The 116500-nt window shown below is 41.0% G+C and overlaps 1 pseudogene across 3 annotated transcripts; it reads right to left on the bottom strand.

Annotated features, from left to right (window-relative positions):
- Positions 1–28037: 28037 nt before the first annotated feature.
- LOC310845680 (heparan sulfate glucosamine 3-O-sulfotransferase 1 pseudogene) lies at positions 28038–108060 on the bottom strand (annotated as a pseudogene). Of its 3 annotated transcripts, none has more exons than XR_014568700.1 (4): positions 107506–108060; positions 89044–89124; positions 60790–60915; positions 28038–29924 (listed from the first exon to the last, which is right to left on the bottom strand). The product of XR_014568700.1 is annotated as a heparan sulfate glucosamine 3-O-sulfotransferase 1 pseudogene (transcript). The 3 variants fall into 3 exon arrangements; XR_014568701.1 differs by lacking the exon at positions 89044–89124 and adding an exon at positions 49531–49706; XR_014568703.1 differs by lacking the exon at positions 89044–89124.
- Positions 108061–116500: the final 8440 nt, after the last annotated feature.

The raw sequence follows: 116500 nt of genomic DNA, 5'->3' as shown, positions 1-116500 counted from the left end.
AGGCTGCACTGTATGCGAATTATACTTTTAACAGAGTGTACAATAGCACAGTAGGCAACACTCCTTACTTCATGCTATTTGGAAAAAAACCAAAAATTGATCATCTAAGAGTTTTTGGATGTCGTGCTTATGTGCTGGTGCCTAGGGCACAACGTAGGAAAGGCGATCCTAGATCTAAAGAAATGTTTTTCTGTGGTTATCAAGCAAACACAAAAGGTTGCAGATTTGTGAATGTAGAAGGCAATCAAACGAAAATCACAATCAGCAGAAGTGCAGAATTTTGTGAACAGGATGGTTGGAATAAAATTCATGGAAATCCTGACATACTATTTGACGTGGTGAACAGTAACAACGAAACTCAGGCCCCAGGGCAGGTATTAGTTCCAGAACAGGCTGAGGAATTTGAGTCTGAGGACAAGGGTGAGAAATCGTTTAGTTCACCCAAGTCTGTAAAGTCAGAATCTTCTAGCTCTTCTCGTTCACCTGTACAGCAAGAGAGACGTGTAAAGTCAGAATGTTCTAGCTCTAAAAGTTCACCTGTACAGCAAGAGAGACCTGTAAAGTCAGAATCTTCTAGCTCTAAAAGTTCACCTGTACAGCAAGAGAGTGTAAAGTCAGAATCAGAAAGTTCTTCAACTACTAGTGACAAACAGGTGACGACTAGTGATTCTGGGTCAGAGCGGGAAACTGAAGGAACATCACAGGAACTGTTAAGGCGTTCCAAGCGTGCCAACAAAGGTATACCTCCTGAAAGGTACCAAGCTATTAGTGTTTGGGCTGGTTTGGCAAATTGCGAACCTGAAAGTTTTGAGGAGGTTGAGCAATTACCCCAGGAGGAGGCCAGTAGGTGGCGTGAGGCCATGCAAAAAGAATTGAATTCTATGAAAGAACTGGGTGTGTTTTCCATCACCAAACTGCCAGAAGGTACCAAGGCAGTAAGTTGTAGGTGGGTGTACAGGATAAAGACAACAGCGATGGGGAAACCAGAGTACAAAGCAAGGCTTGTAGCTCGAGGTTTTACGCAAAGAGAGGGGTTACATTATTCTGAAGTCTATGCACCCACTTCAAGGAGTGAAACCCTACGGGCACTATTAGCAGTTGCTGCTCAGAAAGGGTTCAAAGTGAATCAATTTGATGTCTCTACAGCTTATCTTCATTCAGACTTGGCTGAAGAGCTCTATATGGAGCTACCGCCAGGGTTGAAAGTTGGTAAATCAAATCAGGTATGGAAACTACATAAATCTATTTATGGACTCAAGCAATCTGCTCATAATTGGAATGAGTGTTTGAATGACGTTTTGGTAGGCATTGGTTTTAGCAGGAGCAAGGCTGACAATTGCTTATATTTCAGAGGTTCAGGAGATGCTCAAGAATCTTTGCTTGTTTATGTAGATGACCTGATTTATACTTCAAAGACACAAGAACAAGTAAAAAAACTAGCCAAAGAGTTAAATAAACACTTCAAAGTTAAGAATCTTGGTGATGTAAAGGTCTATCTTGGTGTTCAGATAGATAGGACCAAAAATGGCAGTTTTCTACTGAATCAAAAAGGCAAGATATTGCAAATGTTGAAAAAGTTTGGCATGACAGAGTGTGCAGGTGTTAGAACACCAATGGAAATGGGTTTTGTAAAAGACAATGAGTTCAAGGATAGTGCTGAATTCAAGCGTGCTGAAATCTTTCAGTCAGCACTGGGAAGCTTACTTCATCTTTCGCAATGGAGTAGACCAGATATTGCTTACGCTGTTAACTTACTCAGCAGAGAAGCTTCAAAACCTAGTGTAAATGCATGGAAAGGAATTCAAAGAGTGTTAAGATATTTACAATACACCAAAGATTTTTGCCTTGAATTATCTGCTGAAGGACAAGCACAGATTACTTGTTGGGCAGATAGTGATTGGGGAAATTTAAAGGATAGAAAATCAGTGTCTGGCTGTGTAATAAAATTTGGTAACTCTCTGATTGGGTGGAGATCCAAGAAACAGAACCTGATTGCTTTGTCGTCAACAGAAGCTGAGTTCTGTGCCTTATCTGAGTTATGTAGAGATCTAGAATTTTACAAATGCTTGGCACAAGAGATGTATGAAAATACCATCACTCCAATCACTGTATGGGGTGATAATCAACCGTGTCTTAAGTTAGCACAAAATGGGCAGTTTAAAGGTCGTACAAAACATTTGGATATCCGCTTTCAAAATGTTTGTCAAACGGTAAAAGCAGGAATTGTTAAATTAAATTACTGTCCCAGTCATGAAAATCAAGCTGATGGTTTTACAAAACCGCTTGGGTTTCAGCGGCATGAAAACTTTTGTGAAGAAATGGGTCTGAAGTAATTTTGTTTTTTGTATTGCCAGCGAGAGGGGGTGTTAGGGTGTGAAACCTAAGACGCTGGCAAGTTAGCAATGTCATGTGACTTTAAGTAGTCAAGCTCGTTAAGTTGTTAAGTTGCTCAGTATATAAAGAGTGTTTGTTTTCTCTGCCTGCGGGGCGTGAAGCAAAAATGTCTGAAAGCTCCGGAGGTGTTTCTGTTATCTGTCTGCAATAAACCTGTCTTTGGAAAGACAGGCTTCCCTGTGTTGTTATTTCTTTGCTGCTGAGACTCTGAAGCTTGTACTGCAACAAGAATCTCTGCACTGGACTTAATTAATACTCTGCAAAGAGAACTGTTGCTGGTTGCGCAGCGGAAGCATTTACTGGACCAGTACACAGACTCTCTTAGGTTTAACAGTTACAAAGTCCCTTGCAAGTCAACAATAATCTGGTTTTTAAGCTGATAAGGAAAAATCCTGGGGTGTGGATTTACTTCACTGCCCAGCTCGTCGGGGTGCCACTCCCTGTGGTTCTCTCCGGTCAGCAAAAGGAGGAGTCTCCAGCCAAGTTAAAGAATCAAACAGCGGTCAGTAGACCTGATCTTTGTTTGTTGCAATAAGGTTCAAACGCACAAAGAGTAGGAACCCCGAGCATGGGGTTGCGTGAACCTTTAAGACCTCTCCCCATTTCCCATAATACATTTTTCAACAGCATCATCAATACATCACAGATATGTCACAAAGTAGGAGTGTTTGGCATGTAGAAACATGAGCCCATCACTCACCCCTGTCAAGAACCCTGGTTCCCGATACCTTTTAACTACCCTCTTCCCCCCAAAACAGTAAGAGTATTTACACATCCCCCTAGCTGCAAGGCTTTCCTGTGCTTCTCCTTTGAAAGTATCAGGATTCAATCCACCAACCTGATGGGTTTCTGTCTGGGATATGTGCTGCCCTTGATTGCCTCCTGGCAGAGGAAGGGGGCATGTGGCTCACCTTGGGTGTCATCCCTGAGGGGGGTGACATCGCCATGAGCGGTGCCCCCCTAGGACGCTCACTGCTTGCTGCGCTGCGCCCCCTGGGATGCTCAACGCTCACCCCACCACCCTGTGGGATGCTCTCTGGCCCGCCCCCGTGGGCAGCTCACCCTGCCCCACCCCCAGGTGCCGGAGCGGCTAGCTCCACCTCTATTTGTGTGGCTAAGTTCACACCTTGTGGAGGGGGAAGGAGTGACCTTATGCTTAAGGGATTATGGAGACAGGGGGAGACCTGGATTCCCCTCTTCCAGAGGAGTCATTAGCCGTTGGAACCAAGGAAATCCGTCAAACCGTTGAATGTTGGTGGTTATTTGATTCCACAGTGATTCTGGTTGCGAACGGGATCCGTTCTGGAGGCCTGTTTGCAACCTGAAAAGCCCACAACCTGAAGCGCCGTAACTGTGCAGATGTGCAATGTGATTTGGCACTTGTGCACACGAATGAAGTGCGATTTAGTGCTTCTGCACATGCGCAAGTGGCGAAACCCAGAAGTAACCCTTTCTGGTACTTCTGGGTCACGCAACCTGAAAAAACGTAACATGAAGCAAACGTAACACGAGGCATTACTGTATACAGTGGTACCTCGGGTTACATATGCTTCAGGTTACATACGCTTCAGGTTACAGACTCCGCTAACCCAGAAATAGTACCTCGGCTTAAGAACTTTGCTTCAGGATGAGAACAGAAATCGCACGGCGGTAGCGCAGCGGCAGCAGGAGGCCCCATTAGCTACAGTGGTGCTTCAGGTTAAGAACAGTTTCAGGTTAAGAATGGACCTCCGGGACGAATTAAGTTCTTAACCTGAGGTACCACTGTATTGGGTATTCAAAGGAAACAGTAGGATACATGATATCCGCTTATTGCTACAATTTTATAGACTGTTTTTCTGAGCCTCTTTGCTGTTGTGTATGCGTGGTGCCTGTGTCGATGGTCGTTGTCCTAGCCTTAGTTAGAGGCTGTGGTTGGGACTTGGGATTTTGGAAGTCGCTTACCTGCCTCCGTATTCCTGGTTTTAACAAAGCAGAAGCTGAATGGCCACCTGTCATGTGTGATCTAGTGAAGCCTTCTTCATTGCAGGGAGTTGCAGAAGATCAGCGTTTCCCAAAGTGGGTGATACTGCCCCCTGGACGGTGCTGGAATGATCTGGGGGGGGGAAGGGGAGGTAGTAGCCTTGAGTGCAATTGGTGGGCGTTGAATAAAAAATAAGAGGGTGGTGGAAGCATTAAGAAAGAAGAGAATGGGGGGGGGGGACACACGTTTGTACATGTCTCATCTGTTGTGTAATGATGCTTACCGCCATGTAAGGCACCATGGTGAGATGGTGACAATGCCTTCCCTGGATCTGGCAGTTGTGCTGAAGATGAGGGGTTTTCTCCAAGCTTGGGTCGACCCTTTTTGCCTTCACCTGGGATTAGGAAGTGGATCGCAACTTGCCTGCCTATATGGCCAATGGCAGGTGGGCTGCAGCACTGGGCCCGCCCCTGGGGAAGATCTGACTGAGCCAGCAGACTTGTTCTCTTAAAGAAGGTGGATTTCCAGGGGAGCGCTGAGTTTTCTTTTTTTCTGAAAAGGGGGGAGCAGGCCAAATAGGTTTGGGAACCTCTTCCCAGGATCCCTTCCAACTCTACAATTCTGTGAATTTTATGATTCAAATGAATTAAAGAAAAAAACCCCATAAATTACTATAGGAATCAATACAACAAAGAATCTATTTTTAATAATGAAAAACTTAAATATCCTTGGAAGACAAACCAACAAGACATTTAGGGATAAATCCAACAAGGAAGCTGAATGATCTATACAGAAATATATAGGAATAATTATGATTCATTAGTTAAATAATGCGTGTTGTTAATTAAGTAGTAGGAAAATTACAGGTATATCCATCACTCTTTGACAGAGAATTACTCTAGTTTAAATGACACTGATGCCTAAGACAAACTTCCATTTCAGTTTCTCACTATTAAATTTTTGGTCCAGTAGCTTAACAGATGGCAGCAACTCTTTCTGAAATTGATCAGGAATTGGGGGCAGGAGACAGAACTAGAATGAAAATATTGGTACTCAGTTTGAAGCTCAACATCAAAAAAACGAAGATCATGGCCACTGGTCCAATCACTTCCTGGCAAATAGAAGGGGAAGAAATGGAGGCAGTGAGAGATTTTACTTTCTTGGGCTCCATGATCACTGCAGATGGTGACAGTAGTCACGAAATTAAAAGACGCCTGCTCCTTGGGAGAAAGGCGATGGCAAACCTAGACAGCATCTTAAAAAGTAGAGACATCACCTTACCAACAAAAGCCATGGTTTTCCCAGTAGTGATGTATGGAAGTGAGAGCTGGATCATAAAGAAGGCTGATCACCGAAGAATTGATGCTTTTGAACTATGGTTCTGGAGGAGACTCTTGAGAGTCCCATGGACTGCAAGAAGATCAAATGCATCCATTCTTAAGGAAATCAGCCCTGAGTGTTCACTGGAAGGACAAATTGTGAAGCTGAGGCTCCAATACTTTGGCCACCTCATAAGAAGAGAAGACTCCCTGGAAAAGACCCTGTTGTTGGGAAAGATGGAGGGCACAAGGAGAAGGGGACGACAGAGGACGAGATGGTTGGATAGTGTTCTCGAAGCCACCAGCATGAGTTTGACCAAACTGCGGGAGGCAGTGGAGGACAGGAGTGCCTGGCGTGCTCTGGTTCACGGAGTCACGAAGAATCGGACACGACTAAACGACTAAACAACAACAAAAAAGAAAAAGGAACACAAATAAGTGTACATAGGATTGCAGCCAGTTTAGTTGTCATAGGAGGCTTTCTGAATGAATACAGTGCCACACCTAACTATTTTAAATCTTGCGGCATGACAGTTTCCTGTTAAGGAATGGAAACTTGGTGTTTTTTTCAAGAGAGTATTTCAGGTTATTTTATATTTTAGAATGCATATATTTATTATATATTTTTTCTATTATTCTTTTCAAACAAGCTTGCAGTAATCAGATGAAAAAGTAGTAAAAGAATCAAAACTGCTTTTAAAAATCTATTACTGTAAAGACAATCAAGTACAATGGAAAGGCTGTACTGTACACTGATTTCCCCATTCATTTCTTTGGAGCCCTGCCTGCAAATATGAGAGTCCCAACTAGTCAGAAATTCAGCCCTGTCTCCTCTCACTCCTCTCATTCATCATTAAGTGTATTGCCAAAGGCAGAGGAAGAAATTCAGCTATCCCTGTTTTTTCCACATTTGGTCTTGCTTCAGTTCCCTGAGAGAAGGTCTGACAGGGCAAGGGATCATTTCCTCTAAAGCAGCTGCAGCCATCCAGATGGTCAGGGTGAAATAATAAGACAATTATAATTAATTATTATTATTACACAAGAATTGGATATCAGCAGGCTTGCCGTAGGGGAATCTGAAAAATGAATAGGTGGACACTGACTGTTGTTTGAGAGGGATAGATACAAAAGCAGGTGAATGGAGGAATGGAATAGCTTGGAGGATGGCATTGAACAGAAACGCTCTGTACTGCAACATTTTGTTGCGGATCCCACTTGCGGTTTTCAGCTGCCTGTTCAGGATAACAGTAGGTAAAGCTGCAACCCTGTATATTGCCTCTTTTCTCTTGAATCCAGGGAGTAAGGAGCAGGGCCTGTCAGAGAGGGCTCAGAAGGGCCTCAAGCTCAAAAGGAGGCTCGGATGCATGTGACGATCAGTTCAAATGCTTGGGTTAACCCAGCTGAGCTCTGCTATTGAAGGACTACAGGGACTGGGCATCTTACTTCGCTCTTAGGCCCAGACCCACCTGCTGCAGAACGAATCCAAAGGCCTGCTCTGCAGCCTGAGGAGGAAGAGAACCGGTTCCTATCCCATGCTGCTCTGCTTTGCTTAAGATCGCAAACTGCAGTGCATGCAGGTATACTCAGCACCCTGAACACTCACTCTCACACACATGCAAAACTCAAGAAGCCAGTACATACAATGTATAAAACTTATGAGTGTGCTAAAAATGCACAAAACCCGCTTTTGTTTCTCATACTTCAGAAACGCTCAGCACCATCCAACTCAGAACACGTACCTGTGGCCACAGAGGTCTAGCTACACCCGGACTCGCAGCTGAGAGGCAGAAGGAGCTGCAAGTCCTCTCAATAAAGGAGGACTCCCTCTTGTCCTGCACTACATCCTGGGTGTGTGTGTGTGCAAGAAATCCCCAGTTGATAAAGTCTTGCAGCTTTAGGCACCGCACCAAAATGTTTCACAGGCTCTCAGGAAAGTCCAGAAAAGCATTTGTTAAAGAAACACAAAATTCAAATTATGCCTCACTCTATTTTTGGTGCTTTCATTTGTTTCAGAGGTGTGGTCATTTTAACTTTTACTTGGTCTTAGGAGCCTCGAAAGCTAGAAGTGGACTGGGCCTCACTGGACGTCTGAGGTGGTCTGACAAGGGACATAGAAATGATCATAGAATCATAGAATCATAGAGTTGGAAGAGACCACAAGGGCCATCGGGTCCAACCCCCTGCCAAGCAGGAAACACCATCAGAGCACTCCTGACATATAGTTGTCAAGCCTCTGCTTAAAGACCTCCAAAGAAGGAGACTCCACCACACTCCTTGGCAGCAAATTCCACTGTCGAACAGCTCTTACTGTCAGGAAGTTCTTCCTAATGTTTAGGTGGAATCTTCTTTCTTGTAGTTTGGATCCATTGCTCCGTGTCCACTTCTTTGGAGCAGCAGAAAACAACCTTTCTCCCTCCTCTATGTTTCATCCTTTTATGTATTTGAACATGGCTATCATATCACCCCTTAACCTCCTCTTCTCCAGGCTAAACATGCCCAGCTCCCTTAGCTGTTCCTCGTAAGATAGCTGGCAGCTTGTTGTTGTTTTCATCCTCTCAGCTTTGGGATAAACATTTTAAGGTCATTTCTCTCCATTTCATGAATTAGTAAAGTCAGAATTAATTCAAAATTTCAAAAAGGCCCTGTAAAGGGAGAGAAATCAAAGCCAAGCATTGAGTGACAGTGAAGATTCCTGGAGCTGTCACAAAATGTGTGTGTGTGTGTGTGTGTGTGTGTGTGTAGGAGATGCATGGCAGTCCATGTGGTCCCTTTTGGCATTGGAGTGGTAGACATATTTTGTTCCCAGTGCAGTATTGTTCCCCAGCTACCGGTTCCCCAACAGCCATTCATTCATATGAGGGAAATAAAAGGGGAATCCTGTATCCCTTCGCAACCTAGAATGAAACAGACAGTTAGTGAGGTTGGGGTGGCAAGCTGAAAATCAGCTTTCGTGTGACATCCTTTCCTGAACTTATGCTAATTTTAATCCTTTTATTAATTATACAAGCCTTCACTGGCAGTCGCTAGCTGGGACAGATTGGAATAACTTCAATGGAAGCTTTCACTGCCTACCCTCCAAACGATGCCTTTTGTGCAATTTCCCCGTTTGTTTCCATGAGTCTTTGATACCAGCAGTGACCGGTGGATGATGCCCGCACTCAGCAACATAAAGCTTTTTACATTTCACACAGCTAATGTGCTCCGGCCTAATTAGGTTTAATTGTTATACATGGCTGCCTTCATCCCAATTCAGCAGAGGTCAAAGGATGCTCTGGAGTGCAAATTTGCCACAAGCGCTCTGTTTTGGAAATCCTTTCAGCTTCCCGAAGAATAGCATCTGGTCGCGGGGACTTGTCCCTATTTTGGGTGCCCGAGTGTTGCATCATCTGCATTTGAGACATTGTGTCCGACACGGAGAGCAGGCCCTGAAGGCTTTCTGAGGACAAACACTGGCTTCAAGAACTCTCTGTCCTCTTCCAAAATGAGAAGTGTCATATATTTGAGAAGACGGACTTGTGACACTTTCAGCTAGAGATATCTGCAGCCTATTTGGAAAGAATGTGGCTCGGTTATTGTTTGACTGTTTTTTTTGTAGCCCAGTCCAAAATAGTGATGGACAAATCTATCAATTTCAGTGTCTCATTTTTCTGGGTTTAAGGTCCCTTAGTCACATTTCTGAATCAGTTTAGGTCCACTCAGAGCTGGAGGGCAGTTTCTTGGATCCCAGTTTCGGGTGGTTTTGAGGGTTGATAAATATTTGCTTAGATGCTAGTAGATATGGGTGATGTTCTGTTCTCGACATCAATTTGGGATTTTTTAAAGTCCACCTGAATATCCATCAGCATTTTAGTATGAATTTATCCTGATGTACAATATTTTTGGTATGCAACTTTGTGAATATACATCACATGCAAAGGAATGTTCCCTAATATAATGTATTATTATCTGTTATTTTCACTAATACATACATTTACAAGCACACTTTACCCTGGTGTATGCATTTTTGTACACATTATTTGGCTGCATAACTGCACTACAGATTTTTAAGAAGTGTACATTTCAAAGGTTAGCTGGGTTTCAGTTTGCCTGTTGTTCCTGAAAGTGCAAATTAGGCAAATTTGCCTTTAAATGTGAATCAAATCAAATTTATCTAGTTAGTCTCTGTGCTTGTCACCGGCTCTCTTCCAACTTTTCTGGGCATGTGCAGAGGGCTCAGGGGAAAATGCAGGGATTTCTGGAGAGATTCCTGCTGTTATTTTATTTTATCCAGACCTCTGTGAAAGTGAGATGAGATCTGGCTTCTGTTTCAAGCCCTCTAGCATGGATAGCAGGATTGAGGGAAAGCCAAAGATTTCTCTCATTTCCTTTGAGATTTGTACAAGGTAGGGAACAGCACGAGTCTCTCGCCTATGCTCAAGCTGCCTCTTATCTTCTGCAAAGTGTGTGGAAAGGAGAGCTTGGGAGAGGGAATGGCCACCACTGGCCAGCCTTCTCACCTTTTGGTCTGAGGCACTTGGCCCTGACAAATAGATTTTTGTGGATGCCTGGGCAAGACAAGGTTTAAGCCGCTTTGCTTAGGAGGAGAACCGAAGCATTAATGTGAAGAGTGAATTTGGACTAGGAAACATCTCAGACATGGGAAAATGAAAGGAGAATTGTGTACATCCGTGATGGCGAACCTTTGCCCTGCTGGTAGCGGTTGTGGCTGTTGTACTCCAAGTCCCATCAGTCTTAGATGGCATCTCCAAAACTTAGGGAGTTGTAGTCCAGCAACACCTGAAGACAGATAAGAATCCTCACTCCTGACATATGCAATATACAGTGGTACCTTGGGTTACATACGCTTCAGGTTACAGACTCCGCTAACCCAGAAATAATGCTTCAGGTTAAGAACTTTTCTTCAGGATGAAAACAGAAATCGTGCTCTGATGGCGCAGCGGCAGCGGGAGGCCCCATTAGCTAAAGTGGTGCTTCAGGTTAAGAACAGTTTCAGGTTAAAAAGGGCCCTGTGGAACGAATTAAGTACTTAACCCGAGGTACCACTGTAAAGCAATCAAAACATTCCAAAGATCACATTGAGGTGGTAAAGAATAGATAAGTGAAGCATGAGTCCTCATTACTTTTGGAAAGAATACATCTATAAATGCCAAACATACAGGATCAATTACAGCAACAGACTTGGAAAGTTAACAATGAGAGTCTTTATGCTTTGGAGAGAGTCTGTGTGACATGATATCTAAATAAAGAAATTCTGAAATATCAAGATAAAGTTCAGGATTGTGTTGCATCTAAGGGATAAACTGAAGAGATCCTACCATTTTCTCAGTTATTCCAGCAGAAATTGCTGGTGGAAAATGTTCCATTTATCTTGCACGGTTGTCTCCAGAGTGCTCTATAAATAGCAGTTGTACCTGGCACCTGCTTCCCTCTTAACTGAGAAATGGAGCAGCTCCGACATAAGATTTACATACAGGTGCACATTACTTTTGGCACTTAATCACTGTGTTCAAAGGCCTCTCGACTGAACACCTGAGATCAAGGTTCAAACTAAGAAGTGAGGGCAGGAAACCCTGTGAAAGGTGGGGCTGCCTCAATCAGATATAAAAAAGGGGTGAGGGGGGGGGGCTAATCTAAAAGATCAAAAAGCAGGAAGGTAGTGGGGCTGCCAAGCTCTCCTCAACCCATAGTTTACCTCTGTGCTGGGGCTGGAAGTGAGACAGCTGCTGCAGGCAGAGAGCCCTAGACGTTCCTTCTCATGCTGTTGCAGGCAGCCATCCCACACTGTATGCCATCTAGCCTGGTGAGAGGACCCCCTGAACTGCATTTAAACCAGGTTGCTGAGGTGTTTTTGAAATGCAATAAGACCTATACCAGCAGACAATACTTCCAGGAAGATAGGGGAAGAGACTGGCCATCATTGCCATCCCTGACATTTGTCTTTTGTTGCTGTCAGCTTCCTTTGGAGGTGAGATGTGGAAACCAGCTGTATGCCATCTGCCCCTCCCTGGCACCCGAAACTTAGTTGTGTGTGTACCTGATTTCTAGTTTGGGGTCCACTACACCAAAGGCATGGCTCCTTGCTGATCTGAGTTGTGCTTCTGGTCCATGGGGAACAACTAATAGTACTTCCCCAGATGATCTTAGTGATCACCCTGGGACATAAGGGATAAAGCAGGCCTTATTGTGCCCTGCTAGATGCTCAACACAGGTGGTGCTGTGGGTTAAACCACAGAGCCCAGGGCTTGCCAATCAGAAGGTCAGCAGTTTGAATCCCCATGAGGGGGTGAGCTCCCGTTGCTCAGTTCCTGCTCCTGCCAACCTAGCAGTTCGAAAGCACGTCAAAGCGCAAGTACAGTGGTACCTCAGGTTACAGATGCTTCAGGTTACAGATGCTTCAGGATACAGACTCCGCTAACCCAGAAATAATACCTTGGGTTAAGAACTTTGCTTCAGGATGAGTACAGAAATCGTGCAGCAGCGGCGCGGCGACAGTGGGAGGACCCATTAGCTAAAGTTGTACCTTGTACCTCAGGTTAAGAACACTTTCACATTAAGAACAGACCTCCAGCATGAATTAAGTTCTTAACCCGAGGTACCACTGTAGATAAATAGATACCGCTTCAGCAGGAAGATAAATGGCGTTTCTGTGCGCTGCTATGGTTCGCCAGAAGCGGCTTAGTCATGCTGGCCACATGACCCGGAAGCTGTACGCCGGCTGCCTCAGCCAGTAAAGCGAGATGAGCTCCACAACCCCAGAGTCGTCTGTGACTGAACCTAATGGTCAGGGGTCCCTTTATCTTAGATGCTTGACAGACACATGTGTTTATAGTTCCAGACAGTGAGTGAAAACAAGAAAGTTTATTGAGCCCCTCACTGACAGCCTTTTTCAACTTTGGGTCACCAGACGTTGTTGGACTACAACTCCCATCATCCCTAGCCAGCAGGACCAGTGGTCAGGGATGATGGGAGTTGTAGTCCAACAACATCTGGGGATCCAAGGTTGAGACAGGCTAGTCTAAAGGTTTCAGCTGGCTGGAAGTAGTCAAGCATTCAGTCTCCAAAAGTGACTAGCCAGATTCCTTTCAGAGCTCACAAGCATATTGCAGTGGTGATAGCCACCCCTTATTTCACATGCCACCCCCCTACCCTTGCCAGGGTAACTCTCTGCTAATGAGAGCTAAACTGTCTCTGTTCAATTTAACTGTCATGTTTAAGACTGCTTCCCAAATCATCCTGCGTGACTTTGTCAAATCTTTTGGAAAGCCATATAAAATAGCGGCCCTCACCACATGACGTTTTTGTGTTTTCTGCAAGTTAATTATACATTGTGTTAAGAAGTACATTTTCATTTGTCATGTTCGGAAGTGGACTATAAATTGAAGAGAAAAGAAGAAAAGCAAAGAGCTCACGTTCTGGGAATAATGTTGTTTAGCAAACCGTCTTTATCATAAGACCAACTGCTGTCACTTTTGCAGATATGACAACTTTGAAATTGACATTCCCTTTTTTAAAAAAACAACAGTTTAAACATGATCTACATTAAATAGCCCAAAATGAATTCCTAGTAGCAAGATTTGAAACACAAAGGTGCAATAAATTATTTTGTCAAACAGATCAAGATATTTTTTCTTCTTTGCTTCCTTTTCTATTTCTTTATTCTCATCTCTTGCTTCTCTTCTATTAATTTCTTTAGATCAGTTGGTTTTTATTACATTTTATGTTGAAAAGTGCCAGTAAAAATGGATCTTTTTTAAATAAAAAAGATCATTTTATATGTATCAATAAAACAAATTAGCTTGACAGCTGTGAATCTTGCAGTATTGTCAAAATGGGTGAAGAAGCATTTTACCAGTGGTGGGGAGGACAGAGCACACAAGAATCATTTGTAATATTTAGTTTGGCTTTAGGCAATTATATTTAAGCATAATGGCTTTTTTAAAAGTAAATTTTCAAGATAGCATTAATGGTGTGTGTGTCTTAAAAAAATTGACTCAAATTAATTCAATATTAATTTATTTTAGATATGCCAGAAGCATCAGCCTATGATTATTAAGTTAAAACAGACAGCAGGAAATGGAAAGCCCTTCCTTACCCTGCCAGAATGCATCACTGTGTGTATCCAGAAATCTGTGTGAGATGTTGACAGAACAAGGACAGAGAAGCAAATAACAGCAACTCTTTCCTCCTCGCAGTAAATGTTGTCATTTATATTCCAAGTTTAAAAAACAACAACAACCGCAACTTCCTCGCTTGTCATTTGCTAACTCACTGAACTCTGATTTCTGCTGAAGACCTAATTGAGAGAAAAACGGATTACCCATTATTAGGAACATTACTATCAGATGTTTAATTCATATGCGAATACTAAAAACCATGCTTGTTATGGAAAGCCAAGACGTTCCTGCTGGCGACTGATTGTGAATAATCATGGATTGCAATGTGCAATTCTCTCTCTGTGATGAAAGAAAGAAAAGTAGCTTTCAGAGTGGGGGCTACTTGGGGTGAAGGGTAGAGAAGCTTGGAGAGGGCCAGATAGAGAAGCTTGGAGGGCCAAATTTGCCCTCCTGGGCCGGAGGTTCCCCATCCCTGGAGTAGGGTGTAGCTAGCTGGATTTCTGAAAGGGAATGCTCCTGATGGAAGGTGAGGATAACACTGCCACATTTCATTACAGGTCCCACTTTGAGCGGGGGAACCTGTGGCTCTCTGGGCATTGTTGTACTCCAAATCCCATTGGCTCCAGCCAAACGTTAGGGATGATGGGAATTGTAGTCCAGCAGCATCTGTAGGGCCGAGCATTTAGAGGGACACTGCTGCTGTGATATTAGGAGACTTTTAATTCTGGGGAGCAAACTGTGAATTCTGACTGCCAGCAACGTTAATACAACAAGGCAGCTTGGGGGGGGGCGGAACTTTCAGTTACAAGTGAGAGCAGAAGTGGTGTGGTAATGGGGGCTTGTTGTTGTTTTCATCTCAGCTTTGGGAGAAGCATTTTAAGGTCAATTCTCTCCATTTCATGAATTAGTAAAGTCAGAATTAATTCAAAATTTCAAAAAGACCCTGTAAAGGGAGACAAATCAAAGCCAAGCATTGAGTGACAGTGAAGATGTGTTTATGTAAAATAAACACCTTGGGCTCCAGTATTAAAGCTGAGGAGAGGAATCCTGCTTCCTTTGATCAGAATGCGCAGAAGGGTTACCAGATCAAAATTTCAAAAATAAGGAGCCGTCTCGGAGCAGAGGTGTCTGTGCTGCACAGCTGGGTTCTGAATAAAGGAATCCATTACGGGCCAGCAGGGCCTGGTGCTCTAAAACAGACCTGATTAAGAGAGTTTCCCAAAGAGCATCTCAGGCAAGCTGATAGCCAGATATCCTTTGGCAGGAGGGCCTCCGGGAAGTGGGTGGGATGCAGAAACACTGCCAGAGTCCTAACATAAATATATGCAAATTAATACATCTTCAGTTATTTTAAACACAGTAGCCTAATAGGTTTTAAGTGTGTTTCTTCAGAAGGAACAGCTGAGTAGAATACTGCCTGCACGATTTCCCTTTTATCTCCCCAGGTAGTGCTAGAAACTTATTTTTCCCTTTAAAAAAAGAGAAAAGGAAGAAACTGCAAAATTATATATATATATATATAGAGAGAGAGAGAGAGAGAGAGAGAGAGAGAGAGGAATAAAATAATAACAGCAAACCAGTGTACCAAATTGCAATCTTACTTCTATGAATTGCAGAACTGTATAGTTGGAAGGGTCTGGGATGCGGGTGGCGCTGTGGGTAAAACCTCAGCGCCTAGGATATGCCGATCGCATGGTCGGCGGTTTGAATCCCCGCGGCGGGGTGAGCTCCCGTCGTTCGGTCCCAGCTCCTGCCCACCTAGCAGTTCAAAAGCACCCTTAAGTGCAAGTAGATAAATAGGTACCGCTTTATAGGTAAAGGTAAAGGTACCCCTGCCCGTACAGGCCAGTCTTGCCAGACTCTGGGGTTGTGCGCCCATCTCACTCAAGAGGCCAGGGGCCAGCGCCAGGGGCCAGCCACATGACACTTCCGGGTCATGTGGCCAGCGTGACATCGCTGCTCTGGCGAGCCAGAGCTGCACACGGAAACGCCGTTTACCTTCCCGCTAGAAAGCGGTCCCTATTTATCTACTTGCACCCGAGGGTGCTTTCGAACTGCTAGGTGGGCAGGAGGGAAGGTAAACGGGGTTCCATGTGCTGCTCTGGTGCCGGTTCGCCAGAGCAGCTTCGTCACGCTGGCCACGTGACCCGGAAGTGTCTGCGGACAGCGCTGGCTCCCGGCCTCTAGAGTGAGATGAGCGCACAACCCTAGAGTCTGGCAAGACTGGCCCGTACGGGCAGGGGTACCTTTACCTTTACCTTTTATAGCTGGAAGGGACCCGAGGGTCATCTAGTCCAACCACCTGCAAAGCAGGAATCTCAAATAAAGCATCCATGACAGATGGCCATACAACTTCTGCTTAAAAACCTCCAAGGAAGAGAGTCTCCTACCTTCTGAGGGAGATCGTTTCAATGTTGAACAGCTCTTACTGTCAGAAAGCTTTCCTGATGTTCAGTCAGAATCTCCTTTCTTGTAACGTGTTATATAAATGTCAGGTGCTATTTAAATACCCCATACATAATGGGCCTGGGATATTTTTCTGAAGACAGGCCCTCACAGGCAGGGCTGCTGTAGCATCTGGCATCATTGGGCAACCACCAAGAACCCCCTACCCCCTTTACACCTGCCTGGCACCCTTTGGTTCTGATGCTTCAATGACTGTGGCCAGTGGGAGCCTGCTTTTCACTTTGCATCAAATGTTGGAGATGCTCCAGCACGCATCAAATGGTTTTTCCAATCTACCAAAGTGCACAGCGAAACATAGCCTGTGTATTGGTACCCTTGTTGCTGGCACTGCCTACCACAGGCTAAGCCTGCCAAGATCGCTAGGGGGCAGCAACGCAGGGCAGCCCCATCAGAGGGCATTATGGGAAAGCCCCTCACACACCACTCAGCCCTTTATTCAAAGGGAAACTGCACATGGAAGTTAACTGGTTGATGTTCATATATATACACACACACACACACTTTGTCTACAAAGTACATTTCTCATCACATCTTTCCTTGCATGTGGAGTAAAGAAAAGAAAAGAATTGCTTAAAGCTGTTAGTCTATGTTTCTGCTGCTCAGAACAACACCATTACCCCCAAAAATACCTACAAAGAAGAAATGTCAGAGTGGAGAATACAGAGCTACATTGACCAATGGCCTTGAATTGGTAGAAGGCCATTTTATTTGTTTGGTTTCTGCTCTCCCAAACAGTTTTCTTCTGTTCAGCCCACTGCTTGAGGATGCACTTCCTGTGTTCTTCATATGAAAGGAATTTCGTATACCAGCTGGATCTTGCCAATGTCCTAGCATCCTGTTCTCACAGTGGCCAACCCAACCAAGCAGGATTCAAACACAAAAACACTTTCCCCTCCTGTGGTTTCCAGCAACTGGTGCCCAGAAGCGCTGCTGCCTCAAGTTGTGGGGGCAGAGCATGTTGTTGTTGTTTAGTCGTTTAGTCGTGTCCGACTCTTCGTGACCCCATGGACCAGAGCATGCCAGGCCCTCCTGTCTTCTACTGCCTCCCACAGTTTGGTCAAACTCATGCTGGTAGCTTCGAGAACATTGTCCAACTATCTCGTCCTCTGCCGTTCCTTTCCCCTTGTGCCCTCCATCTTTCCCAGCATCAGGATCTTTTCCAGGGAGTCTTCTCTTCTCATGAGGTGGCCAAAGTATTGGAGCCTCAGCTTCACGATCTGTCCTTCCAGTGAGCACTCAGGGCTGATTTCCTTAAGAATGGATAGGTTTGATCTTCTTGCAGTCCATGGGACTCTCAAGAGTCTCCTCCAGCACCATAATTCAAAAGCGTCAATTCTTCAGCGATCAGCCTTCTTTATGGTCCAGCTCTCACCTCCATACATCACTACTGGGAAAACGGACCTTTGTTGGCAAGGTGATGTCTATGCTTATTAAGATTCTGTCTAGATCATGTATTGGTATTGGCTGGTATTGGCATTGAGGGTCTTCCCCGCCATGAATTTGTCTACTCCTCTTCTAATGTGATCCAAGTTGGTGGCCATTGCTGTCTCCTGTGGGAGAAAGTGCCATAGTTTAACTATGTGCTGTGTGATGATAAACTTTCTTTTAGCTGTCTTGAATCTTCCGATGTTCAGCTTCTAGCCCCCTTCCTGCCTTGACCATGTGTTGAATACATGGACATTGGCAAAAGGAAAGGCTATGTGTGGACAACCTCCAAATGGGTAGGCTTCCCCAAGATATGGAACCTCAATCACGCATGGTTCCTGATCTTGTAGAGATATATGCATGTGAGCTTCCTTGTCACAAGCACTAATCCTCAATGTATGGAAGCAGTGGGAAGCTGAGCCACTGGCAAAGGTGTATTGCCTCTTACTTTTATGGAACTCACTTTATATCATGGATGCATGAAGGCAGCTTGCTTAAGAACGAGATACCTGACGAAGCTTACTTTCTGCTTATTGTAAGATCGCTTAAAATATGCCGCTATTTCTATAATTTATACTTAACATACTTTTTTTTAAAAAAAATGGGTTGGCATAACAGAAGGTGGTATGAAATAATATCATTCACAGCCCTGAAATGAAACAATTCAAAATCAATCATTTTGCTCCTTTTTTATGCACCAAAAAATAAAATAAAAAATACTCTTGGAATTGGACTATAGAAGAGCAAAATGAAAATCAAGTGCATGTACTGTTCCAAATAACTAAGAGATAAAAGTGATTGGCCAGTCATTCATATGTTAGCCACAGGGAGTAATTTATTTAATGGATTACTTACTGCAATTAATTTGAAAGCGGCTGTGGGGGTTTTTTTTCCACCTGATGCAAATAAAATTCTTTGGGGCTGTGTTCAATGAAGGAAAAATACAGTCCAAACTTCAGTGACAAAATTCTACCCTCTCAAAAAAGACTTAAGCCTCTTTCTTATGTTATCCTACTAATTATATCCCACCTTTTGTCCAAAGAAAGTTCAAGCCCACTCAGTTTTATCTTCTCAAAAACACTGTGAGGTCAATTAGACTGAGAGACAGTGACTGGCCCAAAGCCACCCAGTCTGTGGACTTCATGACTGAGTGGGACTTTGAACCCTGGTCTCCCAGGTTGGAATCCAGCACCCTAACCACTGCACCCCATTGTGTCTCATGATCCAACTACAAGAATGTTACTGTAGCAACTTTAATACCCTGCAACACACCTACAGGAGTGGTTGTCATGTGGGAAAAACAATTCTGTGGCTTCTCCCTAGGCTAGCATTGCCTGTTAAGAAGCTAGGACAGCAGTTCTATAAGGAGTCAGTGTCTGGGCATCCCATATTGCCACAACAGCACAGAGCAGTACTGCAACAGCTCCCATCTCCATGTCCTCTGTGAAAAAGCATCCCTAGGGACTTTCCACATGGCAGTGCACAACTGCAAATATCTTTGTTGTATGGCAGAGATGGGGAGCCTGTGGGTGCCCAAAGGTTATTGGACTCATATTGGAATAAAAAACATATCAACGTTGGGCATTTTAAAACTTGTGGAAGCTGTGGCAATTTTTATTTAATCATTTTGAAATTTGGCACATTTATAGATCTGTCTCATCAGGTAGATCATGTCTGCCAAGTTCCTAGTTAAAGTACCATTCTTACGTGCTGTAGAATCTAGAAGTTTCTATTTGTTTTGACCCCTTTTTTAATTGCAAAGGCTTAAAAAGGAGTTTCACAGTGCAATCTGTAGGGAAATCTCATTGTTTCAAGTGCAGCTTACTTCCAAGTAAGTGTGTGGATGTATAGGATTGCAACCTTAATTTTTTGAGAAAGGCAAATAGCACAAGACTCCCAATAAAATATTCAGAAGCGCTAATCAATAGTAGCCAAGACTGTTGCATTCCAAGGGAAAATTAACCAACTGCTTTTTGCAGCAACCGATGGGAATGAAAGCTACTTGGAAGTTGTGAGAATGGCCCCTTGAGTGTTAAATTAGGCTGCTCCTCAAGTCTGTCTGCAGGGAACATAGGCGCACAAGGGAGAAGAGATCATTTTATTATCGCCACGGCCAGTTTTCTGCAAACTGAGTGAAAAAGGCAAGCAGCATCTTGATGGCTGTATCTTAGCAACGAGAAAGGGGATCAAATTAATTTTTAATAAGCAACAGCTTAAATTTTCAGTGTGCCAGAGACTTCTTGAAGGCAGAAGCTTAGAAATACATTTCTTCTTTGTGGAAGCTTAAGCTGAAAGGGAGCCCAAGGGTGATTAGGTGAGAACTTCTCTTCTGATCAGAAAAAAATCTACACCTGCAACATTCCTGGACAGGTGCCTTCTTCCAGCTTTTCTTTATCCCCCTCCAAGGAAGGTGGTTCTGCACATGCCTCCCACAGGCAGGTAATTATGGTGCTGATTTATTCTTGCAGGAGGGAAGCTTGTCCATGATACTTAACCTCATTTTGCCATCTTCTATTTTAAACCACTCCTTTGTGTCCTTAGAATGAATACAGTATGGTGAACCATTCCCCTCTCTCTGATCTCAAGAGCATATCCTCACTTTACATACCTGATTCTTAGGGCGAGTCTATATGTTCAGCAATGTCTTATGGTCAAACACTCTTTTAGAACTGTACACTAATTCAAAACTGTGTTTTCTTTTTGTGTTTGTGTGTAGTAATTCTCCCCTATCTAAAACATTCTTTGATAAAAGTTTTCCGTAGACTTCAGTTCATAAAACCCAAATTGAATTGTCTTGTTGTGCTAGAGCAGAGATAGTGAACCTTCAGTAACTAGTAACATGTGGAAGGCTACAGTTCACTTTCCCTCTGCAGTAGCTCAATGCTTTTGACTCCCATGCAGTTGGCATCTCTGGTACAGTTTCAAAATTAATTTTGCTACTGCTGGCTGGCTGCATGTGGCATGCAGTGGTTCCTCTTCCACTGGCATCCTGTTTCAGATATTTCAGATCATCATTTGTGAAGATTGTTTGGGTGTAGCTTGGGCCTCATGCCCAAAAGTGTATATGTCGCTGTCAAGAATAATGAATAAAGTCAGATCAGATCAAAGGGGAAACAATCTTGTCAACAATCCAAAAGAGAAGGGAGGCGAATTCTAGTCCTGCTTGGTGGGGTGGGGTGGGGGGACATACCACAATACCAGAGGGATTATATAGGCTTGTAGTGTTAGCAAAAATGTCAGCTCTCCATTTTGCTGCCCGGATGTCTTTGTTGTGAAATGAATTATAGGGAAATGGCTGAAAAGTTCAAATTCAGAAATGATTAAAATTGTCTCAGCCATAGAAAACTTCAAATTCTCCCATTTCATTGCAAAGGAAACACAAAGCAACTGGGGGGGGATGTAATTAATTACGCATTGTTTGCATATTTTCTGGATCGGTTTCTGTTCTGGACATGAAACGAATAAGCAAGCACCTGGATTTTCCACTCCCGTTTCCATCAGAATTCTCTGACATCCCTAATGGACACACATCATGGACAAAAATCCAGGGAAAATGAGGATAACATTTACATGTAGAAACTGATTCTCATTCCTAGAACAATACCCTAACCCAGTGTAACTTTCCCAATACACCTAACCCAGTGTAACTTTCCCAATTTAGAGCTTGGTTGGCCACTGTAGGAATAGGGCTGCTGGGCTTGATGGGCCTTTGGCCTTAATCTAGCAGCCATCTTCTAACATTCTTATGCTGCTGTGGAATTGGATTCAAAAATGCAGCCTAAGGAACAGGTTGTTGTTTTTAAAAGGTGGCTGGTGCCGTTATACTAAGCCCAATAGAGCAGTCTCCAGTATTAGTCTGTTATTTAATTGAGTTCATTCTCTCAGCAGTTTCCCCAGAACTGCTGAGCAAATAATGGCTGAAGGCTTGGCTGACAAGTCTGGTAGATTTATGTATTAGTAAACCATCCAGATCAGCATTCCTTGAAATGGGTTTTTTAAAAAGAAAAATCAGACACTTAACATATTCACAGTTGCACACAAGTTTTTTTGGGGGGGTTTTGGCAACTGGTGTTGCTGCACCAGGCAGTGCAAATCTAGGGTTCAGCTAATATGGCTGTTGCTTTCTTTGCAGCTTAAAGTAGTATATCTGGTTCGGATCCTATGTGTTCCTAGTGGCACTGTCAAAAGCATGGATGGGGAACCTGGGTTCCTCCAGATGGCGCTGAATTACAACTCCCATCATCCCTGACCACTGGCTATGCTGGCTGGGGCTGATGAGTCCAACAACATTCAGAGAACCACAAGCTTCCCACCCCTTGTCAAAAGCATGATAATAGAAGTAGAAAACAGAGCTAACAGAGCAGCCCATGATAGACTTGATAGGGTTTCTATCAATTCTGCCACCACCTACACGCCATGATGTTGCTCCTGATGGTTGCACTAATCAATAAGCAGCAACATACAAAAATGCCTGGATGATGCCCCTTAAGCCATTCTATGCCCCTTCTACTTGCTGCCAGGAAGAGTCCAATGCATAGCTGATGCCATAGTTCAGTCATTAGGATATATGGTACCCATCAGAACTCCCTTCAGGGAACAGTTAAAAATTCCCAGACACTCAGGACACAAGTTGGTGCTGTGGAACAGATAGAGGAAGAGCAGTTCCCAGCTGCTTCTTTTTATTTAAAGCAAGAGTGAGGACAACCAGGACAAGGTTTATCACAACACTGCTGGCTACTGCTCCATACAAAGCCCATTGAGTCCTGGTCTATGCAGCTAAATTGTGATTTGGGGGATTATAAAGTCCATACATATGTCTTTTATTTGCTTGTTCCTGTAGCAGGCCATTGGTGTGTAGTGAATCAAGTATAGCCAAACCTCAGATGTTGAACGTCTCGGCAGCTGAACGCCGACAACCTGGAAGTGACTGCTTCCGTTTTTGAACGTGAGGCACATTTCTCATTTTTTAAAAAATTAGATTTGCCAGCCTCCCTTTGATCCTCAGTTTTCAAACGTTTCAGAAGTCGAATGGATTACATTCGAAAACCAAGGTTTCACTATACTGTATAGGCATTAGCCTTTGCCTCCAACCTTCATTATTTTTTTGTATCCAGTAGCACTGTTGGTTGTTATTGCTAGGCAGCTAAAAGGTGGTCAGTTCAATGTTTTCTCATGGCAGGTATGTCCCGCAGCTTCTTAGCATAGTTCTGCTCTTCCTAGTACATCACAGAATCAAAGAATTGTAGAGTTGGAAGAGAGTTTGAGTTTCATCTAGTCCCCCCCAACCCCCACAAAGCAGGAATCACAACACATAGCCCCACATCCAATTTAAAACCATACCAAACCCTGCTTAGCTTTGCTATTGTCATCTGGCAGAAGCTTGCTCCCTAGTGCAATGCTATTGTTTGAAGTGTTTCCCTGACAGCCTCACTTCTACAACAGGACTCCAGCCATTCTCTGCAGCACCAAGGGGGTTTACAATCATGCTTCTTCCTGACAGAGAAAAGGCATGCAAGTTTTTCAATATCAGCCTTCCTCAAACTGAAGCACCCCAGAGATCTTAGACTACCACCTTCATCAGCTCCATCCATCAGGGCAATGATCACAAATAATGTGGAGTCCAAAAAAAAATAATAAAAAAAATCTGGAGCATGTGTGTGGAAGGAGATTGGAAAAAGCCACCTGTTTGCCTGGGGGAATGATGGCTATTTTCTGACTGTGTTTTTGCAGCCAGGTGATTTGAACCCCTGTATGCACATAGCCCTAAAGTCTCCTAGTTGCATAGCTCCTGTTTGCTATACCACGGAGGTCTATCCTAAGGAGTATTATGGTGTCTTTTAACTGTTGCATTCTGTTTTGCATATGTGGTGTGCAGGGTGATGGCCTGAGTTTGTTCTTCTGTCACCATGCATTCATTGATTGGTTCCTTCCATGCATACCTGCCAATGTTGCTGCATTATCACTTGTTTCAACTGGCATTGTTTGACTGGTTTGCCTAGCTGCTGGCAGTGCACAGGATCAATTGACATTATGTAGACATTATGTTTGGACTCATCTACACAGCTGCAAATAGAACATTTTAAGTGTTGTAAAGGGCAATATACAAATGTGACATCAGATGGTGACAGTGGGCTATGCAAAATTCAATGTATTTTTCAAATTTTTTTAAAAAAGCATTTTCACAGCGTTTTTTTAATTGTGTGTAGATTCCATCTTGGTATAGCTGACGTAGTGAGTCTGTAGTACCAAGCCTCCTTTCCATGTCTTTGACCGGACTTCTCTCTCTCTCTTTCTCATCTTTCCAACTTCCTTTGGCACCTTGCATTACCCATTCTTGGCGATCTTATTCATGTTCATAGTTTTGACATATTTCGACAAGTTATTAAAAAACTCTTTCACCACTGGTGGTAACAATCATACTTCAAACATTTCTTTTTTTACTAAAACATATCTTAAGATTTCTGTCTGATGCTCTGCCCAGACGCTAGTCAACCATATTCATATTCAGATGACATAACAATGCATGTGTCTTAGTTAAAGCTATCACCAATTCCCTTGCAACAATTGGCATTTATATGCACCTATCAAATCCACTAAAGTAACCAACTTAATTTTACTAGCCAGCTTCCTTTACACCTATTTGTGTCAGCCATTTAAAGAGAACCAACTTTTGTAAGGTTTTCTTGCTTGGGCCCTGTGGTGGGAGACCAAGCAAGTGAACACCCAAGAGATCCAAGATTTAGAACCTCAAAGCCAAAGTGAGAGCATTTGGGTCAAAATTAAGGGAGAGAAGAATAACAGTGACCTCATTGTGGGAGTTTACTATAGATCCCCAAGCCAAACGGAGGACATAGATGATGCCTTCCTGAAACAGATGGCCAAGCATGCAAAAGGAAGGGAGATAGTAGTAATGGGGGACTTCAATTACCCGGATATTTGTTGGATGTCAAACTCAGCCAAGAGCATAAGGTCAAACAGATTCCTCACTGGCCTTGCAGACAACTTCATTGTCCAGAAAGTGGGAGAAGCAACAAGAGGAACAGCCATTTTAGATCTGGTCCTAACCAATATTGATGACCTGGTTAGTGGGGTAGAAGTGGAAGGATCATTAGGCGCGAGTGATCATGCTCTTCTGAAGTTTACTATACAGCAGAAAGGAGCAGCCAAGCATACTAGGACTCAATTTCTTGACTTTAAGAAAGCCGACTTCATAAAACTTAGGGAAGTGCTGGGTGAGATCCCATGGACAGTAATACTAAAAGGAAAGGGAGTTCATGATGGCTGGGAGTTTGTTAAGAGGGAGATAGTAAAAGCACAACTTCAGGCAATACCAATGAGACGGAAACATGGAAGGTGCCTAAAGAAGCCAGGGTGGCTATCTAAAGAACTTTTAACTGAGTTAAGATTAAAAAAGGATGTGTACAAAAAATGGAAAAGGGGGGAAATCACCAAAGAGGAATTCAAACAAATAGCCAGCACGTGTAGACACAAAGTCAGAAAAGCGAAAGCACAGAATGAACTCAGGCTTGCTAGAGAGGTTAAAAGCAACAAAAAAGGCTTTTTATGGGTATGTTCGTAGCAAAAGGAAGAACAAAGAAACAGTGGGGTCACTCAGAGGAGAAGATGGTGAAATGCAAACAGGGGACACAGAAAGGGCCGAACTCCTCAATGCCTTCTTTGCCTCAGTCTTCTCCGATAAAGAAAACAATGCCCGACCTGAAGAATTTGGAGCAAATGATTCAGCAGAGTAAACACAGCCCAGAATAGAATAACTAAGGAGATAGTACAAGAATACTTGGCTAGTTTAGATGTATTCAAGTCTCCAAGGCCAGATGAACTGCATCCAACAGTATTAAAAGAACTGGCAGATGTGATCTCAGAACCACTGGCAGTCATCTTTGAGAATTCCTGGAGAACAGGCAAAGTCCCGGCAGACTGGAGGAGGGCAAATGTGGTCCCTATTTACAAAAAGGGGAAAAGAGAAGACCCAAATAATTACCGCCCAGTCAGTCTGACATCAATACCAGGGAAGATTCTGGAGCAGATCATTAAGCAAACAGTCTGTGAGCACCTAGAAAGGAATGCTGTGATCACCAATAGTCAGCATGGATTTCTGAAAAATAAGTCATGTCAGACTAACCTGATCTCGTTTTTTGACAGAATTACAAGCCTGGTAGACGAAGGGAATGCAGTGGATGTAGCCTACCTTGATTTCAGCAAGGCATTTGACAAGGTGCCCCATGATATTCTTGTAAAGAAGCTGGTAAAATGTGGTCTTGACTATGCTACCACTCAGTGGATTTGTAACTGGCTGACTGACCGAACCCAAAGGGTGCTCATCAATGGTTCCTCTTCATCCTGGAGAAGAGTGACTAGTGGGGTGCCACAGGGATCTGTCTTGGGCCTGGTCTTATTCAACAACTTTATCAACGATTTGGATGATGGACAAGGGCATCCTGATCAAATTTGCAGATGACACCAAACTTGGAGGGATGGCTAACACCCCAGAGGACAGGATCACACTTCAAAACGACCTTGACAAATTAAAGAACTGGGCCAAAACAAACAAGATGAATTTTAACAGGGAGAAATGTAAAGTATTGCACTTGGGCAAAAAAAATAATGAGAGGCACAAATACAAGATGGGTGACACCTGGCTTGAGAGCAGTACATGTGAAAAGGATCTAGGAGTCTTGGTTGACCACAAACTTGACATGAGCCAACAGTGTGATGCGGCAGCTGGAAAAAGCCAATGCAATTCGGGGCTGCATCAATAGGAGTATAGCATCTAGATCAAGGGAAGTAATAGTGCCACTGTATTCTGCTCTGGTCAGACCTCACCTGGAGTACTGTGTCCAGTTCTGGGCACCACAGTTCAAGAAGGACACTGACAAACTGGAATGTGTCCAGAGGAGGGCAACCAAAATGGTCAAAGGCCTGGAAACGATGCCTTATGAGGAACGGCTAAGGGAGCTGGGCATGTTTAGCCTGGAGAAGAGGAGGTTAAGGGGTGATATGATAGCCATGTTCAAATATATAAAAGGATGTCACATAGAGGAGGGAGAAAGGTTGTTTTCGGCTGCTCCAGAGAAGCGGACACGGAGCAATGGTTCCAAACTACAAGAAAGAAGATTCCACCTAAACATTAGGAAGAACTTCCTGACAGTAAGAGCTGTTCGACAGTGGAATTTGCTGCCAAGGAGTGTGGTGGAGTCTCCTTCTTTGGAGGTTGTCAGGGAACTGCCATCGGAGCCAGAGGGAGTGGGAGGGCTCCAGAGGGGTTCAGGAGAGCGTCCCGGGAGGGAGAGAAGCAGCCCATCTACTGGGGAAGGAATTCAGCATAGCACCAGTGGAGAAGGGGGGCAGATGGGGGAATCGGCGAGGTGGCTCCATGACTCCTCGCCGGAGACCAGCGGGGAGAGCACGGGTCCTCCGCTGCCCACACCCTCCCTGTGCAGAAGGCTTCCGCGCAGGGAGAGTAGGCGGCGACTAGGCGTCAAAGAGCTTCTTTGCTGGAAGAAGTTCAAGAAACGCCCACTGACGGATTCTGCCAGCGACTTAGACAGCCACGGGTGAGAGGCTGTCCAGACAGAAAGGGTTCGCCCAGGTAACCTAGCCAGGTGTGGTGTCGATTTACGCACGAGCAACCCCTAGAACCATTACAGAGGTCTTTAAGCAGAGGCTTGACAACCATATGTCGGGAGTGCTCTGATGGTGTTTCCTGCTTGGCAGGGGGTTGGACTCGATGGCCCTTGTGGTCTCTTCCAACTCTATGATTCTATGATTCTAACATGTAAGTTGTTATTTACATTAGTCTGCTCCATCTGGAGTAGGGTGGCCATATTTCAAATAGTAAAAACCAGGACACCAGAAGAACAGAAATTCCCCCCAACGTCAATTCCGCCTTTGAAATCCTGGTAATGACCAGGAAAATCCGGACATATGGCAGCCCTAATAATCTTCATTTTGGTGGATGGGTGGGTATGAAAAGTAGCGTATTTAAAAAGAGAGACAACCATTACTTTATCAAGTAAAAATATATTATAAACAAACAAATTCTAATGCATTCATGTAGATGTATAGTTTTATAGATAAACCAGAAACCCATACGTGATATTTTGAATATTGTGTGTATAGTATACAATACCACATGAAGTTACTTTGCACTCTGAGTACATCTTATGATTTGCAAATAGATATTACAAAAGTTACTCCACACTTTGGAGAGCAGGCAATTAAACTTTTTTTTTCAAATAAACTTTGTGCCAAATTAGTTATATAAACTATTGGAACAAATGGTTACAAAATACAAACAAGACCAATAATTGTGTATTGATGAAGGGTATTTTTTTTATAAAAAAAAGTAAGTGGCTCATGATTTTTGTGATTAAATGGACACTTGTGTACTTTTTGATGTCTACTGTGTAAAATGGGATTATTTTAGAGCCCTCATTTGTTTGCATTGGAGATATGAAACGCTTAACACTTGTATGAACAGGTTAAACGGCTTTATACCCATGCACATGATGAATGTCTTACTTAATATAAAGACCCTACATAGAGGGAGCCATAACAGGGAGCAGCCTTGAGGCTCATTTAAGTGAGATATACTTTTTACAATCATTATTTCACAAAAAAGATTTTAAATTATATAATGGGACCACTTCAAGTCATCTTTTCTTCTAATATATAATTATTTCACTGTATGAAAAGTTATAGAAATCAATCCCACTGTCATGGAGCTAGATAGAAAAATAAAAGCAGTCAACAAAACCTGAAGGTTAGAATAATACCATTTCAGTTACACAACCCCTTTTTTTTGTTATACATCGGTTAAGGAATGGTTCTCTGTGAAACTCCATTTGCTTATAACTTTGAATAAAGAGAGACAAATGAGTCATCTTGGCTATACAAGTGTAAATCTGAAATAACTCCATTGAAGTCAGTGGACTTGGACTGGTGCAATCAAGTTCATTATTGTAGTTAAAAGCCAACACTAAGCCTATTGCCCCCAAGTACACTAAAGAGTGTCCGCCATTAATGCAATTGACTTCTAGTGTTAAACCCAGGGAAGAAAACTCTGGTCTTCATATCAAGTTGGATGCAACTCAGAGTTTATGAGAAGTGCTTGAAAATAAATTACTGCAGGACATTAGAAAACAAACAAACTGCCTCCCCCGCAAGTTACTAATGCCAGTCAAAGGAATGATTAATCATTCTGTAAAAATTTGCATTGTGCTCTCTGAAGTAGGAGTAAAGTTGCTCTAAAACAGTACTGTTGACAACAGGATGTGGCCGTCCTTTTGATTCATGTAAACATCTCTCTCTTCCATCACTCCTAATGCAATAGAACCCCTTGGTCTGGTTAAAATAAAAATTTGAAGACATAATTCTGGATGGCAGGTTCAGAAATCTTTCCACTTTTTGTAATTCAGGAAGAGGGTCCTTGATCAAGGTATTTCCATCTACTATGTGAATCTGATCCAAATGGAAATGTTTAAGCCACCTCTCCATGTGGATGTCATACAGGCTTCGCTGGATAGCCTTGTATTTGGTATTAAGTGCTCCATTTTTAATAACAATGTCTTCAAAGAGCTGAACAGGCTTGTGGCTTTCCAGCCTGTTGTAATAGACTTGGGTATAATCAGAGATAACTCTCTCTGTGGGGTCTCTTAGAATAAGCAGCAGTTTAATGGAACTATTCATATCATGAATCCTTTCGGGAGCCTGTGGCGAGGTAAAATAGCCTGGTGTTTTCTCAATAGTTATTTGATTTTCATATGAAAATGGCATCAGGCCCCTGTACCAGTCAATTCCTTTCACGTAATTCTCATCCCAGTCGAAGAAGTGAACTTCAGTAGCCGCTACCACGATGTTTGGGTGAACATCCAACATTTCAAGTAAGGCCCTGGTCCCTCCTTTGCGAACTCCGATGATGATTGTGTGAGGTATTCGTCTGCTCGTTCCGGGAGGTCTCACTTGTGCTGAATAGTGTTCACTCTTATTGCTGAACAGCATCACTTGGGACTTCAGCGTCTCCATGAGAGCCCCATTCTCAACTGGAGCGCCATGGGCATGAGTCAGCAGAAGGTATGCTGACACCAGTAGAAAGGCCATGTGGAGAAGAAGGAACTCTCAGTGCAAAATGCAGTTGTGCTGGTCTGATGAAACAATGAGCACGTGTCTCCGCAAGGAGGCAGCTGATGGAACTGGGGCCAAAGCAGCAACAAATTTCTCAAGCATCTGTGGGACAGAAAGAACAGGACAGCAATCAGCATCTTGTTTACCTGAACTCTATAGCAAAAGACTTGCATATGGAACCTGACACCTCTAAAAAGCCATGACAGAAAAAAACAACCCAACATACATACATATAGAAATAGTGAGACTTGTGCTTTCACCTGCAAGTTTTGAAGGCAAGTGAGGTTTGGTCATTTTGTTCAAAATAGCACCACTTCACAGACCAGGGATGGAGAGACCTTCTCAGCCCAAGTGCCACATTCCCTTCTGGGCAACTTTCTGAGGTCCAAAAGTCAGGGCTACAGCAATAAATGTCAATTTTTACCATTCTACAGTAAGCTAGTTTCTACACACACTCACAAACCACTTTCTTGGCTACATCGAAACAAGCAAGAGGCGTTATTAATGTTCAAGGACACAGGCCAGTCGGGCAAAAGTATTTGGGATGTGAAACAGGGTTTGTGTGGCCTAGAGAGAGAGAGTTCTGAGGCCAGATAGAGAGAACCTGAGGGCCAAGTTTGGTCCCTGGGCCCTGAGCAGCTGACAGAATGAAAAAAGGTGAAAAATAAAATTATTCATTTATTGGGAAATCAAGAACCCTGTAAACATGTTGAAGTGGGGCTGTTCAGCAAGTCTTAGTTAGTCTTCCTCCCCAAAAAAACTTCCTCCCAAAAAAGAGACCAGAGTAATTATTTTTTTCCTTTTGGATCTAGTGGGAGACCTCTATATCATATCACAAGCAGCTTTCAATCATCTCCAAAATATTAAAATTCATTTGCTCTGTGGAATGAGGGAGGCTGCCATTTAAGAAACAAGCTCAAGCTCCCTTGGATGTGTTGAACTAGTTGTACAGTTCCCATCCAGAGTTTGTAATTACAAAGTTTATCTTCCAGTTTGATGTCCTTTCATATATTCACGTGTTTCCTACTAAATATGTTCAACATATGAAAGTTATAGACATATTTGTTTTGTGTTCTATTGTTTTGTACAGTTAATCCGTTCACCAATTATTTGTTCCCTACTATGCTAGAAATCCCTGGGGAATTATTTCCACCCCTTATTGAAATTTAGACTTGCAGTGTATGAACAAAGTTATGAGCACCTTGAACTGTCAAGACAATACTCTTTAGGAGAGTTGGCTGTATTCTATTGCTCATTTCTCCTATTATTTTCAACCTCTATGATCATTAGAGTTAACATTGCAATAGAAGTTCAATGGATGTAGGCCCCCAGGAGGATATAACTGTCTTTGGCATTGCAAGTTGGTAGTTTTTAGAAGTTTCTCCATGTGGTAGGTCACAGGCTCAGAGAATAAGACCCACACAAAATGTCAACACAAAGAATCCCTCATCTGTTATTTTGGGAAGGTTACATTTTCAATTTCAGCAGGTCAGGTTGAGACTGTAGCTCTGTTGAAGGTGTGAGGCAAATGATAAAATAGCAATAGGTAAAAGCTAACTTGGTTCCAACTACCTGAACAATAGTCCAAAGATAATGCCAGCTGTCAAGCAGTGAATCTTTTGTCTGTGCAGCTTGAAAATTTGTATATTTATGCAAAATGAAAGGCACTTCTTTGAAATGGAAATAAATGCCATGTTTTAAAAAAATAATGACAATTTTCCAAAGGAAGATGGAAATGCCATTGAAAACAATGTTCAATCAATGACTTTAAGTGTAAACAAGATCTGGTTTCATATTGATTCACAATGTCCTAATTAAGTCTATGGAAAGGCAAATCATTACACATGGGAAAACAGTTCCCTTTCAATATCTAGCACTATGGAAATAAAATGATTCTTAGTCAGACTAAGCAAGTATTCTTGCTGTAATAAGGAATATTTTACTTCCACTCCACAGGCTGTAACACACACATTTTAGAAACTCAAATTATTATTTACTGAACATCATCATGAATGTTAACACAAAATGTTTACTCACAATCATATGGGTACTGATACAAAATATTGACTGCAAGTGTCATCTGTAAACACACTGTGCTTGAGAACAGCTTTGCGTCTTATCTAAAATTCCTCTCTCTCACACACACACACCTTACAGTACTGAGCGCACACACAGCTATGATATGCCATTCATAAGTTTTGGCTGGTAGCCCAGAAGTGGCATAGTGTGAGTTGCCAGTGCCTAGGACAAGACACAAAAGAGGGCGGCATCACCATGGGAAAGGGGGCTAGCATATCGCGGTGGATCCTCCTCCCCCAATTTTTAGCACAACCTCTGAGATGCGGGCTCTCCCAGGTGGTGCTGGACACAGACTCCAACTGCCCAACTGGAGCCCCTCCATCGCTGTGGCTCACCCTGCACCAGCCATTTCAGCTCTCTATAGGATATTCACAGGAAGCTTCACCAGTGCAGCCTAAGAGCTGGTGCACTGTCAGTCAAGGTTCACACAGCTGACACACTGGCAGCGTCTCAACATCCCTGCAACTGCCTGCTCCCATGCAGAGGCCTGGACTGGGGGCTCTGTGATGCCACAGGGGCCCTGTTTGCCTCTGAACCAAAGTGGGAGCATGAGAGAGCCAAGGGGGCCAACTGGCACAGAAGCAATCCAGGGTGCATGGCAGTGGTGGCAGCCATAGCATGTGAGAAGCATGTGGTGCATGTGCCTCTGAGCAAAGGTTGCGGAACTAAGGTGCTGAAAGGAGTGGGCAGCGAGATAACTGGCTGCCTGAGAGACGCTCATACTGTGTTGCTGGAAAAGGATACATCTCCCTCCCAGTTTTGCAGCACCTTTGGGACCGCTGCAGTGCAGTGCTGTAGCTTGGGTTACGCCCCTAATAATTTTTGTGCCTGAAGCAGCTGCCTCTGCACCCCCTCTCAGACGAACATCAATGGGCCCAGCTGCACCCCTATCTGGACAGGAATAATAATAATAATTTTATTATTTATACCCTATTCATCTTGCTGGGTTTCCCCAGCTAATCTGGGCAGCTCCTTGCAGAATAATAAAAACTCAATAAAACATCAGATATTTAAAACTTCCCTAAACAGGGCTGCATTCAGATGTCTTCTAGAAGTCAAATAGTTGTTTGTTTCTTTGACATCTGAAGGGAGGGTGTTCCACAGGGACGGCGTGACTGCTGAGAGGGCCCTCTGCCTGGTTCCCTGTAACTTCGCTTCTCGCATTGAGGGAACTAGCAGAAGACCCCTGGAGAAGGACCTCAGTGTTCGGCCTGAGCGATGGGAGTGCAGATGCTCCTTCAGGTATTCTGGGCTGATGCCATTTAGGGCTTTAAAGGTCAGCACCAACACTTTGAATTGTGCTCAGAAAAGCACTGGGAGTCATATAGTGGTGTTTTACTATTCAATATTTTATACATGCTTTTATCATTTTTAGTTGTTTTAAATTTTTCTGCACTATTGTTTTTTGTTGCTGGTTTTATTTTGATGTTCTTTTATTGTAATTAAACACACACACATACTGTTTATATGGTATTTTATGTCCATGCTTTATTTTTATACTTCCAGATTTTCACTTCTATCTGCATTGTCCAGATAACATTTTCTTAAAGAGCAGTAAAAAGGTAAAAGAGCAGTACAGTAATGCAAATAAATAAAGGATTACTTTATTTATAGCCTGCCTTTCTTCCATAATGAAATTTAAGGCAGAATGCTCTGACCAGACCCAGACCAACAAGATGGTCCTCAGACCATGACCCACTTGCAATTTCTTTGTAAATGAAAACTGTGATTCCCAGTATGATTTGTGCTTCCATAGGCTAACCATGGAAGTATGAAATACATTCAGTCCTTGGACTCAGCTATACAGCAACAAATAAAACATTTTAAATGTTTCGTAAGGTGCAGTATACAAATGTGACAATAGACGGTGACAGTGAGCTATGCCAAATTCAGTGTATTTTTCAAACCTTTTTTTTTTTAAAAAAAAAGTATTTTCACAGCAGTTTTTATATGTGTGTAGATTCCACCCTTGTCACAGACAGCTCTAGCAAGTTTGCAGATTCATTTATTATTCTATATGGCAAAAGTTGCTGCTGAAATAAAACATTACGTAGGAATATATTATGAGGGATAATCTGATTCGGAATGCATTATAGAGCTGAAGACTAAATGGATCTAAACTGCCTGTGGGAGCAATTCCATTGAAACAACCATTCCAGATTCAGCCTAAGAGAATTGATTGATTTTGATGAAGCTCAGAGATGTTAGTTCCTGTGGTTATGTTATAATTGATATGTGACTATAAAGACGGTTTAAACTAGATTTAGATTACAATCCTATTACTTTGGAGTAAGTCCCATTGAACTCAATGGGGCTTACTTCTGAGTAGACATGTGTAGGACTGTGCTGTTAGAGCAGCTAATTGAAATGTGTTATCTAAATAATATCTGTATTTTATAATCTTCGTGGAATTAAATGCACAGTTTCAGAAGGCAATATGAATGAGTTTGTATAATAAAAACAATGGATTTGAAATTGCAACACTGCACATTCTCCCTATCTCACAGTACATTTGCAATAGCTCCATGGCGCATAATTAAAAAATTAGTTCTGTCTCTCCCACCCCCCAGCTCCCTAGTACAGCATCAGAATTATAGCACCTTATTACATGTTATGTTTTTCTATTATTTGGTAATGTTGTTGCTTAGATACAAAATGATATTGTGTACATTAGGCAAAAAGAAAAAGCAACACATATTAAGAAACCAAGGCTCATGAATGAAAGATGGCAAGATATTTTGAACTGCAGGAAATTTTAATCACAACGTTTGTAAGAATGAGGCCTAACAAATGATCTTAACTACATAGACAACAGAAGCTGAATCAATTTAAATTTGCATTGTGGAACCCTTCAGTTTGGTAGATCTCATAGTTTAGATTTTGCTGCGTTGAAGTTTGTAGGCCTCTAATAAGTGTTTATATGATGACACTTTTTTATTATTATTGCTATACCAAACCTTATTTCCTTGCAATGGTCTCATGAGGTAAATGAATATTCACATAGAAGGCCAAACAAAACTGAGCACAGAAAACAGAAATTGTGGAGGAAAGAATTGAAGGCGCTTGGCTAAGATCACTAGAACTTACTTTGCTTTCATAAATAAATGCAGAATGTTATCTGCCTTTTGCACAAGGGTGCAATAGGCAGCCATTGCTGTTTGAAAATATTCAAATATCCATTCTACCATTCAGTGTAAGTTTTTTGTTCTAGCCATAGCCATGACAAACCCACAGCAACAGTATGAATAAAATACAGATCATACATCCATAATATGAGCCAACATCCCCAACGGAAGAACAACCATGATGTAAGAGAAATGTTACCAGAGACACCAACAAACCCAAATCCAGCTTAATTTCAGATTAAACCTCTGAATCAGCACAACAATTTATAGCGATTTTATTTAATTTCTTTTTCCTGATTCTCACCCCCCTTTTTTTGCAGCCAGTGCATAGAGGGTCACTCTGTGTGTTATGAAACTATTTCCTGACAGTTCAGCAGTGGAACAGACTTCCTTGGGAGTTTGTGGACTCTTCTTCATTGGAGGTTTTTAAGCAGAGGTTGGATGGCCATGTGTCATGGATGCTTTAGTTGAGATTTCTGTTTTACTCGGGGTTGGGCTAGGTGACCCTCGGAGTCCCTTCCAGCACTACAATTCTGTGATTCTATGATCAGAACTACAAACATGCCATGGGAGTCCCTTTGGCTTCCTCAATAACATATTTGAAGGGCCTGCCTCCCAAAGGTAATTCAAATGGTGTGCCTGTATCACATCACGTGATTGATTATGTGGGGTGGGGCTTATATGCGATCCCCAAATATTTTATTCAAGTTGGCATCCCTGACTGGATATATGGCAAATTGATACTTTACAGGGTTTTCGGACGGCCCAGAAAACTCCCTCCACTCCCACTAGCCTTCCAAGCATGTTTATTAGGTGGGAGATGGTCAGGTTGAATTGTGTTCTTTCTGGCTATGTTAATGCATTTTTAAGTAGAGCAATGCCACATTATCATTTTAAAATTGTTTTATTTTTTTCTTCTGCCCCCCCCCCCAATTTTGTAACCCACTTTGGATAAATTCCTGCTCAGAAAAGAGGTATAATGATAACAATAATAATTATATGATAATAATAAGGCGTGTTTGCGTACATACACATCTGCTGCTCAAAGAAAAAAGTTCAGAATACCGCATGTGCATGGCTCTTTGGAACATTGCTAATGTACATTTCAATTCCTTATTTTATTTTTCTTTCAAAGGCTTTCCCCTTTTATTTAGACATTGCCAGAGAGCATTACAGATACAATAAAGGATAGTGAAGTGGTAAACTCAAGCACCCAAAGTCTGCAGTGAAGCTACATGGTTGGTACTTGTGTTAATGAGGCATCATTTCCATTAAAAGCTCAAGAGTCAGGAACCTTGAGGAATAAAGGGAAGGGAAAAAAAGCCAACAACTTGGTGGCTAAAGATATGAGTTGCAAAGCAATTGCAATTGGCTCCAGGCTTCCTTCTTACCAGGTACACAGACTAGAATAGATTAAAAAGTAATGCTATGGAAGGAATAAACTATAAGTACATTAAATGGTTAGCAGGTGATGTTTTTAGATAGGCATTTTAGAAAGATTTATTTTCCCCAAGGCTAGAATTATTCCCCCCTTCCTATTCCTGATAACTTTAGGTGTAAAATTCCCTGATGAAAAAGTATAGCTTTGAGGAAATTATCTTCATTTTCTCTGCCACCTTGTCACAAAATAAATGCATGTATACGCCCACAGAGTTGTGTATCAAATTCAAAAGACCAAGTGTGATGGTTGTACATCAATCATTCTTTCAATATTGATTTGTGGTTTCCAAGCAATCAACAAAGAACAAATGATAATTGAAGCCATTTGAAAGGGAACTTTCCCCTGTACAGGTCACATTCTAGAAAAGCTAAATTGGTTTAATGAGATTCAGTCCTCTAAACGATGCCAGTTTCAAAACATGCCGTATATTATTGCAATACAGGCTATATACAGCAGCTGTAAATTATACAGATCTATAACAGGTTCTGTGACTGAAGGGATTTGGGGAAAGATAAAGAGACACACTATTTCCCCCCTTTTTCAACTTAATTTTTTTTTTAATTTAAGATAAAGTAGGAGTCTTTAAAACCCTACTGTACTTCAAGGGAAGAAAGACCAGCAAGATTTGCATGGCTTTTCCTACACGGCCTGACCCAGATCTTCATACTATGTTGGCCCAACCAATTGGAATGTGAGTGTTGGGAGTTGTCCTGGCTCACCCAGTAACTAATGGGCTTTTCTAGCAAAAGGAAGGTATAGCCAGGAAACCTGCTGCCAGGAGGCTCAGGTGCTCTGCTGCTAATTCTCACATTCTGCTAATGCAGTTTCCCATATTTAAGCAGGCTGAAGCTGTCTTTCCTGCAAGAAAAGTACTGGGTTCTTTAAAGGTTTCACAGACTGGGCCGTTAGACAATTCACCAGATTCTTGAAAGGGTGGTCCTCAAGCCCTCAGAAATAAAAAAAACCTTCAACTCTGGCAGATACTGCTGAGCATTCTGCACTTAAAAGATAGAAATCCTGTCATCTGTGAAATGATTGTGAATCATTTTCCATTAGCAAAGGGAGCGGGGAAATGTCAAGAGAGAGAAAAAAAGCCAAAGAGCCAATAATTTAACAAGTACTTAAATCCATGTTGATGCCATCTATTCTTGGTCTTTTTGGCCAAGCACACTGCATATTTTCAGTACTGAATGCAAGAAATGAACAGATGGTTAAATAGATAAAATAATAAAACATCTTGCTAATATCGCTATATTAATACATTCGGCTTTTTCTCACAGTAAGGGCTAGCACCTTAGCACATCAAGCAAACGTGGAACAGCTCATTTCAGGCATATGAAAAAAGAAGAAAACTGTGTTGCTCCGTAAGGAAAAACAACAACTTCCAAATCTGCAGTTGGGCAATACCTTTATCAGGAGAAGTATGTGGCAAGCTTTCAAGTTCTTCAATTCAGGTTGCAGATCCCAGAGGGGGTGCCATTTTTCTGCCTCCTGGGTGACATCTATGGTGTAATTAACTGTGACCTCCAATTCACAGGTGTATATGTGATGGGAAAGTTATTTCAACTATTACCTAACACTAGCACAGCGCACAATACCCATTGTATAAGTAGAGTACCAATATAAAGTAGAGAAATCACATGTATTCCTGCCTAATTTGGAATGGTGAGGATAGTACACTGCACAGATTCATTTTTGGCTGACCCTCCCGCAATTCTTTATTAATGTTTTTCTATCACATTTACAAAGGAATCAAATATATTGCCTGCACTATGGCTTACATTTGTTTGCAGACAGTCCAGTTCTGCCAAGATGAGCTATGGCTTGCATACTTCCTTTAGATAAGGCTCTCCTCCTCAAAATGAAATTTTATTTGACTGGCCTTAGTGCTCTGGTACTTTCCTTCTCAACATGTTTCCTAAGTTTGAGATTTCTTTGAGCATAAAAGGTTGGACTAGCATAATACTCTTGTCTTGACCCATCTTTAGTACAAGGCAATTGATGGATGCCTCACTTCTTTCTCTAATCAGATCCATGGACTATTGGCAAACCTTTACATTTGTGCTCCATGGAATTGCTGTAGAATAACATTTGGCTCCTAAACTAGACTTGATGCCTCCACAGAGGCTTTTCTGATTGGATTTTTCTCTGAACAGAGCTCTTGCCTATCAGTCAACTGTCAGCTTTAACTGACTAAGATTAAGTAGTTGCTGATATGTACCACAGAGAGTGCAAGGAAATGGACAAGAGAATACACAGGACTTTATTTCAGAAGTCTGAAATCAATATTTCTAAAACTGTGTTGCATCCCTGAAATCTTTCAACTGCATGAATCAAGAAGGGTTAATGAAAGTACTGAGCAAAAAACAAAAAAATCACACACCAAACACCTCAGGATCTTAGTGTACTTTTAAGTACTTTGTGCTAAAATGCATAATGAATCTTAAATATAATTAGGCTTTTTGGTTGTTGTTGTTTTTTAAAAAGAAAAGTCTATATTCCAATCACAGTATAAGAACATATTTATGCCAAGTGTCTGATGTACTGAAAATAAAAAAGTATCACATTGAATAAACAGTTTTCAGTATATCTTTAATAGTAATTTTAGAAAACTCTAGGTCTTTCTAGCTTGAAGGCTGGTAGGCACGTCCAATATGGAAGCATTTGCACTGAGCATAATTAGCCCTCAAATCAACAGTTGCCAGGGGGGAGCACCAACATCAAGATTCAGTTCAGATACCGATATTGCACTTTGGGAAGCAGCTCGTATCGTCCTGAGGTGCTTCATAGTCTTCCTGGTTTGACTCAGGGTCCGGATCCCACTCTGCCTCAGGAAGAACCAACTTTTACCATCTCTATTGTTGAAGCCTCTTTTGCAGGATAGGAAAACTACTGAGAAATTTCAACACACCACTTGCGCTAACCACAAGTTTGATTCATGTGCTGTAGTTGTACAGTCTTGGGTTCCTGTTTATGTACTTCCTCTCAACTGTCTTCCTTTGTACTTTCACAAGCCTCTGCTATGCCTGCACCAGCTGAAACCTTTACTGCACCGAGATCATTAGGTGATTTATTCTATGCCAAACTTTTTTCAATTCAACAGTCCCTTTTACCTGGGGCCTTTGTCCTATGGCTACTATCTATAGTATATTTGTGACATATTAAACCATTAGTTTCCTGCAAGCTGTTTCCTGTAACGCAAGCAGACAGCATGGCTTCAGATCCACTGCCGATTCAAAGCAATGCTAGAATATACTCTGCCTCTTGCTCCCACTACTGTTCATGCCAGCTTCAGAAAGAAGCTGAGTATTGCTCCTCTTGTGTTTGAGTTTGAGAGAATTCAGAACACACAGTGCTGCTGATGCTAACACTTCTGCTACTGCCATTACCAGACCCACCATCATTTGTCTAAACCTATCAGTAGGGTTGGGGGCTAGGGCACCCCATGGGTTGCCAGGTGCATGTGCCTCTCATGAATAACAGGGTGTGTGTGTGTGTGTGTGTGTGTGTGTGTGGTGCTTAAAAGGGGCTTAAATTAACAATTTCATTCTGGCAGAGTCAGAGAAAGGCACGCACACAACTGGGGGCTGGGCCTGAGTGCACGAGAGAAACAAGCAGACTGAAAAATAAGATAAAATAGCTCAGTTTAATTGAAAAAGATTCACATGCGAAGTCCCAGATCTAGAGTGTGGCAAGCATAAAAACTCTACTAAAAAGGAAAATACAGGAAGAACAAACTGAACATCACACATGAATACCAGCCCTAAAACTGAAAGTAGGAGAAAAGAGGAATAAGACTGCACAATAATAAAAAAAAATGTGCAGAAGTACTGGAACAGAAAAAACCAGAATGAAAATAAAGGTGGTAGATGTAATGTGTTATTTCTGGTAGACTGAAAATGATTCAGAAGTATAGTCAGTAGGAAGAGGGATACCACCTAATTCAGCAGAACTCTTCTATGTCTGCTCAGGAGAGAAAACTTGCTAAAGAACAATGAGCATTTGAGACAAATACACATATGTTTCTCTCAACTTCACTCTCATGAAGCATTGTGATTGGACAGCCCTCTTAAATTCTAAACCTCTCAGTCAAAATGGACTATCCCTCCTTCCCTCTCTGCCCACACTTTCCCACACATTCAAGGGCATTTCTTGTAAACTTGGTTTCCTTTGTCACAAAAAAATGATAGCAATGGGTAGGTGGGTGGGTTGCAACCAAGTCATCAGAATAGAACAAAGCTTTTGGGATTCCCCACTTCAACTTATGGGACCTTGTAGAAACCCTGTCTCACCTGGGACAAGCCCTGAAATGCTATGGGGCACCCTGGTTCAGAAGCCACTGCTAAAAAAACAACAACAAAAAACAAGCACTCTAGAACAGAGGCAGATGAACTTCAAGCTTGAGAGATCTATTTTGCTAGACCCCAAGCTCCACCAGCTGGAGACAAAATAGTGGCTTAGGACAAGGGGCAGACATCCACTTAGAATTAAGGAATCTTAGCACAGGATTTCGTATTGGTACTGAGGTCACAATCCTTTCACTCAAAATGCATTCTTGATCCTGCCCCTCACCACACCCCAAAAACCCCAAGCCATGTGTTCCAGCAATTTAATTTGGAAAAAGGTTATTTACATTTTTAAAAAACTGAGAATCAGAAATCCTTGGTGCTCTTCTGCATATCATCCAAAGATCAACTACACTGGTGTTCTGCCCACTTCAGATTTAAATTGTAATTAGGGGCTTGCATATAGCAATGACACCTGTATTATTTACGGGAGTTTTCTCTCACTTTACAACACTGTCAGCTGAACTACTTTCAGTGCTGAATTTCAGTTCAATCTGAATTAATATGGTGGAATTTTAAAACTATTCAGAAATTGAGTTTATAAAATGATAAAAAGGCCTCTAGCTGCATGAAATCCATGGGGTGCAATATAATTAGAGCTTGGAAAAGTTTTAGCTGTGACAAATAATTCTGCTGACACTGATACATCTTAACATTGAGGTAGGAGAATCTGGAGTGAAATTGGGAGCTGGACAAAGCAGCAGTAATACTTTAGTAACTTTCCACACCTGTGTAGTTGCTTTTCTTGTTGCTAAAATCATATTGGTAGAAACCAACCTAAGAATCAATACATTCCAGTAACATTTTACTACAATGTTTCTGCAGATTAGCACTGGACCACATTAGGATTGTTGATGTTCAAACTCTTAGATGTTAACTAAAGTTTTGGGGAAAGGGAAGAAAAGCACTCTTGTAGACACGTGGGGTTGCAATCCCACTCTGTTACAATAATGCAAGTATATACAAATAATACAATAATGCACGCTAATCTCAAGAACCAATAGGAGGAAATCCACATTCATCATATTTAAAATAGCATTACTTTGAATGTGCTAGAAACTTAATGGCATGTATCCATTAGGGAATGCTTCTGTAAATGGATGTAGTAAATAAATAGTTACAAAAAGTATAATTTGATGTAGTTATCAGTAGAAAGGAGCAGCACTGATAATCACATGTAAATCAAATATGTACTATCATGGAAGAAACATGTATGCGATTGTACTTAGACATTCTGGACCTGAGACAATTCCTTTCTCTCCTCTACCCATAGTGTCTCTTTGTTCCCCTATCAGTACTTTCTCCTTTTCTGTCTCCTTCCCTGCCTGCATCTGGTCCATTGCCATAAATCCATTGCCATAAATTTTTTTGGTCTTTTTTTCTTAATGCACCATTTATTTATTTTTGTTTGGAAGGAAGATGTCTTGTACCAACTCAGACAAAGGTCCATCTAGCTAACTATTGTCTACACTGTAGGACTGCCCTCCTGTGGAGAACTATTTATCTACAGTGACTTGACATGCAGAAAAGGCTCCTTTCACCCTGCGACTACAAACCAACATTTTGGGTATGTGTTTAAGAACTTCTAGGATGCAAAGGGCTTTACAATTTTTTAAATCTCAATTCATCCTCACAAATGGGCATTTAAAAGGGTACAAGTCTCCATTATGGAAGGGCCTTGGTTTTTCATTGACATTATATAAAAAGGATAGCTGAAAGTTTATCTGCCATGCCTCTCCTATGAAGCAAGGGTAAGTCATGAAAAATAGGAATTTTCTGCCCGATTGCCTAGAAAGTCTTCAATGTGACATTTCAGTTAAGGAGACAGATTAGTGCTCCTAAAAACTATGGACACAGAAATGTCACAACAGTCATTATCCATTTGTATGTAACTATTCTATTTGTATTTAGACGTTTGATCTCCTTGAAGATACATGGATCAGTGGTCTCTTTTTGGAGTTTAGACAGTTGACCTTAGTGTAGTTTGGAACAAAGGCAGGTCTGTCCTGAGAGATTTATACTTTTAAACAAAGTGTAGATTTGGTTCTGTAGAACATCTGACTAATGATTTCAAGTGTTGTGAATTTGGAATCATATATGTCATATCAATAGTCCTAAATATCCGATTGTCCATTTTAAAAAGTTTAATTTACATTTTTATCACAATCATGTTTGTGGTGGCACTTTAGGGCAGAGCAGTACTTTACTTCAGCAAACACAACAACAAGAAGAACAAATGGGCTGTAATTTGAAGTTTGCTCCAATTGGCAGTGGCCCTGTGACAATTTAGCCAGTTGTAATTGGAGATGCCAGGGACCGAAACTGGGACATTTGGTATGCAGAACATGCACACTTCCACTGAGCTACAACTCTTCCTTTTCTCCTGCATTCTTTCCTCCCCATCCATTTTACTCCCAGTTTTCCCTAGTTAGGTTCCCACAGTTGGCAATTGGTCTTGGGCAAAGTTGAAGGAAAGCCACGCCCACTTTTGTCCTTCCTTCCTGAAAATGTTCCCATGCCTTCCTGTTTTTCTAGAAACACTGCACTGGGAACTTAGTTTTCATGAGGTAACATGTCTAGCACTTGGAACTAACTTCTTTAGTCTTCGATTTCACATTTTTGCCCTGGCTATAATATGGTTAGATCATAATTTGGGGAGCTAAAGACCCTTGACACCTGAGGTAAATATTTTAGGGCTCACTCAAATTCTTTCATCTGTGACATGTTTTAACTGATTTCATTTTTGTTTGGTTTTTAAATTGTTGTAACCCACCCAGGGACCTCATAGTGAGAAATGGGTAACAATATTATTAAAAAATAAATGTGAACTGCTCATTTACTACATTGAAGTATGAAACCAACAATTCATGACAATTGCCAAATCTTCAAATGGCAATTCCAGGCTAGGAACTCATTTGTAAACACTAAAAAAGAACCTGTGTACATGCATGAAAAAATGTTTAAGATTATTTCATTTCGATTAATTAGGTTGGTTACACTGAAACTTTGTCATAAAATGCCTCTGATCTCATAATTTAGGCCAGCAAACAGGAAAACAACAAATCATTTAGAGTCATTTAATTTCTTTTCTTTTGTGCAACACATCAGGAAAAGAACAATCTTGATTGTAATCCACCTCAACTAACATGCACTCAGGGTTTTTTTGTTTTGCTAAGGAAAGTGATACATGTGATATAAGACAATTTAATCTAGAAGCTGGAGGAAAGATGACAAGTGGATGAAAAGCAGCCAAGTCAAACAAAAGCACATGCCATAGATGCTCTAATACAAACTGACTACTGCCTTTCTGGAAAGAAAACACAGAAGTTAATGCTGATGCTGAAAGGCAACAGGCTGAGATCAGAAATACATTTTCATTAACAAAAATTACATGGCACCAGCTCAATCAGATACACAAGGAACATAATGCAGAGCAATGGGCTTACATTCTTCATGTGAACATAGGAAACGGAAGCAATAAAGATTAATTCAGAATGTGTTACTACTTGATGTACCCCTTAACAAAGTCTTCGACAAGCCATCTGGAGGACAAAGGAGCTATTTTATCCTTGGATTATATTGACAAATTCCACCACCACACACAAATACACAACCATGTAAACCAGGAATGGAGAAAACTTTTCAGCCTGAGGGATGCATACCTTTGTGGGCAGCCTTTTAGGAGCTGTATCCCAGTGGTGGGCAGGGCCAGAGGAAAATGTGGGCAGAGCAAGGAAGGTAAATTTTACCTCCATACATCAGAATAGATTTGAACATACAATCCTTCACCCAGGCAGGCAAAAGACATATTCAGGGTCCAATACAAGGGAGGGTTCATTGAGGGTGTGGCCTGGGGATAATGGGCGTGGCTGAGGAGGAGGTACAACTTTGGGAGAGTCTTGAGGATCAGACAGAGAAGGCTGATGTAAACGCTTGACATATAGGGATGCATACCGAAGGAGCTGGCATTAAATTCCATTATTGTAGCTGTACTGAAATAGCAGCTGGCATCCTTCATGCTAGCATTTTACAACTGTATGAACTAAAGCACGGTTTAATGATGATGAAGAGACAGAACATTTCTTTGCTTTTCAAGGTGTGTCACACAAACTGTTGCATTTTCAATGGTCTCTGTGTAGCTACCTGGTCATATGCACCAGTGCTTAAACAGGTAACAGTCTAACAGTAAAATAAACTTGGCACCCATGTACAACTGAGTAAACTGGAACAACCATACATTTATAAAAGAGAGCAAGTCAAAATGACTTAAAATCTCTACCTTGCCACAGGCAGCCCAATAGCAAAGAACACATAAATTGTAGGTGGCTGTGTTGGTCTATTAGGAACAAAAAAAAATCCAGAATATCCACAGTAGCATGATACCTTTACTAGGACCAAGTAAAAACCACAAACTAGTGAGCTTTCAGGTTCTCCAGAACTCTTCTTCTGACATGAAGTTCAGTAAAATGATATGGGTGGGAGAAAAGAAAAGGCTAAGCATTGGCAGTGGACACACACAAAAATGCACCTACTTTGTCTTTTATTAATTCTTAACTTGGTGTACCACCTAAAATTAGTATCCAGCTTTGCTGATGCCATATTTCTTTTTTTCTGCCTTAGCAAAGGTCATAGCTTGTGGGTTCTGCTGAGTGCTGAAGACAGATCAAAGCACTTATTAGTGTTTATATTTTCCTTCTCCCAGTATGTCTCAGTTTAGCACCTAGCAGGGTCTGATCTAATTAAGGCTGCAGTTTATGTGAACATTTGCCCGGGAGTAAGTCCCATTGAACTCAGTTAAGAACTATTTCTGAGCAGACTTGCATGGAACTGCACTGTTAAGTCTGCATAACACCTCCTGTGCTCCATTATAAGATTTAAAATAATCTGCTGACTTAGGGGCTTCAACATCATGCCTAGCTCCCCAGCCACTGTTGTTTTGCTTAACATTCCCGCTTAGCAGAAATCAATCACTTCCCTATTAGTTGGTGACATTTTAATTGGTCCTAGCTTCTGTGTTTTTTGAATAGTGTTAAGGGCACCAGTGAAGCAGTATGCAATATGAAAGATATACCCCAGAATTTCCCAGATATACCCCAGATGACTGAGCATTCTTCCCAGGTTTCACATGACTACGCTTGCTTCAAAAGCTGCATCCCAGTATCATCCAAAACATTTCAAGGGAACCTGGGGTGTACATCTGGAATGATACATCCAAGCTGCTTGGGCCATGGCCTTGTTTTATCCCAATATAATGAGTATGGCCTCACAGTGCCACACCACACTGGTTGCTAATAAAAAAAAGTAAAATTAGCCTTTCTTCCCATATAATGACAATTGCAAAAGGAAGGAAGAGGCAAGAAAAGCTAAAGGCTTCAAGGGAGTTTAAATGCAAGAGCACATCTCTGTCTGAGCTTTGTTGTTTGTAGTCAAAGGTCTTTACAATATAAACAATAAAAAACAAACAATCCAATCCAAGAGCAAGTTAAAAACATATTGATTTTTAGAACTGCAAATTATCTAAACTTTAATACTGTAATATAATTTGGATTTTTTTTTAACCCACCTTGACAGTATACTGTTTCAGGTTTATAAAAGCGAATGAAATCTGGCTGTGACATCTGTCACTCCATAGATCTTTAGGGCTGATCTGCAGATGCTTGTGCATGGCTCTCTTTGTTGATGACCACTGGCCTTTTCACTACTATATTTCATTTTATGAGATTAATGAAAAGTGTTGCAGTGAATGATAACTTAACTATTATCATGAAGTGCCCTTGTGGTCATTCAAGAAGGTAACATGCTGTCCTTCAGTTAACAGGCCATACAGACACTTCTTTTAATCCAATGCCTTCAGAACTGATTTAGTGCTGATTGATTTACCATACTATTCCTTTCAACACTTATTTTCAGTATTCCTTTCTGGGCTAAAATTGCTTTTTTGTGCCTCTTTATCTGAACATAAAAATGTAGGGATTAAAGGCTTAGTGGTCAGCTAAATATATGTTCAAATACTGTAGTTTCCATAGGTTCTTCATATCTTTCTTGGATCAAAAGACCAGGGTTATAGCAATCATTAAACATTAAAAAGACAAATGTGAAAACTATTTTGGTAAAAACGTCTGTTTAGAAATTGATCATATTTGATCATATTATCTGACTACCACTTACGTTTTGAGTTTTTTATTCCCTTTGTGCTTATGATTGGCAAAACTTGCTCTATATCTTGTAGCCTATCTCCCTCTCCAGTAATCATTCTTTTAAAATGAAGCTATGTTGATTTTTGTCATTACCAACTCTCTTTTTTCAGAATTATTTATAAAATGTGAAATCTCCATGCCTCAGAAACATACATACAGGGGACAATAAATCCAAATTTGAAATTGAACTGTAAGTTATACAATAAACAGAAAGAGTTATTTCTGTTTATAACTCACTAAGAAAGCAATGAAATTGAAGAATGCAGGCTATCAGTTAATGATGGCAGCTCTTTCTGAATACAGTGTGTATATATATATGGATATTTCCCAAAAATACATTTAAGAAGACAGAGCAGTTTCCTTCTCTCAAAATCTTAACTTTTGTATGTTGTGCTATTCTTTCTAATGCTGTATTATCATTGCAAGATACATTGTGGTGGTAGCATTTACATTTACTAGGTAAAACCAGTTTCATGGTTAGGTCCTGCTTGCTATTCAGAGTGTGTATGCGAAAGAGTAATTAAATTAAACAAATGCAAAACTGACTAAAGGATACATTGTCAATAATGATAATAAAAATAAAGAGGAGCTTCATAGGAGCTTGGAGTCTGCTACTGTAACAGGTAATGTTCCAGGCATAGGAGCCAACTCCTAGAGGACAACAAAGTTCCTTCACCCCCCCAAAAAAATATTTGAGGGGGCCGTCCCCCCCTCATAGTTGATGGGCACTGCCATTCAAATAGTGTGTGTGTGTGTGTGCGCGCGCTCCATCTTGTGATCAATAAATGATGTGGGGTGGGGCTTACCTTCCCCCACCCCAATATTTTATTAAAGTTGGCCCCCCTGGTTCCAGAAGCATCCAGAATGCTATCTGGTCTGTGGTTAATGGATGAATTTTAGTTTCTAAGGACGGGTACTGGTGACCATTTTTGTTCTTGCACCTCATTGCTGATAAGTGGCGAGAATGGGCCTTTTTTGTAGTAGTTTTGTAGTAGTAGTCTATAGAATGCTGTCTCCAGTGAGGCCTGCCTGGCACCAACTTTGTCATCATTTGGGCATGGGCAAAGATCCTTTTGTTTTCCCAGGCATTTGGGCAGCACTGATGATTTTTTTACTTTCATGCCTATGTATTTGGATTTTTTTACTTTCATGCCTATGTATTTTTTATTACTTAATTTTATTTTATTTTGAAAATTATTCTTGTAAATTGCTTCAGGACATTTGTTGGGAGAAGCAATTTATTTACAAGTTCAATAAGCTATCTGCTGTCAAGAACTGCATCAACTGAAAATTCAGGAACCATGAACTGTTTTAAGTGTAAGTACTCCCACTTTCCCCTGGCACATGCAAATGTGTGGGAGCCATAGGGCAACAGAAATCCAGCAGATTTATCTTGTTAACGAAGCAGCAGGAAATATTGCCTAAGATCTCTGAAGGGCCAGGAATGCTAGAGAGGAATGACAAAGGAACCATCAGAGTATCCGCCTTGCTGAGATTCAACATTTAACATGAACCTAGTATCAGGATTAGCTAATATGCAAAGCATAGTGGTTTGAAACTCAATAGTAAAGACGAACTAAAAAGGGGAACAGTTTCTTGCAGAAAAGTTCGGCCCCTGTGCACCCTCTACCCTCCCCATCTTGATAATCTTTTGAGGCCATCAAATGGGGCAAAAATGTTTGACTCCTCTATATAACTATGTCAAGAATGGCCCACTTTTTCCACATTGTAAAACTCAGGCAGCTGGAAGAGGATATAAAAGAAAGAGTAGATGATCATGGTAGCTCCTGTGAAGACTTGCTAATCCCTGGAATCAGTATGAAGCCCACAATAATATAAAAATACAACACATAACTTACTGGGGAAGTTCAAACCTAACTTTTCTAATCCTCCATGCTTTAAGGATCAGGAATGTGCCCCAATTATCTACCTTTTTGTTTAACACTAGAATTGCAAATGAACTGATGGTTTAACCATCCTTTCCAAAAGACACTTTAAAAAGTGCTTCACTCTGTCTTTAATTTCATTACTGTTTAACCTGCTTTAAAAGTTTCCAAAAATTCCTTTAGCACCCCTTTCTTTATCCCTCCTCTCAGTCCCATGCATGGTCAATAAGCAGCTGCGGATGTGTGAGAAAGCACATATTTAGCACAGAAAACACCCCAGCCTTTATGGGCTATTAGGAACTAAGACTAGGAAGAGAAACATAACCCTGAATTTAGGTAGCCAGAAATGTAAGTGCATGAATGAAAAGACCAATGCAGGTAATTAGCTGACTCATGACTCAGTCATACTCCACGGCACCTTTCCTTCAACATCCTCCCTTCACTCTTTGCAGACACACTTCTCCTATAAACATTTGATCAACAGCCAGTGTCTTCTGGTCATTGTTCCAGTAAAACCTCCATTGCATGTCCTCTTTCAAGCATCATCCCAACTGGCTACCCAGTCTGTCCTAGGAGCATAACCAACAAGGGAAACAAGAAGGGTTAGGGTAACACTGAGCTAATGAGGTCTCACCCTTGATCATGCTCCACCAGTGAATCTCTGGGCAAGACAGATTTGTACTCCTCAGTTAGTTGGTGTGTTGTCCTCCATCATAGTGGTAGTTCTGTCCTGCCTTAGTGGGTTTAAGCTGGGCAAAAGACCACACTGGAAGTTTTCTATGAAATCCCTGCAACCACGTATTTATTCTGCTGCATTGTAAAGAGAGACAAAGCACTCAAGTTTTCAGTGAACAATATTTATATCATCACAAAACTCAAGGCAATTTTGCTTTGAGTTTCTATTAAGATGACTTAATAATAAGACTGCTTCAGGAACCATAATTATAGGACTTTCAGAGGAATAATTATTCACATTACAGTTGCATATTATATAGCTGCTTATGGGTTTCAGAGCAAGTCTCTTTATGTGACTGAGTAGGCAGCAAGATCCATAAAGACTGTACTTAATCATTAATTACAATTCTCTGAATATTAGTTATGAGAAGACTATAGAAACGTTGATGCTATATTTAGGGGCCAAAGAAAGGAAACAATGCAGCCTTTAGGGTGTATAAATTAGATCATGAACCATATCATAAACCCAACAGTGTATCATATACGGAATGTTTATGTGCGGTAGAGCTCCCTGCAGAGAAAAAGGTTGTGACCCAGAGCAGCAATTTGCATGAATGCAAGCGAACTATTTTCCAATTCATAACTTTCTTTGTACTGTTCACTACCGCAGACAAAGAGGTAAGAGAAGTCAGTTCTTAAACTAATATGCCTGTTTTGGCTGGATCAAGCATGAGCTTTCCAGAATGCTCTTCTGCAGTACTTTTATTCTTCTTCAGTGAGTACACAAAGGTATGCAGTGCTGGCACCTTTTTTTTGTTAAAACGTGTGGCACTTAACTGTAACAACTTTATGGTGAGTACTGGCACCTCTTTTTCTCTTCAGTTATGTGTAGCTGCTCCCTTACATTCATGTAACATGTCTATAATGTTAGCCAAAATTTATCCACCAAACCTTTCACTCATTAGAATCACATTAGCAGGAGTTGTTAGGGACAATGGCTCTGTATTATTATTCCAATCTGCATATATGTACCCTAGACAGAATTCACTGTCTCTCCTCTTTGGTTCTCTAAGAGTAACTTGTTTCCTTCATCTAACAATCTAATTAAAATATGCTGTACTAGCTGCTAATCATATAATTCAAATGAACTATAGAACTTGAATAAAATGTACTGTACATTTGATGGTTATAAAGTGCCTCTTTCAAAACAGTAAACAAGTAATGGGGTAATTTGCAGGGCAGCCTTGGTCACAGGTTTGTCTTCCTTGGTATGTAATTTCCCCCCCATGATCAGATTATCCTACATTTTTTCTAAATGCGTCCTTGGTGGAGTTGACTATTTCAGCACTATTTTCCTAGTTTGATCCAATGACCAACAGAACAGCCAGCATTAGAAATAGAATTAGTTCTCTGAAGAGTGCATCTTGTGCCTTTTTGTCTATCAAATTAAGCAGGAACAAAGCAGGCTTGACAGATAGGGGGTTTCCAATGATGTTTAACACATATGCCCTGTGTCAACGTGAATTGTACACATTTGTTTAAAAGGCTAGTTCTCAGCAAAAATCCCAGCTGAGGCTTGATCCTGTTTCAATTGTCACCAGTTTTTTTGGCAGATAAAAGCAGATGTTTAACCGCAGGTACACCAGTTACAACAGATGCAAGGCACTGTATTTTGTACTCAGGAATCTGAATCTGAAGTACAAAATATCACGTGAGAAGAATGTTGAGAACCAGCATTTTCTAATGTGTAGTTCAAAGTGTTGTAAAGCTATATTTACTATTCAGGACCAGGCTTAATAATTAGATCAAACTGAATTTTAGAATATATTAAAATATAATAGTGTCAATGGGTTCACTGTAGAAGGCTCTTAATGGAAGAAATGGAACATTTATTCTGCGAGGGGCAAGAGACTTTGTGCTGGCCATGGTTTTCCCCACCTCCATTGCCCTACTCTCCAGCCCCAGGAAACTTGGGGGAGGGTATTTCCAAAGGAATAACTTTAAGGGGTGTGAGACATTGTTTGTTCTCATGGGGTGACTGGTTTCACCTGTGCAGCCCCCACCCCTAGCCTGAGGAACTTTCAGAACAGAGTTGCTGCCCTGTGCATTATATTGAGGTTTCAACTAGTCTGACATGATGAATGAATAGGGAGCAGAAACAGAGATGAGGAGAAGAAAGGGCTACTTAAGAGAAATGACACCTTTAACATCTACCGGTACTTCTGCCCCAGCATGCTGCCACCTTGCTCCCTCAGTAAGGAAAGGCAAAGAAGGGCAAAAGAGCCTCACCTCCTGTACCCTCAATCAAGTCTATCTGAGCAATAGCCTCTCCCAAGTCATTGCTTTAAGAACAACAGAAGCTGGGAAGGGAGAAGAGGAGTTTAGGATACATTTTTTTAAAAAATAGTTGTGTATGGTTTCTCAATTTAATTCTTCTACATGGTTTTGTATGTATTGTGGTATTTCATGCATTGTGACTTGCGGTTTTTTATTGATTATAGTTTAGTAATTATTTATTTTAATTGTTAAGACTGAATTTCTGTATAGCTATTTGCTAATATTTTTATATTTACTTTTACTGTGTACTATTGTATTATAGAATAATAGAATTGCAGAGTTGGAAGGGACCCAACTAAAACATCAGTGACAGAAAACCATGAAACCTCTAATGCTGCCATCTGTAGGGTGGCCATATGTCCTCTTTTTCTAGGACACGTCCTCTTTTTTCATGGGTAGAGTTGTCATAATGATCCATAGTTTAAGGTAGAAGTTGGCAAATGTGTCCTCTTTTTTGCTCTTCAGAATATGGCAGCCCTATCCAAGAGAGTCTGTTCCACTATTTAACAGCTCTTACTGTCACTTCCTCCCAAGTTTCCCAATTCTTCAACTTCATTAATGAGTTCCTGATCAGTTAGTGAGGACCAGGTCCAAGACCCTTGTTGATGAACCCCTTGTTGCTTCTTCCACCTTCTGGGAAATGGAATTGTCAGCGAGGCAATGGAGGAAATGGATTACTGAACATTACTTTATTTTATATGAGTTGTTTATTTTAAAGTTATGTTTTTATTATGTTACAACTTTTTTGTATTGGATCAGATTATTATAAGGTGTGTGATTCTTATATTCTGTGGTTACAAACCACCTAGGTGGTATACAAATTAAAAGTGAAATGAAATGAAAAATTATCAAGCATATTAACTAGATAGTTCCATCATTTCCAGAGGTGTTCCATCATCATCACCACCACCCCGCCCTTCCCTGGCATAAATTGTTTTGATATTCTTTTTTAAAACTTAACTCGCAGTTAACAGAATGATCTGTTTCCCCACAGTGATTACGCTTTGGGGGGGAAATGAATGGTGCTTTATCTCCAATAGCATTTTAATTATGTATTGATAATCTACAAGATAATAGTTAAATGTTCATAATCCATGCGGGAGACAACAGACCACTTCAGGGATTGAAGGAAGAAAATACTTCTGTAATTATAAATGTTTAAAGAACAAGGGCCAATTAGTTGATGATTACTGAAATTATGTTGTCTGTTCTTCAGACCTAGCCAGGAACAAGCCACTGTGATAAACTAGTGGTTGGTTTTGTTTTTTTTGGTGTGTTTTTTTTTTGCTTTACAAAGGAACATGACAGGGGAGAATGCACTCAACAAAACAACTTCAATCTTGGGCAGCATCTTTTCAAAATGACACAACTTACACACCACCACAATTTAATTTCTTTTTTTTCCTGAGCACACTTTTAAATATCGGTATGTTTTAAGTGGTTAACAATTAAAAAGACCCTTCAAGTGAAATGAACAGCCTAAATGAAATTACTGGCTCAATATTTTATCTTGAAATTATGAAGAATACTGCATTATTTTATCTAGGCATCTTCATTAGTATACAGTACACAGTCCTTTAAATCTATTTCCTAAGGCCACCTCATATTTTAACCTTACAACTCCGTATAATAATTCAATATAATATACAAATATGGGGTACAATTCAACCAAATACCAAGTATACCAAGCCTTTTATAGATGTATCCAGAGGTCCCAGTCATCTTCAAGCATTGGCTTGCAGGCTACCATCATAAAAAGCATGCACTTCTCACAGCTAAGCAGGTGAGCTGTAATGAACCTAACCCAGTAGCAGCACGTTCAGACGTCATGGGGATTCCCTCTCGTACACAAAGAAGGGATGGATGGTGCTTTATTTTTCCATCAGCTTCTATAGTTCTTAAATACACCCAACAGTTCTTATTATATCTTACAATATTATTTATTACAATGATAAGTTTGCTTATCATATGTAGCTCAATTGTTCCTGCGCATTTTTGAGTACAATACTAAATTTAAACTCCAGACTTTAAAAAAGACAAAACAAAAACAAAACACAGGCAATTGTACAAAGATCTAAAGATATAAATTGCACAATGTGTCATTAGGTTTCTTCAAATTCACAGTACTACTGTACCAAATGGACAGATCTTTCTTATTTCAGTAAGTGGTTTCTGTTCCTCAAAGGGAAAAAAAGGCATATATATTAATTATTTCAACATATTCTTGTCAGTTGTACAACAAAATCACCGAGAGGCTGTTTTAATTCTCTGTTCCAAATGTGATACTTCACTGCTGAACTTGTCAGACCTTGATTAATATTCCTTACAATTTACATGACATGTTTGCAATTTTCAGAATTTGGTCACTTTTTAATTAATATTGGGAAGAACTTTGCAAATTGTTTCATCATTTATCTATCACACAGAATTGTCACCTACGAAAGGCTAACACTGAAAGAGAAGTTAATTAACTAAATTTTAGTAGTTTCTTAAAATAAGCTACTGTTTTATAAATACATGACATAATTCAAAGTTAAGAATAAATGAGAAAATGTGGGCCATTACATTTGCAGGTATCCATTCTAAGAAAAGCACTACAAATGCTTGAAAATGAAGAACCTGGTATGTTTTTTTGATCTGGGGTGGGGTGGGGTTTGGCTGCTTTTACATACTTGGTCTTTGTAATGCAGAGCTACTTTATAAATTATATTTTGTAAAGATCACCCAGTCCACCACGGACATATTATTTGCTAGCCTACTGTGGGATTCCCATGGGGCATGATAGAAAGAATTCCCCTGTTTTGTTGTTCTCAGGTTTCATCAGCCCAGTTGGCACAGCCAATGACTGGGGATACTTGCTTGTCCCTAGTGTGTAAGCTAAGAATCACTCTGTTGGATCTGACCAAAATGCCTATCTAGTCCAGCTTCCTGTTCTTAAGAGTGGCCAACCACACACAAGCAGGAGGTAAGGACAGCAGCACTTCCCACACATACTCCCCAGAACTGACATTCAGAGACGTACTGCCTCTAATACTGGAAGTGGTACACAGCCATTGCAACTAGTAGTCATTGATAGTGTTATCCTCCATGAATTTGTATGGTCCTCTTTTAAAGTCATCCAAGTTGGTGGCCATCACTAGGCCATGTAGTATTTAATTCCATAGTTTAGCTAGGTATGTGCTATGTGAAGAAATATTTCCTTTTGTCTGTACTTCATCTCCCAATGTTCATCTTCAATGGATGGGCCTGGGACAAAAGCTTCTTTCTATCTATTTTCTTTATATTCCAATTAGGTCAAATACTTGAGAAGTGTCCTCCAGTTTGCCCTCTTACATTCCTATTGCTAAGAGTCCAGAAATATGCCAATTTCTGTAGTTCTGACTGCAGAATTCCTTTTTATATATTGCAGATTTCTTGAAGCCTTTCTCCAAACCTGCTTTTACAGAGGGAACCAGCATCTGTAAAGTAAGGGGATTAGTCTAAACACCTGGGTTCTTAAATTAGGGCTTAGAGTGGTATCTCAGTTTGATTGTTATTCTGAACACTAAAGAAATATGTCCTGGATCTATTCTGTGCCACAACTGTGACAATCTGATTGCACAATATTAAAATAAGCTATTGGCAAACTATGCTGAGATAGAGTTGTTACAATTACATTTTTTTTCCTTTTTACAAACTAGTAAATTCTCATTTCAGTTTTAATGAGTATACTCAGTTTTAATGAGTATAATGAGTCGAGCACCTTTATTTACACTGAAATTTGCAAGAAATGGGAAAGGAATTTTTTTTAAAAGAAAGGTAAGCAGATCCTTGAATACATGCAGTGTATTATAATAGTAAAGCATAAACACAGAGTCAACCGTAGTCAGTGTATCAACTCTGTGTTTAAACACACATGTTAATAACATATGGTAGGTAGAGAAAAGGAAATGTATTGATAATTTTATTTTTTTATTTATTTAGGCCCCTTGACTTGAAGTAATGCCAGACAAATCTGTCTTTTTTTTAATATACAAGCTTGGTGGATCAGGGAAATACCGTGGACATAATGTATCTTGATTTCAGCAAGGCTTTTGACAAAGCTCCCCCATGGCAGTCTTGTGAAGAAACTGGTAAAATGTGGACTGGGTGAGGTATCCGTTTGATGGATTTGTAACTGGTTGACTGACCAAACCCAAAGAGTGCTCACTAACTGATCCTTGACATCCTGGGGGAAAAATGACAAGCAGGGTCCTGCAGGGTTCTGTCCTGGGCCCGTTGTTGTTCAACATCTTTATAAATGACTTGGATGAAGGAATTGATGGGATTCTCATCAAATTTGCAGATGACACCAAACTAGAAAGGATAGCTAATGCCACAAAAGACAGATTCAGGATTCAAAATGACAGTAACATATTGGAGAACTCATTTCAAACTAAGAAAATGAATTTCAATAGGGACGAATGTAAGCTTCAACACCTAGGCAGGAAGAACCAGCTGCCCAAATATAAATTTGGGGATACCTGGATTGTTAGCATTATGTGTGAAAAGGATCTAAGAGTCTTAGCAGACCAAGAATTTAACAGGAGTCAACAGTGTGATGCAGCAGCAAAAATGGCTAAAGCTATTCTAAGGTTGAATCAACAGAAGTATAGTGTCATGATCAAAGGAAGTCATAGTACTGCTTTATTCTGCCTTGGTCTGACCACACCTGGAGTACTGTGTCCAGTTCCGCAAATCACAATTTAAGAGGATATTGACAAGCTGAAATGTGTGCAGAGGAGGGCGGTCAAGATGATAAAGTGTTTGGAAACCAAACCTTTTGAGGGAATTGGATATATGTAGCCTGGTAAAGAGGGATGCTAGTGGCGTTGTGGGTTAAACCACAGAGCCTAGGACTTGCTGATCAGAAGGTCAGCGGTTCGAATCCCCGCGACGGGGTGAGCTCCCGTTGCTCGGTCCCTGCTCCTGCCAACCTAGCAGTTCGAAAGCACGTAAAAGTGCAAGTAGATAAAGAGGTACCGCTCCGGCAGGAAGGTAAATGGCGTTTCCGTGCGCTGCTCTGGTTCGCCAGAAGTGGCTTAATCATGCTGGCCACATGATTCCGGGTGGAAGCTGTACGCCGGCTCCCTCGGCCAGTAAAGCAAGATGAGCGCCGCAACCCCAGAGTTGGCCACGACTGGACCTAATGGTCAGGGGTCCCTTTACCTTTACCTAGTTTGGTAAAGAGGAGACTGAGTGGTGCAATGTTGCTCTAGAATCCACTTAGAAGTTGAGCCATCACAGTTTGGGTCAGCTCCTGTTTCAGAGAAGCCTTATGTACAGCACATTACAAATGGGAAGTTATCTGAGTGCGCCTTATTGTGGCCAGGCTATCCATGCCTGGAATTAGAAATAGCTGGGAAACAATACTCTGAACCACTGCAGGTACCTCGGCCTTCAGTAAATGAGCAATCCAATCCCAGACTACACAGCAGCTCCTACAAGTATAGTGCAACCCTATAAAGACCAGGCTGTTTCCTAATTTCCAAACCCAGAAATTGTCCAGCCACAGCATCTCTTCATCAAGGTTTAGCTTCAATTTATTATCCTTCAGATAGCCCACTATAGCAAATAGAAACTAAAATAGTCTTTTCTACAAATAACATCTTTAATGCTATCTCCCAGTTGTAAACACCGCAATACTACCAAATGTGGAAGAAAGTACTGTTAAATCATTTACGGTACATCTTAAATATAGAACTTAATTTTTAAGGAATATGATAATAATGTTTTATTTAAAAATTCCCTAGTATTGGTATTAAGGCCATATTTAGTTATTAAACAACCATTCCATAATAAACAAACAAAAATAATATAGAATAAGTATATGTACAAAGGAAAGCATGCAGCATACAATAATTAAAATGCTAAGTATCCTTAACTTGAGTGTAACATAAACAGCAGCTGATGAGATTACTCCAAATAAAAAATATGTTTGCACTACACCATGTACCGTATCAAGATTTTCTTAGCTGAGTTATATCATGTCACCACTTCAAAAATTGTGCAAACTTAAGAACCATACTTATTTATGTCTGATTTGTAAATACTGAAAAAAAGGGAATATGTTATTTATCTGTTTCTTCCACAATGTCTGCATGACTCTTCATCAACCCTTTTTGAAAAATAATTTCTTGATTTCAATTAGCCTATACTCCAAAGCATTTAAACTGCCAGAATTTAGACCACTGTTAAAATTATAAAAATTATGGGCATATTTATGAATATCTTTTCATAATTTATGCTTCAATAAATATGAAATGTGTATCCATGTTCCCTTTTGTTTCAACGCTTCTATAGCGTTAACATCCATTAATTATTTATATGTTTTAGATACCACTAATTATTCAATTGTTATTTATAAGGCCTTCAAAGGGTGTCCTGTTTAAATTAAAAACCAGTATCTTCTTTGCATGTAACATCTTACTTGTAAGGATTGAAGGAATGAGAATTTTCTGAATAAAACTACTTTATGAGGCAATGATTGCATATACTATAAATCAGTAAGCATCAATAGATCATTTTTCAACAAACCATCAAATGATACCACAGATACTGTTTAAACCAGATTATGCCTTTACAGTATTAAAGTATTTACTTATTTACGATTCTTCTGATACGAAAATATATGATAGCAACCCGGTTTAGTTAACCAAATTCTGTGTTACTACAATTAATTCCATGATTGCTGTGCACCTTATATGATCTCTGGTGTTCTAGGTATCAATTTATAAAAGCTGCTTGTGCAACTTATAGCAGGGTTCCCAAACTGTGGCCCACAGACTACCAGTGATCTGTGAGCTTCATTCAGGTGGTCTACAGTATGTCTGTCTGCAAAGAACAGTGTAAAGCTCTATGGAATTCATATTGTATGATTTTTTATATATATTTCATTTTATTGTACAGTGGCACCTCTGGATATGCACACCTCTGGTTGCGTATCCCTCAGGATGCAAACCCGGCAAACCCGGAAGTATTTTTACGGGTTTCGCCACACATGCATGTGCAGAAGCACTCTACCATGCCATGCGCATGCGCAGAAGCTGCACCTCCGGTTGCAAATTCCTCAGGATCCAACTGGAGCTCCGGAACGGATCCCATGCTCAGCTGGAGGTACCACTGTATTACATCACTTAGCACAGAACATTACAATTGCTACAACAGGCAAAAAACATCATTTAGTGGTCTTCCAAGACCTTCAGCAATTTTCAAGTGGTGGTGGTGGGGAGTTGGGGAGCGACTGGCATAAAGAATGAGACCTTAACAGAGCCTTGGAAAGCAATTGGTCTTATCTTCTCCATGCTGCTAATTCACTTCCATGTCAGTGTCACCCTCTGATCATATAAATAAGTCAGAGATTGAATGAGCTAAGATTCTGCAATGCTTTCAGTTTCTTAACCATTTATTGTGAAGGGCCAATTTCTATGAGAGTTTTCTCTTGGAATCCTTTGCATTCAAGTGGATTTAGAATCTGAATCTCTATTCCGCCCCCATACCATTCTTATTTAAATAAGAAAGAATATTTTTCTTAATGTATCAGTTCTAGGTTTTTTTAAAAAACCAATTATGTTTGGTTTGCATTGTGCCCACACACTAACAGCATGATAATCTAACATTTAGATGGTTGAGTAGTTTGAGGTTTTTGTTTTTTGTTTTTAAAAAGAGACATTATTCCTGAGCTGTATTTCAAATAAACATATGAATGCACAACAGGAGAAAAGCAGAGGACAAAGCATACAATTTGATGAAGGTTACTATTATTGCACAATAGGATTTTAATTAGTTAATTGCAGTGATGTAGACAAGGGCAATAGGGCACTGGACACATAGTGAAGGAAAGGAAACACCCCGTCTTTATATGTTTGTGGAAGTGGAGATGCAAGATAGCAAATTACCGTGGCAAAAATGGCAACACAAAGCAATCAACATGCTGCTATAGTAGCTTGCTATGAAACTGCATGGATACTCTAAACTTCTGCCATGTTTATCAATACAGGACAAAGAATGGGAACTCTTTAAGATCAACTGCCCAATACTTAATAAGCTATACATAAGTCAGGTTACAATGTCTTGGTTCCATGCTACAGTAGAGGTTAAAATACATGGATAAGTGGAAGCTAAGACATTGATCCAATGAGTAATCTCTCCCCTGCATCTTCCTTTCAAAGTGTAGGGTGGGCACAGCTATTTGCAAGGCAAGCAGTCCAAGTCTTGCCTACCCAGAAGGGACTCTTCACTGACAGGAGGTGCCAACAGAGGCAATTCCACTGCAGGTGGTTTTAGGCTTGGCCCCTCCCCAAGATCTGAACCTCTACCTCCCAGGCCACTGGGCCCCTCTTCAGGGCCAAACAACTTCTGGGATTCCAGTCTTTCCTCCCACAGCCTGCTAGGTCAGTGTGGCCAAACCTGGCCCTCCAGCTGTTTTTGGACTACAACTCCCATCATCCCTAGCTAACAGGACCAGTGGTCAGGGATGATGGGAATTGTAGTCCCAAAACAGCTGGAGGGCCAAGTTTGGCCACCACTGTGCTAGGTCATTCCTCAGGTAATCCAGTTCAAACTGCCCCATCTTCCCCCGGTCATCTTCCACAGTTGACCACCTGCTCCAAGACGTCTCCACAGAACTCATGACACTTGCAGATGAGAACAATCTAAGTATGAACTAAGAGACCAATCCTTGATTGTGTCTGCTTTACATATGGCATTTCCCTGATATAACACAACATCCATTCAGGGGACAAAGAATATATGGAACAGTTATGTCACTGTGTGTGAGATTTTTTTAATTAACACTTTATTGATAATTATTGTGAATCTATGGGGGGGGGGAACTATTTGGACAGCTCAAAAGTGTGCTTACCTGGATTTATTGTGTAGCAATTGTTAGAAACTCTTGGAAATGATAGAGAATTGTTCCAGTACTGTGACAGGAGGAAATCACATCATCAGCCCATAGAGTAATGTTTCTTTCTGAATTTATTAAGACCTGTAAGGAAAATATACACATTAATGTCTTAAAACACAGCAACATACCCCACAAAACCCTCACCTACTGGGCAAGGTAATCTTTAATAGAATTCTGGGTCAGAGGAAATCCCCCAGGTGATGTGCTTAGCAACAATATGTGAACATCTGATTTAGCAACTTTTGTTTTCAGTGAGCAACGCCCACTGTCTTAATGCACAGTGCATCCTGGCTGAGCAAGAATATGCTAAAATATGCCTTGGGATATTAACACACAGGCATTGAAGAAGGTAAAAATGTTAAGCATTTCCTTGTGTAGGGTTTAGGGAAAAAAATGTGTTTGTGTGTATCCATTCTGAAGTTTATATATGGGCCACATTATATTTTAGTGGGTGATCAAGACTAAGTAGGATTACTAGAATACAAAAAAAAAAAAATGTTTCCCTCTACCCATGAGAAAGTTTTAGTAGGCTAATTAAAATTTCAACTGAGGTAGGCAAGAAAGAATCTTGCTATTATGAGAAAACGGTGGCTTCAAGGGTACAGCCATGATGCATGAAAAATCATCTGCACAACAGTAGGATTATAAATGCACACTATTTCCTCAGAATCATTCAACGTAAGTTTCTTTTTCGCATCTTGGAGTTTCCTAGAAATTATTCCTTTTTAAATAATAGCAATTTTGAAGTACTGACAACATGGAGTTGATTGATACTTTTTGCAATAGCAGTTAAGAGCATTAGCAATAGATTTCAGCAATCTCCTAACTGCATCTTTCAGAAAAACTTGCAGTCTAATATACAATGCCACCTCACCCTGTGGGATGCTGAAAAAGAGCATGCTTTTCTGCTCCTTTAAGGATATCAGCAGTCATCGGTAGAGTTTACATGGCTTTCTTGTCAATACCTACTGGTAGCAGTTGGTGGAGAAGTAGATTCTGTTATGATATGCTTATTAATCAAGCATGACAATAGCCATTCAGGATTAAAATTTCAATACCACCATATAACAACAACAACAACAACAACAACAACAACAAAAGAACATCAGATACATCATCATATCATCATAAGACCCTAATCTCTGAGTGAACACTTGCTTTCTATCGTACTGCAGGGGAGATTTTATTGATTTATTTATTTAGGAAAATGGGAGCATAACTCACAAATCACATAACTTTGTTGCATAGCTGTAATGTGTGGCTGTGCCAAAAGTTCAGAGAATCAAGGGGGGGGGGAGAGAGAGAGAGAGAAAGAGAGAGAGAGCTGCTCAAAAGGTTTCAAAGACTATCAAAGGCAGATTTTCCTGGAAATTTGTATTACAATACTGCATTTGCATAGTAAATAAATGCAAAGCTATTTAAGCTGCTTCCATGTGAAATGTTCCTTTATGGTTTTTTTGGAAGCCAAAATAAATGTTTGGTAGGTGAATCTACGTCAGTCACTTGCACTGTGAAAAGTATTAACAAGTAATGCTTTTTCGAGTACTTCATAATGCCAGAACTGACCTGAAGGCAGCTCCCCAATGTCACACTGAACTTTATTTGCTTCATATCTGACATGCTCCTAGATGTTTTTGAACAATGAACCTCAGTAGTGGCAAGGTCTAATACAGCACTTATTATATTAAAGTGTGGTTTAAATATCAATTGCTCCTATGTAAATGCCAGGGAATAAAATGACATTGGTGATATTTTCAAGGCAGAGGCCACAATCCAGATAACTAGTCACTATGGGACTAAGCTAGGCAAGACAAGTGGGGCTTTTAACTCATTAGTTTTGAAAAGTAACCCTCTTTTCCACCCACATGGCAAATCTTTTATAAATTTAACAGAGTTGCAAAAGTGAAGTGTGAAATGTAACATTGGTGCTTGCTATTCAACAGGGTATTTTAAAGTCTTCTTCATAGGACTTTTGCTTTCCTTTCCAGGAGCTATGTTGGGGTTAGATCATAATTGAAATGATGCCCACCTTTACGGGGAGAACTCTATGGTGCTGCTGAGCCAGACCTTAACCTACTAGCCCATTCCAAATGTCCAATTAGTTTGGGAAAGCTGATAACAAAAGAAAACTATGTTCCTTATGCCCAGGTCATTAGCTATCTTTCTTATGCAAGCATGACTACAAAAAAACTGGGGAACGTTTGCTTTACACACCAAATCGTGGTTGTCCTTTAATTATCACTAAGATGATTGTAAACTAAATTTTCTTTAATAGATAAGCTTAAGAAAGCAGGTGCTTTATAATCATATATGAATAATATTATTTTTACTTAGAAACCAATTATTTCTACTAAAACTTCATGTGTCAATAAAATGTAGCACAAATGAATTTGTTAAAATTCAAGGTCATCACAATATAGATCAAACAGAGGAATACCTATATTTAAGCTACATTTTTAACAATCAAAAGTGTATTTATTGTAATTACTTCTCTAAATGTACTTTGAACTTGGGATGCTATTTTTCTATATGTGAGAGAATAAATACACTTTTGTTAAACAGATGATACCTAGATAATTTGATATATACCTAGATATACCTAGATAATTTAAGCTGACTCTAGTAAGTGGTAACTGGGGACCAAACTGCATCTCTTTTGGTTATATATGGCAATCTATGACACCAAGCTGGCATCTGTACATTAGTCTTAAGGATTATTAATCTGCATAAAATGTAATTATAAAGTAAAATTGTTTAGAATTAGTAAAACATATTCTAAAACAATTACATAATCTGGTATGGCAGTTGTAAACTATATAAACTGGTACGGAAATTCTCAAAATTCCACTTGACAGAAAAGCTAAGAGTTGATGCTATTACTATAATAGCATCCTCCTTGGGTATCCCTGCATCAAACCACACACCCAGACCCTCCTTTGTCCTTGCAGATCAGAACAGTCCCTAGCTGCCAAATTTTGATATTGTGCTCATACTTATCCACCATAGCAAGCATTCGAAAATCCTTTGGTAACTTTGTTATTAGATACCTTTAAAGCCTTTGATACATTAGAGTGGGGCTATCTTTTTTAAACCCTGGAAGTGTATTATTTGGGAAGGAATTCTGTATAAGCTTCAGCTCAACTGTATCAGCGTAAAAGGTCCACTATATAGACTATTGGCCTGGACAGAAAACCATGGTTGCACTGTGGCACAAATCAGGTTGGTTATCTCTTTCTGCTGCCCCGCAAACCAGAAATACCTTTAAGGCATCACTATCAGGTGAAGGTCATTGTGCACCAGTTGAATTTGTACACAGATGTGGCCCTAATGTTCTGTGATTCAATTGCAGTGCTCCTTAAGCTCAATGAAGAACTCCTGGCTTTGAACCAGTGGCAAACCTCCATACTATTTAAGATCTGAAATGATCATTAACCCATGCCTGAGAACACAGAATAGATTTGTATCTGACATAAGATACCCATTTGCCATAAATGCTTTTGTTACTTGGGAGTTCAAGTTCCCCCAATCTCAACAATTTTTTCACATTTTGCCACCGACAAAACAGATCAAGAGATATCTGAAGAAATGGTAAAATAAAAATTTGTCAGTTTTAAGGGAAAACTGCTGCTGTACAAATGAAAATAGTCCCAAAATGCCTATTTTTATTCCAAACCATCCTCATACTGATCGTTCCATCTGTTCTTATGCACTTCCAATTGGTTATTGATAATGTTATGTTTCAGTGCAAGAAGAAGAAGGCACTTAAATTGCTGTATCAGAAATCACAGCATGGAGGTAGGATCTTTCCAAACTTGGCTAAATATTTTGCAACCTTTCATCTTAGGCAGATCACTTATGCCAGACGTGTTTGCATGTAATCCCTCTGTCCCTCTGGTTACTTTTCGATATGCAGGAAGCTGCTTAAATGCTGAAGCATTCCAACAGGCATCTGCCACTCCCCATGTCACTTGCAACCAAGAACTGTAGCATGCCATTCTGATTGTACAGTGTGGGACATCATGGTCATTGCACAGCCTCATTTTTCATTTTGCTCTATCATTCCCTGTCAGAGGAAATTCTACGGCAGTGTATTTGTATTCCCAAAATTTATGTAGCGATAGTCCTGGTGATTTAAGAAATCAAAGATCTTGTGACAGAACCAGAAATTGGACCAGCAAAGTCATCCCATTATTGCCTTTCCAGCCTTGGGGTGAGTTGCTGAACAAGAGAACTGTAATAGCTTAACCCAGTTTCATGCAGCTGCTTGAACTCAGAAAATAAAAATTGCCTTTGAGGCTCTGTCATGCTAGTTGTGCCAACTGTGAATGTTAATGCAGGACAGAATGTGAAGAGAAGAAACTGAATGTACAACATTAGTTTCATATGTTCCTCAGTGTCTATGCCACCCCCTACTATGCTGAACCAGATCTTTCAAATTGTCCTGATCAACTCCTACAGTCTATTATCTCAAGTAAGTAAAGGCCAAGCAGCAGGAGGCTTGCATGAATTTAACGCAAAAGTGTGAATCACAGAGGCAAAATTCAATAGAGATTTGTTTTAGTAGGGAAAAACAGTCAGACATAAAAACTGATAAAATGCAAAACAATTAATTGCTATCCCAGGTGTGTTTATTTCAGTAATACAGGGTGACACATTTTCAAAAAACTAAACAAAACCCACTGCTTGATTTTCTACAAAAAATAATTCAATTTTCAGAAATTTATTGTTTCTTCAAATGATTAGCAATGATAAAGGGATACATGTAATCCCGTTTAGGTCACCCCACCCCCAAATAAAGGCTCCTAGAACATATGCACCACCCACGCACCTCTTTTTCTGAAATTAAAACCACCCAAAAAACAAAAGAAGGAACTAAGTGAATACTTTTTAGAACTATCCCCATGGTGTAAGGGAAAACCACCACCCTTTTAAATGCTGGCAGTATTCATCCCCTTGGAAAGAGTTATCATGTCTGCACATTTAATCCAGTTCAGAAAAAGTAGATGGTTTCTTTAAAATATAGAAAAGACGCCCAGCACAGAAGTCCTACTGCTAAGTCATCATTTACAAGATATTTAGAACTATTACAGTAAAACTTGGAATTCCTACATAAAACGTTGAATTTGTTTGAAAGTTAAAACTACACAAGTGTTGATTTCCCTATATATTCATATATTCTAGTTCACTTACTTCTTGCTAGCTTGTAGAAAATTTTAATATGTTGTATAGGCCATTTTAAATCAACATGACATGCTTTCTCATATATATATATATATATATATATATATATATATATATATATATATATATGCTTTCGTAGATTTTCACGGGTACAGGAATGCAGGTTTTGGTGTCCTCGGGTGTCTTCCCGTGTAAAAGTTGGGGTGTTTAGGCGACGTTTCGACGAGGTCTCACTCGTCATCTTCAGGCTGGTGCTTTCGGCTTCTTGTTACTGGAACAGAGCGGGATCTCAATGTTTGAGTTCCTATAAATACTGTAGAGGGGGTGTGGTGTCTAGCCTCCAATGTTCTGGGCAGAGAGGAAGTTCCCAGGCTAGTGTGCCTTTTCTTCTTTTGTTCCTTAATTACTTGAGAGATACCTTGAGTGATTTCTTGAGTGATATCCTGAGTACCACTTAGGTGGGTCATTAGGTGTGGATTAGTTGCTAAAGTCTTTGTGTCTTGACCTCTTGAACTTTGTGAAGAGTTTTCCTGAGAAGATGGCTGTATTGCACTTAGTTGTGCTTTGGCTTGGCTTCGTGTATAGGGGCGAGCTGTGGTTTTGTGGCTTGTGTCAGCCAGATCTGTGTAGGGATTGCAGGGGGGTGCAGCATCCGGAGGTGCCACCATGGATTGGCTACTGGATGGTGTCAGTAATTCATCTGTGGAGAGGGTCTGGGTTTGGGTCTGGTGTGGTTGATTGGTGTTGGCGTTCTGTGTGCCTCTGGATCTGGTGTCAGTTTTTGTGGGGAGGGCTAATTTCCAGATGTCTGGCAAGCGGGATGTGTCGTCACGCTTGTTCATGTTGTGAGGGTGTTTCTCTATCTCGATGGCTTCCATGATTATTCTCTTGTGGTGATGTTCCGTGTTAAAGAGCAATTTGGAATCTGCAAAATTAATTTCGTGTCCTGTTTCTTTCATGTGTTGGAAAAGAGAGGAAGTTTTTTCTTCTTTTTTGACGGCATTCTTGTGTTCTGCGATACGTGCATTTATTCGTCTGTTTGTTTGTCCAATGTACGTGGCTGGGCAGACTTTGCAGGGTATTTCATAGATCCCTTGGTTTTCCAGCTGGATTTTATCCTTGGGGTTTCTGAGGATATTGGCTATTTTTTGGTTGGTGCAAAAGGCTGTTTTGATATTGTGTTTATGGAGGATTTTGCTAATTTTATCTGTAGTGCCCTTGATATAAGGAAGGAGGGCCATGCCATTGTTTTCTTCTGTGTCTTGGTTTTTGGGGGGTGTTTCCTTTTGGATTAGCTTCGTAATCCTGTTTTGCTGGTATCCATTGGCAATTAACACATTTGAGAGATTCTGTAACTCAGTTGTCAAGTGGTCTTTGTCAGCCAGGCGTTTGGTTCTGGAGATGAGAGTCTTGGCTACGGAGTTTATTTGTGCAGGGTGGTGGTGTGATTGTGCATGTAAGTAGCGGTTGGTGTGTGTTTTTTTCTGGTAGATAGTGTGTCCTAGGGAGCCATCAGGTTTTTTGTAGATTAGGACGTCAAGGAAGGGAAGTTGGTTGTTGGCTTCTATTTCCATAGTGAATTGTATTTTGGGGTGTAAGTTGTTGAGATGTGTGAGGAAGCTATCCAGTTTTTCCTTCCCGTGTGGCCAAATTACAAAGGTGTCGTCAACATATCTGAGCCAAAGTTTGGGTTTGTGTTCTGACTTGTCTAAAGCATTGGTTTCAAAGTGTTCCATGTACAGGTTTGCGATGACCGGTGAGAGGGGTGATCCCATAGGTGCTCCTTCTATCTGTTTGTATCTTTGTCCATTGTGGATGAAGTACGTGTTGGTTAGGCAGTGGTTGGTCAGGTCCAAGATGTATTCGGGGGGATTGTATTTGTTTTGAATAGCTGTCAAGGCTTCATTAATGGGCACTTGTGTGAAGAGAGATACAACATCGAAGCTCACAAGTAGGTCATTAGGATGTAGGTTTTGCTTCTTTATTGTTTCTATGAACTGGAAGGAGTTTGGTACGTGTGAAGAGATGGATTCTGCATAGGGCTGAAGTTGCTTGGCGAGAAATTTAGCGAGATTTTGTAGAGGTGAGCCTATGGAGCTGACTATTGGTCTGAGTGGTGTTCCTTCTTTGTGTATCTTGGGGAGGCCGTAGAGTTTGGGGCATCTGGATGATTTTTCTCTGGGGATGATTCTTAGCTGGATTTCTTCACTGATAGGAGAGGCTTTTATTTTGGATTTGGTGGTTTTTTCCAGATAGGTGGTGGGATCTGTTTTTATAGGTTTGTAGGCAGGATCTTGGAGTAGCTTTGATAGTTTTGCTTGGTAGTCCGATGTGTTCATCACCACTGTGGCATTACCTTTGTCTGCTGGGAGAATGATTATGTTGTTGTCTTTCCTCAGGTTGGTGAGTGCTTTCTGTTCTTCTTTGTGTAAATTGCTTCTGGGTGGTTTGCTGGAGCAGAGGATGTTGGTGACTTCAAGTCTGATTTTATTGGCTTCATCTGGGTTGAATTTGGTTAGGCTAGCTTCGACTCCGCATATGATGTTTTCCGTGGGGATGCGTCTCGGGGCGACTGCAAAGTTGAAACCTTTGGAGAGTACTTTGGTTTCAGTTGTGGTGAGGATCCTGTCTGATATGTTATGTACTGTTTGTTTCATGGGTTGCTGTGGAGGGTGGCCGGGCTTCTGGCGTTTCTCTAGTTTGTGGAGTTTGTTGGTGTGTGTGTCTGTCTTATGTGAGGTCTCCGTTTCAGCTCTCCAGACGGCTAGTTGTTTGCATTTGTCCCAGAGTGCAGGGTGGATTTTGTTACAGAGTTTGAGGTGAAGAGTGAGTAGATCTTTGTTGGTTTGGTCTAGTAGGTATCTTTTCTTGTGTAGTTCGTTTCTGATTAGGGATAGTTCAGTTCGTTTCAGGATCCTTTCGGTGGCTGGGGTTTTAGAATGGAATTTAAGTTGGAAGCATGTGGGAATTAATTTGTTGTCTCGGCAGTTGCGTAGGAACAAGAGATCACATAAGATGGTGGCTCTTCGGACTTCTAGTTTCTCGTAGGTTCTTGTCAGCTGGAAGGTTTCCTCCCCGTAGAGGTAAGATATTTGCTTTCGTAGATTTTCACGGGTACAGGAATGCAGGTTTTGGTGTCCTCGGGTGTCTTCCCGTGTAAAAGTTGGGGTGTCTAGGCGACGTTTCGACGAGGTCTCACTCGTCATCTTCAGGCTGGTGCTTTCGGCTTCTTGTTACTGGAACAGAGCGGGATCTCAATGTTTGAGTTCCTATAAATACTGTAGAGGGGGTGTGGTGTCTAGCCTCCAATGTTCTGGGCAGAGAGGAAGTTCCCAGGCTAGTGTGCCTTTTCTTCTTTTGTTCCTTAATTACTTGAGAGATACCTTGAGTGATTTCTTGAGTGATATCCTGAGTACCACTTAGGTGGGTCATTAGGTGTGGATTAGTTGCTAAAGTCTTTGTGTCTTGACCTCTTGAACTTTGTGAAGAGTTTTCCTGAGAAGATGGCTGTATTGCACTTAGTTGTGCTTTGGCTTGGCTTCGTGTATAGGGGCGAGCTGTGGTTTTGTGGCTTGTGTCAGCCAGATCTGTGTAGGGATTGCAGGGGGGTGCAGCATCCGGAGGTGCCACCATGGATTGGCTACTGGATGGTGTCAGTAATTCATCTGTGGAGAGGGTCTGGGTTTGGGTCTGGTGTGGTTGATTGGTGTTGGCGTTCTGTGTGCCTCTGGATCTGGTGTCAGTTTTTGTGGGGAGGGCTCATGGAAGCCATCGAGATAGAGAAACACCCTCACAACATGAACAAGCGTGACGACACATCCCGCTTGCCAGACATCTGGAAATTAGCCCTCCCCACAAAAACTGACACCAGATCCAGAGGCACACAGAACGCCAACACCAATCAACCACACCAGACCCAAACCCAGACCCTCTCCACAGATGAATTACTGACACCATCCAGTAGCCAATCCATGGTGGCACCTCCGGATGCTGCACCCCCCTGCAATCCCTACACAGATCTGGCTGACACAAGCCACAAAACCACAGCTCGCCCCTATACACGAAGCCAAGCCAAAGCACAACTAAGTGCAATACAGCCATCTTCTCAGGAAAACTCTTCACAAAGTTCAAGAGGTCAAGACACAAAGACTTTAGCAACTAATCCACACCTAATGACCCACCTAAGTGGTACTCAGGATATCACTCAAGAAATCACTCAAGGTATCTCTCAAGTAATTAAGGAACAAAAGAAGAAAAGGCACACTAGCCTGGGAACTTCCTCTCTGCCCAGAACATTGGAGGCTAGACACCACACCCCCTCTACAGTATTTATAGGAACTCAAACATTGAGATCCCGCTCTGTTCCAGTAACAAGAAGCCGAAAGCACCAGCCTGAAGATGACGAGTGAGACCTCGTCGAAACGTCGCCTAGACACCCCAACTTTTACACGGGAAGACACCCGAGGACACCAAAACCTGCATATATATATATATATATATATATCTCAACTAAACATGACACACTAGATCTGCTTTGATTGATACAGCACAGCAAAATCTTCTGGAAAGTATTCCAGAAACATTCTTATTCATAATTTCCTGACAACTGATAACATTGCTATATAAAAAATTTTTGGATGAGTAGTAGGTTACAATAGCTGATCAGTAGCAATTACCACTAAGTTTCTACATTCTCCCCTCTCTCTCATGGACAAATGCTGTATTTCTTTTCTATTACAGATAAGAAAGCATGCTAGGGAACACAATTTTCACATTGTCAACACCATCATAACGTATTGGTGGGCTTAGTGAAGAGCCAACATGTAGATATTTGGTGATTTCAAAATCTTACACAAGCAAATAAGACAGGCAAGGAAGGTACGTTATAATCTAGTGTAATTCATTTGCCTTTATTAAGCAGAATTTCCACAGGGTATTCTCCTAATCCAGCCAATTGCACCACAGCATAAAGATTGAAGAAGCAAAAGACAACTGATAATAGTTCTAGATTTTGAGAACTGTCCAGTAAACTGTTCCTAAAGACCTAACTATTCCCTCACTCCTCAGGAAGGGTTGATTTGTTGTGGCAGAGGCAGGAGAGGAAATATTTAAATATTTTTCTTTGCTACTTCTGTATCCTGAATCCCCAAGACATCCCCTCCGCACTCCTCACCATAGGCTTCCAAATACATGTTTACAAATATGTATTCGGACCATACAGGATGCTGATGCAGTTTTAGAGTGGAAAAGGTAAAGAAAGAGTTTAGCAGAGACAGCTGTAGGGAAATGCACCTCAAATAAAACCATTTTAGTTTCATTTATCATTTTATTTGTGACACTCGCATTTGTTTTGTCTTTCATTTGTTATAGTTCTCATTTGTTTTGTTTTACTTCCATTATTGTTTCATTTGTTATTGTTGTTTGTTTCTCATTTGTTTTGTTTCCACTTTGATTACTGGGAAGACCCAGCCTTTCTTCTGATGCCCACAATCAAAGTTTTCCATCCTTATAACACTGAATTTTCAGGTGCTGTTTTACTGCATCATCCTTGCCATATTTCAGACAATTTGGCCAAAAGAGTCCTCACTTGTTAAGCATTTTGAAAAGGGACAATATCCTCTAAGTTTTCCAGTGCTTTATGTTTCAGATTTGACTATTTTCATGTGTTTTCACCCTCTCTTTCATACATAATGTTATCTGAATGTTCCAATACTACCAATCCGCCATGGAATGCAATATCTCATATCAGTATCCAAATTCTCTCCTGTCAGAAAATGGGATGATAATAAATATTAATATTCATAATAAACATTATTATTTATACCCCACCCATCTGGTTGAGTTTCCCCAGCCACTCTGAGGATAGGAATCCATCAATATCGGGAGGGCCACAGGCTCCCAACATTTGAGCTAAGTAGCACTCCTCTGAGGATAAGGCTTGAACCTTGAACAAACAGTTGCTGATCTGTATATTAGAAGAGGAGGAGGAGGAGGAGGAGGAGGAGTTTGGACTTGATATCCCACCTCTCACTCCCCTTAAGGAGTCTCAAAGCGGCTAACAATCTCCTTTCCTTTCTTCCCCCACAACAAACACTCTGTGAGGTGAGTGAGGCTGAGAGACTTCAGAGAGTTGTGACTAGTCCACGGTCACCCAGCAGCTGTGTGTGGAGGAGCAGGGACACAAACCCAGTTCACCAGATTACCACCGCTCTTAACCACTACACCACGCTGGTGTTATAAACTCTAATAGCATTTAAACAATGGTGAAAGAGTTTAATGGTGGACCCTTAAATCTGATTTAGAACTACTGGTTTTCAGTGTTTAACAAATGGAAGGATATCTTTTAACTGGTAACACCTGATGTGTAAGTTTAGAATTTCTGCAATAAATCCAGCAACATTTTCATATGGCTAAGTAACACTGTTTTCTAGCCTTCTTTGATGGTTGCTTTGGATCTTCCTTTTTTCAAGATGTTTCAAAAACAATTGTTAACATTAGTTTTCTTCAGAGATAAAAGTTAGAAGAAAACGCAAAAGCATCAGTTTTTTCTTTGATGGCATTTACAACTTGCATACATTATTCATATAATTGCATGGATATTAAAATCCAGCAAAAGCTGTTAAAGTTCCACATATTTTATTCTAGAGATATGGTATGATTGCTGTTTTACTGTATACTAAAAAGTGAAACCTATATTTTAATATGGTACAGGCTGCTACAGAATCCACCTTCCTCCAAAATGAATATTGTTAATGAATGTGAAGTGGCGAGTCATATATAAGTTTTTTTAAAAAATACTTATACTCCTAGCTTCTTCACACATTTATTTCTTCTTCATGCTTTAGATTGTCCTGTAACAATCTGTTGGTCACTGTTATGAGACTCACTTCATGTCAGGGAGAGAAGTAAACTTATCCTGTTTACTAAGAATCAGGATCTGTTGGACTATTTGTATCAAATTACAACTTTTTATGCATTGTGGAAGAATCATAATTTTGATAGCCCTGTCAGGGAGCAACTGAATACATCCGGGATATTTTAAATTTGCATCTATGAGGTAAGTTCAAAATTTTACTGATTATAGGCATGGCAAACATACCATATCCTAGTTGTCCTAGTACCTTGAAGGTTATAGTCCACTGAGGGCCACTTTACCAGCAACAGAGTGTGGGGAGTATAATACTGATATACTAATGTGGAAATGAGGAATCAGACAGAGGCCAAGCAGTTCTTTGTGAAAATTCAAGACAATGAGATGAGTCATGGCAAAGGTTGAGGAGCAGTTTGATCAGAGAAGAATCTTAAAATAATGAAGTAACAATTGGGGGGTCTTGTCAAAAAAGAAAAAGGTGAGTCAAGCATCCAGATGAGAATTAGTGTGTCATAGAGGCTAAGAGGCTGAACAATGAAACAATGTTCTCAGTTCAAATCTTACCTCTGCCATGCAATCACAAGTCATTCTCTCTGTCTTCTCTCACACTCAATCAGCAATATAAGGAATGATACCTTATCACTGTTGTGTTGTAACTAAATAATGCACGTAAAGTGCTTTGGACACTTGAAAGTATTGTAAAAAAGTATCACCATCCTTTTATTAGATCTGATAAGAGATGTGGTTATGAGGCAAGGTAAGACTGTAATACGGAGTAGAGTGAATGACTGCAACAAGGAGGAGTAGATTCGTATAGAATAAACTCTAAAGGCTGAAAAGGGGCTGGAACTATTACAATTTAGAAAGACAGTAATGGCTTTTGCTGCCACTGCAGTGGTCTTCAAAGCAAGGTGCCTGGCAGAAGAAGCAATATCTAAAGGGGAAGAGTTGAATTTTGGTGAGAACAAATAGATGGAGATCAAGAGATGAAAATATAATGGAGGACAATTACTTTCTTGATGAAAGAGGAGCAGTTTCACAAGAAGCAGGAAAAGGGAGCCAGTAAATAAGGGTGGGATTTGGGAAGGGTGCATGTAGGTGCCATGATGGCAGAAGCAACAAGCAGTAGGCAGAAAACAGTACAGGGATGGATAGAATAGAAACTACACAGACTAAGAAAAAGTTCTAAGGAGGAAGAAGCTGGACTGTCAGAGCAGCAGAAGTAACAAGATTGAGTATAGTTAATCAACTAATTTACTAAATATTTGACAATCCTATATCACATGTATATCTCTCTATGAAAGTCTATGTCAGTAGACCAAACTACAATCAGATTTATATTTTAAGTTTATTGTCTATCTTCTGTGTCTAACAACTACATCCTGAATGCTGCATCTGAGAGAATCAGTGCTCAGGGCACAAACTTCACACATTTTTCAGTTTTCTTGCCAACCACAAAAGGATTTTGCTTTTCGAAATGAATTACCAAAGCTAAAATGGTTCTGCTTCTGACAACTGTCCTAACAAATGGTACTATATGAATTTTCATTCTGTATACTGGACATGATTTAAGACAAGCAGAAGAATATATATGATTAAATCTGACTAGATTTATGCCTAATGTAAAAGGTGCTAAAAAAAACTACATAGCGACTGCTGTTTTGTTTGTGTTGCCTTGCTTTTCATGACCCCTTTTTGCCTTTTGATCTTCTATCTGCTTCTTGCCCCTCTAACCATCTACTGCTACCTTGGAATTCAACTTTTCACCTGTCTCTGACTCTGTACCTTTGACCCACATCTTCTTGAGCCAGTGCTTGACCTCCTATATTCAATTTAATGCCCTGCCAGCTCTTTCCAACCTAAGCCTGAACTCTAGTTGCATCCTGCCTTGGAGCTAAGTCAAGGCTTGACACCACCTGAAATTGCAATCATCAAGTAATGAACACTTATGTGTGAACTAGCCTGCAAATTTAAAGGTGAGAGACATGTGCAAATAAATTGTAGAAAGAGAACCTACTCTGCATGGATAGAATCACAGAACCATTAAGAGATAGTATAACACACGGTGCATCATTGTAGTCACTCTTTGGATTCTACACTGAAATCATGTTTGTGTATAAGGAAATGATAGTAAAAAATTACTAGCACACATGGAAATGATAGTCTTAAGGTCACAATTTCCTCTTCATATAGCTATTATTGAAAAATAAATTATGCCATCTAGTATCACAGATAAATCAATGCTGACTCGTTCTTTTCCTTATTTGAATATTATTTTAGAAAGATTCCATCACCATAGTAGTGACCTGCAGGTACAGAATCTTTCTTAATGACTGATGAAGTCATGCCTACATCTCCTAAAGCCAGCCTACACTATAAATATTTCTAACCTAGAATCAGCTATACAGAATAAGATCCAGAATATTGAAGCATGCCCTTCCATTTCCCCCCTAATGTTTTCCTAATATCTATTTTAAATGTATTATCAAGGTATGCAGAATGTGAATGGCTTCTTTTCCTCATGTATATATGTCACATCAAATTACAACAAAACAAGGCTCAAATCTGATATTAAGCCATCTGAAAACATAACAAAGAAGAGGAAGAATGCCAAGTAGAAATTTGTGTCCTAGATGCAATCTTACATCTAGTACATTTTTGACACTTGAAGTTACTGAGGGCAAAATTTCCTCTCTAGTCCTTGAAACATCATTGGCTCAGTGTTACAATGGATGCTGAGTGGATGTTCCTTATAAGGGGAATTTGTGCTTTGCTCATGATCTAGATAATGTAAACAGCACAACTATATAATTATTATTATTTCCTTGCATTGACTGTGCACAAAACTAAACTTGCATTGTACAAAGAAATTATAAACTAAAAACATTGTCTACAACTGTACACAGTAACTCCGTTTTGTAATGAAAAAAATCATATCCCTAAAGGAAACTGACGGGTATTACTCTTTGGCCAGGGAGGCAGCTCTGTGTGACAAGCCAATTTTCATGGTTCTAGTTACCCTAAAGGAAAATGAAAGGTCAGAACCGACATAATTTTTAATGGTGGCAGCAGATTAACTGTCTGCAATTTTCCTAGCCAACTAATCAAGGATTAAAAGCTTCTTTTCTGAAAGGGTTCTCTCTCTCTCTCTCTCTCTCTCTCTCTCTCTCTCTCTCTCTCTCTCTCTGCCTCTGATTTTATGCCCACAAAACACTGTCCTAGTAACTCTGTTGTGGGCACATTTCCCCTCAAAGCAGGGAATGACAATCTGCTTTCAAAAGCCTATATTTTGGAATGAATCCTTGCCAGAAGACATCAGGAAGTCCTGCCAGACTATATCTTTTTGTACCTTATAAATGTGAATAAAAATCCCCAGCTAACACGATTATAGCAATGAGACTGAACATTTGGGATATCCCTCAATTTCATTTCTTATCCTTTAAGCCACGAACGAAGGTGTACAAGAACCAGCATTTACTACTGCTCCGTAGCTCTCCAAAATAAGAACTTTCATGCATGCTTGGCAAGGGGCAGCTTGTACAGTGAAGTACCGGTAACTCTGGAGAATTTCTCTTTGCTCACCACAAGGATGAGCAGCAGAGATACCATTTCTGGTTTGTTTTTTTGAAAAATATATTTATCAGCAACCTTTGCTGCCGCCTGTATTTTAAAGGAGTAACACAATCCTCTTCAGAGTGGTTATAGCTGAAAGACAATTCCCAAGAAACTGACAACCCAATAGTATCCATGGGATGGGGGATCAAGCGGTAGCAGAAGCACAATTTGGGTAGATCTAGGGATAATAAGGAAAGGCTTTGCTGGAAAAGTGGGATTTAAAGAAGAACTTTAAAAATAGTAAAGGTGTAACGGCTCAAGGAGAGGGCCTTGGCACAATGAAACCTACAAGACACAAAAGGAGTGGAAATGAACATAAGGTAAAATAAGTCAGAAACAGGAAAATAGACTTTGACAGTCAGCACCATTTGTAAACCATGGAACATAATGAAATCACCAAAGGGCAGAGAAAAACTATATATATAGATGGGGAGGGAAACCCAGGGATTTAAGTAGGGCAGGGTTAGTTAACCTGTGCTGCACCAACATCTCAACAGGTGCCTGTTTCAGCCGAAGTATATAAACACCTGGACAGCCAAAGGTTAGCTGCAGAGTGGAGAAAACTAGACATTCCATAAGAGAATTCTGAATGCCTGAACCAAGTGTTTTAGCTTACATTATAAGGTTCACAGTGAGGTGAAAGCCATACAAACAGTGCACAAACAAGGTTGTGTGTCAATAAGAAGTGTTGCTATTAAAACTGGTGGTGGGTAGCTGACATCTGGAAGATATCACAAAAAGGGAGTGCAACTGGAAAACACTACCTTTTAGAAAAAAACAATCTTTTACACTAGCTTGCACACCATCAAGATTACCACTTGTGCATTGAAATTTTATGGTTATGGGTAGTTAGCTCATCACGCCAGACTAACCAAGTAGCGACATTTTGCATGGCAAGCTGCATGTTAAACAAATATTTTGACCACTGAGAAAAATCCACATGGTTGAAACACATTTGATCTTAGGCATGATTCATTAATTACTGTATTTTTTGCTCTATAACACGCACCTGACCATAACACGCACGTAGTTTTTAGAGGAGGAAAACAAGAAAAAAATATTCTAAATGAAACAGTGGATATATGATTTTTGTGGTTCATGCTGTGGCCACAGACATGTGATCTGACGGTGAGTTTGGGGTAGCCCAATGCAAAAATCCTGAGGATCCATGTGGATCCATGCTTTGTAACCACGTTTTTGCGCCATTGCGGCCCCATGAAACAGTGGGTGCGTGTGTTTTTTGGTGCAGGCTGTAGCCATGGATATGCTATGTGATCTGATGGTGAATTTGGGGTGACCTAGTGCAAAAATCCTGAGGATCCATGTGGATCCGTGCTTTGTAACCACGTTTTAAGTGGGGAGGGAAGGAAAAGAACTCAAGGGACAAGGAGCACGCGTGGGGGGTATGGAGAAGGATGCTGCTGATAATGCAGGAGAGGCTCCTCTCCGGCTTTGCTCCTTTAGAACAAGCAGGCTCTGCGTCTCTCCCTCCTCCCCGGCAAGGAAACCATGATAGTAACCACTCTGAGACAAATCAAGAAAAATTGCGACCAACACTCTCCCCCAACAAGCGCAGTGAGGTCAAAATACACACACACGCAGAGAGGGAACTGGCCCTAAAGTCGCAGGGCGCTGGGGGAGTGAACGGGAAGCAAGAGAAGGAGAAGGAGCCCTCACACACACAGAGTGTCAATTCTAAAGTCGGAGGGACAGCGCAGGGAGAGTGAACGGGAAGCAGGAGGAGGAGGAGGAGCCCTCTCTCTCACACACAGAGTGTCAATTCTAAAGTCGGAGGGAGAGCGCAGGGGCGCAGGGAGAGCAAAGGGGAAGCAGGAGGAGGAGAACGATAGCTCAAGGACACACACACACAGCCCCTACAGTGGCTAATCCAAAATCGGACAGCAAAAAACTGCAGGCAGGGACAGAGAGTACGGGGTTGTTTTAAAGCAGCCAACCCCGCTCTGCTTCTCTCCCTCCTCCTGGCTAGGCTGGCTGAAAAGCTTCGCTGCTACTTAGCAGATCAGTGGGGAGGAGAGAGGAACATAGAGGACGGGTTTGTTTTAAAGCAGCCAAGCCCGCTCTGCTTCTCTCCCTCCTCCCCAGCTCGGCTCGCTGACAGGAGCCGCTTACACCTGCTTTGTTGTTTCAAAGCAAGCCACGGACTGCTCACAACTGCAGCAGATTCCCCCGCCATCTGTAGGCATTCGCTCCATAACACGCACAGACATTTCCCCTTACTTTCTAGGAGGAAAAATCTGCGTGTTATGGAACGAAATTTACGGTATATATTAGTCATGTTAGTTTGTTGATCAGGCATTGCCCTGGATCAACGAGTCCATTTACTATTGCATTTTCGCAATGTTATCTATTTCCTTAATACACTGTAACATTATTATTTGGAACTAATGCTGCATGTCATTTTTTCATACTATTTAGGTGTACTTAGAATAATATTTGTTCTCATACAATCAGTGTTTGAGTTTACATATAAAAACTGTAGCCTGAAAGACAATAACTAAATAAAAGATGAAAACCATTTGTATTAAGATGCAAGAATCTGCAAGAAGCAAAAGGTAAAGGTAAAGGACCCCTAGATGGTTAAGTCCAGTTGAATTCAACTTTGTTGTGTGGAGCTCAACTCCGCCTTCAGTCCAAGAGAGCCAGCGTTTGTCTGCAGACAGATTTCCAGGTCATGTGGCCAGCATGACTAAACCACTTCTGGCACACGGAGGACCGTGACAAGTGCCAGAGTGCATGGAAAAGCCGTTTACCTTCCCGCTGCAGTGGTGCCTATCCATCTACTTGCACCGGTATGCTAGGTTGGCAGAACCTGGGACAGAGCAACGGGAACTCACCCTGTTGTGCAGATTCAAACTGCTGACTTTGCGATTGGCAAGCCCAATAGGCTCAGCAGTTTAGACCACAGCGCCACCCTGTGTAATTCACTGTACAGTGGTATCTCGGGTTACAGATGCTTCAGGTTACAGACGCTTCAGGTTACAGACTCCGCTAATCCAGAAATAGTAACTCGGGTTAAGAACTTTGCTTCAGGATGAGAACAGAAATCGTGGTGCGGCAGCAGCGGGAGGCCCCATTAGCTAAAGTGGTACCTCAGGTTAAGAACAGTTTCGGGTTAAGAACAGACCTCCAGAATGAATTAAGTTCTTAACCCGAGGTACCACTGTACGTATGGATGCTTATAGTAAAGCTACCTGAATATTATTCCAATCTGGTTATTTGTTACCTTGGTAGAGAAATTCAAGGCAAGATTTTCCTGCTAGAAATGACTAGCAAATCTTTTCTTATGAAAATACTAGCAGCCTTGTATCTGGTGCATGAGAATTCTAAGAAGCAGTGCAGTTTGGGAAGCAGTGCTTGAAATCAGTGTAGTTGTGAAAGAATCAATGCATAATCTTTATTCAAAATGATGTTAAATATTCTCCCAAGAAACAAAAATCTGCTCCTTGATCTTAGGAACCACAATGCAAAACTGGTTATTATATCATAAGTGCTGTCTAACTGCATGGTGAGCAAACATGTTCCCAAAATATATAGTACAATATACCAGTATATTCCCAAAGCCCTCCACCAATACCTACCAAAAATGGATTAAAAGGGCATAAAGCATTCTCAGCAGAAAATTATGATAGTCCTATAAAATGTGATAAATTGTTGTGTGGAAAAAATCATCAGTGATATAAAACTGATTTCATAACTGATGCCACTTAATGTGTACCTATCCTCCAATTTGATATCCAATTCATTCCTATTTGCCATGTAGACATGCAAATTATCTCATACTGCATCATTCCTGCTAAAAGAGAATGTTTCTGTTTGCCCACATTAGCAGAATAATTAAAAGCAGAAGCTTAGCAAGTTATGGATTACAGGCAGCACATGCCAAAAGTGTATTTAAGAACCAGTGAAAGATGCAGCTTCAGAGGCTGGAAGGGAGATGAGGAAAGGAATTCTCAAGAGCATCCATGACTTGAATGCCCTCAAGGTCATTTGGTTGAATGAGGTTGCTCTGCAGTCAGATGGCTCAAACAGGTTTAATGCTTTTATATGAAAAGGGATTAGCAGTATGCCAAGTTTATGACTATGAGAAGGGAAAGACAGGAAAAACTTAATACATTCTCATAAAAGAATTATAAGATAATTTGATAATTTTGCATACTTTATATAAGTAATATAATGGGGAAAGGGGGAAGAGACATTTACACAATGCGAGTACTGTAATATCGATATGAAGCCAAACAAAATGCAATGAGCTTTGTTGCAGATCCACAGAAACTAAGAATAATATCACTTCAACAGGCTTTATTAAATTAGTTTCTGAATGTGGTGAAGTGATGCCCATGGGGCAAGACACGATGCTGCACTGCATCACTTGAAAAATGAAAAAATATTTGCATTCCCTTTCATACATATGGAGAACACTATCTTTGTGATGCTGTGGAATGAACAGTGAAGCAATCCACCAGAAAACAATTCTATCAAACTCTATCCATACCACACCCCAAGTATTAGTAAAAAAATACCTCAGCAGGTCCTACTATAATTAATGTGAGGGGGTAGATCTTGAGACAGGATTTCCAGCAGCCAATCTCTTGCATCTTAGCTCCTGGGACAGCAATATCCAGGTGCCTCAGAATTCCACGCAAAAATGCATTAGCTTAGTCATGCTAGCCACATGTATGCCAGAAACCTTGCCCTGCTTTCACATATAAAACCCCTGAGGTCAAGCCTGTTTGTTAGTATGAACCATTTGTTACTACAACTGGTAATATAGACCATATTTCCTGAGCCTGACTTCTGGCCTGACTTCAGCTACCGGTATGTTTCTGCTTCTGTCCCTTGTGAATCCTATCTAAATCCCCTGTAACCTGATCATCAGCCAGACTTTGACCATGCCTTCTGTCTCTGGCCTTGCCGCTTGTGACAGAATCAGGCTTTAAAAGGATTTAGGTAGTTCTTGTATAACAAGCAGGAGCATCTCAGATCTGCAACGTAGGTGGTGTAGATTTCATCTTTTAAAAAATCTCTACGAAAAGGGTGCTATGATCCCTGTCAGTTTTATTCTGCATAATGTGTGTGTGGGAAGATCAAATTACTTCAAAGTTAGCTTTAAAACATATCCTGCTCTTCTCTAATCTTATTTAATTTCCCCTTTCCTCTCTACACTAAAACAATTCTTACAGTAATGCAAGATTAATCATTATCCTATACAAGTGTTAATTCTACTCTTGTGGTGGTTGTGTGTGTGTGTTTAATATAGCAAAAATATTGAGTTAATCTCCATTAAAAAACCCCAAACCAAGCAGTTCTTAAGGTGGCGAGGGAGAATGGTGGAAGAGATGTTTTAGAGCAGGCATCCCCAAACTTGGCCCTCCAGATGTTTTGGGACTACAATTCCCATCATCCCTGACCACTGGTCCTGTTAGCTAGTGATGATGGGAGTTATAGTCCCAAAACATCTGGAGGCTGAGTTTGCCTAAGCCTGCTTTAGAGCTCCAAATAGTTTAGAGGAAAGGTCTTATGAATTCAGAAATACATTTTGCTGCTAGTGAACTCTGATGACTATTCATAGCGAGGACTGTCTTGTCCAAATAGCATATTACAAGGGTACCACAGGTCATTTCTGATATATCCTTCACAAGTCCAGCAGATTAGCAGAACTGGGCAGGTACCCAGTCATATGATGCTAAACAGGAAAAAAACATCATTCTTCCAAAAGCCAATCTGATTCCTAAAGCGGTTTCTTGCTAATCCCAGATCTCAGCTCTTTCCCAAGTTTAAACGACAAATTTTCCTTCTACATCCTAATGTTGCAACAAAGTACCTTCAGCTATCAAGCTATACAGAAGTCTAGGTGGGGACCATTTTGTATAAGTCAATATTTTAAAAAAAGCAGCAGCAGCCTAGAAGACAACTCCATGTTACAATTAAGGCTCATTGAAGGAGTTCCTACCATTTTTGTGGACTAGTCTTATCCTCTTCTTAGTGGTTTAAACTAAAGAGCTTCTTTAGTGCCATTGAATGCCTAGAGGGATTCAGCATTTTCTTCTTTGAAATGAAGACTCCTACAATATATTGTCATGCATCATGGAAGTTCACATTGGAGAAGGTGGCGTGATGCTGTCAAAACAAACAACCCCCAAAACCTAAGGTGGAATTTCTGTGGGATGCACAGAATTAGTTGTACAGATTTTTTTAAAAATACTGGTAAATAGATAATTACCTACAATTGATGCATGCACCAGGAAACTATGACACATCAGAGTAATGAATGAGCTTACATACAAAAAAAAGCCTCTAGGACAACAAGACTTATTCATTCCTAGAACAATAGAATCCTTTTATTATATCCTCAGTAGGAGGAGGCAAACATAAAAAGTTACTGTGCAATTCTACCCTTGGAACACTCTCTCAGGGACGCATACTTTACTAATTTCTATGCCAGGTAAAAATGTTTTATTTGCATGGGAATATGGGCAACATTAATGATATTGCTAAAGTTATTTAACTTGGGTTTGAGTATGCATTATTCTAAAGTTTACTGTATTGATAATGTGCATTATTTAATGTTTTTATTGTGTTTTGTTGTACTATAAAGGTAAATGTACCCCTGGCCGTTAGGTTCAGTCGCGAATGACTCTGGGATTGCGGCGCTCATCTTGCTTTACTGGCAGAGGGAGCTGGCATACAGCTTCCGGGTCATGTGGCTAGCATGACTAAGCCGCTTCTGGCGAACCAGAGCTGCACACGGAAACGCCGTTTACCTTCCTGCCAGAGCGGTACCTATTTATCTACTTGCACTTTAACATGCTTTCAAACTGCTAGGTTGGCAGGAGCAGGGACTGAGTAACGGGAGCTCACCCCGTCACGGGGATTTGGACCACCAACCGTCTGATTGGCAAGTCCTAGGCACTGTTCTTTAGACCACAGCACCACCCTTTGTTGTATTATACATTCAAAAAAGTCTCAGAGTGATTTGCAATTTGTTGTACTATACACATTGCAAATCACTGAGTTTTTTTGAAGTATAAAGTGATATGTGAGTCTAATCAAAATCAAATCAAGTAAGCACCATTGAGTTCAATGGGACTTCCAGTTTCTATAAGATTGCAGCCTCAGAGAATGAGCATTGCTATGGTATTAGGGTAACTATATGTGGATTTACCTGGGAAGGTAGCCCATTTAGGAGAAAGAAAATCAAATCCAAACTCTCACTGCCTTGTGGCTATACTGATCCATGGAGCAAACCCCAGGAAAAATCCATACCCACTGCCTGGTGGGACATCTTCAGGGGAAGAAAAGGCTAAGGGGTAAATATCACACAAATCTAGAGTAGAGTCCCTAAGGAGGTTGGATGGTGTCTTGTATGCCTCCTTCTGACAACTGCTGAAGCCAAGCTGGTGCCAAATGTATTGCTCTGCTTTCCTTTGGATCACATCAGCAAGGTTAAGAGAACGGTCTTGCCATTTGGGCAGCCCAGTACTTCCATATACACTGCGAAAGCGTGCACCCCCGAGATGTCACTTTGGTTCTGCTAACACAGCATAAACAACATGGGAAACAGCAATTATGAGTTACCGGTCTCTGCAAACACAGCAGGTACTGTGATTCTCCAGTGGTTTGACTTCACCCCTGGAGGTGCACTCCATTGTCACCTGAGACAGGTAGACACCAACATCATCTGTGGATTGGTTTCAACTTTATTCAATTTATATTTTGTTGTATTTTGTCATGTTTTCAATATCCTACCACCCACAAGAACCAGTTATACAGCTCTTTAGATACTGACTCTTACATTTCTAAGAGGTGAACAAAAAAGTTAAGTGTGTGCATCTAAAGGCTTTTCATTTAATTTCCTTAAAATATCATAAGATCAATTCTCCTAGATCAGATCAGAGGCCTATGTCTAGTCCAACATCCTGCATTACATGCTGGTCAAGTTTATGTTTATGGGAAACCCACAAGCCAGTACATGAATGCAGCAGCACTCTCCCATTGGGAAAGGTCCATGGGTTAGTAGTAAAGCACACATTTCGCATGCAGAAGGTACCTAGGTTTATTCCACAGTGTCTCCAAGTAGGGCTGTGAAAACCTCCTGACTGAAACCCTGGAGAGTCACTGTCAGTCAGTGTCAACAGTAGTGAGCTAGATGGGACAATGGTCTGACCAGGGCAGATACCTATGTTGCAGCTGTGGTTCCCAACCATTTATTATTCAGAAGTCTGCTGCCTCTGATCCTGGAGACAGAATAAGACATCACAACTAGTCATGGGTATGGCCAAGGGTGGGGGGTGGGAGGCACCTGCCCCCCAGGTCAAGTAAAACAATAGAAATACTTAACTAACTGACCAATCACATCAGTCCTGCCCCCCCCAACAAAAATCCTAGCCAAGCCCATGCAATTATAGTAGTGGTTGATAGGCAGAATATCTCTTGAGGAAAAGGTTCTTTTGTGTGAAGTAATTGACTAAAGTGAAGGCACAAACCATAAACCATGCAGGTTAAGTTTGTAACAATCTGACTAATCTAAGTAAATCTTCAGGAGGCACGAATGCGAATCATAACCTATAATATACTCACAGTCATACTGGGTAGGGCAATTATAATGCACATTATGGGGTTTTTTAAATATAAAAAACACAATCTTTCATATTCCATTTCTATCCAATTCTCATACCTTTCCATTAAGCACATATTTCACTTTAATCTTTACCCCCAAGAGCCATTACATATTAGACTGCATATGGCAGCTATTAACCTGAACTGAAGTTCTTCAACTCGAAATGTGACTACATTGCTCCTTCTAATTTAGGAGAATTTGCAAACGTGGAAGCCTCTCTTTCAGTACCACAAGCCTAACACTATAAAAAAGACAAAAGCTTTCCCTATGCAACTTTAGTAGCATCTTCCCTTTCTATCTAAAAAGGATTTATTGGTCCTGTTTTAAGTCACTAAGCTTCCTTTTTAGGTGTGATATATACCTTTTTAAAGTCTCCCCGGATTTCTACATTTTACACATTAACCAGGATGTCTATATTTAAAACTCTCAATCCTTCTATCTGAACCTTCAATTTTTGAGTCAGAATACATTAAGAAGTGTCTCAGTCAGCTAACCCAGATATCTTAGCTGGGAAGGACATCTGCAAGGCACAGCAGCGAGTCAGAGTCATCAACAGAAATCATGTCAGAACAGACAAGAGTCAACGCAAGAGGTTATTCCACAGAAACCACGAGACTGCTGGCAAAGCAGGAACAGAAAATGGGATGGGTGTCATCGCTAGAGCCCAAGAAGAAATAAATAAGGCCACAAGAATGCTGAATACAATAATCTATTATCCAACACTGCAGTTCTGATGGCAAAAGGGACTTCCAAATACCTCAAGGACTGCTTCTTCCCATATGAACTGACCCGCACCCTGCGATCATCATCTGAGGCCCTTCTTTATGTGCTTGCTCCATGAGAGTTCCAGAGGCTGGCAACAGAAGAATGGGCCTTTTCTGTGGTGGCTCCCCATTTGTGGAGTGCTTTCCCCAAGGAGGCTCACCTTTTGTCTCTGTTACATATCTCTAGGCACCAGGCAAAAACATTCCTCTTCTCGCAGGCCGTTGGCTAATTTAACAATCTGTGGCCTTTTAAACTGTGATGGGGGGGTTATTGTTTTTGTTTATTACTATGTAAAATATGTATAAACATGTAAAATATGTATTCTAGTGATCCCCAAATGAAGGGCGATATAGAAATGGAAGAAATAAATAAAATAAAATATGTGCAATAGAACTTCCTTGCTCTCTCCTATTGTCATGGGCTGGCTCAGTCATATGGGATCCTCATAACAGAGGGTCCTGGTTGCGCGCGGGACCCAAGAGCTCACCTGATAGGGTTAAAATGGGGGGGGGGAGCAAGAAGTCCTGGCCATTCCCCTGGGATCACACCAGGCGATTTTAGCCAATAGCCAGTGGGTGGCATGATCCCAGGGGCTTTAAAAACAGCAGTGTGATGCAAGGAGCTTCACACTGTTGAACACCCGCCCACCCTCCCTAGTTTAGGCAGAGTCGCTTGGCCTTGATTTGGTTTGGGTCGCCTGTTGGAACAGGGGCTGGGGAGGAGTTTTTCCATTTGGCAGATTGGCTTTAGCTATTTGGTTTTTGCCTACCCCTTAGCAAATCGTCACAACTTGTAAGGTGGCGGTTAGGCATTGGCTCAGTTGGATTGTGGGGAGAGGAGGTGCAGCCATCACCTGCCCCTCCAGGAACTGGGTATTCCGTTAAAGGAATATGGGGGTCCTGGATCTCGTCTGAAGTCCGCTTGAGGGGCTAGGGCCATGCCAGGACCACAGAAACCCCGGGGTGAGCTTAGGTTGGTCTTCATCGACCTAGCTCCCTCGTTTGGTTTACCCCATTTGACGATCACCCTGAGAGGTGGGGCCAGTTATAGTGGGGAGTCAATGCCTAAGCCAATACCGCTCACGTGATTGTATGTCAATAAAGTTGTGGCCAAAAATTTTGCCCCAAAACTTAAACTAATATAAGTCTCCGTGTGTATTTATTTTGGGGGTGGGTCTTGGGGCCTCGAGACGCAACCTGACTTGGACAGCCCATGACACCTGTCTCCTTCATCCTCTCATGTGCCCTCATGATTGGCTCCAAGGGGTTGGGGGGACCTCCCCCCCCCCCGAGCAGATTTGGGAAGACGAGAAGACATAGAAGTCCTATTGCACCAGCAGAACCCCACTGGTGTAGGACTGAATAAAACTCAGTGACGCTTACAATGCAATTCTATGCACGTCTACTCAGAAATAAATCTCATTTAGTTTAACGGTACTCTTCAGTCTGTATAGGATTGCAGCCTAAGTGAAATAGCCATAGCAGAAAAGCCTACTAATGGCCCAGGAGGATGATGACAGAGAGAGCATACAGCAGAATAGCTCAGAACTACACTACTAGTGCTACAGAAGTGGTAGACCACATAATTAAATAGAACAGATTAATTGCTTTCCATATTATATGAAAATAAAGAAAACCATATCCTTTCAGCATTCACAATTGCTTTCCTTGATATTCCACAATTGTGAAATACCTGAATGGCTTCAAGGAAGCAACATTTGCCACAGGATAGATATCCTACTATGGGGGTCACCAACATGGTATTGAAGGCCACATATACCCTTGCATAGGCTTTCTCCCCATCCGCTTGCTGAAAATAGGCTTGATAGAAACATTCAGCTGTAGCCAATAGATCAGGCTTGGGTTGTACTTGGTTGCAGTGAGTGTTGTAGTGCTGACCTTAGTTTCTTCAATATGCCAATACACTCACAGACCACAAAACATAGTCACCCTTGCACTACTATGCAAAGTTAAGCTGATGTCTGAAACCATACAGCAACACAGTATTGCAACAGGGAGAATGGGTGGGAGTTCCAAATCGAACTTTGGATTTTACCATTCATTCTCCAACATGTGAAAGGAGGTTTTAATGTTCCCAGAGGTAGGGATGAGACTTGCTGTTGCTACTCCCTTTAATTCTGTATTCCAGGGGAAAATAATAATACTTTTTAATTTTAGCACAAACACTGCTCAAGATTAGATTAAAAGAGTTCAGTTGAATTTCTGGGAGGGTTTGGGGGGTACAGCTCTATATGCTCTAAAACTTTGATTTTTAAAAATGCTTTTACTGCATTTCTTGGTTGTACATGACAGAGTTAATCCAAAATGTACCCCACTGGGCAAAATAAAACCATGCTAGATGTTTTTGTATCCCCATTGGCTTTCACTTGATTAAAGGAACTGCTTCATTATAGGAGCAAAGTAGAACAATTCCCTATGGGATCGAAGGACAATTTTCTAAGTGCAGCACCATGCAAGTATAAGAAAGGTACAATACCATTTTCTCCATACACAGCCATCAAAATTGGATTTTATTAATATTTTGATGAGATTTAGAATGATTGGCTTATCTAGAAAAGTTTCCAAATGCAGGAGACTCCTAATATTTTTTCCTCTATTTTTCCCAAGGCTAGGGTATAAAGCTTTGAAATTTCTTTCTCCTACCAATGACATATTATTACATTATATCTACTACAGATGTGCTAAACAGACATGAATATCACAAGCAATGATTCAAATTATTAGATTACTTCAGTAATTTGATTGTGTAGGCAGTGGCATCACTAAGATGACATTCAGGTACTTTGGAATTTCTACTTCATCACCCAGAATTGGGCCTTGGAGCTGTATTTCTCGACACAGGCAGTCCCCATTCAATATGTGTGTGACCATGTATACGTGAATTGTGCTGAACTTGGAAGGGACCTAGAAACATCACAAAGATGTCACTGAAATGTCACTAAAAGGGTGGGGCGGGGGGAGAACAGGGTCTTTGCAGCCTTTTTCAATAGGTTTTGATTATACAGGATTGCACCGGCGTGCACAGTGCATCAGAACAGCTGACAAAATTCTCGGGTAAATGACTACGTTCTAAAAATACAGAATTAATGGAGCTTCAAGTAAGTTAGCTTTGATCTTACCTTTAAAGCTTTATTTGTGTGCCTGGCACATACATCTGGGCAAGGGCATAGGATCATATAAGTTACATTTGCCATGATGTTCTGCAAAGCAAAAATGTTAGCTTACTTAGGATTAATTAACTGCTTTGTAAAGACTGCAAGTAACATAAGCATATACCACATTTTAAACAGCCTTTAGTAACTAGAGGGGCCCTTCTTATTGTAAGCTATATCTAAATGTAGTACTTTGTGCAGATGCCCACCAATATCCTATAATAGGTAAATACCAGTGTCTTAGAATATTTTGTATTAAGCACCAGAATTTAGTACAATACAGTCGTACCTTGGAAGTCGAATGGAATGTGTTCCAGAAGTCCATTCGACTTCCAAAACATTCAGAAACCAAAGCATGGCTTCTGATTGGCTGCAGGAAACTCCTGCAGCCAAATACTTAGCCCTCTTAATGATTTCCTTTAAAAAAAGTTGTTTAAAATCTTGTGTATATATGTTCCCGTATTGGATATGTATGTCTGAATGTAAACAATTGTGTTTTAGCTTTAGAAACTGTCCAAGTAGCAAAGTCTCTTTTACATATGTGGGATGTTTATGATTATAATGCAATTATGGCACAAATGAGACATTGCCCCTAGAGATGGGTTGCTGAAGACTGCTGCAGTTATCAGCTGAGAAGAGATCTTCAGTGAATTCAGTCTTTCCTTGGACTGGTAGAGTAAAGACAGTGCTTCAGACAACTTGGTTTAAAGCACAGCTGGTAATCAGTAAATGTGTGTGTAATTTCATTTTTACATTTTTGTGTTTATACACTACATTGTAAACAACATTGTTACAGAAGATGACACAGCAAATGGGAAGAATGTCATCTAACAAACTGTCCTGAAAGACTAGTGTTCTTCATCGTTCATTCAAACAGATTTCTCATTGTGAGCTTCTCCCCAAAGGATTTAGAAGTTACCATTCATTTGGAGTAACTTGGTGAAATTGACGTTTTACTGGTGATCTCTTGTTGGTACTCTTTGCTATTTAGCAATTTTGTACATGACTGAAAATTTATATTGGTATGGTACAGGTACTATTTGGATATAACCGGGGCCCTTTATTTGTTAAAAAGTTATGAAATAAAAGGGACCCAATAATAAAGTTAGGAATATATATTATTACTATAGACGTAAAAACAAGTAAACTCAGATTAGCTATTCATAAATGTATCATGGATGCTTTAGCTGAGATTCCTGCATTGCAGGGCGTTGGACTAGATGACCCCTGGGGGTCCTTCCAGCTCTACAATTCTATGATTCTATGGCTAGGAAACAACTGCTCTGAGATTCAACAGAACTAGGGTAATCCTCCAGAATAGAATGGACCAGCATGTCTCACTGAAATGAAGAGGAAAACAGGATTTGCATTGGCAGTAAAGTTCCATTGTTCTAATAAAACTGTGTCACTTCATATTTCAGTTTTAAACAATAGACATACTTGCTATATTCAGCCAGGGTAATTTAAACACATACTTTAGTTTAAGAATAAATCCTGATACCCCAAAAGACCACCTGTGATTCATGTACTTTAAAATGTGAAAGCTTTCCTAGAATTGAAGACCTTGAATACAAATATACAGTGTTCTTTCTTCCTGGCACTGTTTTTTTTTTTAAACAAAATATAATGCACATTGATAATACTGAGGACTTGATTCTAGAGTCTAAACTAGGGAAAACAATTGAAATAACATGGCACACTAGAACGTCACAATCAGTCCTACTTATGGCTCAATAGCCTTCAGTGGAAGTTAAATATTCAGGGATTGTCCACACCCACCATATAAACCCAACTCATGCACTTCCTACACATTTGGCAGGGTTGATGGTAGGGTTGGTTTAGCTGGCCATTCATCAAGGCCTCTACCCCTACAGGTGAGCACTCTGCCCCTAGTACTGTGGTTTAATACTGCTACGAACCTGCTTGTCTGCCCTTCCCAGAAAGGGTCAGTGAATGACGGGTGATGATAAATAGGTGAGAAAGCTGTAGAACCAGATATTTTCCCCAGGAGTTCTCACCAGGCTGGTGAGAAGAAGCAAACAACAGCAAGATGGAGTGACTTGCCTGTACATAACCTTGCTTGAGGCTGTACCTCAAGAACTAAAGCCAGCATCAATATGTTCCACCAAGCCTTCTTGGGTCTCTATCCTTCCATATTTTCTTAAATCCAGTGCCATAATATTTAGAACTAAGTTGTGATGGCAGAATACACAACCTAGTGACATTACTGTGTTTCTTATAGATGGTTATGATTTGCTGAGTGCCATCAAAGCTGTACACCATCAGAACTGCTTCAAAGTTTCCACTCAACTTCATCTTCCAAATCTGACCATGAAAGACAAACTTGACCCCACACTCCAATTCTCACTACTTCACTCCATAGGAGGCATATATGATTTACCCCAGACACAGAATTCTCATATCTCAGTCATGAGAAATGTTTCTTTCCCAATGTCCTCAATGTGTTTCCAAGGTGGAAGCTTCAATGAGGCACTACTGAGTTGCATCGATCTTTCACTCTTCCAAGCACAGCAAGGAAAAAAACACATAGGCAACTGACCCTATCCTCTGCAACCTTGACAATTTTGTAAGCCTCATACTGTCTGCTAGTGGCAACTGAAATTATGCAGTTGACTCTTATAATCACACATGCCTTTTAATACGTAATTTATGAAGTGCAGTACTGTGATACAACATAAGCAAATGCCTATCACTTGCATAATGTCCAAGCAGAAACACATGCTGCTACTCTTGAACAAGTAGGTCAAACATCTGTTGAAATGATTTATTACTACTTATATAGAACCATCCAGGTATATAATGAGGGGGACAGGTCCCTATACTAAGGCAGTTCAACTTTAAAAATTGGAAAAGGATGAAGTTTAGTTTCACTTCATATTTACCTGCATCTTGCTGAAAACCAGTAGCTGTGTAGGAGCTTAAATATTGCGCTTTCCCTATAGTAATCAAGGGACCAGGATTCAACAAATAACTCTGTCATGGCAAATAAGTCACTACCCTCTAAATGGGATTAACTGTCCTTCCCCTAAACACTTGAGATGCAAAGATGGGTGGAATCATCTGAGCTGCTGTGTAGCAATCCCTGCCAACTCCCAGGTTGAGAGGAAGGCTAGGGAGGTTGCTAAGCAGGTATATGGTGAAGGCATCATTACTTAACCACATAGAGACAAACCAATAACCCTCCCTCCAATAAAAAGTTGGAGTGGCAGGTGGGGAAGATGCTTAAGGGTGCTACCCAGTCCGCCTTTGGCCAGCAGTGCCAATAATGCATGCTTACCTCTACAAAGCCTTTTCCTCAGGCTCCCCCTTTACCCACTTTTCTCTAAGGAAAGACCACAGGCACTGGGTGTTGCTGTACAAAAGTGCTCTATTCACCTTCGTGAAGCAGTGACCAGCCATGCCTGAATTGCCCTGTCCAGCCTTTCCCAAGAAATATGGGGAGGGGCACTAACAACCACCAATTTTGGCTTTGCCAACAAGGCCAGCTGACAACCACTGACTCCTGCCAAAGATACAGATGCAACACTATCATGATTATTATTTTTATGCACAACCAAACACCTCTGTTTAAGAAACAGATGAAAACTACTGCATTTTCTTTTATCAAATGCAGCAGTGTCAAGATGCATTCATAAGCTTTTGGGAAGGTATTTTTTTCTAGTTTGGAAAAATAAGGCTAAAGATCAAAGACTGGAAGTTGCTTTGTTCTATACCGTTAGCGGTGCTTCAGTTCAGACTTGATTGCCATTGCTGTCAACCTTATAGTCATTTCTCCCCAATTCTTCACGTTTCAACGTTCCAAAGAGATTTGTCTGCTGTAAAGAGCAAATACACCAACACTCTTTGTTCTCCCCAAAGGACTATGCACCAGTTTCCAGACATTTAAACAAAATGATATTGAAGTGAAGAATCGGAAGCTCTGCTCCAGCTTATTCATGAAGAGATTTCACAGTCTCTGAGAAATGAACTGGAACAATAACACTTGGGCTTCAAATATGGTTATTATCACTTTTTAAAAATGGTATACAATGACCAAAAAAATAATACAGATGAGGGAGAAAAAACAGCTGTCAAAATCTCTCTAGTTTCACATATTCTGGAAGGGTGTGCATCTGGTCCTCTTATTTAAATTATTTTCTCTTCCTTACAAAGGAACTGACTGAGATATCCATGATCTTCAGAAATGAAAGGCTACTCTTTCTGATCTGAGCAGCAAAACACCGTTTCCTTCCTTTCTTTGCTTGAAACATAAAATAATCTCATGTGTGCATACAAATGTACACTACACAGATCACCAAAAGCTTTTCTCCCTGTTGAAACAATTAACTGGAAAATCCCTGATGTTACCAGAGTGCTCTCTCTCCTACTCTCTCTCTCTCTGTGGACCCATGTCTTACACATTGAAGTACTAATTTGGGGGCCTCTCCTGTAGTTGACGTTACTGCACAGCCTAAGATTACTTCAAAATATACCAGTATCATAATGGTCAAACTTGGAGAGTTAGACTGTGATCAATAAATGCCAATGTTATTTTACAAGCTATGGGGAATAAGCAAAGGGAATTAACAAGAACTACAGAATTTGTTATTAGTGTAATATATATTTACACCAAATGACTGACAGGAAATAAAGACAGCTTTGTGACTTGAAGTGCAAGTACAAAAATATGAAAGAATAAAAAGATTATTTGTTACACATTGTAAAGGACACCCACCCCACACTGCCCAGACCATACAGTTAAGCAGTTTGTAAGCATAGATGTGCCTGACATGCATTTCTGTAACAGGAGATTAAATAAACAAGGAAGGCTAAAAGTTCACATGCAAATAGTTCAGCTTTGGTTCTCACTAGAACAAGACTTGTGAAATCACAAACACAGACAGAAGTGAGATGGATGGAACACAATGGTTACTTGTCTATTGAGAAGATGGGAGAAGAAGGAAGAGGTTAGACTCAGGTTTTTATGTTTTTACTGTACACAATTCATAGATGGCTACAGCTGGACTTGAAAATATCAGCAGGATGTGTTGTATGAGACTCTAAAGTTAAGATAATCCTTCTCCTTGCCAAAGTCCTGGAAGGGGCAGCTGAAAAGCCAACTTGGGGGCCAAATTTTATATTTGCCTGTGGAGTCCTAAATAGTTAGGGGGGAAACGGGGCAACTTCCTTGTAGAAAGACACTGGCTGGAGCCCTCTATATCATAAACTGACTAGTCCTGGGGAAAACAACAAACGTGGACTAAAAGGCAAGGGAGAGGGTGATAATGCTAACTAAAGCTGGAGAAAAAAGAGGAATGTTCCTGCCACAAAATGAACAGTGTCAGAGCATTTCAAAAGGAGAAGTATAAAGCAACCTAGGGATGTATCCTAAAAGTTGACTCAGGGTGTCTAGTTATAGGATACGGTTTATCTACAGGCAGAAATCTAAATTTGCAAACTGATCTCATTAGTGTCTAAGCTGGGCATGTGCAACATTAAATAACAGAGACATGATTAATGAGCAACCCTGTATGGTTATGAGTTATAGCAATTGTGTTTCCTGCCAAAGAGTTGTGGAGGAGTTACATGGACATTGTAACAAATCAGGTTGTTCTTTAGCAAGTATCCCTGTGATCCTGGTAAGGACTGAGCTTTGATTCTTCAGAAGAAGCTAGCCAGGGTGCTTACTTTAATTAGCTAGGTGTATGCTTGCTGGAAGGAAGCCATCATTTACTAGAGATTATTAATTACTGGACTTGGGAATTCCTTGCATTGGATATGGCACCATGTTCTGGGGGGTTAATTAGGTTTATGAAGACCTGCTCATGCCTGTGGCTTACCATCATCCTGTCAGGATCAGACTTGGCTTAGACTATATCTGCTGTCTCTGATTTGACCACAATTACACTATCCTTGCACTCACTGCTCCAAGCAAAGCTAAATTATACACAGAGTCTTGGGGCACATGAAGAGTTCCAATTAATCCAATCTTATTGGTAACATTGACTAATAACATATGGTTATTATAACAGGCACTCAAGGTGCAGATTGGCATTTATGCACCCAGGGAGTCTTGCCTGGCACCTTCATTGTATAACTTGAGGCACCAGGTGAAAACGTTTGTCTATAACCAGGCCTTTGGCTGATTAACAGTCTATGGCCTTTTAAATGTATGGGGGGTATTGCTTTGTTTTTGTTTTATTATGTATTGTGTCTTCTCATTTTGTATTTTTATGTTGTGAACTGCCCTGTGATCTTCGGATGAAGGGTGGCATACAAATTTAATAAGCAAATAAATAAAGTAACTTGTGTGTAAATGATCTGTGGTGTTTGAAGGACTTGTTCAGAAAGCATACATTAATTATTGCCCCCACCCCAAATTAGTAAAATGGGTGCTCCATGCATGAACGAGCTAGCAACAAAATGAACCAACAAAGAGTGTGGGACTGATAGAGAAGGGGACTTGGAGGTTTTGGTACAAATTTGCTTTTTAAAAAAGCTCTGGAGTGAACAGGAAAACATATCTGGATTCAATAATAGGGAAGGGGTTGAAGAAGTAAACCCCTTCACTCTGTTCAACCTTCACTCTCATTCCCCACAACATTCATACACACAAAAATGATACCGTGATAATAAAAAAATTTCGGGGGGGGGGAAGTCTTTATCACTGAAGAAAGGGGAACACTGACAATTGAGGATTGTGGGCTTAACTTTCTAAGCAGACTGTAGGGAATATGCACCATTAAACGCAGTGGTATTTTCTTTCTAAATAAATATGCTTCTTTATGACAAATTCAATGAGGAAAAGAAGGGTTTGGGGTTTTTTTTTTTTTAGCATGCTAAGTGCTAAATCTAAAGCAAAAGCAGTGAGCAAGGAAGAAGGAAAACAGTCCTGGATTTAAGTACAGTTATGAAAAAGCAATTATAGTACAATACACACAAAAGAGTGTGTGTGCTGGGGTAGAACTATAAATGTTTCCAAAATTAAAGTAACAAAAACTTTTGAAGGTGTATTGTCAAATGGGAAGAGAATACAAACAGCAATGTAGAAGGTTCAAACAATGCAGAGAATGGAAGCAGTTGAAAAGGACTCTATAAATACAGTAAGAGAGAAAGAGAGTGATGGAAGCCTACGTAATGGGACTAGAAAGAAAGGCTCATCTGTCTTGATGCAGTTTTCTTCGGGATAAACTTGCCTGAGATTGTAGTCTTAGAGAACTACTGTAAAACATTCTCTAATAAACATGAAGGCAAAGAAGACAATAATAAGATTTAAAAGGTAGATTTGCCAAGTAATTTTCTTAACCGCGGTTGCCACCATGGAATTAATAGCTATATAACTCCTGTTTTCTTCTATTAGGTTTTGTAGTAAAAGTACATTGCCTTTCACCATTTTCTTCCTGTGGCATATCCAACTGAGTTTTTTTGTATCCTTGTCACCTTCGCCTTCCAGTTCCAATTCATATTCATGTGCTCTTGCATTTGTCAGCATTCTCTAAATTTCCTCAAAAAAATTGCTATCCTCCATTTCAGTCCCAATTATTTTTGTTTCCTTACATGTCAAGGAAAGAATAGACTTCCCACATTGCAGACTACTTCACACACCAGTTGAGAGCCTATGGATTATAAATATACTATGCCAGGTCTCTGACAATGAAGTTAAAAGTGACATTTGGGTGCACAAGGCACAGATTCCATATTGTCCATTGACAATATATACTATGTACAACTTAATAGTTTTTATAAGGCTATCTATCCTGTGATGACCATATAGCTATTCTTTTTTAAAAATACTGTACATGAACAACCCTTGTAGGAGTTGATGCCTCAGGTCCTGCAAGTTCATTAATGTATACAAGGCTCTCTTTCACCTTGATATTTGACTAATGAGTTGCAACTGCTCAACTGGGGCTTGTTATTTGGGATTATTAATTGATATGATTTTAATCTGGACTCAAATGTGTCGCTACAATATATGAATGTGACCTATTTCCTCTGGTTCAGAGCACACACTGCACCAGGACTTCTCCTATCCTAGATGAGGTCTCATTATTGTCAGAGAGGTTTGAACATTACAATCATATATACCAAGAAAGAATGAGTGACCTGTAAAATCTAAATTAGGAATCTGTGAAGAGACATTACAAGCAGACTTAAGAAACATTTCTCTATGTAATCATCGTTAGTCAGCATTTCAAAAGCTTACTCATTTGCTTGTATCAACAAAACCTACTTCACTTACTTTCACAGAGTATAATTTATGAAAGATTGTGTTATGGCTGGAAAGTTAATCTTGGAAATACAAAGGACAGCACTGTCTTCCAGGGTGTTTAGAACAAAGGCTCTCTCGCTGCTGCACAAAGTTCTTTCTCAAAGCCTCAGAAAAAGAACTGACTGAGACTATTCTGTTTTTACCTGCTGTCATACAAAAGTCTATCAAAGTACTATAGCACTTTCAGCATCACTCCATGAAGACAAAGCTGAGAGCAGCTGCAATACGTATACATTTTAAAGAGCAATGGAGAGAACAATAGTTATTCTTGCAAGTCTTCAAAACTGTTCCTGCTATAGCTAAGAAAATAATTTCATGGAAGTTAGAAGAAAGCTTGTTTTGCAAAGGGTAATGCTGTAGAAGCACACCTGCTGAAATGTATACTAAACAACTTCTATACTGCAAAAAAAATAAAAAAATGGAAGAACAAAACCCCAGGTTTAATATTTGTCATATTTTCTTCTCTACCAATCTTCAATATTGTCCTTTAAACTTATAAATTGGTATATACACTGATTTATGCTAAAAACAATGACTTTCATCCAAATATCCCATTCTGTTTGAACAAGAATTGCAGATTCCCCTCTCAATTTTCAAGTACTCTTCTATCTATCTATCATCTTTCTTTCTTTCTTTCTTTCTTTCTTTCTTTCTTTCTTTCTTTCGGCACAAAAGCTAGCTACCTTGGCAGTAATCTGAGGAAATTGGTTAGCCAAAAGGTAGCCAACCCACAGCAAGATTATCTTCTATCTCATCAAATTGATTCCAGGGGACTCATGTGACTTTCTTTTTTCTTTTGGGCCCAGAGGGTCATGGAAGGGACAGGTAGAATAGGTGAGTTCCATCTTAAGTTATTTCTACCCACATACTTTTCACTGCACCTTGGTAGCCATTTTTATCACCATCTTTAAGTGCTCTTCATGTTCCTAGGCAGTACCCAAGGTGCCTAACACCAATAATGAAATCATACGACAAAAACAATCAAACCAGCAGTAAACAAAGCAGTTAATTTGGAGCCAACAACAAATCGGGGTTCAAAGAGCAGAATACTGTCAAAATGTTATGCCGCTGCTGTAAGAATTACATGGCCCTGACAAGTAGCCACTGAGCTAACTTCAAGGTGCTGGTGTACAAAGGCCTTTACAGCTTGAGACCAGGACACCTAGAAGAGAGTTTCATCCTTTATGTACCCAACTGACCACTGCACGCTGCAGGAGAGGGAGCCCTGCAGGAGAGGGAGCCATCTTAACAAGGAAGTCCATGCTGCAGAATGGTGGCAGCTGCCCTTTGGAGCTCTCTCCCTTTACATCAGACAGGCACTGCCTTTGTTGTCCTTACGGTGCCTGTCAAATATTTTCTTCTTTCAACAAACCTTCTAAGTGGATAATTTTCTTATCACAGTCAGTAACTGTACTGAATTCTAAATTGTTTTAAAACATGCAATTGCTTTAGCTGTTTTTATTTATGTGATTGTTTTATTGTGAAATGGCTTTGATATGCTTTGCAGAAAGCAATTCATAAATAAAATTAAGAATCGTATATCCACAATTTACTTAAACAGAGCAGAAATGATGAAAGAGGAGGTCCAAGCATACATCTCAGGGGAGGGAGCTCCATATTCTGGGTATCTCAACTTAGAAGGTGTGTTTCTACCCACAGAGCCTGAAAAGCTGGTACAGTGGTACCTCAGGTTACATACGCTTCAGGTTACATACTCCGCTAACCAAGAAATAGTGCTTCAGGTTAAGAACTTTGCTTCAGGTTGAGAACAGAAATCGTGCTTCGGTGGTGCGGCGGCAGCAGGAGGCCCCATTAGCTAAAGTGGTGCTTCAGGTTAAGAACAGTTTCAGGTTATGTACGGACCTCCGGAACGAATTAAGTACTTAACCCGAGGTACCACTGTAATGTAGAAAGGTGCCAGCACCAGCATTGCTATGACTGAGAAACAACAGAGACAAAATATCTGGAAAATGGGCACAGTGACTTATATATTGAAAACTGCCTATATCACTGCTATAAATTGTATTATGCTGCCTTGCTCCAAGGGCTGTGTCAGAGGCTGAGGCTTCTTACCCGAATGATAGCTTTCCCATGGAAGGTGGGAAGCCAGTAGCATTGCTAGCTTCCAAATTCCCAGGGCTAATTAGTCATTACTTCAAGCAGGCTGAGTCTATTAATAAAGAGCACTGCCAAGACAGTTAAGAACAGGAGCTGTTCTCCTTATTTTAGCCTTTTATTATAAAAATAGATTTTCTTGTATATTAATAAAACAGGATGGATCCAAAAGTCAAGAGTAAGGATGGATCAAAAATCAATAGTCCATAAAAATACAATCCATTCCTTCCCCATCTCTGCTAAAAGTCCTAACAACTTAATATTAAAGCAGGCAGGCAGATAAACACGAGCACCCCTATTCAGCCAGGAACTCAGCTATGCAAGGAAAGCCAGGCTGAGCTGAAGGTTTTTACATCAGGCACCATGATAACACTTAAACTTAGCAGCCTCCCAAAAATTTCCATCACATCACTTGTCCATAAGTGGATACCAAAGTGGCTTTCCCTTGACCCTCTTTGGAGACTTCTCTATTTGGAGAGTTCTCCATTAAATGGCTAAATACAAGCTGGGCTATCTGGGATATTTCACAGCTGTGTATATGGTATTCTCTTCTGCCCCATCATCTATATCATCTATATCAGTGATGGCCAAACTTGGCCCTCCAGCTGTTTTGAGACCACAACTCCCATCATCCCTAGCTAACAGGACCAGCGGTCAAGGATGATCTATATCTAGGGATCCAATGCTGCAACTCTGCTGGTTCAAGTGACTTCTGTGCCTGCAATGGGACATCCTCTCCATATCCTGTCCCTTCCAGTCTCTCATTCACCCTCACAATCAGCTCTGGAAACTTCACCCTTTGGAGTAGATTTTGGCGGCGCACAGTAGAAGAGAGGGAATGGAAGTTCCACTGGTCCAGTGTAACCCCACTGGTTCAGCACTGAATTCAATCCCTATATCTACACACACATACAAAATCACCATATGAAATAGATCAGCCTGCAAAAAAGTCCCAAGGTCCTTGAGGGAGCTTTATATCAGGCTTCCTGATTCAACACTCTATGAGCCACAGTGAATGATCTCCATTTAACCCTGAGTTAGTAAGGTTCATTTGACACTGACAAGAAATAGAGCCTTTAGTGTCATTGGCGCAGTCCTGCGGAATGGTCTCCCAATAGCGACTCAGCAGTTGTCTTCTATATTGACCTTTAAACATTTGCTGAAAACTTCCCTTTGCTGCCAGTCTTATGCAGACAATTAGGCTACAAATTTTCTATAATAGCTGGTGATACGTTTTACATTTTTTTATGTGGCTTTTATAACTCATACACAGTTGTTGTAAACTGCTTTGATTTTTTATGATGCTTGCTCAGGAACAGCTTATTATGGCTTACGGTTGTTTCATGGTTTGTTATGAATACAGTACTGTACTAGGAAACTTTACGGCTGGGTCTCCCTGCCTCAACCCACTAAATGACAGGAAACACCAGAAGTGTGCATGCACATGAAAGCTCATACCAAGAACAAACTTAGTTGGTCTCTAAGGTGCTGCTGGACAATTTAGTGTGTGTGTGTGTGTGTGTGTGTGTGTGTGTACATATATATATATATGCTTTCGTAGATTTTCACGGGTACAGGAATGCAGGTTTTGGTGTCCTCGGGTGTCTTCCCGTGTAAAAGTTGGGGTGTCTAGGCGACGTTTCGACGAGGTCTCACTCGTCATCTTCAGGCTGGTGCTTTCGGCTTCTTGTTACTGGAACAGAGCTGTTCCAGTAACAAGAAGCCGAAAGCACCAGCCTGAAGATGACGAGTGAGACCTCGTCGAAACGTCGCCTAGACACCCCAACTTTTACACGGGAAGACACCCGAGGACACCAAAACCTGCATATATATATATATATATATATATATATATGTATACATACATATACATACATATATATATATATATATATATATATATATATATACACACACACACACACACACACACATATATATTTCTACTGCATCAGACCAACACAGCTACCTACCTGAATCTAGAACCATTTTAAAATGTTACACAAACACAGAAAGAATGTTGCATAGACATTAACTGCTAAGGCGGCTTATAAAGACGAGTTATAAAATCTCCACAAGTTATGAAAATCCTACTTTCTAATAAGAATAATTTTTTATAAAATCTGAGTATCTTGTATACGTTCTGCTTCTATAACTTAGGTTACTTAATGCATTTCAACCTTTTTAAAAACACAGGATTCTGATGACCAAAGGGAATGAATGTGAACAAGGGTTTGGAGATCGTGCCAGTAAAAGCAGGCACCAGAAGCTAAGGAAAAGAGATCACTTAAATTGCAAGTTTCAAAGCATTTTCTCCCTAACCCATGTGCAGACTTGCTGGCCTACAAATGAGCACTCTGTTCAGTTAACATGCTCACAGACTTAATATGTTTTTGTAAGAAATGTTTGCAATAGCAGACAACTTTGTTTTGCAACAGAAGTTGAAATGGTTGTTCTAACCTGTAAGACAGTAAAAAGAAAAGCTATCAAAGAGTAAATAGCTCAGCTAAGCACTCCTGAACTGTCAGGTTTGCAGTTTGAAGACAGATGATGCCATCTAGTAAGGTTCTGTGCACACACAATTCTTAAAAAATGTATGGCTGCAGCTGACCCCTGAGAAACATATTACTGACATGTTAATCTCTAAACATACTGACGTACAATTTATGATGCCAAGCACCAGTGAATAATGTTCAACTCAAAACTAGATAGCTAGAGAGAACATGCTCATATCATATCAAACAGACCGGTAGTCTTAAGGTGAATTGTATATCATTTACAGTTTGTTGAGCAATGTTGTGGCTAGTTTCGCCCTGCTCAGCTCCTTTTAAACCATGCATCATCTGCAAACATGTAGCACCAGGTTTTTAAGATTTAAAAAGACAAGCAAAACTAAAGCTGCAAGAGTTGATAAAGCAAGATAGAACTGTTTTGTCACACATCATTACAGAAAGGTATTGATATGGATTGATCAACAATACAAAAGGTAATATATTCCACTATTCTTGTTGTCCAATGAGCTCTAACTCGCATGGAAAACAAAAGGTGAGAAACAACACTAAATTAAAAGCACACTAATTAGCCAACTAGTCATGTTTGCTTTTTTGTTCTATTACTATAAGAAAAATAAGTTTTCAGCCCCCTTTCTGTATCAGAAACCCTCTAAGTTTCCCCATCCTGGCATATTAGTACAGCATATGCCAGTCACACTCAACTTAATTCACAGACTAAATTCCAGTCTATTGAAAAGCTCAATAGCTACAAAGTTCTCCAACACTGTCACAGCAAATTTCCCCAAAGGCAAGAAATTAATGGGTTTTGATCCTTTCACAAATATAACCAAGACAAAACTCAAATGAGTCAAGTATATTCTCATGCCAGACATTAGGGCAGGGAGAGCAGCAAAAGGGAAGAAAGAGAGAGAGAGAGAGAGAGAGAGAGAGAGAGAGTGTCAAGCAAGCATAAACAGGGCCAGTTTTTCCAGTGGGTTCCAATAACTTTTAAATACCATAATAAACGGGAACAGCCAAACCAACAATCATGTTATTAAAATATGGCAGCAGAGAGAGGTAGAACTGCAGTTTGTATTCTAACCCATTTATGAGATATGAAAGAAATGGGTGGAGGTAAACAAGAAGAAACTTGTGTGTCTGTAGGGTGGTCCACCTCATTCTTTAAGAACATTCATTGTATTGTGTGTGAATATGAAATCCTGACTCTTTTTTTTTTTAGTGCAAAACTCACAGAGACATCAAAAGTGGAAGATTTTCATTATAACTGGCTTACAACAAATCACAAACCTCACATCTGTTATACCCCATGTGATCTGCCATGTTGTTTCAATGCTCTGAACTGCACCACCGTTAGATAGGGGAAATTAGGAGTAACAAAGGGCACGTTCTACAAAATCACCACTTGTGATTTTGTTTATTTAAAAAAAACCCTGTTAAGATTTGAGGGAACATGTGGTGAGCTTCTACATGTGCAGTGGGATTTATGATTACCATTTTGAACATGGTTCCTTTTGCTACTAACCTAAGTAGCTACACCACAAATTGAAGGGGAACTTCAAGAAGTGCACCCAAGAGAAAATCCCTGGTCCAGTTTTATCACACGATTAACTGTTTGTCTAGATTAAGGGTTGGAACCCTATGTCCCTCTGAACTCCATCACTGAACTCCAGCTCCCATCAGCCCCAGCTAGCATGGCCAATCATCAGGGATGATAGAAGCTGTAGTTCAGCAACATCTATAGGTTCACAGGTTCCTTCCATCCGCTGGTCTAGATCATGCCTCAGACATGAATGGAAGACTTTTGCAGGTATCATTCAGAGTTTTGAGTTTAGCAACTTTCCCGTGCACGGTCTTCTAGGTCACAAGAACCCCAACATTCCTGGATTGACACAGCCCTGGCCCATTTTTAAAAAAACATCCCACATAGAGTGGCCCCATCACTGCAGCCACAGGAAGGTAGCAACATACATGTCATTGCCACAACACCTCTCTCAGTGATAAAGTTCTAGGATGCCCCCACTGTCACAAGATTTGTCTCCCTTCTTGACAGAAAAATGTGAGCAGGGCTTCCAGAAACTCACATCTCAGCATGGCCAATATATGTGAAATAATAACCTCCTTCACTTTCTAAAAAATTATGAACTAGGATAAAGCACCTGGAGCACAAGGTTAATAATGGTGCTAAAGGTATTGCTAAACCTCTGACTGTTGAAAGCTGGGAAACAGAGGAGAATTGCTTACTTGTTTATTGGGCTTACTGTAAAGAATCTTCCTTTGTAGCCGCAGAGGTTGGGAACTGCAGCCACATGACATCAGGTGATTGACAGTTGGGAAGCCCCACCCACTGATCAATGTAGCTCACAGAGGGTTGGCCAGCTGTGAATCCAGTCCTCTGGTCAGTTCCAATTTCCCATCCTTGCTGTAAAATAACAGTAAAGCTGGCATACCAGTAGTGGTATAGCTAGGTGATTATCACATTTTTTATTTTTGCTGTCGTTAACACTAACCCCTATCTAGCAGAACTTGCACAGCACTTCAATCCCACATGATGGATTGGAATGGGGACCACTCACCCTTGTTGCAAGGAAAGGGGGAAATTGTCATGCTGTCTGGAACTTTAAACACACACACACACACACACACACACACACACCATAAGGACTTCAGCACTGGCTATGCAAAGCAAGGGAGCGACAGCCATAAACGAACAATGAAAAATCCAAGCCAAGAACAGTAACATAAACGATTATTATGTTATTTACTTATATCCAACCTTTCCCCCTGAAATTGACTTAAGGTGGCTTACAGTTAAAATAGAAACAACGGGGGCAGTTAGAAAAATACAGCAGTTTACCCTTTCAAAGCACCACTGGATGAGCATTCCAACACCGAAGTATGGCACTCAATACCAACCACTGGAAATAAAGTGCAGGGGATGCCAGTGTGCTCATGTCCTGCTTTGGGTCTTCCCATAGGCATCTGGTTGGCCACTGTGAGCACAGAATGCTGGGCTAGATGGGCCTTTGTTCCGGTCCAGTAGGGCTCTTCACACGTTCTTTAGTAGCATACCAGTTCATAGTCACTGGGGTCATTTTTAAGACTGAAAAATTGGAGTTCACAAAATGATAGGCACATGAAGGGGAAAGTTGTGTGCAGCCATCGTTTATGGCAACATAGACCACAGCTAACAGATGCCACAAGCAATGCATTTGCAAGGTGGCAGAAGAACTGCATTTCCCCAGCTATAAAGCACATCACATCCACCATTGGCGAGGGAAATGTGTTGTCTCTGCAAACATTGAAAGGAGATTCTGGATTGTCTACAATGAATAGGTAATAGTGGCATATTTAATGCATCAAGAGCAACCTGAAAATGTCCTTTGGGGAAACTATTTGTAATTTTGCCTCTTGGTGAAGTACAGCTGTAAACAGCTGGGAGCTGTCTATCTAAACAGACACAAACTGAAAGGAGGTTTAGCACCGTACAATAGACTCTGTAACTTGATCCTAACCACATTTACCAAGCAATAAAGTCCACTGGAGCAAATGAATTTACTCTCAGGAAGGTAATTTAGCAGCTAGCCTCTTGAAATTAGGAAGAATTACACTGTCTGACATGTTCTGTTATTTATGTTCATCTTTCATGGTTCCCTTTCAAGAATTAGAAATGGCCACAACCAAAGGTGACATATCAGATGGATCATGTTAAATAAGTTTTTCTTCTTAAGGTGACAGGATGGGTTTTGCTGTCACACCAAGGAACTGGCTGTCATATTTGGCTCCAAGATAAAGGCTGATTTTGTAACACTAGGGAAGAACTTTCAGAGTCTCTTCTCTCAGGTGTCCGCATAAATACTGGATATTGCAAAGCTGCACAAACAAACTTGAACTGACATTGCTCATTTTAGACAGGTTTTGTGCCATTGCTTTTAACAGATGCTTTGCAGATTTCTCTGTAAAATATGCCATTACAACAAACACAAGTTTTGCTGATGTTCAATTACGGTACATTCCATCCCTTCCCCATACAATGGGCTTTGTAAAACAGATTTTAAGGGAATTACCAGGTCAAAAAGTCAGACCACCAAAAGAACCCACAGTTTAACCATAGGCAAAATGCACTGCCAAATTCATCCATTTTAGTTTAATCACAAACTGAACTAAGAATGCATGATAAAAAACACACACACACAAGGAGTGTGACCTATTAAATGGATAGGATGATATTGAACAATATATGGCAGCTTTACAAGACAGCACTTCTAGAAGTGTCTACAAGTTCTTACCCATTATACTGAATAGAGCGTTTGAATGTACATGATTACCTTTTAAAGAAACAATTGAAATTCAACACATCGCATATTTGATGACAATCATGCTATAGTTTAAGTCTGACACAGATTTCACTTTAAAAAAAAGAAGTAGCAGTCCATTTTACATGGACTAATGTATGTGAATTGGTGCTCATTGAAGAGCATAGCTCAAATAGAGAAACTATTTTCAGTGCTGGGGGCTCAGCCATGAAACACGTGAAGCACTAAGCATAGCACACATCTGAGCACATGCAGAGTTCCTTTCCCACGCTGCAGAACCAGCAGCACCATCCAAAACACATCTGGAAGGAGTTAAGCTACTGGATCAGGATGCACAACTACTAGGCAGGTATGAACCCCGGGGGGAGTTGACCTCTTATAAATTAAGCAAGTGAAGTAAATTATCTGTGCTTAGATTAGAAAAGACAACACTCACTCCAGGCTTGCAACAAATGACTGCAGCTTACTGCAAACTAAATTAGTTAGCCTGCAATTGACATCACTTCAAACGGCACCACTCTCCCCCCCCCCCCCCCCAAATAGGAATTTTAACACAGTTCTCTGGAGATCTGCAGGGCGGGAGAGGGGGCTAAAGCATCACCGCCAAAAATAAAATGTATTCACTATGATTCTACAGGGTGTCATTCTTATGGGATGGAGAGGTGAACTGGCATTTCCCTCTTCCTTCCAAGCTAATTCCCAGTATGTAAATTCATTGGCAAGCCTTCGTTACTCTTGTGTAAGGAAGGGAACTGGAAGTCAGAGAGCCTCAGCCACCCCGATGCCATCGCCCAATGACCCGCAAGTTTGCCCCGGGTTTCCCCATCCCCATTTCAAAGGGACAAGGTATTTTTGTCCCCTGTCAGCACCAGCGGAGAGAAGTCGAAACTCAACCTGCGCCAGGCAAAGGCGGGTTCTCACGGCTCCGCGGAGGGATTTTTTATTTTTATTTTTTATTTTTTTTGGGGGGGGGCGGACATCGTTTTCACACACCCGCGCGACCCATTTACACGTGGACTCCTCTCCCTCCCCGTGACTAGAGGCAGCCAAACCCTGAGGGAAGCAGTTGGTGACGACGCCCCCCATGCCAAGCACCCCTTCCGTGGCTTCCCCTCGAAATTCCAGGTTCTTCCTTCCCTGGAAGAGAAATCTGGCTTCCTTCGGGGGGGGGGATGGGGAAGAGACCCAAAAAAAGAAAGACCCTTGACGTTCTTACCTCCTCAGGAGCCATGGAGAGCGGCGGTTCTTCAGCTCCTCGGTCTCTACGGCGGGAGACGGGCGAGGAGAGCAGCGGGGTCGGCTGCAGGTGTCGGAGCCCGCCGAGAAAGCGGGAGCCTCGCTCTCTCGCGCGCTCGCTTCACCCCGCCGTGTGAAGGCTGAAGGCTGCGGTACAGTCTGTCCCAGATAAATGCATTAACAGCAGCCACCTCATGATTCATTAATCAGTCCCAGTGACCAGAACCACAGAAAGCGGCGGGTGCTGGGGTTGGGGGAAAGGGGGGGTGGGGACCAGGAGAGAGAGAGAGAGAGAGGGAAAGCGAAGGGCTCGGAGGAAACGCGAGCGTGGTCCCCGCTGGAACTACTCCGACGCGAGCGGAGTTCATTAATGGATTCATGACTCTCGCATTCTCCCGCCTTGGCGCTCAGCGGGAGGGGAAGAGCGTGCCGGCTGCTGCCCTCGCGCTTCGCCAACCAGCTGGAGCGCGCGGCACTTGACGGCCGGCGCCCGGCGCGTGCCACACACACGCACGCACACCGGGGCGCCTCGCCTCTTCCTTTGCCCGGCTAAGGCTAGGGCGGGACCGGGCTGGGAAAAGGGGAGGAGCTTCGGGGGCAGGTGACTCCCTCGCAGGCGCCCTCGGCTCCTCCTGGGAAACGAGCGCAGAGCTTGGCTCTTGCGGGGGGGGGGGGGAGAGAGAGAGAGAGAGAGAGAGAGAAAGAGGGCAGCGCCTCGCACGCGATGCAAGCGCGGATTTGTCCAAGGTTCGTCAAGGGGGTGAAGCGAAATTGGGCGGCCAATCAGAGGCAGGATCGCGGTCAGCGAGGAAAGAGCGCGGAGTGTTAGATAGGGTGTTTGCAAGTGAATCGGCCCTCCAGATGTTGTTGGAGTCCGGCTCCCCTCAGTATCAGCCTGCATGGCCAGTGGTCACCACACTTGGAGAGCCACAGGTTCTCCCATCTCTCTTTCCCGCCCTCAGGCACCGTGGCATAAAATAAGAATGCGCTGCGTCAGGGGGAAGTGTCCCTCACTTAATTGAAATAAAACCTCAAAGCGGTATACAAAAAGAATAAAATTCTCAGTAAAATAAAAAGTTAGAACAGTTATTTAAAACAGTTTTTAAAATGAAATTAAAGATAAACTGAAAACCAGATTAAAACACGTTTGACGGGTTTGGATTGGCTTTCCTAAACAAAGATGTTTCAGCAGGTACCAGAAAGAGTAAGTACAATGGAGGCACCTGCCTGATGTCAATAGGTAGCAGTATTACTTAAACTATAATCCCACACATACGGGAATAAGCTCCATTGGACTCAATGTGCGATTTCATTTCAGAAATGTAGAAAACCTAATTTCAGAACTGAAATAGAAACTTTTATGAATCATGAGTGTATTATGGGATGGGGTTGCAGAATGTGTTTGGGAGGGTGGCCATGTTGCAAGTTTGTTCCCCGTCCCCCAAAAGTGATGATTGGGCCCTGTTCCCAACAACAATGGCCAAACATGTCTTTCAGCATCTTATTCCTGTGAGCACAGTTGAAGTGCTGGTGATGAGATTTAAGGCCCTACATAGTCTGGGCCATGTGGACCTTAAGGTACACCTTCTTCATGGGTACCACCTTCTTCTGTCTCAGATACATGGAAAAGATGGTCCTCCATGTCCCATCTATAAGACAATTGCATTGTCCATGGTGGAGCGGCAACCACACTGTGAAAAAGCTCTCTGCTAGCTACATCCTTGCTGGTCTTTGGTGCTTAGTTAAGATGCTGGTTTTCCAGAAAGTATTTTCTTTTTGGTTTGTAGGTCGTGTGGGGGGTATCCAGCAAGCAGGTCCCAGTGTCTTAGCTCCTATACAATTGGCACTCTGCCTTCTCTGCAACTTTGGTTGACCTAAGCTACAATCCTATACACCCTTCCCACTACAGTCTGTGGGGCTTACTTCTGAGTAGACTTGCATACGATTGAGCTATAAAACTGTTGCAGTGCACTTAGGTAAAGTGCAGTGCAGTGCAATGCACTTAGGTAAAGGTAAAGGTACCTCTGACCGTTAGGTCCAGTCGCGAACGACTCTGGGGTTGCGGCGCTCATCTCGCTTTATTGGCCGAGGGAGCCGGCATACAGCTTCCGGGTCATGTGGCCAGCATGACTAAGCCGCTTCTGGAGAACCAGAGCAGTGCATGGAAATGCCATTTACCTTCCTGCCAGAGCAGTACCTATTTACTTGCACTTTGTCGTGCTTTCGAACTGCTTGATTGGCAGGAGCTGGGACCGAGCAACGGGAGCTCACCCTGTCGCGGGGATTCAAACCGCCGACCTTCTGATTGGCAAGCCCTAGGCTCTATGGTTTAGACCACAGCACCACCCGCATCTGCAGTAACTGTCAGCTGTCCTCCCCCCTCCCCCAAACCAATCACTATTCAACCTTGGCCAAGAATAAGGAACCTGTGGTCTTCCTTATGTTTGCTGAGCTCCCAACACCCTTAAGTCCTAGACAGTGCAACCAGTGGTCAGGGATGATGGAAGCTGGAGTCTAGCAACATGTGAAGTACTTTTAATGATTGCATATTTAAATTCCATTGTAAGGCGGTAATAATAATAATAATAATAATAATAATAAAAATTTTTATTTATATCCCGCCCTCCCCAGCCGAAGCCGGGCTCAGGGCGGCTAACAATAGTCAAATAATCAAACAATCAAATAATCACACATTCAAAATATTCATTATTAAAATCAAATTAATGGCAACCGATTAAGCAATATTCTGTGCAGGTTGCCAGAGGAGGGAGTCAGGCTGCGCCCTGACCAAAGGCCTGGTGGAACAACTCTGTCTTGCAGGCCCTGCGGAAAGATGTCAGGTCCCGCAGGGCCCTAGTCTCTTGTGACAGAGCATTCCACCGGATTGGAGCCGCAGCCGAGAAGGCCCTGGCTCTAGTTGAGGCCAGCCTTACCTCTCTGAGGCCTGGGACCTTGAGGATGTTATTATTTGCAGACCGTAGGTTTCTCTGTGGGGCATACCAGGAGAGGCGGTCCCGTAGGTACGAGGGTCCTAGGCCGTATAGGGCTTTAAAGGTTAAAACCAGCACCTTAAACCTGATCCTGTACTCCACCGGGAGTCAGTGCAGCTGGTATAGTACTGGGTGAATGTGATCTCGCAGCGAAGACCCCATAAGGAGTCTCGCCGCAGCATTCTGCACCCGCTGGAGTTTCTGGGTCAGTCTCAAGGGCAGCCCCACGTAGAGCAAGTTACAATAATCCAGTCTGGAGGTGACCGTCGCATGGATCACAGTGGCTAGGTCAGGGCGAGTAGCAAAAAACACAAAATTAGATGCGGGGAGGGACTGCTCTCAGAGGATATTTGCCTCTGCAGTATTTATTAGCTTTTTATAGTTTTCTCTCATTTCTCTCTCCCACGCCCTTTCATATAAATTTTTATTTGTTTCCTATAGAAAAGACAGCCATGGTTTGAAATCTTAGAGTCAAATTTCACTTCTACTTGTATTGTTAAATTCAAAACTCTGTATTTCATGCTTGAAAGCTTAAATTTAAACCCAGTTTGAGAAAGCAGTTATTCCGAGGACAATTAAATTCTTGTAGATAGAGAAGAAGGTTTTAAATGATCCACTTAAAAAAGTGTAATCTGTTGAGGAGTTTTTTTACTCCTCACCCCACCTCAACATTTTTGCTTTAATTTCCTCTTGTTGCAGCCAATGTCCTACAAATCTACAAGCCATGAAGTTAATTGAGATAGAGAACTGAATAAATATGGCTGTAGACATTAAGCATACATATACAGTAATACACTTTAAAGGTAAAGGTAAAGGTACCCCTGCCCGTACGGGCCAGTCTTGCCAGACTCTGGGGTTGTGCGCCCATCTCACTTAAGAGGCCAGGGGCCAGCGCTGTCCGGAGACACTTCCGGGTCACGTGGCCAGCGTGACATCGCTGCTCTGGTGAGCCAGAACTGCACACGGAAACACCGTTTACCTTCCCGCTAGAAAGCGGTCCCTATTTATCTACTTGCACCCGGGGGTGCTTTTGAACTGCTAGGTTGGCAGGCGCTGGGACCGAGCAGCGGGAGCGCACCCCGCCGCAGGGATTCGAACCGCCGACCTTTCGATCGGCAAGTCCTAGGTGCTGAGGCTTTAACCCACAGCGCCACCTGCGTCCCACCCTAAACCAAACGCATTAACGAAAACCTTCATCTGGATATATCTTCCATTGCTTTCAGCAGAACCAAGTTCCTAGGAGGAGTTTTTAGAACAGGAGTGGGGAACCTGTGGCATTCTGATGTTGTTGGACTCTAGCTCTCATAAGGCGCAACCAATGAGGCCAATGGTGAGTGTTGCAGACAAATAACATCTGGAGGGCCACAGGTTTCTCATCCCTACATCCCATACACAGCTGTATATGTCTGCATGCCTGTTTACTCAAAGTAAGCCCCACTTGGCCTGTTTGGCTGGCCATGTTGAATTCAATGGACCTTACACCTGAATTGATGTGGAAAGGCTTATGCTGTTAGGCAAGTACAGAAATAAGGTGGCCATATGCTGAAATTCCCTCTACCATTACAGCTGCTAGAGTCCTGTCCTCTTTTGGATATGGAAATCTATGACTTCTGCACATAAAACTATATTTTCTCAGCTGAAACTGAACCTTACGGACTACAAACCATATGGCTTTGGGTAGCAGGAGAGATTTGGTTTCTAAATGCTGACCACACATGACAATGAAGAAGCACCGGAAAGATGAATTACCACAGTATGAAAAGTTCCAGACATCCAGACACCTATGATTGTGTGAATAATGTGTTGATAATCCCTGAAAACCAGTCTAATTCAGCTACAGGGAACTAACCAAGAGGGAAGGTATCTTTCTTTTCTTATTTCATGCTGTGATTCATTTTGAATTATTAGGAAAAGCAGTGTAAAAATGTTTTAAATAAATTCCTAGGTTGGGAAATGAACTATGACTTATTAAATCTAGTTCCAGAAGGAAACAGGAATAATTCATCTTCGATGCATCTTGTCACCTGGAATTGATACAGTTGAAGCTCTAGTACCAAAGGCACCACAGAATATATTTTATCTGGTGCAACAGACTAAATTCTGAAGCAGTAGAGTCAAATTCAAAGACCAACAGTATAGCTGGATGAGGATGATTAAGCTGAAACTTAAACCAGATAAGACTGAACCACTGTTGGTTGGGAATATGATTTATTTAGGTACAGATTTACAGCCTACACTGGGTTTGGCTTTTGGTAACTAACAACTGAATTTTTACTCAGAAGTAAGCTTCGTTATATTGAGTGGGACTTACTCTCAAGCAAGTGGGAACAGGATTTTAGTTTCCTTATAACAGAGATGGATAATCTATGGCTCTCCAAATGGTGCTGGATTCCATCTCCCATCAGCTTCATCTAGCATAGCCGACGGTCAGGAATAATGGGAGTTGTAGTCCAACAACATTTGCAGAGCTGCAAATTCCCAACCCTACCTTATCATCAAGTACCTTCCAAACATTATTCAGTGGTGAAAAAGAAAAAGAGAAAAAATCTCTCTCAAATATTCCTTCCTCATATATTTTTCTTTTAAATGAATTTTTATGTTCCCACATCTCTAAGTCTTATAATACTGGTGGCCACACTACCAACATGTTAGTTTCAGAAGGTGTTTTCCCCAATCCCTCATCCTGCCTGCTTTAGTAAGACGTTCTTCTAAAGTTTAAGGGACTAGATAAGCTGAGACTGCAGCTCTGTGCATACTTATCCATAAATAAATTCCAGTGAACCTTTGAGTAGACATGCACAAGATTGTGAAATCAGCCTTGTTAACCCTTCAGTTGGTATGGACTTTGAGTAGAAAAGATAACTGCTCAAGATAATCTTGTGACAGACCCTAATGTGGGTGTTCCTTTGGAATTAATTTTTGATGTAATCTAATGGGAGCTGGTGGAATTTACACTGTATTGGCCTAGGTTTCCTAAAGCACAGCTCTGTATCTTCAAGCTGATATCTAAATATTGTGTGTAGATTTTGTAAAAGACAGATGAACTTTACAATATCAGAACCCAGGAGGTTGGCTTCTACTTCAGTTGGCATTTACACAACGCTAACCTTTTAACGCCTTCAGAGAAATACATTTTGTATAATGTTTCTTTAGTAATTAAGCACTATAATCCTTGACCTCTTAATTATAATGAAATAATGTTTTCCACAGAAGACATGCAGCCAGTTAGAAAGTCTTATTAATATTAAAGTGACAGACTGGAAATACTGGGAGCATGCCAGTAAAAACATATATTCTGAGTTGATTTATGCCTGTCTTGAATGGTTAATGATATAAAATTTGACATTCCCTGTCAAATTAGGGACAATTTCAGAATTGTCACACGGTTCTTTAATTACTCTGCTTCCCACTTTTTTTTAAAAAAAAAAGATCCTTCCCGATTTTACAAATTCACATCCAATTTGCACTGAGAATGTAGTTCAATGGCTAAGTGTGTGCCATAAAAATAGACATACAATTGCTTCAGCAGGTTTTAAGGTGGTTGACCCAACCTACATTTCTTCTGTAACTCATACAGTCTACTTTGAACAGCTTTTTTTTTATTTAGTTGTATAATAATTAAATAAATAAACCCTGTACTCTCAATGCCAACTGGCATTCCTGGGCAGCTTAGATGGATAGAGAAAATGCAATCTTATATTATCGGTGGTAGCCTGATATATGCTGATCAAACTGCATGTGTGTGGAAATTATTTAATGACAGCTGCTGCACATGCCAAGTTCTGCATATTTCCAACCAAGTGGAAATTTTCCATGTGCCAGTCTTGTCATATATGTGGATATCCACACCCAAGTGCAAAACATTAAAGGAAAATTATCCTTGCAAGATTTTCAATGTTGAGTCAAGTAAGAAATTAAGGAATTTTTTTTAAGCAGGTGGAATCTGCAGTGTAAAATCTCTCCTGCAACATGTGCTCTAGGCAGTGACATAGCAGTGGGTGGAGGTCCATACGGCTGGTGGTTAGGGGTGCAAAATTTCAAAACCCAGGGCTGCCTCAATACAGTGCTGTATTGAGTGACCTCTCAAGACAACAGAACGACTCTTCTTTTTTTATCTCTGTGACTGTGATCTCCTGGGTGACTTGGATGTCATTAGGGGCAGTTGAATGCACATGTGTACTCCCCCCTCCATGCAGCCCCGGGTGCTGGCAACCCACGCTACACCACTGGCTCTTGGTAAGAGCCTGGCAACCTACGGCCTCTGCTTGGATCCCATAAGATATAAGGGGATGAAGCAGGGCCCTTCCACTTCCACTTTCTTCTCTGCTCCCCCCCCCCATCTGAGGTCACATCCACTCTATATATTTAAAGCATTCGGATATCACTTTAACACTTATGGAGAAGCCTGGGAAATGTAGTTTAAGGGTGCAGGGAACTGTAGTTCTGTGAGGTCAGCATCCTTAGGAATCCACAGTTCCCAGGATTCCTTGGGTGAAGCCATGACTGTTAAAGTGGTATAAGAGTGCTTTAAATATCTGGTGTGGATGTGACCCGACACTCAACATTTCGGGGGCTACTAAGCATGCCCAATTCTCATTGTGCTGGTTTTGTCATTGTTTTGAACCCTTAAGTTCCCTGTTTACACACACACACACACACACACACACACACAAAGCCAAGTTTGCTATTAGAGGGAAACAATTGAAGTAAAAGAAAACAAGAGATATAGTCAGAAAACAGGGCACCAAATGCAGATAACACCTGGCCTTTTCTCAAAAATGGTTGTTTTAACATGACCTATGATTCTCATTCATGAATCATTAGCAAAGGGAGTGAAGATGTACATTTCAATTAGCCTGCAGTTGATTAGTCCTAGTTGCAATCCTACAATGCATTCCAAGACAATTTTTTGCAATCTCAGTTTCTTATGTGGGAAGAATATGCACCCCATGAATGATCCTGGTCTTCAGTCATATAAGGTGGTTCTATCTCCACGTCTGTGGGTTCCCATATAGCCTGAGAAAATGTCACAAGATCTGAAAGTATCTTGTATGACCTTTTTCACCCAGTTCCTCTGTGAAATCACTGCACCAAGCTAACTGATTAAACTTCCATAATAAATTAAAATTTGAAGAGACTGGAAAATGCTGAAGTTCTGCAATATGATTACTGTGGGGCTGTAAAGCATACAATATTAACAAATGAGAATTGTAGCTGCTCTCTGATAAATTGCCCACAGCACAATCACAGGCTTTCCATTTTACTGAGCAGATTCTTCTGTGCTGCTGAAAATTAGCAGCATAGCACAGTCATGAATTACACTTCTTGCTTTGCTAGAATGCAGCTCCTACCACAACCTTTGCACTCCCTGCCAATGTGGATTAATGTAGTAACTTTATACCATGATAGTTGCTTTAATAAAACCACATGTTTATAGTTAATCCATAAGTCCCAAAAGTGCTATACACATTAACATATAAATAACTATTGTATAGCCTTTCTGCTGGAAGAATAGTCTGCTCAAAGAGTTATGCCGTTGTTGAGTGTGAATATGAATGCTCTACCACAACAGCAAAATTAACTCCAAGTGTTGGCTGGATTAGGGGCTAAGGTCTTATTTCGATGTCCAAATGTCACTGATTTTATTGAATACCACAGGTGATGTATTGTTTAGCTATGTAAACCCTACAGCATAGTTGTTACTGGTAGTACAGCAGAAGCAAAGCTATGCAGAGGCAACAGAAAAGTTATACAAATGGCATTTCACTGCCATACCCTCCAACATTTCTCTGTTGAAAAGAGGGACATCCTATGGAAATGCAGGACATTCAAGAATCAAATCAGAAACTGGGACAGCTTCTGCAAATCTGGGACTGTACCTGGAAAATAGGGATGCTTAGAGGGTCTGTGCTGCTCCTGCTTCCCCAGGTAAGGACCCTTGAACATAGTGCATATGTGAGAATTCTCTTCCCTTGCACCCCAGTG

This window comes from Podarcis gaigeae (assembly GCF_964106915.1).
Source record: "Podarcis gaigeae genome assembly, chromosome: 5".
Lineage (NCBI taxonomy): Eukaryota > Metazoa > Chordata > Lepidosauria > Squamata > Lacertidae > Podarcis > Podarcis gaigeae.
Note: the sequence above shows the minus strand (reverse complement) of the source record. Positions and strands in the feature narration are given on the sequence as shown.